Source organism: Cervus elaphus, chromosome 20 (genome assembly GCF_910594005.1).
Source record: "Cervus elaphus chromosome 20, mCerEla1.1, whole genome shotgun sequence".
Taxonomy (NCBI): Eukaryota; Metazoa; Chordata; class Mammalia; order Artiodactyla; family Cervidae; genus Cervus; species Cervus elaphus.
This window is the reverse complement of record NC_057834.1, coordinates 130,610,100-130,711,539: the sequence shown is the minus strand read 5'-3', so window position 1 is coordinate 130,711,539 and position 101,440 is coordinate 130,610,100. Positions and strand designations below refer to the sequence as shown.

Here is a 101,440-nt window from a genome sequence, read left to right as displayed (position 1 = left end):
GAGAGAAGGAAAACAAGCATAGTGAGCCCTATGAATTCCCCAGAAATCTGCTTGGAGATATATTCTGGACCATGGGACAGAGTAGATGATCTGATCCTAAGCAGAATACAGAAGTCTTATTTAATTGGATATAGAAACTGGGATTCGAGCCAGAGCACCAGAGGCTAGGGCTGAGGCAGCACCAGGTAGGACCCCAGGTCCCTCTAGAGCAGCTCCCAGTGGATGTGCCGAGAGCTTGGAGGGAATGTCAGAGCAGGGGAGTAGGTGGAAGGGAGGAAACTGAATACTGAGACTGGGAAAAAGAAATGGAGGAAGCAAGATGAAGGGCAGAGGGAAGGCTCCTGCCTACAAAGGGGATGACTCTTCGCCCTCTACCCCTTAGCCTCCCTTTGGTTGTCTGATTTTCTTCTTTTGTTAAGAACACCTGGAAGCAGTGCCTCCTTCAGGGCTGGCTGGGGGCTCGGCCCATCCACTTCCTGGGGTGCATGCCTCTCCCTGGCTTCCCTTCCCCTCCCAGGTGCCCGCTGTTCAGTGGTGTAGATTTCTTCTCCCAGACACGGGGCACATGTCCCAAGGGACAGGACCCTCTCCTTAGTCTTGCCTCCTGGTGCTCTTCATAAGGAGCTGGGGGAGGGGGAGGCACAGGAAATGGGAACTGAGCTGAAGCAGGGGCTGAAACTGGGCTGGGTGAGGGTGCTCCTGGCTCCCCAGCCTTCCTGGGGTTCTAGCTGCTGCTCCCAGGCAAAAGTATGGTCTCCCCTGCCCTGCTTGTGGGCCCCACGGTGTGATGCTGTGTCTGTGTGTTCTACACAAAGGTACTGTCCTTTCCCTTCGTAAACTACATTTGATGTGGATTAAAATCGTAAACTCATTTGATGTGGCTCAGACAGTAAAGTGTCTACCCGCAGTGCGGGAGACCTGGGTTCAATCCCTGGGTCAGGAAGATCCCCTGGAGCAGGAAACGGCAACCTACTCCAGTACTCTTGCCTGGAAAATCCCATAGATGGAGGAGCCTGGTAGGCTACAGTCCATGGGGTCGCAAAGAGTCAGACACGACTGAGTGACTTCACTTCACTAAACCAGTATAAACAGAGTAGATAGGTACAATGTTTGAACAAGACTGGTTTTTCTAAGTTATTTTGCAAAATAAATTTGAAGAAGCATGTAAAACTATATCCTATACCCAATTTGCCCCAGGGCCTACTGTGCCTCAGGCAAGGCAACATCCACTGAGACAGGTCTAGAAGATCAAGACCCACCCAAGGTGTGTGTTTGTGTGCTCTTCCCACTTTCTACCTCTGATCTACATAATTGAGGGAAAAAATCCACACTTAAAGAGCAGCTCTCTCTGTATGCCTGTATATCCCTGAATATTCCCTTTTGAGGAAGAGATCTATTAAGAGAATTAAATGAGTTTCTAACAGGAGAAAGTAGGCATTAGAGAACACCCAGACCCGTGCTATGCCCTGTACGCTGCGCTATTAGAAACAGGAGACAAGCCTCAACCAAAAAAAAAAAAAAAAAAAAAAGAAACTGGGATTCATGGAGCCTGACTTAGCTTCAACACTCAGGCAAAGTTATAAATAAAAGGAACCCTGAAGAAAAGAGCTCTAGAAATCTGGTTAAAGGTCCCCTTGGGTTTATCCTAACCTCTAAACCATACACAAAAAGGGGAATACCATGGGGTAAAGAACATGTAAGTAATTGTAAAATTAAAAGTTATCAGAGCTCACACAAGTTTTGGAGACATCCAAACTCTGAACGGTTAGAGTGGAGAGTCCCCATTTAACAACTGTGGCATTCACTAAAGCTCTCAGGAGGATCATGTATTTGTAGTAAGGCTAAATTTTGCCTACAGTAAAAGCTACTCCAAACTAGCCCTGATAAAACTTTAAAACAGTGCCCAAGAAGATCAACATGATTTGAAATAATTCAGTTGCCTCATAGTACAAAGTACAAAGCTCTTTAAAAGAAGACAGTGAAACTCGATAACATAACGTCCACACACATACACAAAACATAACTTTCACAATGCCCAACATCTAACCCAAAAATAATATACATGCTAGGAAAATGTGACCCATAATGAAAAGAAAAAAATAGTAGATACAAATATCAGAAATCAGAACAAAAATGGAATTATCAAACAAGGACATTAAATAGCCATCATATATGTGTTCAACATAATCAAGAATGTGAAGGAAAACTGAACATAATAATAAGAGAAAGAGAAGGCTGAAGATAACTCATTGGAATTTCCAGACATAAAAAATACAATGTGAAAAAGCCACCGGATGGGGCTAATAACAAATCAGACAATGGAGAAAAAAAGATCAGTGAAGTTGACAACACACAATAAAACTCCAAAATGAGGACAGAGAGAGGGGATAAAAAGACTAGGGAAAATGAACAGACTGAGTGGAACAATTTCAAGTGGGTAGAAAGAACCCCACCAAGCTATGGGGGTGATGTTTCCACCCCAGTGGGTCTGAATGGCAGCACATCTAACCAAAGAGGGATTTTCTCCAGCCTTAAAATCTTGTGGCACTTGCCTTGCTAGATTTTTTACTTTTTGGAACCCATTGCCCCTTCCTTGTTTCCTATTTCTCCCTTTTGGAACGGTAACATCTCTCCTATGCCTATTCAACCTTGTATTTTGGAAACACATAACTCATTTGGTTTCACAGGTTCATAGCTGGAGAGTGATTTTTGTCTCAGAATGCATTATACCTTGAGGATCACTCATGTATGATTTAGATGAGACTACTTTATAGAATTGATGCTAAAATGAGTTAAAGTAAAAGTGAAAGTGAAGTCATTCGGTCCTGTCCAACTGTTCGCAATCCCATGAACTGCAGCCTACCAGGTTCCTCTGTCCATGGGATTCTCCAGGCAAGAGTACTGGGGTGGGTTGCCATTTCCTTCTCCAGGGGATCTTCCCAACCCAAGGATCGAACCCAGGTCTCCCCTCTTGCAGGCAGACTCTTTACCCTCTGAGCCACCAGGGAAGCAAAAATGAGTTAAGACCATTGCGGATGTTGGGCTGGATTGAATATATTTGGTTTATGAAAAGGTCATGAATTTGGCAGGGGCTTAGGCAGGAGAGATGAGATACAATGTTCTTGAATGCTTGTGTCCTCCCAAAATTCATATGTCAAAAGCCTGACCCCTCCTCAATGTGATGGTTATTATAAAGTGGAGCATTTTGATATAACTAGGTCATGAGAGCAGAGCTTCATGAATAAAATTAGATAATCATCATACACAAAATGCTTTCAGAAAATAGGTGAGAAAACATCCCAACTTGTTTATAAGATCAGCATTATTGCAATATAAAGGCCAAAGATATTTCAAAAACATAAAACTACTGATCAATATCTCTCATAAACAAAGGGACAAAAAACCCTAGGCAAAACATTAGCAAACTGAATAAAACATTATATTAAAAAATATGTCTTGATATCTGAAAGTGTAAGTCCTCCAAAGTCCTTCTGTTAAGATTGCCTTGGCTATTCTAAGCCATCAATATTTCTATATAAATTTCAGAATCAGTTGTCAACTTCCATAAACACAATCATGCTTAGACTGTCACTGAGACTGAATTGAATCTATAGATTAATTTGAGCAGCACTGACATCTTAATAACATTGAAACTTCCAATCTATGAACGTGGTATGTCCCCATTTACTTGGTTTACTTCTCTGGTGGCTCAGACAGTAAAGCATCTGCCTACAATGTGGGAGACCCGGGTTCAATCCCCAGGTCGGGAAGGTCTCCTGGAGAAGTAAATGGCAACTCACTCCAGTATTCTTGCCTGGAAAATCCCATGGACGGAGAAGCCTAGTAGGCTCCAGTCCACAGGGTCGCAAAGAGTCGGACACGACTGAACAACTTCACTTCCACTTCCCTAAGACTATTTTAAGATATTTCAGTCTAGAAAGTATTGCACATCTTTCATTGAATTTATTAATGGTATCTGTGTGTGTACATACATGCACATTGGTAAATGATATTATTTTGTTTTCTAATTGCTCGCTGCTGTTATACAGATATACCATTATTTTTGCATGCTGATCTTGTACCCAATAACCTTGGTTGTTGTTCATTGTTCAGTCGCTAAGCCATGTCCAACTCTTATAGACTCCATAGACTGAGAGGCTTCCTTGTCCTTCACTATCTCCCGGAGTTTGCTCAGATGCATGTCCATCAAGTTGGTGATGCCATCCAACCACCTCATCTGTCGCCACCTTCTCTTCCTGCCTTCAATCTTTCCCAGCATCAGGGTCTTTTCCAAGGAGTCAGCTCTTCGCATCAGGTGGCCAAAGTATTGGAGTTTCAGCTTCAGCATCAGTCCTCCTTTCAGTGAATATTCAAGACTGATTTCCTTTAGGGTTGACTTGTTGGATCTCCTTGCTGTCCAAGGGACTCTCAAGAGTCTTCTCCACACCACAGTTCAAAGGCATCAATTCTCCAGCACTTAGCCCTCTTTATGGTCCAACTCTCATATCCATACATGACTACTGGAAAAACCATAACTTTGACTATATCTTTGTTGGCAAAATGATATCTGCTTTTTAATATGCTGTCGAGGTTTGTCATAGCTTTTCTTCTAAGAAGCAAGCGTCTTTTAATTTCATGGCTGCAGTCACCATCTGCAGTGATTTAGGAGCCCTCCCCCCAAATTAAACCTGTCACTGCTCCCACTTTTTCCCCTTCTATTTGCCATGAAGTGATGGACCAGATGCCATGATATTAGTTTTTTGAATGTTGAGTTTCAGGTCCGCTTTTTCACTCTCCTCTTTCATCCTCATCAAGAGGCTCTTAGTTCCTCTTCACTTTCTGCTATTAGAATGGTATCATCCGCATATCTGAGGTTGTTGATATTTCTCCCAGCAAGAAAATTCACTTTTTAATTCTAATATTTTGTCAGTTTAGATTTATACACAATCATCTACAAATATTAATAGCTCTACTTCTTCCTTCCCAATCATTTTAACATATTTCTTTTTATTTCTTTATTTCTTCTTTTTACTCACTAGAATCTCCAATAAAATGTTGAACGACATGGTGATAGCTGACATCCTTATCTATTTCTGACCTCAGGAATAAAGCGTTCAAAATTTCATGGTGAAGAATAAGATTAGGTTTAGAGCTTTTGGGAAGTAGCTTTTATCAGAATAAGGAATTCTTTCATTCCTCATTTTCTGAGACTTCTTATCATAAATGGGTATTGAGTTTTATTAAATGTTTTTTCTGTATCTATAAAGTTTTTATTTATTCTAATACGGTAAACTACATCTATTGCTCTTTAATGTTAAATCACATCTTACATTGTTAGAATAAACTCTCCTCACTTGTAATGTATTTTCCTTTTTGTATATCATAAAAATAAGTTTGTCAGAATCTTGCTTGTGATTTTTCCATCTCTATTCATGAAGGATATTGGTCTGTAACTTCCCTTTCTTATAATGCCTTTTTCAAATATCATTGCTATGGTGTTCTCACAAAACTGAAAAGCCTTTGCTCTTTTTTCTATTCACTGGAAGAGCTTTTGACTAATGGTATTAGTTCTTCCTTAAATTCTGAAGGTATTCACTAGTCATCTGGACTTGGAACCTTCTTTGTGGGAAGGCTATACTTATGGATTCATATTATTTACTATATATAGAGAGAAGTTCTAATTTTTAATTTTTTCTAGTGCAGAATTATGTCTTTCAGAGGATTTGCTCATTTCAGGTTTATTATTTTTTAAATATTTCCTACAATTACTTCCCCTATTGCTACTTATATTGATAATTTGGCTTTCCAATCTTATTTTTATATCAGTTTTGCAGGTTATTTACCAGTTTTATCAATCCTTTCAAAGAACCAACTTTTGACTTTGTTGACTTTATCTTTTGAATGTCTACTTTGTTTTTCATTGATTTCTGTTCCTTATTCTTTTCCTCTACTTTCCTTAGGTTTAATTTGTGTACCTTTTTGTGGTTTATTGGGATGCAGGCTTAGATCGTTGGTTTTAAATCTTTCCTCTTTTCTAATATATTTATTTAAAGCTGTAATTTCCTTTCTAAGCATTGCTTTAGCTGACTCTCACAAGTATAACAAAATATCTGGAGCTCAATGATAATGAAAATGCAATATCATTCAACTCAGATATTTTACGATTTACCTTGTGATTTCTTCTTTGACTCATGGGTTATTTAAGGGTGAACTGTGGGAATTCCCTGGTGGTCCAGTGGTTAGGACCCCATGCTTTCACTCCTGAGGTCCTTGGTTGGAGAACTAAGACCCCACTAGTCTTAGTTAATTGCTTAAAATACAAATATTTGAAGGGTTTTTCTGATTGCCAACATAATTTCACTGTGGTCAGAGAATCAGGTCAGGGCAACTTCTGAAAGTTGCTGAAAATTGTTTCCTGCTATATCATGTTGCACCTAAAAGCTATATTATTGAGTATTATATCTTATTTTCTTGGGCTCCAAAACCACTGCAGATGGTGGCTACAGCCATGAAATTAAAAGACGCTTGCTCCTTGGAAAAAAACCTATGACAAATCTAGACAGCATATTAAAAAGCAGACATTACTTTGCCAACAAAGGTCCATCTAGTCAAGGCTATGGTTTTTCCAGTAGTCATGTACGGATGTGAAAGTTGGACTATAAAGAAAGCTGAGCGCCGAAGAATTGATGCTTTTGAACTGTGGTGTGGGAGGAGACTCTTGAGAGTCCCTTGGACTGCAAGGAGATCCAACCAGTCCTTCCTAAAGGAGATCAGTCTGAATATTCACTGAAAGGAGGACTGATGCTGAAGCTGAAACTCCAATACTTTGGCCACCTGATGCAAAATGCTGACTGATTTGAAAAAACCCTGATGCTGGGAAAGATTGAAGGCCAAAGAAGAGGGTGGCAGAGGATGAGATGGTTGGATGGCATCACTGACTCAATGGACATGAACTTGAACAAACTCTGGGAGACAGTGGAGGACAGGAAAACCTGGAGTGCTGCAGCCCATGGGGGTCAAAAAGAGTGAGACACAACTGAGCAAATGAACTGATTGTGCCTTATAATGTCAATTGGGTGCAGTTGATTAACTGTGTCATTTAAACATTTTATATTCTTACTGAATTTTTGTCTATGTATTGTATCAGTTTTTGAGAGAAAAATGCTATATCTCCAGTCTAATTGTAGATATGTCTATCCCCCATTTTAGTCCCATCAGTTCTTCCCTTAAATATTTCCTTTACATAGTTTTAAGATGTATTATTAGATCACATAAATTTAGATTTGCTATGTACGTGTTTTGGATGGACTCTGTTATCATTGAATTGTTGTCGTGCTGTGCTGGCCACTCAGTTGTGTTCAACTCTTTGTGACCCCATGGATTGTAGCCAGGCTCCTCTGTCCATGGAATTCTCCAAGCAAGAATACTGGAGTGGATTGCCATGCCCTTCCCCAGGGGATCTTCCTGACCCAGGGATTGAACCTGGGTCTCCCGCATTGCAGACCAATTCTTTACCATCTGAGTCACCAGGGAAGCCCCTTAAGAAATATCCTTTTTCCTCTCTATTAATACTTCTTGACTCAAAGTCTACTTTAATATTAATGTAGCTGCGCCAGGATTCTTTTAATCAATATTCATTTATCTTTTCCATATTTTCACTTTCAACTTGTCTGCCTCCTTTTATATAAAGTGTATCTCATAAAAAGCAAATTGTTGGGTTTTGTTTCTTATCTGATCAGACTGATGTTGACTGTTAATTTGATCATTTAGTCATTTACATTTAATGTAATTACTGATGTAGTTTGGCTTAACTCTACTATCTTGTTGTAAATCTTGAGTTTCTCTCTCAGTCCCATTATTTCTTTGTTCTTTTATGTTACTTAGTTGCCTTTTTTAAATTAATTGGTGCTTCTTATTTCTAACTTTTCACTTCTATCACCTTCTATTGCTATATATTCTTCTATAATTCCTTTGGTGTTTAGCCTAGAGATTGCAATATGCATTCTTGACTTATGACAGTCTATCCTACATTAGTTTTTCTTATATTGTAGGTATACTAGTGAGGTATACTAGTGATGCCTTCCTCAGTTTTTGTTTGTCTTTATTTCACCTTTTTTTTGGCTGCACTGGGTCTTCATTGTTGCAGGTGGACTTTCTCTAGTTGTAGCGAGTGGGGGCTACTGTTCATTACGGTGCACAGGCTTCTCATTGTGGTGGCTTCTCTAGTAGCAGAGCACAGGCTTTAGGCACGTGGCCTTCAGTAGTTGCAACACACAGGCTTACTTGCTCCTTGGCATGGGATCTTCTTCCTGGACCAGGGATCAAACTCATGTCCCCTGCATTGGCAGGTGGATTCTTAACCACTGGACCACCAGGGAAGTCCCAATCTCATCTTTATTTTTTAATGATATTTTTCTAGGTTGTCAGTTTTTTCCCCAGCACTTTGAAGATGTCATTCCATTGTCTTCTACCTCTCACATTTTCTTTGGAAAAATACATGTTAAGCATATTATTGCTCCTTTGAGTGTAATGAGTCTTCTGTATGATTTTAAGATTTTCTACTTTCTGGATTTAAGCTCTTTGACTAAAATATGTCTGTGAGGTTTTTGTTTGGTTGTTTGTTTTTATTTATCCTACTTGGAATTTACAGAAGTTCTTGAAACTGTGAGTCAAAGTATGTCATCAATTTTGAAAACTTCTTAGCTCTATTTTCTTCAGATATGCCCCTCTACCCCTATCTTCTTTCTCCTCTCCTCTGGCTCTCCATTACAAGCATATTGGAGTTTTGATTGATCTCATCTTTTATGCTCTGTTTTTACTTTTTTTTTTCTTCTTTATTCTCTTTGTACTTCTATTTGAAAATTTTCTATTGGCTTTTCTTTTCTTTTTTTTTTTTTAATTTTTTTATTAGTTGGAGGCTAATTACTTCACAACATTTCAGTGGGTTTTGTCATACATTGATTCTATTGGCTTTTCTTGAATTTTGCTAATTTTATAATCTATGTCCAATCTGCTATTAAGTCCATCCAATGAGGTCTTGATTTCAGGTCCTAGAATGTTTATTTCATTCCTTTTCTTTCTTTTTTAAAGTAACATCATAGTTTTTTAAAGTAAAGAAATTCAGACTAGTCTTCATTTTTCTTGGCAAATAATGATAGCTGAGGGGTTTAGACAAAGATGGACTATAGTCTCAACTTGGAAGTCCCAGCTATGACCAGTCATTGCCAATCACAGTCCTCATCAGCAGATAGTGCCAGAAGGGACTCTCCCTTCTAACAACATTCTCTGTTCCATTTGCAATGGAAATCTGTGAGCACTTCTTTTAGCAGAGGATATAAGCTACCACCCCTGTTTGTTTAACCCTGTCCCATTTCTTAATAACAACAGCCTTTTCAGAATGATCACTCACCTGAGTCAGCCAGAGGAACCTGTTTTTTTCAGTACATCCTCTTGTTTTAGTTAAAATTCATAATGCACAAGATCAGTTATAACACAAAATTTCAAACATCTCCACTTCTGACATTGTGCTAACAATAAGTTTCTTCTCATTGTTACATTCCAGCTTCTCTGTTTCATGTTGAAAAATATATGGATATAATTCATTTTTACATATCCAAATTTCCTACTTCAGCCTCAGTGTCTATCCTGAGTGTGACCAGTGTTTAGATAGATGCTACATTTTATACTCCATTATATTACACTTGGGCTTCCTTGGTGGCTCAGCTGGTAAAGAATTCGCCTACAATGTGGGAGACCTGGGTTCGATCCCTGGATTGGGAAGATCCCGTGGAGAAGGGAATGGCTACCCACTCCAATATTCTGGCCTGGAGAATTCCATGGACTGTATAGTCCATGGGGTCCCAAAGAGTCAGACACCACTGAGTGACTTTCACTTTCATATTACACTTAATTCCTACAGCACTATAGAGGCAAATCTACTCAAAGAAGTCCAAATTAAAAACAAAATTTTCAAACTGAGCATTTAATCTTCAACTACTAGTTCATCACAATTGCAAGAATTAGCACCACCATCTCGAAGAAGGCGATGTCAACCCACCCCAGTACTCTTGTCTGGAAAATCCCATGGACGGAGGAGCCTGGTAGGCTGCAGTCCATGGGGTCGTGAAGAGTGGAACACGACTGAGAGACTTCACTTTCACTTTTCACTTTCATGCACTGGAGGAGGAAATGGCAACCCACTCCAGTGTTCTTGCCTGGAGAATCCCAGGGACGGGGGAGCCTGGTGGGCTGCCGTCTATGGGGTCGCACAGAGTCAGACACGACTGAAGCGACTCAGCAGCAGCACCACCACCACCACCACCATCTATTGACACCTTTCCATATCCAAGTATTTTAAAAATTTTTATTTACTCATTTATTTGGCTGCCTGAGGTCTTAGTTGTGTCATGTAGGGTCTTTTATTGCAGCACACAGAATCCCCAGAACACAGGCGTAGCTGTTCTGCAGCATGTTAGAGCTTACTTTCCCAATTAGGGATCAAATACTTGTCCCCTGCCTTGCAAAGCAGATTTTTAACCACTGCACTACCAGGAAAGTCCAATATCCAAGTATTAGAAGAGACAGCTTATGGGTGCTATCTCATCCTTTACATCTGAGTAAAACTGATCATGTGAAGGGGCAGTACTTTGCCAAGGTCCTGTATCTGGAACATGGTAAAGGTGGGATTTTCTGCTAGGTCTCTCTAACTCCAGATCCCATGCCTTTCCCCCTCTGTATCCCATGCTTCTGTCATGCCTTAATTTCCAAGAAAAATTTAACAATCCAAGCAAAATAACTTGAACTTACTGGAATATTAGATTTTGCATTTTCTTCAAAATCATAGTAATATATCATTTTTTTTCCTCAGTTGATACTTTTACAAAAACAGTTTGTTTATATGGCTTATGCCTTCCCTATGAAACCTGCTGCCAGGTTTTAATTTTCAGCCCCAGCTCTGATTGCCTCTGATGCTCCAAGACAGAAGCCTTGACAGGCTACAACTAAGGTTATTTAACTCCTCATCGTTTTGAGTAACAGAGGCCAATAAATTATTTGATGTCAGACTTTTCCTATGTTGTTTCCATCAGTGTTGAAAGACTAATGATTCTTTCTTCCCCCAAAAATTATGGTGGTAAAAATTTATCGTGTAACACTAATTACTCATGTTTATTGATAGATTTGCTTCTAGCAAGAGATTAATTAATTTGTTTTACTTTTATATGTAGGTTTTTGACTGGGAGAAATTAGATATGTGAATTCTGCTTGTTAACTGTTATTCTGTTAATAAAACAATCCCAAGTGTTGCCAATATTACCTTCTCTCTATTGTTCTCAAATCAATCATTGGATTCCTTTTTGAGAATTCTAATTCTCCACTGAAAATGTCCATTTTTAATATATTTTTAATGTATATTTTTAATACATGTCCTTATTTTCCTCTATTTTCTTTAATCATTTTAACTAATTTTAAATATTTAAAGTCTTTGTCTTATACCCCAACATTTAGATCATTTATGGATCCATTTCTATTTTCTGTTTATTCTCTTGATGATCAGTTTCATTTTCCTACCTCTTTGCATGCCTAGTGACTTTATTGTGTGCCAGACATTGTAATAGACATGTAGAAGCTCTGTATGATATCTCCCATCATAGAAAATTCCATCTCTTAGGCAGACAGGATAAAGGACTGGTCACCTCAATCCAGTCAGAAGTTAACTAAGACAGGACTGGGTGACCGTTTTAGTATGATTCAGTCCACCTATGATTCATTTCTGCTTTCAGGCTGGTGTTTCCCTGGATTTTGACCAAGAGTCCAGAGGTTCTCTGTCTCCTCAACCCTGAAAGACCTCTTGGAGATTCAGCTATGCCCTTTAAAGATTCTGCACCTAGCCCTTTAGCCTCTTTTCCTACTTCCTATTTACCCCTACATCTTTGAAGTCTGGAAACTTTCTTGAGAGGAATATCAGCAATGTTTTTGCATCAGGCCTCATTCTTCTAGTTGGACTTTGTGTCCCAAGCATCTCAAGATTATGAGAGATTTCGCTTGGGCTTTTTGGAAGCCCTCATCTTAGCTTCCCAGCCTTTCATACTCAAACTCTGAACTCAGAAAATGTCCTATAATTATAACTAGCATGTTTTAGAGATCCCAACTTTTCCAACAGCCCCACTTAACTGCCAAAAGAGTTGTGGTTCCTTTTTCTACCAGCAGCTCTCTGCATGAGTCAAGCTCAATTCATGCAAAGAGTGAGCAAATGTCCAGGGAAGAAAACATCCAGTGACTATCAACTCAACTTAAAAGGAATACTTGCTGTCTGAATTCCCATTCTCCTGGTCATTGTTTCTCCCACAGCTCTTCAGTATCTTTGACATACGATTTTTGTAATTTATTTAGCTTTTTCTAGTTATTACAAACAGAGTGGAATATTAGGGTGCCATATCCTATGCAAATCAGAATCCAAAAACACAAGTTTGATTTGAATTAAGAGTGAAAAAAAAAATAGCTTTCAATTTTCAATGCTGACTTAAAAGATTGTCAGAGATAAATCTATGATCATGATGCTGATGTGATTAATGAAGAAAGGTATACAAGGCAAAAGTTGGGCCAAAAATCCAAAAATATTCTTTGGCCATGTATTGTACATTGTTTGGATTTACTAAAAGACATAGTTTCAAATTTTCACACTGTTCATGGGATTCTCAAGACAAGAATACTGAAGTGGTTTGCCATTTCCTTCTCTAGTGGACCATATTTTGTGGGTCATGGCATCCAGTCCCATCACTTCATGGCAAATAGATGGGGAAACAAAGGAAACAGTGTCAGACTTTATTTTCTTGGGCTCCAAAATCACTGCAGATGGTGGCTGCAGCCATGAAATTAAAAGACGCTTGCTCCTTGGAAGAAAAGCTATGACAAATTTAGACAGCATATTAAAAAGCAGAGACATTACTCTGCCAACAAAGGTCTGTATAGTCAAAGCTACGGTTTTTTCAGTAGCCATGTATGGATGTGAGAGTTGGATCATACAAAGAGCTGAGCGTTGGAGAATTGATGCTTTTGAACTGTGGTGCTGGAGAAGACTCTTAAGGGCCTCTTGGACAGCAAGGATATCCAACCAACCAGCCAATCCCAAAGGAAATCAGTCCTGAATATTCATTGGAAGGACTGATGTTGAAGCTCCAAAATTTTGGCCACCTGATGCAAAGAACTGACTCATTGGAAAAGACCCTGATGCTGGGAAAGATTGAGGGCAGGAGGAGAAGGGGATGACAGAGGATGAGGTGGTTGGATGGCATTACGAACTTGATGGACATGAGTTTGAGCAAGCTCCAGGAGTTGGTGACGGACAGGGAAGCCTGGCATGCTGCAGTCCATGGCGTCGCAAAGAGTCAGACACAACTGAATGACTGAACTCAACTGAACTGATTGTTTCAAATTGTTCTGATGATAGCAGTGACATTTTTTTGGAGTAATTCAAAGATTAGACACAATATTTTCTAGAAATTCCCAAATATGGAATATATTGATGAAATACAACAAATATAACCTCAGTGTCACTTTCAGACACATGGTAGAAATCTCAACTAAATGCCTTTAAATTAATTATATTTAATTTATTTAAGATATATACCAGAAAAATTAAATGAAACAACTAAAATTCTTCAGTAAAGAACAAACCATACTCATTGATGGAAAAATATATTAATTTTAAATAGGTATTACCAGGTTACACGATTTGTACTATTGCTTGGTAATTAAAAATGTTAGTAAAAGTTTATAGAAACAGCTGACTAGTTCAGTTTTAAAACTAAAAATATTTCTATCAGTTCAGTTCAGTTCAGTCGCTCAGTCATGTCTCTTTGTGACCCCATGGACTGCAGCACGCCAGGCCTCCCTATCCATCACCAACTCCCAGAGTTGACCCAAACTCATGTCCATTGAGTCAGTGATGCCATCCAATCATCTCATCCTCTGTTGTCCCCTTCTCCTCCTGCCTTCAATCTTTCCCAGCAACAGGGTCTTTTCAAAATAGACAGTTCTTCGCATCAGGCGGCCAAAGTATTAGAATTTCAGCTTCAGCATCAGTCCTTCCAATGAATATTCAGGACTGATTTCCTTTAGGATGGACTGGTTAGATCTCCTTGCAGTCCAAGGGACTCTCAAGAGTCTTCTCCAACACCACAGCTCAAAAGCTTCAATTCTTCAGTGCTCAGCTTTCTTTATAGTCCAACTCTCACATCCACACATGACTACTGGAAAAACCAAAGCCTTGACTAGAGAAACCTTTGTTGGCAAAGTAATGTCTCTGCTTTTTAATATGCTATCTAGGTTGGTCATAACTTTCCTTCCAAGGAGCCAATGTCTTTTAATTTCATGGCTGTAGTCACCATCTGCAGTGATTTTGGAGCCCCCAAAAATTAAGTCTCTCACTGTTTCCCCATCTATTTGTCACAAAGTGATGGGACCAGATGCCATGATTTTAGTTTTCTGAATGTTGAGCTTTAAGCCAACTTTTTCACTTTCCTCTTTCACTTTCATCAAGAGGCTCTTTAGTTCTTCTTCACTTTCTGCCATAAGGGTGGTATCATCTGCATATCTGAGGTTACTGATATTTCTCCCGCCAATCTTGATTCCACTTGTGCTTCCTCCAGCTCAGCATTTCTCATGATGTACTCTGCATATAAGTTAAATAAGCAGGGTGACAATATACAGCCTTGATGTACTCCTTTTCCTATTTGGAACCAGTCTGTTGTTCCATGTCCAGTTCTAACTGTTGCTTCCTAATCTGCATACAGATTTCTCAAGAGGCAGGTCAGGTGGTTTGGTATTCCCATCTCTTGAAGAATTTTCCAGTTTATTGTGATCCACACAGTCAAAGGCTTTGGCATAGTCAATAAAGCAGAAATAGATGTTTTTCTGAGACTCTCTTGCTTTTTTGATGATCCAACAGATGTTGGCAATTTGATCTCCTGTTCCTCTGCCTTTTCTAAAACCAGCTTGAACATCTGGAAGTTCACGGTTCACATATTGTTGAAGCCTGGTTTGGAGAATATTGAGCATTACTTTACTAATGTGTGAGATGAGTGCAACTGTGCAGTAGTTTGATCATTCTTTGGCATTGCCTTTCTTTGGGATTGGAATGAAAAGTGACCTTTTCCAGTCCTTGGTCACTGGAGTTTTCCAAATTTGCTGACGTATTGAGTGAAACACTTTCACAGCATCATCTTTTAGGATTTGAAGTAGCCCAACTGGAATTCCATCACCTCCACTAGCTTTGTTCCTAGTGATACTTCCTAAGGCCCACTTGACTTCGCATTCCAGGATTTCTGGGTCTAGGTGAGTGGTCACACCATTGTGATTATCTGGGTCACGAAGATCTTTTTTGCTTAGTTCTTCTGTGCATTCTTGCCACCTCTTCTTAATATCTTCTGTTTCTGTTAGGTCCATACCATTTCTATCCTTTATTGAGCCCATCTCTGCTGCATGAAATGTTCCCTGGTATCTCTAATTTTCTTGAAGAGATCTCTAGTCTTTCCCATTCTGTTTTTTCCTCTATTTCTTTGCATTGATCACTGAGGAAGGCTTTCTTATCTCTCCTTGCTATTCTCTGGAACTCTGCATTCAAATGGGCATGCCTTTCCTTTTCTCCTTTGCTTTTCACTTCTCCTCTTTTCACAGCTATTTGTACAGCCTCCTCATACAGCCATTTCGCTTTTTTGCAAAAATGTATTCTATTTCTATACATATCAGAAAATGGTTTTCTGAAATTAAAAAACATGGCATGTGAAATATACAACCAAAATGAGATCTCACTAAAATATGAGGCAGTTAGAATAATGAAAGGAAAATATTTGTCTGACAATGTTTAAGATTCACAGACCAATAATCTCAAAACAAATTTCTATAGAGACTACTTTGTGGCCACTGTAGATTGAGTTATAACCTTGATTGAAGAGAGAGTTGAAGAAATTTAGCAACAAGGTGTCCTTTTCTGTTATTTTAAAATTAAATTCCATTATTGAAATTACTGAAAAACAGTCAAGAATTTCTGTGTGAGAATACAAATGGCTTGAAGAAATGGTAAAAATAAAAATTTATAAATTATAGCAACTCATATGATGAAATTAAAGTAACATATTTCCTGTAATAATTTATTAAATATCACCCAAATATAATATTTAAGCATAATGTGTTGAATTAAATTCAAACATCTTTGATCATTTGCTGACTTTCAGTCTTGAAAACCAGTTTTAAACATATTTTTCTAGTCTGTCCTTATAAAGGTATGTTTGTCAAGATAGATGGATGGAACACATTTTATTTAACAATGTGTTTGCTTAATTAATTTGCTTAATTTTGACTTAGCAGTAATGGAATCCACCAGCAATGCAGGAGATGCAGGAGACATGTGTTCAATCCCAGTGTCAGGAAGATCTCCTGGAAGAGGAAATGGCAACCCTCCCCAGTATCCTTGCCCAGAAAATCCCATGGACAGAGGAGCCTGGCGGGCTACAGTCTGGAGTCACGGAGAGTCAGACACGAATGAGCACGCACACTTCCATTGCTTGCTTAACTTATAACTTGCAAATATTTAGACATATAATATGTGGGCCTCCATCTGTACTTTTGCCCAGGATCCCACAAAGGCTAGGGACCAGCATGCGCGCAGGAGCCCAACCAGTACATTTCAGAACTAGACTGGTGCTCACTAAGAATTAGAGGCAAGGAAGTATGCTTTAATGATCACAGTAGGGGACTTCCCTGGTGGTCCAGTGGTTGAAGAATCCACCTGCAAACGCAGTGGACATGGGATCCATCCTGGGTCCAGGAAGATTCCACATGCCGCAGGGCAGCTAAGCCCATGCACAACAAATCCCGAAGCCTGCACACTCTAGGGCCTGCAAGCCATAACTAGTGAGCTCCTGTGCCAACAGCTACTCAAGCCCATGCATGCCCTAGAGCAGGTGCTCCGCAACAAGAGAAGCCCCCGCAAGGAGAAGCCTGTGCACCACAACTAGAAAAGAGCCCCTACTCACCGCAACTAGAGAAAGCCCGCACACAGCAACCAGGGCAGCCAAAAAAATATTTTAATGCTAAAAAAAAAAAAAATGATAGCATTAGGGCCAGTGGTGGACATGTGCCACATCAGTGGCAGAACAGTCCTGGGAGAGTCCTAGAATCACTGTTCTAGGAAGAAGGTCCCAGTCCCTGAAGCTGGAATGTAGTCCATGGAGTTGATCTCAGGGCCAGTGAAGGACAGCTGAAGCCACAGGGGCACCTAGGGGGCCCAAGGGGAAATGCTATACTCCCGCTAAGTCTAGAAGAAAGGGAAATAGATGTCAAGGCAAGGAATCAGCTGCAGAGAGCAGGCCTGGGGCCAGGGCCTGAAGACGAGAGAGAAACCAGCTGAAGTCTGACAGGCTTCCCTACAGAGGTGGAAGGAGCAGGTGGGGCCTGGTCTCCAGGGGAGGACTCAGGAGGAGCCAGCAGGGCCACAGAGGATGCAGGGCTCGCTGAGGGACTCTAAGCAGGTGTTTGTAGAGCCCAAGGGCTTGGATCCAGAGACCTGGATAGTAACTGAACTGAGAGAAAGAGCGGGGGTCAGTAGAGAAGGGAAGCTTTCTTCTTTCTGAGTCAGGAGCAGCTTCTCTGCACCACATGTGCACCCCACAGCCACACGGTGTAGCCTGGGTGGGTCGGGGTGAGAGTTGGGCATTTCTGGCTCCATTAGAGGGACAGGGGCCTAGGGCATACTGAAAACATGCCCTAGACACCACCAGTTTCTGGAAACAGTTGGCCAATGAGTTTTTCCTGGATCCTAGAGAAAGCGAGTGTCCAGCATCTAATCAAGGACCAACCTGGACTCCTTCTTTTTCATCCTGGATTGAGAGTGGATCTTAGGTCAAATTCTTGAAGGTTTAGAATAAATAAGGCAACCAAGAATCCAAAAGGACTGACAGTGCAAAGCAGTCTAGTCTCTCTCATCCCTCAGGTTCTTTGTCTCTACACACACAGTAACTCCAGACAGATGCCTCCTTTCCACTGTGCCTGACCTCCCAAAGGCAATCGACTCTCAAGTTCTTTTTCCCCAGGTCAGACAAAGAAGACTAAGTTAGACATCTCCCAAAGGAAACTACTTCACTAAGGGAAAAGTCACATCAAAAGCAAGATAGTACAAGACCACAGGGATGGATGATGCCACAGGGAATCATTTCTTATTTGGACAAAATAAAACTCAGCCTCAGGAGATTCAGCTGGCTCTAGTGTGGACACAGGATCATTTCTCAGACTCAGCTTTGCACATTCCCTGGGGCTGAGCAATTCATTCCACCAGAGCAAGTGAATTCATGATGTGGGCTCAAGCTGCTTCTGCTGGCCTTGGCTTGAGATGATGGTCAGTGTTGCATGGAATGAGCCAACGTAACTCCCAGGGAAGGAGAGATGACAATTATTGCAGACCTACCAATGGGTATTTGGGCTTTTGCTTAATTCCTCCAGTGAGAAAGACAGGGTAAAGTTTGGCTAGTGCGAGGTCTCAGGTGATACCCTTTCTCTTCCTACTCCTGCCCCAGACAGGTTTCGAATAAATATGGAGGAGTCTGAGAAGCCTCCTAGAAAAAAAAAAACAAATTAACCATGCTCACAGTTGAAATACAGACAGAAGTCCAGAGAGGCAAGTGAAAATATCCATTTCTAGTGAGGGTATGGTAAAACAGGGAGTGTTACAAGCTGTTGATTGGTATGTAATTGGTACTCCATTTTTGGAGGCAATTTGGTGATGTGATTAAACAATTTAAGTGAGCATACATACTCCTTGACACAGCAATTTCATTGCCAGGGATTTATTCTATAGATTTACAAGTATGCAAAGATTTGTGGACAGAGACACTCATTGCATCATTATTTATCACAGTAAAACAGTAGAAACAAATGCCCATTAACAGGGGGACCAATTGAGTAAAATAAATACTTTGCATTTATTTAAAAAATTAGGTTGATCTATATGTGCTGATATTAAAAGACGTGCAAGATATATTAAATGAGGAAAGCATAGAAAAACCTGGTAATACTATCCCATTTCTGGATTTTTTGGAGGAAATTGACTATACATATATTTGTACTGAAATAGAAAACCTCTGGAAAGATATACACTACAAGAAACTGAACAGTGGTTACCACTGGGGGACCTTTATTTTCTATTTTGCATTTTTCTGTACTACTTTGAATTTATTTTTATGAACGTGTATTACTTTTAAAATGCAAAAGAAAACATTTAAATAAGGAATAAAGGACCAATGAAAGGTAACTTATCAAAAATAAAAGAAGAAATTTTTCAAATTTACTATAAGAAGGCAAATTCAGTAATAGGACCTGAAGTCAGTAAGACATGGTGGCTGACTGGTGAACTCGTCCTGACCCAGCTGACTTGGCAACGTGAATATGCTGCCCTCACTCATTAAACTAAACTCTTTGAGACCCAAGCAGCCTTGCTATGGAGCCCCCAATAATATGGTTAAAGAGAGGGAGAGGTTCCCTTTCCCACTTGAAGCCAATTGCTAAGTCATCAAGGCACAAGGAAAAAGAACCAGAGGCCAGAACCATTGGCAGGGATTTGCACCCAGTGACACAGTCTCTGTTCAGCTGAAGCTGAAGGCAGCAAGTCTGGCCAATCCCTCTCCCAGGTAACAGCAGGATGGATCTCCAGCTTGGTTATCACCAAATCTTGGCCCTGGAGTCTTGGCACAGTTGCAGATGGCTGAGTTGCAGATAACCCCAACAGCAGAAGGAAGCAATCATCAGTACTCAGTCAGGAACGCATCTGGGTAATACAAGCTTAAGAGAATCCCAGAAACACTTGAAGAAAATCTGAGACTGGAGTGTCTGAATGAGTCCTTGGGCATTTTAAGCTAATGATATTCACGTTTCATGCATTCATCTGACATACTGAAGTGTTACTACGTGCAAAGAACAGTAGCAAGCAGTAAATAAGGCAAACATGGAATTCATTAAATTGAATTGGATAAAAATAAAACTGTCACTATTCAACCTTTCTGCGTCTATAAAAATGGCACTTTCTTATGGATCAACATAAACACATTCTGAAAAGAGAGAAAGAACTACAGGGAGAAAAATTAAGGAAAAAAAAAAAAAAGGAAAGAACTACCCAGTTAATTGCTTGATTGCAATTATGGAAAGACCCATAAGGGAGCAATCATATCTAATCTAGTCTAGGGTATGGTGTATGTGGTGATGATCAAGAAAGCTTCCACCTTTGAGGAAGTGAGAATGAAAAGGAATTAGCTTAGTGAAGGAGACCGAGGGACATCATTCCTGGGAGTCAGTTCCAAAGGCCTCGAAGGGCAGGAAACTGGTCTGTTCCAGGGACTGATAACGTGACTCAACCCACGGAGACGGGCAGACATGGTAGAGGAGAAGAGGGAGTATGTGGATGAGAGGATGCTGAGAGTGATGCGGGAGCCAGTCAGGCCTTGGAGGACCTTTTAAGGGCTTTGGGGTTTATCCCAAGAGATTTGAAAAGCAATGGCATACTATGCGTATCCAAACACTGGTAAAGTCTACGGAACTTTCGGGTTACAAAGAACGTTTTTTCCCCTTTTGGCAGAGCCTGGAGGTCTACAGTTATTGGCAGTTAGTATGCGGCTGTATCAGGATTGGAATCAACGTCCTTGCAAAGAGCTTCCACCACCCAGGACTCGGCTGGGAGGGTGGCAGGCGTGAAGCAGGCAACCGGCCAGGAACCCTTCTAGGAGGAGGCCAAGGAGGCCGAGTGCGCCCCAGGTGCCCCTACCCCCAGACGGCAGCTCAGCGCCCAGCAGTCCTGGCGGAAGCGGCGCACCGAGAAGCAGTAGATGAGCGGGTCCAGGCAGCTGTTGAGACTCAGCAACGCCAGGCTGAGAGTGTGCAGGACGTCGAGCGTGGAGGTGGCCCGGCACCCGCCGCCTTCGCGGCTCGCGGCGACCTCCTGCCCCGTTACCCAGGGCGCCAGCAGCAGATGGTAGGGCGCCAGGCAGAGGGCGAAGACCAGCAGGAGCCCCAGCACCATGGTCCTGGCTGCGCGCCGGTGCGGACCGGCTGGGGCCGGGCCCGGGCCCGAGGGCGAGGCGAGCGCCCGCGCCAGGCTCACGTAAGCCGCGAGCACCAGCAGGAAGGCGGCGGTGAAGAAGGCCACGGTGGCGTAGGCCAGGCCGGCGCGCGCCCAGCCGCGCTCCAGGCAGCGAGAGGCGCCGCCCGGCCCGGGGCGCAGCGCGTGCGGGGCGGCCAGCGAGGGTGCGGCGCAGGCCAGGCCTGCCAGCCAGGCGGCGGCGCACGCGGCGCGGGCGGGGCCGCGGCGGCGCAGGGCCGGGCGGGCGGCCGCCTTGGGCCCCGGCCGGTGCACGGAGCCGCAGCGGCACACGCTGATGAGCGCCGCGAAGGCCACGGCCGCGTAGGTGGACACATAGTAGGCGGCCCCGGCCGCGCGGCAGGCGGCCTCCGGGAAGGGCCAGTGGGCCGGGCCCAGGTAGTAGGTGAGCCACAGCGGCAGCGTGAGCGTGAAGAGCACGTCGGCCAGGGCCAGGTTGAGCAGGTAGAGACGCAGGGCCTGGCCCAGGCGCCTGCCGCTGCGGACGAACACCGCCAGGGCCGCCACGTTGGCCGGCAGCCCTAGGCCCAGCGCCAAGGCATAGGCCGCGGGCACCACAATGAAGCGAGCAGGGTCGTCCCAGGGGCTGCAGCCGCCAACACCCAGGTCCCCCACGCTCCTGTTCATCTCGGACCTTGGACTAGCAAGAGGAAGAGAGGTCACTGTGGAGGCCAGCCGCACAAGAAGCCTTCCATCCTGCCTTTCCTCGCCAGACCCCAGTCCTCTCTTCCAAAATCCGGGGTGGGAGGATTCTAGAAGCCGGGAAGCCCCTGTGAGGGGCTGAGGAATTAGCTCCTGCAGGAGGTGGAGCAGAGGGGACTCCAGAGTTAGTAGAATGAGCTTGGTGAAAGATGTGGGAAATGAGGATGGGTCAGGAATCCCAGATAGCTTGGAAATTTTCCACCTTGGTGACTGGGAAGGTGGAATTGCCCCCTTATAAGGGGGGGCTATAGGTGGAGTAGGGTTCCACTTTGTGGGGCACAGGCATGTGCATTAAGCCCCAGCAAGGCTGAGCCAACAGGAAGTCACCTAGAAACCAAGGTGGAATACAGACTCCTTCCCCGAAAAAGCCCAAGCCTCCAGCTCCGGTGCCACCCAGGTCGGGAGGGGAGAGGCATGGATGGAGTTGCAGCCATAGGATGCAGTGACCCAGGAGACAGGCCCATGCACAGTGACCTTGGACTTACCTTGGTGAATGTCCTCTCTGAGGCTTGCCTGGAGCACCTTGGGCAGGGCTGAAAAGGTTTCACATCTCAGGCCTTCCAGCCTGTTTCCTTCCTCCTCATCTTTTGACCACAAAGAAGGCAGGGGTCTGATTTGGAACTTTGGACAGCAAAGCAAATGGAGCACAGGCCCAGGAATCAGGCAGACTCTAGATACACACATTTATCTGCCATGTGACCTTGGGCAAATTACTCAGCTTCACAGAGCCTGTCTTCTCTGCTGTAAAATGGAGATTAAAATACCTACCACCTCACAGGGTTGTTCAGAGGATTATGAGAAAACATAAGTAAAACTCTTGAGCACTGGCTGACACTGGGGAGATACTTCATAACCATTAGCTTCCTTCCCCTCTAGGCAGCACACAGATAAATGTGTACACCCACACAGGCACACACACAGTGTTAGAGACAGACACCTCAGCCAAACAGCACAAAGACATCTGGGCATACTGCCCCTCTCCCCAAGGCGGGATAAGCGCACAAGCCCAGGTCCTGTTCCTATTTGGCACACAGTCACACTCCTAGGGTATCCCAAAACTTGGTTCCTCCGATACCAACATTTGTACTTCTGCCTTTGAACTTCTCAGGCTCATCCTTTCTGGGATCCTGAATGAGTCTATTCCTTTCTCGCCCTCCCTCTAGGCTCTGTCCACCAAGTCTCTGGCCCTCCACTTCCCCACCCGGAACCTCTCCCTGCCATCCCACCAGATCACTCCTACCTCTTGCTGCTCCGGCTGCTATAGCTCTCTCTGGGGCGGGGGGTCTAAGGAGCTGAGACAGAGCAGAATCCACTCCCACCCACACATCCTAGACCCTCCCATCAACCAACTAATCCTAGACAGGACATGAAGAATGGGAGCAACAGCTGGAGGGGCAGGGGTCCACCTGTGGCAGCTATGAGTGGGGTTTGTGGGGTGCAGCCAGAGCCCCAAGGGAAAGCAGCATCATTGCAAGGCATGGGGGCACAGGGAGGGAGATGGAAATGTATAAGGAAGGCCTTGCTGCTGAATGTTCTTCTGCTGACCTGGCCGATGCTTAGGCTGTGGTTTGGGGAGGGAGGTGCCATTTCCTAAGGCCTGGCTTCTCCTCCGACTGAGGCAGCACTGCTAAAGCTGAAGATACTCCTGCTGCTGTCAATCCTAACTACTCCTCCATACCAGCTGGCCAGCCTACTTCCCCAGCACCCCGCCTTTCCTGCAGCTGCTGGTTGGGCCCTAGAGTCAAGCATGCAGGGCCCTGTAGCTTCTAATCAGTATACAGGCCAGGCCTTGGTAAACAGGAGCCTTCAACCTAATGCCAGCTGTGAGAGATTTTACTCAAAGTCCCGGCTGGAGACAGGCTGGCTGTGGAATCCTGGAAGGGGTGGAGATGGGAAGTGGCCAGGCTCCTAGGGTGTCCAGGCTCTACTTTCAAGGGCTTCAAAATACCCATGCAGAGGGGCAATTCTGGGAAGCAATGCAGATTTAATTACGTTAGACCGATCATCCCATTTACCTTCAAGTTGAAGAGCAGGGGTGCCACGCCTGCCCACTTCTGACTTTGGCAGCTGGTGTGGTGGGAAGTGTGGGTTCTGGAGTCAATCAAGCCTTAATTCTAGTCTCAGCACTGACACGTGGGCACTTAAGCTTTCTGAATCCATTTTCCCATCTGTAGAACCCGCTATTTAATAACAGCATTTACTGAGCACTTATTATGTGCAGGCACTGTTGTAAGCACTTTAACTCACTAAGTTTTCACAGCAACTCTATGAAAATATTTGCCATTATTATCCATATTTTGCAAATAAGTGGTAAGAGGCACTACCTACTCTCTCCCTTCTCTTTGCTGACCACTTGACCAGTGTGGGTAAATCTTAACTAGTCTAAGTCCATCATGGGAATTCCATTCCCCATGCCAGTGATTGGTCTAAGAATGGAAATGTGACATAATTCTGCAGAGTGGGATATGAGGGGAAACCTAGGGGTCTTCTAAAAGAGCTTTCCTCTCTCTCTTCATCTTGGTATATTATATGCAAATATGTTGTCTGGAGCTGCTGCAGCTATTTTGTAACCCTGAGGTCAGCAGTCAATAAATTGAAAGCAGCAGAGGACAAAGTTGAAAGAATATCAGTCTGGTGTCATGGTAAAGCAGCCAAAATATGCAACATTGAAACTGAAGCTATGTTATCTCTGGACCTCACATGACAGAAAAAGTTTCCTTACTGTTTTGACACTCTGTATATGTAGTGGGTTTCCCAGATGGCTCAGCAGCTGAAGAAACTACCTGCAATGTAGGAGGCACAAGTTTGATCCCCAAGTTGGGAAGATCCGCCAGAGAAGGAAATGGCAACCCACTCCAGTATTCTTACCTGGAGAATTCCATGGACAGAGGAGCCTGGCAGGCTACAGTCCTTGGGGTCACAAAGAGTCAAACACCACTGAGCAGCACCAGCATATGTAGTATATATATATACACACATACATACACACACACCTACTATAGATAGATTGCATCACTGTGTTTTCAGATACCAGACCTAAGAGTGCCAGTTGGCCTGAGGTTCCCAGCTTGTCAGTGTCAGAGCAGAAATTACCATTCTATAGTGAAGATGAAATGGAGTGATATACACAGATTTCTTTTACTCCTGTGGGCTCCCAAAAGCCACGGTCCCTACCCGCAAAAGCAATTTGTAGGCTGGTGGCTAGAGTATTTGTATATATAAATGAACTTTTTTTCTTCACTATTTCCCTCGATAGGAAGCACATCATTTCCCTACCTAGGTGAAGATGGTTGGTGATATGTCAGTAGGCACCCTAACACGGTCACTGGTCCTTGAGAACTGTCTCTCACACACACACACACACACACACACACACACACACTGACTCCCTAGGGCTTTGGGATTCATCCCAGGTTTCCGGCACTGCTTTAACATGCAGCACCTTTTGGAGTTGGTGTCCCCTGCCTCTACATAGATGTCCGGGGAGCACTGCCCTGAGTGCCCTGGCGGTTTCAGATCCTGTAAAATGACGACTCAGTGTCCATTTTTGTTAGCTTTGTGACCTTAAAGTGCATGAGATAAAAAGGAATGGGAGGGATTATCTCATGTGGCTCAGCAGGCAAAGGCAGGTATTCTTAATATTCTGCCATACTCAGTGTGTAAATTCTAAGCTTATAATAAAATCTTAAAAACATGCATGCCTTTTGAATCAGCACCCTCACTTCAAAGGAAAGAAAATAAGTATGTAGAGGTGATTTACTGTGAGGTTTACAATAGCTAAAAAATTGGGAAAAATCCAAATGTTCCTAGTGGGGGCTTTTATAAATACGTCACACTGCACCCTTACAATGGAATACTATGCAACCATTAACATCAATGAGGTAAAATAGACATGCAATGGTATTAGTTACAGTGTATTAGGTTTAGAAAGCAAGTAAAATAAAGTAGTACATACAGTCTCATTTTCATCAAAAATATATCTGAATAAAGACACAGAAAAAAGCTGGGGGGTACAGTTATACAAAGGAATTGAAAGTATCAATAGTTATTTGGGGGCATTAAAAGTTTGGGTGATTTAAATTTACTTTCACATGACATGAGGAATGCTAAGTGTGTGTGACATGCACTCTTCAAAAAAAGAGCAGTAAAATGTCCAAGAGAAAGCAGGGCCAGGTAGACCAGATGTCTACTTCAACACTGGCCATCCCAGTTTGTATGGGCAACAAGGTGACATTCTATGTTTCATCATGTTCTGCTTTGACAGTGACATGACCTGAAGGGGCAAGAGACACTCTACTCCCAGGATTCCGTGAATGGACTTGGAGACTTCTTCCTAGTGGGTCTGGACATCTTTTCTGGTTAGGACTTAAGAGCTAACAGATATCCAGCAGCAGCAGGAGCCCCAGGCAGACGATGGCTGGGATGCAGGTGTTCAGTGACTCTTTTAGAGACACCAAAGTGAAGATAGCCCCTAGAATGGAAAATGAGGTTCCTGAAGCTCCCTGGGAATGCCTGGGAGATCCAGGAGATCCGAGCCCTCAAGCCAAGGCTGACCCACTCCAGCCTAAGCCCTCTCTTGAACACTGCCCGCCCCCCACCCCACCACACACCCTAAACTAGCTGCTCTCAACCCTCTGATCCCCCAGAAAAAGCAGAACCAGAAATCAGAAGTTTCTTAAACTAACACAGCCCCTCTCAGATGGCAAGAAAGAAAACAGGAACAATCCAACCAAACAGGGCAGGGAGTGAGTAGGTGGGCATTTTCTGAAGGATCAGATGGTCCCTGATCCTTCTCCTTTCTCAACCCCAGTAAAGGGAAGGGAAGGCCCAAGGACTGGTGGCGGATGTGGTGGGGAAGAGCTGAAAATGGGGCAGGCTGCTGAGATGGAAAGAAAGCCTGGAAGAAGGGCAGGAACGCCAGCAGCAAGAGTGACACAAAGCCAGGGATACAGAAGAGCCTGAAGATGTCCGGCCTTTGAAGCAGCAGCTGTCCTTGTACAGTTCCTGTGGGAAGAGCCACTAAAAGGGGGCCCCCAGGAATCATCCGCCTTTCTGTTCAGGGGGCCCAGCTTTCTTGCTGTTCCCACCTGCCAGACACATGAGTCCAGTGGCAGCTGCTACTTCATCCCCTCATCTCAGAGTAGGGGGTGAAGAGAAAGGGGTAGGGACTTTTAGGTTCCAATATATCCTTATGACAGAAATACCATGCAGCCAATAGAACTGCTGACAACTGTTATAAGTTTTAAAAGCACCTATCCTAGTCTGAAGACCATGGAAACGGCAATTGAGCAGAAAGTGCTTCTGGTTCCAGAGAAAAAAGGGTGGCGACAGTAAAGAGAACATTCAGATTTTTTCCATCACCCTCCCCCAGAAATCCCCATTTCACCAGCCCAGTTGTGCCCCACCCCCCCCTTACCCATCATGAGCAGCGTCAAAAGCAAGTTACTCATCTCTTGCAGGATCGGTGGGCCCAGGACCAGGAGCAGCCCCGCCAGCAGTTCCAGCCAGCCCACAGCCACTTGGTAGCTCATGGGATCTGGCTGGTAGCCGAACACCTTCAGTGGAAACACCTCAGCGAACTGCACGAACAGGGCTTTCTAGGGGTGGCAGGGAATGCCTGTCAGCCACAGTCACCAAGGATCCACTGCCCGGATGCTCCGCAGGGGCATTCTGTGCCAGCACCCTTAACTCCCCCAGCAAAGGGGCCACTACTGTAGGCCAGGGCCAGGGCTGACATCAGCCAGCCTGGAGAGGAGAGGGCCTCCCTGAGGGGCTGAGCTTTGGCATCAGAAAACAGACTTTATGCTCCAAAGAGGGCTGAACTTTCTCACAAGATTACAACCCAGCCCCAGGTTCCAGGAAGAGGAAGCTAGGCTCGGGTCTTCTCATCTAGTACCAAGACTTTGAAACTTCATGACTTCTCTTTCCATCTGCCTGGCCTGGTTTCTCTTCAGGCTACTACGCAGGGAATATTTGGAGATGAGGGAGGAGATGGAAGGAGAGATATTTTTTGTTCCTTAAACAGATTCTACTGAACGTCATCTGCTGGGACCCGGATCTCACTGCAGCAGACAGAGAGGAGGTGAGGGGTTCAGAGTGAGTGACAACTGAGTCTCACTCTGTCCTGGGCCACATGTCTCACCTGGATCCTTAGAGTGGCTACTCTTTCCTGCTCCCCAACCTCAGTCCTACCTCCCCTACTCCGGGGTCTAAGGAAGAAACTCGAAGCCGTCCGGCTGTTTGGATGTTTCCCCAAACAACCCACCCTAAGCCAGGCCAAGTGGGGGCAGCGGCGGGGAGATGGAGTGTACTTTGTCTAGAAGTCTGGCTGGTTTAAGGGGCTAGGGGTGGATCGGTGGGCAAGACATTTCAGCATTCCCGAGAGTGTGGAACTAGACTGGGAGCCGAAGGGCGACTTCTGGGCCTCCCTCTCGGGCTCTGGGAAGGACTCCGGATTCTCAGTTCAGTTCAGCTCAGCTGCTCAGTCGCGTCCGACTCTCTGCGGCCCCACGGACGGCAGCAGGCCAGGCTTCCCTAAGTTAGTTGGGAGGGTCTAAAGTTCGGGCCCTGCTTCCTGCCTGACCAAGCTGTGTAACTTTTAGCAGATATACTCCACCTCCAGGGCAAGTTTCCTATCCGGCCAAGCGGGGATTAGTTAAACCTCTGCCTCCTGAGCTTTCCGAGAACTCAAGCAAACGAAGGAGGGCAGCGAGGGAGCTCGGTCCTACTCCGTCCCGCAAAGGGTCCCCGAGCATTCCTCTTCCGGCTCTAGATTTGCCTGGAAGGGGATAGCCGACGGGAAGGGGATGGCAGAGAACTCGGAGGAACTCCCCAGGCCGGTGCCCAGGTGTACGCCGCGGGGCAGGCGCTCTCCCCCAGCGCTAGCAACGTCTAGCCGGAAGGCAGGCGGGTCCGCGGGGCGCGGGCATGCGGGGCGGGGGCCGGCCGGACACCGGGGTAACGGCCGGGGTTGCAGCCCCCGCTGCCGCGCGGTCGATCCCCCGCCCAAACGCCCTCCGCCCACGCCGCGCCGCTCACCATCTGCTCCGACACCGGAGCCGAGATCTGCTCCGAGAGTTTGGCCGCCCCCGTGAGCGCGAAGAAGCTGCCCAGCAGCACGCGCAGAGCGGTGAGCGGGAGCGCCATGGCCGCGCAAGCACGCGGGCCGCGCCCGCCCCGGGGTAGGCGCCGCCGAAAACCCGCCCCCCGCCGCCCGGGCGTTGCCTCCCGCCCCGGGCGGCCTCGCCTCCCAGCAGGGCTGCCTCCCTGCCTCCGCCCCACACCCGCTGCGGGAAGAGCCGGCGCTGGGGCAGGGCGTCCCCATCTCACAGCTGGGGACACTGACGCCCGCGTGCTCTTAACTGACACTAGACGGTCCCTTCTGAATTCAGGGAAAGTTTCCCAGCCAATATGGACAGAGCCGAAGACTCAAACTTGGGTATCTGGACGTGGCTTGCAAAAGAGCTCCATTTGGGTCAAAAGCCGTTGGTGGGTCGGGGGGAGAGGGGGTCGCTCCTGCCCCTGCCACGCTAGCTTGGCGATCGGAGCTGTAACCTAACCTCAGCGGGCCTCAGTGGGGTCCCCATCTGAAATGCGGAGATACAGCACAACGCCTGGCACGAAGAATTATTTGTAAATTATTTGTGAAATTATTAGGAATAAATCAATTGCTAGTGGTTATAACATAAGCTGATCCTTATCTTTGCCTGAAATATATTTTCCCTCTAATATCTCTCGGTGAAATTACAATGTGAAAGGTGTTTGAAAATTCAGCCATGTACAGCGGTGGGTAGAGACGTTTTCACTGAACAAAACCCTACAGTCCACTCCTGGCCCATTTTCTTTTACGGAAATCTATCTAAACCTGGATGAGAAAACTATGACAAATTCAGAAACCGCTTCTTTTTTTTTTTTTTTTAACTCCCTCTCCCCCAGCTAACAACGCTTGTTTACATTTTTTAATGATTTTTTAAAAATTTTAAGGTAGCTTTCATGACACTTGAAAATATATGAAATTCATATTACAGTGTTCATAAATAAGTAGTTTTATTGAACCACAGTTTGTGTACTGTCTACCGCTGCTTTTGTGATGCAACAAGAGATGTGAGTAGTTCCCACCTTACTGCCTGCAAAACCTAAAATATTCACTACCTGGCCTCTTATGAGAAAGATTTGCTAAACCAGGTGTAAAGAGCCAGAGAGGCCCCTAACAGGGGTCTCAAATTCTCCTGCTGCTTCCATTTCTTGTTAGCCAAGCTGCTTGGATCTGGTTTTCTATCTACCCACAACCTGCTGGGTAGGTAGCCGGCTGGCTGAAACCCAAACGTCCCATGTGTTTCTAAAGGCCAAGCAGTTTGAACATCCAGGTGTGTTAACTATTACATTATAAACTGGGCCTTTCGCTGAGTCCCTTTGCTGTCCACCTGAAACTACTGACAACATTGTTAATTGGCTATACCCCAACGAAAAATAAAAAGTTTAAAAAAACACCAACCAAAAAAAAAAAAAATGGCCCTTTCATTACCTTTGTCACTAATCCAAATAACTGATCCATCAACAAAATAGCTGAATTCTCTACCTTGGACTATTAAAATTATATATAATTATGTATAAATGCGTAATTATTAAATTCCTCAACAAAAAGAGAAAAATTATTAAAGCACATATTTAATCACCGAGAACACATATCCACATTAGGAAATTATATTTTTGGATACTCATCTCATACAAAATTTAACACAAAATTATAGACTTTGATAATAAGGAATATGCAGATTACTATTCTTTCTCCTTTACCAACTTTTCTATCCTCGGAATTAAAGATGTGACAGCAAGTCGTAGTGCAGGGCCAGAAACCAACAGATTTCTTTGTTTTGACTCAGTCAAAGCTGAAAAGGTAGCATCACATAAATAAATAGTTGAAAAAGGTAGTAAGAATTTCATTGCCTTTTCATGGAGTTCTGGGTAACTTGCCTTTGCGTTTATCCAAAACTGAGTTACAGACATTGATTTAAATACTGATTGTAACCTTAAATCTGATGATAATTGTGCTAATTTTTCTTCTTCAAAGTCCGTGAGATTACTATTTTGGTGATTTGTAAAAGGATTAATTATCCACAAATTTCCTGAACGCAAGTCGTCTTCTGGTGGATAACAGTCATTGAGCATTTGAGAAAGTCCTTCCAGATGCTCTAATATAATGCTTGCCATACCGCTCATATTTAAGCCTGATGAGCTTGAGAATTCAGAAAATGAAGGGAACATATCATAGTCATTCTCCTGTGTGCGCTTCAACCACATTTTTAATTTTTTCTTAAGCATATCGATTTTATTATACAAATTGAAGAGAGTAGTCATAGTTCCTTGGAGACTTAAATTTAATCCATTTAGAAGTGAAAAAATATCTGATAAATAGGCCACCTTTGCAACCCATTCCTCATCAAAAAAATACTTGGCCAAATCTGAATGTTTCTGATTTAAAAATATTTCAATTTCATGTCGTAATTCAAATAATCTTGTTAAAATTCTTCCTCTTGATATCCAACGTACTTCAGCATGAAGTGGTAAATTCACGTGCTCAGACCCCATCTCTTCACACAAAATTGTCAACATTCGTGAATTCAACGCATTGCTCTTTATAAAGCTTAAAATTTGTGCTGACTGCAAAAGAATTTCATGTAAGCATGGAGACAACTTTTCTGCTGCTAAATGTTCACGGTGAATAAAACAATGTGTAAATGCCACTGTATTCGTGGCAACTTCTTGAATTTTTGCTCTTAAACCAGAACACCTACCAGTCATGCTTGCAGCCCCATCTGTACAGACACCAACACAATGCTTCCAATTCAGAGATTTACTATCAATATATTTATTTATTAGTTCAAATATTTCAAAACCCGTCATTTGGGAAGGTATTTCAATGCAACATAATAATTCTTCTTTTATATCACTACAACCATAATCAATGAAACGAATATAGCACAAAAGAAGTGTGGTATTTGAGATTTCTGATGATTCATCTATCTGAAGGGCAAACCACTTTGACTCTCTGACTTTTTGAATCAGCTGATCTTCAATGTCTGCAGACAGTTCATCAATCCTGTGTCCAATTGTATTATTAGAAAGAGGAATGGTTTTCATCTTGTCTCCAGCACTGGAACCCAAAACTTCTGAACACATTTCTACTAAATATGGTTTAATTAATTCTTCAGCAATGGAAAATGGCTTTTTGCTGGCAGCAATTTGGAAAGCAATTAAATAAGAAGCTTTCACAAGTGACTTTTCAACTAGTAAACACTTTTTTAAAGCACTGTTTTGACATTCCATTTCAAGAGATTTTTCTTCAAAAAAATCTACTGGTTTGTTTTCTAATTCCGAATGCTTTGTCTTCAAATGATGAGAAAGATTTGCTGGCTTCATGTTTTCACTGGATAAAATTTCTCCACAGATGACACACTGTGGTCTTGGTGAACTTTCTTTTGATCCCGGACAGATAATAAAACCAACTTTTAAATATTCCGCATCATAAGTCTGGAAAAAACCTATTCTTTTTTTCTTTGCAGGTGGAGAATCAAGTTCCACATCATTTTTCTCATTAGGCATAGATAAATCTGAATGAAATATTTGAATCAGTTATTTTCAAGAATAAGCAATTTATGTTTATCCCCCAAGCATTTAAAATTTATATTTTGTTACTATTTATATTTGCCAAGAGCATATACTAATTAAGATTTAAACACAAACCATAATACTTCCATGATGCCATTTTTAACTCAGCTTTTAGCTGAATTTCTATTTGTTCAAAGATTGGTCACTCACAGTAGTATTAATAAAGCTGTAGGCAGTGGTACATGTCCTAGCAATGCAATGTATTCAATACATTAGTGGAATTAGGGCTGATGTCTACAGAATATACCAAGTTAAAAATAAACTATTTTACTTTTTAAAAGATGTGGGTGGAGAAGGAAATGGCAACCCACTCCAGTATTCTTGCCTGGAGAATCCCATGGACAGAGGAGCCTAGTGGGCTACAGTCCATGGGGTTGCAAAGAGTCAGACACAACTTAGCGACTAAACCACCACTAGCCAGGAACCTTTGACCTGATCAGCAGTATATATGTTAGGATATTTCAGAGAAAGTAGGTTCACTGCCTGTAATTGATATGGAAATCATATCTACACTGAAGTAGCCCTTAAACATAATTAAGTAGGATCATGTGTTTGTTTAAAAGGACAATGTTAAAAATTAATAAAAAGTATCATTAGAAGAAAAAAAAAAAAAAGATGTGGGGATGGAAGTAAGAGGAGAAAAAAATGTTGAAAAAAGTTAATATTTAGTGAATCTAGATGAAGGGTATATTCATTGTGTATATTCATATATTCATCCAAGGGTGTTCATTGTGCTGTATTTTCAATCTTTCCAAATTTTGAATTTTTCAAAATTAAAGTTGAGGGGAAAGGGGTTTCATACCCAGTGTCAATGAAAGTGCAAGAAATGGATGCTCTCAAACATTGCTGGCTGGAGCATAAATTGATATAACTTTTCAGGAGGGTAATTCTGCAATAACACATCAAAATCTAAGCCTTAAAAATCTATGATAGCTTTTGAATCAGTAATCCCACTACTTAGGATTTATCCTAAGGACACAATTATACAAGTGGAGAAAGATCTGTTTATACATCCTTAACTCAATACTGTTTATAATATTAAAAAACCAGCAGCAATCTAAATGTTCAACCTTAGGAGGATGGATATACAGTATATATATATCCGTATGTTACATACATTGGAATCTATGCATCCATTAAGAATCTCAATATATATTTAAATTTATGTTGATATGAAATGTTTTCATGCAATGTCAAGTAAAAAAGTAGTTTAAAACAGTATATAGAAAACATCCTAATACTTAATCTAGAAATTCCAAAAATGTAATAAGCACACACAATACCCACATATGTATCTGAACACAGATCCCTTACTACCTTCCATATGTGGATGTGTATTTAATATAAATTCAGGTAAACAAAGAGTGTATCATTTTAACAGGAATATAAAACAAATCAGATTTACTGAGAAAGGAAAACAGAATTCTCCTTGACTCCTACCAAAAGAAAGGCATCCTACATAAAATCTCATGGTTAGCTGTTGACAGAGTAAGCTTTTAAATATAGTATATTCTGTGAAGTAAAATTATTATTAAAAAGAAATATCAAAAAAAGTTTTGGGCAGTATATTTATGGCTGAGTCCCTTTGCTGTCCATCTGAAATTATCACAATACTGTTAATTGGCTATATACACCAATATAAAATAAAAAGTTTAAAAAAAAAGTTTCAGGCAGAATAGGCTATAAAAGTACCTGAAAATATAAGGGTAGTGGGATTAAAAGCAGTTAACATGGATTGGGGCAAGAGTGTACAACATTTTCAAATAATTTTCCTGATCACCAATACCTCAGACATACAGTTATACTTCTAGTAAATTAATTCACAGTGTTTAAAAAAGAACCAAGGTTAAACCACTAACGCTTTTAACTAAGTTTTAACTAAATTTTAACTAAATTTGTATTTAGTAATTATAATAGCCTGTCAGTACATCTGAAGAGCATATACAGAAGATGCTTGTTCAGAAGATACTGTCCACATAACGCTTTGGGTACATATGCATTCAATTTAGTAGTTATTAGTGTTAATGACAATAAATACCGAAGGAATAAATTAGATGTTCAAAGTAGGTGATACAAGAATTAATGTTTTCACATTTAAGAAACTGTCAATGACTTTTCTTTCTGCAAAAATCAAAAACAAACACATAAAGCAGAGAACAAACTTACTACATATGGAAAACACAACACGTACCTGTCTGACATTCCTTGTGTTGTGTATGTGGTTTGCAAGAGGTAGCCTTGGTCTGTGTGACAGGTTTGCACAATAATGCTTTGTTCTTTAAAAGTTTTGAAGACTGGGAAGACAGAAGTTTCATGGCATCTGTCTGCGTACTTCCCTAGTTAAAAACAAATTCAGAAACCAAAGAGAGATTTGTTTTTTTAGTATCTTCTCACTGACTATAATTGCTACCGATCGAAAGGTGATATATATAAAAAGAAATATAATTCTCTGAAAGAGTGGTACAATAAAATTGCTTTGGAAAATATATACTAATTACTAATTCTTCAATCAGTATCAGTACCATTTACTGATTTTTAAAAATACTCTGCCTACAGTAAGTAAAATGAAAACAATCTGCAGATTAGGACAACTGGCTATTCAGAAAAATTGGATCAAACTTCAGACCATATGCAAAAAAATACTTCATATTGATTAAAGACCTCAACACGAAAAAAATAAAACTGAAATTAATGGAGAATTTTCAGATAATCAGAAATCAGAGAAACTACTGTTCATCTAAGAAGGCCTTCTCATCTCTCCTTGCTGTTCCCTGGAACTCTGCATTCAGTGTCTCTCTCCCTTTCTCCGTTGCCTTCTTTCTCCTTTCCCTTTCTTCTGTGCCTGGTTCAAAATTGGGAAAGGAGCATGACAAGGCTGAATACTGTTACCCTGTTGATTTAACTTAAAAGCAGAGAACATAGGGCTTCCCAGGTGGCACTAGTGGTAAAGAACCCACCTGCCAATGCAGGAGAAATAAGAGATCCAGCTTCAATCCCTGGGTCAGGAAGATCCCCTGGACGAGGGCATGGTAAACCACTCCATTACCCTTGCCTGGAGAGTCCCATGGACAGAGGAGCCTGGTGGGCTACAGTCCACAGGGTCCAAAAGAGTTGGACATGACTGAAGTGACTTAGCACGCATGCACACAGAGTACATCATGCCAAATGCCAAGCTGGATCAATCACAAGCTGGAATCAAGACTGCCTGGAGAAATATCAACCACCTCAAATATGCAGATGATACTAGATGGTAGAAAGTGAAGAGGAACCAAAGAGCCTCTTGATAAGGGTGAAAGAGCAAAGTGAAAAAGCTGGCATAAAATTCAACATTCAAAAAACTAAAAATCATGGCATCTGGTTCCATCACTTCATGGAAAACAGAAGGGGAAAGAGTAGAAACAGTGGCAAATTTTATTTTCATGGGCTCCAAAGTCACTGCAGATGGTGACTGCAGCCATGAAATTAAAAGACACGTGCTCCTTGGAAGAAAAGCTAGGGCAAACCTAGACAGTGTAGTAAAAAGCAGAGATATCACTTTGCCAACAAAGGTCCGTATAGTCAAAGCTATGGTTTTTCCGGTAGTCATGTACAGATGTGAGAGTTGGACCACAAAGAAGGCTGAGCACCAAAGAATTGCTGCTTTTGAATTGTGGTCCTGGAGAAGACTCTTGAGAGTCCCTTGGACAGCAAGGAGTTCAAACCAGTCAATCCTAAAGCGCAGTCCTGAACATTCATTGGAAGGACTGATGCTGAAGCTGAAGCTCCAATACTTCGTCCATCTGATAAGAGCGGACTCACCGGAAAAGACCCTGATGTTGGGAAAGACTGAAGGCAAAAGTAGAAGACAGCAACAGAGGATGAGATGGTGAGATAGCATCACCGACTCAATGAACATGGATCTGAGCAAACTCCAGGAGATAGTGAAGGACAGGTGAGCCTGGTGTGCTGCAGTCCTTGGGATGGCAGAGTCAGACACGACTGACTGAACAACAACAGAGGAAGTATTCTCAAATACAACAGGAAAGACTTAAGTAAAGACTGATACAATTGACTACCTTGAAGTTTTAAACTTTTGCAAACAATGGCCTTTAAAGTTGAAGGATAAACAACAGAATGGGCGAAGAACATGTATTTAAAACATGTTCTTTCATTCAGTAAACATTTACTGAATGTTTACTACAAGCCAGGCACTGTTCTTAGCCTGGAAGGTCTTAATTTAAAAACACCAGAAAATTATGATTGTATATTAAGAGTGATGGGAAACCACCAAATGGTACACAGTAGTCCCCCTCATCTGCAGTTTTGCTTTCCTTGGTTTCAGTTACCGGTGGTCAACTGCAGTCTGAAAATATAGTATTCAGTGGAAAACTCCAGAAATAAACAATTCACAAGTTTACGTTATGGAACTGTGCACCATTCTGAGTAGCACGATGAAATCTCCTGCTGTCCCATTCTGTCCTGCAGAGGAAGTGAACCATTCCTTTGTCTGGCATATCCTGCCCATTAGCCATTTTGTAGCTCTGGTGGTTCAGACAGTAAAGAATCCGCCTGCAATGCAGGAGACCTGGGTTTGATCCCTGGGTTGGGAAGATTTCCTGGAGAAGGGAGTGGCTACCCACTCCAGTATTCTTGTCTGGAGAATCCATTGACAGAGGAACCTGGCAAGCTACAGTCCATGGGATTGCATAGTCAGACATGACTGACGCAATTAACACTTCCACTATTTTTTTCACTTTCAGCCATCAAGGATGTCAAATGATTGCCATGATATCACAGTGCTTGTGGTCAAGTAACTGTTGTTATACTTAGGTTCCCAGATAGCTCAGTGGGTAAAGAATCTGCCTGCAGTGCAGGAGACACAAGAGATGCAGGTTCAGTCCCTAGGTCGGGAAGATCCTCTGGGGAAGGCCATGGCAACCCACTCCAGTCTTGCCTGGAGAATCCTGTGGACAGAGGAGCCTGGCGAGCTACAGTCCATGGGGTCAGAGTCAGACATGACTCAGACATGCTGAGCACAGTAAAGCATAACTTTTATAGTATTTGATGATGGCGCCCCAAAGCACAAGAGCGGCAATTCAGATACACCAAAGAGAAGTCCTAAAGTGCATCCTTCAAGTGCAAAGGGAAAAGCGTAACACTTCATCACAATGCCTACATACTTCACCTCACTTAATCATCTCGTATCACCACAACAATGGTGATACAGTACAATAAGGTATTTTGAGACAGAGATCACGTTAGTATAACTTTCATTATAGTATACTGTTATAACTGCTCTATGTTATTGCTACTGTTGTCAATCTCTTACTGTGCCTAAGTTATAAATTAAACTTTATCATGGATATGTATGTATAGGAAAAAAAATTAGTGTATATATTGGGTTTGGTACCGTCCATAGTTTCAGGCATCCACTGAGGGGTTTTGCAACATACTCCCCACAGATAAGGGGGAGACTGTTATTTAAATTTACTTTTTAAATAGATGTTGAAAGAAAGTGAAAGTGAAGTCGCTCAGTCATGTCCAACTCTTTGCGACCCCATGGACTGTAACCTACCAGGCTCCTCTGTCCATGGGATTTTCCAGGCAAGAGTACTAGAGTGGGTTGCCATTTCCTTCTTCAGGGGCTCTTCCCGACCCAGGGATGGAACATGGGTCTCTGGCATTGCAGGCAGGCGCCTTACCGTCTGAGCCACCAGGGAAAGCCACAATAGATGTTAGATGCAATAATTTTGAATGATGTAAGATTTCATAAAGTATATTCGTGAAAAGTAAGTTTTCTACAACTGTGTGCCATGTATCCAAACTCAGTCTTGAACACAATGTTCTCAGTCTCTTATACATCCTTCTAGAGATGGGCTGTATAATTAAGTTGCTTCTGATTACACAGACGTCGTCGTTCAGTTGCTCAGTCATGTCCAACTCTTTGTGACGCCATGAACTGCAGCAGGCCAGGCTTGCCTGTCCTTCACTATCTCCTGGAGTTTGCTCAAACTCATGTCCATTGAGTTGATTATGCCATCCAACATCTCATCCTCTGTTGCCACCTTCTCCACCTGCCCTCAATTTTTCCCAGCATCAGGGTCTTTTCCAATGAGTCGGCTCTTCACATCAGGTGGCCTAAGTACTGAAGTTTCAGCTTCAACATCAGTCCTTCCAATGAATATTCAGGGATGATTTCCTTTAGGACTGACTTGCTATCCAAGGGACTCTCAAGAGTCTTCTCCAGCACCACAGTTCGAAAGAATCGATTCTTCAGCGCTCAGCCTTCTTTGCACATGGTAGCACATTATTAGCAAGGTTCAGCACCTTGCTTTGCCACTTAGTTACCTATCTTGGAGGTATTTTCATGTAACTTTATACAAAGCTGCCTGTTAACACTTTTATACACTGACTGCACTATATGTAATTTGAAGAGTCCCTGCTGCTGAACATTAAATGTTACAAATCTTTTGCTACTATAAACAAACAAATATCCTTACATACTAACTGATTCTGCATGTGCTAGTATATCTACAGACTAAGGTCTTTTCTCTTTTCCTGCAAAGCCTTTACGTCTCCATTTGGTTCATGGCTTGGGAGAGGGCTCTTGGGTGGTTAAAAAGCTGCCTAGTGGCTGCAGGAAGACGCTCAAGCAGAAGTCCTGACACCTGGGATGAACAGGGTCCCCTCAAAGGCAGCTGGGCCAGAGGCTCCGAACCCTTCTTGAGTTGAGGTTGACCCCTCAAAGGGATACTCGCTGGCCCAACGGCAGCCAGTCTGTCCGGTGGATGCCCAACTTCTTGCTGAGTTTCACCTCCTCATCTGTGAAGTGATTCTCCAGGATGTCACAGAAATGGGGGTCTGCACAGGCAGAACCAGGGTATGAAGATCCAAAAGGGCTTGGTTCAGGTTCTTCTCCACGACCAGAGCAGTGTCCATGGTGTCCAGGGTTTTTACCTCACTCATCTTGGGACAGCTTCGGCACACTCTGGAAGAGGATACAGCCACTGCACTGGTTTAGTATCTTCAAGAGGCCAGCTCTCAGGAGAAGCGGCCCACAGTCTCCAGAGCCACACTGCCATGGTGGACATGGATGTTCAGAGAGCAGTACGTGTAGGAGGCCTGCAGATGCAGGCTGCCACGCGTTTCATGCTGGCCTCCACCTTGGTGGAGTAATTCTGATTAATCTGGGAGTTCTTGGTTGACTGGCAATAAAGACAATGTTGGCTGGTCCCGGAGACAGTGGATGGCTGAGAAGATGGTTTTGAAGGTTAGGACTGGAAAAGAGGTTGGAGGGTGGTCAGAGGCTGGAAGAAGAGGCATCTCTGGGTCTATTCCAGCTAGACCCTATTGAAACAAGAGACAGATCTGCAGGACCGCCAGGCACACTGACTAGAATAAGGTCGTATAAGTGCTATTTGGTGGGTCAAAATATATGAAAATCTGTATATTACAATGTATAGGAGCCTGTTTCCCAAAACTCTTAAATATCATTGAACGTTTTTTGCTGTTTCTCAATAAGTGAGAAATTATATAATAGTAGTGTGGTTAGATATTTTTCTTTTTTTTTTTGGTTAGATATTTTTCATGTTTAAGCATTATTTATATTTCCTCTTCTGTGAACTGTCTATTCATATCCTTTTCCCGGTTTTCCTTTATCTTTTAATTCTATGCATGATTTTGAATGGGCAGTATAACATGGGACAAAATCCAAAGATTCAAATAGCAGATAATAAAAAAAATAATTCTCCCTGTTAAAATTCGCCCCCAGTCTTTCAGTTCTCCTCAGAGGTAATCACTGCTGTCTCTTTACTGGCTGCCTTCCAGAGGTATTCTATACAAACGTACAGGCACGAAACATATATAAGACTGCTTTGTGTCCATACATAAAGAGCCACCACATTCTTTTTAACTGCATGATATTCCACTGCACGGGATATGGTATATTTAACTACAGTCCAAATGGAGCAGCTGTGTATGCGTGCAAGGGACTCCACTTGCCAGGCCATGTGACTAAGTGTGGGATTGGACAGGGTGCATTTCAGACTCTCTATTTAGGGCATTCTTTTTTTTTCTTCCTAATTTGTACAATACCTCAGGATGAACTCACAACAGCCCTGACCACTGATGAAACAACTAGGATGTTTACAGGCTTTTCCTACTACAAACAATACTGCAATTGTTATCCTTGTACATCATTTCATAAATGTGCAAAATATATCTGAAGGGTAAATTCTTAAAACTGGCTTTCCTGGGTAAAAGAGTATTTACATTTTAAATTTTAACAGGTTTTACTAAGTTGCCCTCTATAGCAGTTTTACCAACTGCTTTGGCATTTTTATCTTTGCCATCTGAGAAAACTATGGTTCTAAATGGTATTTCTCTAATCTTGAAGCTGAATTATGTTTGTGTATGTTTAAGAACTATTTTTATTTCCAAGTCTGTAAAATTATGGATCATACTTTTACCCATGTTCCTAATGCGTGTTGGGTCTTCTCGCTGACTCACAGAAACTCTTTACATATGGGAAAAAAAAAAACCAGCCTTCTACAACATAAATTGCAACTTCTTCATTTTTCTCATGTGTCTTGACTTTGAAATGCAGTTGAATTTTCCTCACAAATCTTTTATGGCTTTAGGGTTCTGTAACATATTTAGAGAGATTTTCCCTACTTCTGCATTAAAACTCTTTCCTATACTTTTTCCTAATACTTTCACTATTTTTTAAACTTCAAATTTTTCTCCATCTGGGCATCATTTTGGTTTAACTTAGAAGGTAGAAGTCCTATGGTATTTTCTTCCATATGTCTACTCAGTTGTCACAGCACTGTTCATTGAATAATCTAGATCTCTTCTAATGATGTGAACTGCCACCTTTATTGTTTCTAAAATCGTGTGTGTGTGTATATATATATAATATATATATTTAGGTCTATTTTTGGACTTCTTTTCTATTGAATTGTCTATCCATGGCTTCGCTGTTTCAACTATGAAACAACTGTTGTTTCAACTATGTAGCTCTATAAAATCTGTTGTATAAATGATTCACTTTACTGTACATCTAAAACTACCACAGCACTGTAAATCAACAATATGCTAATAAAAATTTTAAAGGTTTTTTAAAAATTTGTAGTTATAATTTGGGGAACTAGCTCTTCCCCTTCTTTATTCTTCTTTTTCAGAATTTCGTTGAAGGTTTTTAAAGCATCAGAGTGACAATCTGATTTGTGTTTTAAAATGATCATCCTGGCAACACTGTGGAGAAAAAAACTGCAAATGGCAAGAATGGAAGGAGAAAGACAAGTAGGGGGTCACCGCAATAATACAGAAGAAAGACGATGGCGGCTCAGACTAAGAAGATGGCACCAGGAGCGGTAAGAAGTAAGGAACACTGCAGAGGGAAATGTGGAGGAAATAAAAGGACTCTGCTTTACCTGAGATGGCTGTTCATCATCTAAGAGCAGACATCATGCAGACAGTTGGAGGGATACATGAACCTAGAGCTCAGAGGTCAAGGCAGGAGAAATAAGTCTGGTAATCAGCCACCATCTAGGTGGTTTAAAACCAGAGGGCTGGATGAGTCCCCTGCAAAGAAATGTGTAGATTGGCAAAAGGGATAAATATGATGACCTAGAAGTTGAAGATATTTCAAGGAAGGAAAGAGAGATCAACTGTATCAAACGTTACTGAAAGCATGAGGAGAATGAGAACTGAAAATTGACCACTAGATTTGGCAAAATAAAGACTGACGGAGATCTTGACAAGAAATATTTCAGCAGAGTGGTACAAACAAAAGCCTGACTAGAGTGAGCTAAGAAAAGAAAACAGATTTTAAAAATGATGCAGCAAGCAAGGCCACCCTTAGAGGATTTTTTCCCAAAATGAAAAGCAGAAAAATGGGACAGTAACTGAAAGGCCATGGTATTAAAGAAGGATTTTTTTCAGGTAGGAAATATTACTGCATGTTTTTGTGTTGATAAAAATGATGAGTAAAAAGGAATACAAATCCAGAATACAGAAAAAAAAATCCATAAGAAAAAGACAAACACAAAAATGGGTAATAACTAAAAACAGGAAATTCCAAGAAAAGAAAATTCAAATGTTCAGAAACAGAAATATAAGCAAACTCACCAGTAATTAATGACATACAAAATAAAACGATAAGATATTACCGAAGACTGGCAAAAAAAAGTTTAAATCTGACAACATAAAATGATAGTAAGGCTGTGGGAAATGAGTACAAACATAAACTGCCAGTGGAAATAAAAACTGGAACACCCACTCAATAGGGCAATTTGAAAACTAAAAATGCAAATACACTCTGTCCCCAAAATTCCACTCTTCCATGTCTACACTAGACAAACGCCCGCACACATGCACAGGAAGACATATACGAGAATGTTCACTGTGGCAGAGATTTTTGATAGTGAAGCAACATAATGTTTATCAACAGGGCAATAGATAAATAAAATGTGGTATCTATATGCAATATAGGAGATCAAACCAGTCAATCCTAAAGGAAATCAACCCTGAATATTCACTGGAAGGAGTTTTGCTGAAGCTCCAATATTTTTGCCACCTGATGTGAAGAGCCAACTCATTGGAAAAGACCCTGATGCTAGGAAAGATTGAAGGCAAAAGAAGAAGGGGGCAGCAGAGGTTAGATAGTATCATCGACTCAATGGACGTGAATTTGAGCAAACTCCAGGCGATAGTACAGGACAGAGGAGCCTGGCGTGCTGCAGTTCACGTGCAAAGAGTAAGACCACAACCTAGCAACTGAACAACAACAAAATATACAATATTACACAGAAGTAGAAATGTACCAAATCTATCAAGAATCAGATGCATATTTTAAAAAATACTATTATTTTCCATGGATGGGTACATATGAATGTGAAAGATTAAAAACGGTCTGAAAGGACAAACACCAAATTCGTACAGTAGCTGCATCTAGGGACGTGAAAAAGGACTGAGGGTGTGATTCATTTGTTAAAAGGGAGGGTAAGAAAAGAAAAAACTGAGCAAATAAGCCAAATCTATCAACAGTTAACTCTGGATGCAGGGAATACAGGAGAACACGGATTTGGCAAAGTCTGGTTCATGGGCCCGTCATTCGCGTTTTAAAGTTCCACCAGAACAGAGCCACGCGCACACTTACGTACTGTCGGGGGCTACTTCTGATATACAAGGGGCAGAAGGAAGGGGCTGCAACAGAGCCTGCACGGCCTGCGAAGGCTAATTTACTCTCTAGACCTGTACAGAACAAGTTTGCTGACACTTGCGGTATGTTTTCGTCTTTGCACTTTCCAGTACCTCACCTTTCCCCCAAATTTAAGACCACTTAAGTAACTTGAAGGAATCCAGACCAAAGTCCCAGAGAAACAAAGAAAAAGATTCTTAAACAGTCTGGTTTTCCTTTTTTAAAAATCATAAAAATACTATATTATTAATTATTATACTTTTTATAGACTAAACTGAAAATATTAATCAGAACTCTTCTGTAACACAGTTTAAATGACTGGTGAATTACAGAAGTACTCCATATAGGGAAAACATATATAGGGCAGTCACATTTAATATGAGAGATATGCTCCTGAAAAATTCAAAACCAACATAATTTAAGACTAATTGCCCCATATATATAGAGAAAGGATGCATTATCACAGAATATAAACTTACAACAAATATAGAATATTTTCATAATTCATGACATAATACGTAACAATACTTATTTCATAATAATACTTATTAAGACACAATACATTAATAATTCATTATATAATTAAGAAGTTAATAAAATTATTAATTCTACAACACAGTGCTTTATTAATCATGTAATTTTAAAATATAATTGAAAGTACAATACATAATATACATATAAATATGAAATTAACTTAATGACAGTTCATTAACTAATGTGGCATACTGCCTAAAAATAATTATCATTATCCTCTTCCAACAACCTTAATAATGGAAGAGTTAAGAGATATCAAATTAAGTAAGATAAACTCTCCACATTATGGTGAAGGCTGGTCTGATTTCCTGGAAGACTTTTGCTAAAGAATGAAGCTAATGAATCTAACGTGGTTTGGGTTTTTTCCCTTTTTTCCCCCACAGGATTTCTGATGAGATGGTTGGACGGCCTCATCAACTGAATGGACAAGAGTCTGAGTAAACTCCGAGAGTAGTTGGTGATGGACAGGGAGGCCTGGTGTGCCGCAGTCCATGGGGTCACAAAGAGTCAGATACGACTGAGCGACCAAACTGACTGACTGCAAGCTGAAATGTTTTGATAGCTTCAGCGCTAACAGATATCACTTGCCTGCTCATTTTTATATTCTTAAAACCTTGGTGGGCTTTAAACTTGAAAAGCCAGCCATGACTTGTAGCAAACCTTTTTGTCTCAGTGTCGCCTCCTTTCAAATCATCAAAAATACTTCATGCCTTAGCACAGATGAGCGCTTGGCCTTAGGGGCACATTATGGCAGCATTGATCTTTCACCTGTGTTGCCAGGATTTTTTCCATTTATTCCATCCCCCTTGCCTGGTTACAAGATAATTTTGTGAACTAAAGGGTGTATCTGCTCTAAAACCACTTTGGGGTTTTTTGAACATTATCTCTAATACCCTGCAGGGTGCGCTCTCCTAAATTAAACAGCATGAGATATAGCAATGGTCTGGCCTTCTTCACAGTTTTATCACATCTAACTTCTCCAAATTTATTGAATTTGGGACCCACTTTTTAGTACAGCACTACCACTTAATGAACCTGAATCACACTGTTGTATGATATTTTTTTAAAAGATTTTTAACTGTATCAAGAGCAAATGTTAAGAGAGCAACACAAAAGCAAAAACATTAACCCAATATCTGACACATTAGGTTTTGTGTGATATTGATAAAGGATGATAGGAATTTTGTTTTCCTGCTAAACAGACACTGACATAAGACAATGACATAGTCTGCAATTCTTTCAAACTGCCAGATTTGAAATTACGCATTTCTTTAAATTTCTTTTTTTTAATTTCAGGAAGTTTCACAATAAAGAGAGAATTTTATTTTTTCAAGAGAGAATTTAAACATTATTTTACTTTGCACTATTTTCAGCTTCACATAATTCAAGGATGCATAAAACAACAATACACTGAATTTTTTCAGAAACTTCTAGTCTAAAAGAAAAATACTTGAAGGTAGTAAGAGAAAAATAAGCAACCAGATGGAATTAACAAGTATTTAAAGAAACTAAGGAACCAGAATACAAACAGTAAAATAAATCAGAAATGCATTCTTATTATTGATCTAACTTTAAAATTCAAAAACAAAAATTAGTGCATAATATATCACTCCACTTTTTAAAACAACTAAGTAGCAAATAGAAATGTACTCAGACATACATTAGAAGGCTATATATCAAAATGAAACCAAACCCAAGGAATATTAATCAGGAAGATAATTAATAAAACTTACATTTTCAATGATCTTTGTTGCCTCTTTAGTAATAACTGCACCTGTTATAAATTAAAACATACATTATTATCCCTAGAATATACACAAGTAAACATTGAAACCAAGAGGTTACTTTCTTCTCTCTAAGGTGGTGTAAGTCTAGTCCAGAATTTCTCAAAAAGTAGTACAAGGAAATTTGGCATCAATATCACCTGGAGTGCTTGGTAAAGGCAAGGGATTCCTGGGCCCCAATCCCAACCTACTGTGTTAGAATCTCTGATGTTAAAGGCAGCAATATTAAATCATTGTGGTTCTTTAAAAAATAAATTATACATACCACTTCCTTCCCTATGCACGCCACCCTGCTTGCTACCCACTTCCCTCAGAGACAGAGGGGCATGTTTCTTCATATAAATGTACATGTGAGTATTACCAGTAAGTGCTATTTACACTAGGAAAAAACCTCTACAGTTTACCCAAATGCCTTTACTTCAAGTCATACCTTTTAAAACACCACTCCCTGTGGGCTGGGCAGGAGATATTTTTGCCAATGACACCACATTGGTTATAACTGGTGTTGTATTTGTCCTTGCAGCAGGGAGCGCCACTGAAGCAATGCGTGCCTTAGAAATATTTACTGATTAAAATAAATAAAAAGGTAAGACAAAAGGATCACATGCACACATTAAAAAAAACTCTATTTAACAACTAAGTTTCTAAGCAATGCAAATATATAACTGTATAATGTTGGGTTTCTCAAAGAAAGGCAATGCCAAAGAATGATCAAACTACCACACAATTGCACTTATCTCACATGCTAGTAAAGTAATGCTCAAAATTCTCCAAACCAGGCTGCAACAATATGTGAACCATGAACCTCCAGATGTTCAAGCTGGTTTTAGAAAAGGCAGAGGAACCAGAGATCAAATTGCCAACATCTGCTGGATCATCAAAAAAAGCAAAAGAGTTCCAGAAAAACATCTATTTCTGCTTTATTGACTATGTCAAAGCCTTTGACTGTGTGGATCACCACAAACTGTGGAAAATTTTTCAAGAGATGGGAATACCAGACCACAGGGCCTGCCTCTTGAGAAACCTGTATGCAGGTTAGGAAGCAACAGTTAGAACTGGACATGGAACAACAGACTGGTTCCAAATAGGAAAAGGAGTACGTCAAGGCTGTATATTGTCACCCTTCTTATTTAACGTATATGCAGAGTACATCATGTGAAATGCTGGGCTGGATGAAGCACAAGCTGGAATCAAGATTGCCGGGAGAAATATTAATAACCTCAGGTATGCAGATGACACCACTCTATGGCAGAAAGTGAAAAAGAACTAAAGAGCCTCTTGATGAAAGTGAAAGAGGAGAGTGAAAAAGTTGGCTTAAAGCTCAACATTCAGAAAACTAAGATCATGGCATCCAGTCCCATCACTTCATGGCACATAGAGGGGGAGATAGTGCAAACAGTAGCAGAGTTTATTTTGGGGGGCTCCAAAATCACTGCAGAAAGTGACTGCAGCCATGAAATTAAATGACGCTTATTCCTTGGAAGAAAAGTTATGACCAACCTAGACAGCATATTAAAAAGCAGAGACATTACTTTGTCAACAAAGGTCCATCTAGTCAAGGCTACGGTTTTTCCAGTGGTCATGTATGGATATGATAGTTGGACTATAAAGAAAGCTGAGCACCGAAGAATTGATGATTTTGCTCTGGTGTTGGAGAAGACTCTTGAGAGTCCCTTGGACTGGAAGGAGATCAAACCAGTCCATCCTAAGGGAAATCAGTTCTGAATATTCATTGAAAGGACTGATATTGAAACTGAAACTCCAATATTGTGGCCACCTGATACGAAGAATTGACTCATTTGAAAAGACCCTGATGCTGGGAAAGATTGAAGACAGGAGGAGAAGGGGACAACAGAGGATGAGGTGGTAGCATGGCATTACTGACTCAATGGACATGAGTTTGAGTAGACTCCAGGAGTTGGTGATGGACAGGGAGGCCTGGCATACTGCAGTCCATGGGGTCGCAAGAGTCGGACACGACTGAGCAACTGAACTGAACTGAACTGAATGTTGGGTTGAGTGATCCTGTTTAGATTAGTGTTCACTGGGACTTAAAGGGTGCCTAATTCTCTAAAATTAGAAACTTCAAATGATACCTAATGCATAAAAATACAGTTACTGGCTTCAGGATTAACTGGACTTTTCCATTAGTGAATATTAAAATTTCTACACCGAAAGCTTGATTCAAATAAAAATTTAACCTGATAATTTTTATAAGTAAGTTGGTGACGTAGCTCTCCATCCACATAAAAACAGTGATTTTGTTAACCCACATTATAGAACGAAAATTCCACCATTACCCTGACTGGTCTTAGGGAATGGATGATAACACAAAAGATTAGCACAAGGCATATGTGGTTAAGGTGATGATTAATAAGATTGCAAAAGTAGACAAAGGCCAGACCATAAAGCCAGAGCATATGAATTCTGTCAACTCAGGAGCACTCCAGGCTTTGATGAGAGAACATAACATCAAATGTTTTTAGTCTAACTCAAGAGAAGTGCTACTTCAGAGAGCTACTTTCAGAACATGCCACGTATCTATTCATCTGGATATTTTGACCACATTAGCTGTCCTACTTGCAAAATTATTTTATTCTTAGCCAGGAAAAACTTTGCTACCCATGAAGAACTGGTCTACTTTATTTTTTCTGATATAATTAATGTGTTGTTTTTTTTCCCTTGGCTACAAGCAAGCTCTGAATCAAATCTTACACCAGTAACAGCCACCATATTAACATATCCTCTTCCTTTGTTTGTCCTGATTTTTCTATTTTTATTTCTGCTTTATTAACTGAATAGCAATATATCACTTAGCGTAAGTTATTTATATACAGATAAATTCAATCAAAAGCAAACCAATCTAATTTTCCTAAAAAATTATTGCTTACATATTTATTGATTCCTTGGTATGTTTGATTTTGAAAACAAAAAGCATCAAGATTAATTTGCCCACTAGGGCAATCTTTAAGGATTCTTAAAGGTAAATTTAAGTAAATTTAGACTATCTGAATGCAGTGAAATTTTGTTATTATATTATTTACAACTTTGAGTGCTGACAGAAACTTAGCACTGACAGAAAGATCCCATTAGCTAAGTTTAACTTTACCTTTATTTTGTGAAAAAGGGTCATTCATAATTTGCTGACGATGACAAAACTCCAAGACACAAAATAGGTTACAGAAATGTTTGATGTTTCCTCTCCATTTTATGGACTCACTTAGCTTTCCCTGTCGTTTACAACCATCACACTTGGCCATCTGAGAAAGAAATGTGAAACAGGATAGGCTGAAAACTATAAAATAATGAAAATATAACACTAATCATAAAACCAGAAGGAACTATGAAAACAGGATGTATGAGTCAGTTGAGATCACAAAATGTAAGGTTCCTACCTTAAGATATTGTAGTCAAAAAGACATACACTATTTGTTTTATATAGATGCCCTCAATTAACAGAATATAGAAATTGATCTCCTGTTTTCAAAATTACTGGTGAAGGAATCAAAAGATAGGCTTTTTTTTTAAGGTTAAGAGGCAGCCTACTGCAGTATAAAGAATATGGGCTTTGGTCACTCTGCTGTGCATCTGGACTAAAACATCATTGTTAATAGCTATACTCCAATATAAGATAAGTTAAAAAAAGAATATGGGGTTTGTAGTCATAAAGACTTTGATTCATTCAACAAATATCTAACTAGGTTTCCTTCGTCTTGAGCACTGAGATAGGTCCTAGTCATATAATTATAAAAAAGACATACCTTCTCTCAAAGAAAACTATATTTTAGGTAGGTAGACAAGTAAACAGGTGATTTTACTGGAGTGGTACAGGTGCTGTTCCTCACCTACCAGATTCTTCAGGTGCACATTACATAACCTCCCTGGACCTTACTGCTTTTCCGTATTTATAAACAGGCAATACCAGAACAATCTAACAATAGCAATACTCTACCTATCTCTTAGGACTGTGAAAGTGTTAGTCACTTAGTCGTGTCCAACTCTTTGCAACCTCATGGGCTGTAGCCCACCAGGCTCTTCTGTCCATGGGATTCTCCAGGCAAGAAAACTGGAATGGGTAGCCATTTCCTTCTCCAGGGATCCTCCTGACCCAGGGATCAAACCTACATCTCTCCTGCATTGCAGGCACATTCTTTACCATCTGAGCCACCAAGGACTGTGGTGAAGATTAAATGAAATAATATTTATGAAGCACCAGACATGTATTAGTGGTTTAATTAATTGCAGCTTTTGTTGTTAGCCTTTCAAAAAAGTAATTTTTTAAAAAAGAAGGCAGATGAACGGTAAGGAGGTCAGAGTCATTTAACTTATGAAGTGAGAACAAAGGTTCACTTCAAGTTCCTCAGAACTACTTCTGAATGAGAGAGCCACTTAAGGCAACGTAACTGTGTAAAATTCCAACTAGAAAGAACTAAAAGTTATAAATAAGATCCGTGTGCCTTACAAGAAAGCAAAAAATAAAAGGAACAGTTCCCAAACAATAAAATCTCCAGAAATCCTATCTTCTTGACCCCAAAGATTTCATGTTTCTAGTCAACTGAAATTTTGCTTTAGGAGCCCATAGCCCATAGTTTATTTATTTACCTACTTCTAAATAACTAATTTCTCTTCACATAATCTCAATATATTTTAAATAGAAAATAACTGTACCAACTTCAGAAAGTCAAAGAGGTGTATCAAGTTTACCTGATAAAACAGAACAGTAAATTTGGTCATGCAATCTTCACAACAAAACTCTTCTAACTTGCCCTCCAGTCGATTTTCTACCAAATTAGGGGATGTCTGTGAACAATAACTGCACATCTTACAGTAGCTTCCCCATCGCTCCCCAAAGTCACGAGCAGACAGGAATTTGCAAACTGGGAACCAGAAGGATAAAAGGAAGAAACATCACGTTTACATTAACCAGCAGGCAGTGAAGTGAGTTTCTACAGTCTTCAATAGTACCAGCCTTAAGCTAACTTCTAAATCTTGACACAATTATTTGGCTATCTGTATTCACAAAACAAACTCGTATCACCTTTGAAACATACTCTCTAAATATGAGGTTATCTATATTCAGAAACATAAGAGGTATAAAAGTTCCTTAAGCCAAGAAGCAGTAATTGCCCAAGTACCCCGTTTATGAAGAGGTACAAAAACAAAAAGATCTCTGAAGTTAAACTTACAAAGAGATTTTTCTATACTCTGTACTAATACCATTGATCTAATTATATTTGGAAAGGTTTTCTTTATTGAGATTATTGTAACATTTAAAAGGATAGACTTAGAAGTGAGTTAAGTATAAACTCAATAAAAAAGCTTCAAATTATACCTCAAAAAAGAAATTTCTTGAAAATTAATTGTGGATGAAGAGCCCAACTCATCACGAATTACTTCATAACCACCACATGCTCTGTGGCTACAACTGAGCTTTTTTCTTACCTTCACTACAGAATGGCTTATCAACCCCTGAGAATCGTACAGTCTCCTTTATAATTTTCTGTAGTTTACAGTAGTCACACATCGCCATAACTCTATTTTTCTTTTTGTATTCATCAGAGCAAAGCTTGCCACAAAACAGAAACATTCTCCCCTGGAGAGGAAGAACAGTCATTAATATCTAATCAAATAGTTGCTTTATTTTTAAGAAATCTTTTTCTCACTTCAAAGCAAACTGGGTGACTGTCAAAGATGAAAAGACAAAAATGCTTCTTTTGGGTAAACTCATCTTCAATCCCTTCACGATCTCTCTTTACCTTGTAGAACAGAAGTTCTGGTTTTGTCGCAAACAGATGGTTACAGTGCTGACACCTGAGTCTGACAATCCTATGGGTTAAAGCAACTTGCTGGAACTGGGCAGGAGGCTGGAGGCTGGCTGCAGCGGAGCCACTGACGGAGCTGGGAGGAAAGGCGGAGGTGTAACCTCTTCCGGCTGACGCTGCTGACCCAGAGGGTAGGCTTACAATCACTTGGGTCTGAGACACAGGCACCACCGAAGAGAGTGCTCCTTTTGGCTTGTTAAATACATTCTGAATAAATACAGATAAGGCAAAGATTGTATCGAGTGAGAAATAAGATAACTTGGTCATTTTCATTTTCTCATTTTAATAAATTAATTTCCCCCAATGTTTCTGCAAGATTTTCTTAACTCACAGGAAGAGTTGAAACGCATATTCCCAGAACAGGACTGAGGAATGTAACACTAAAAGGTTGCCAAAAAAAAAAAAAGCTGCAGACTAAAATCCAGGCTTTCTAGACAACGATCTCTAGTACATGACTCTAATAAATAAGAGCAGTCCTCTCCTTTCCCTCCACCTGCACACCTATTACCAACCAGCCTCTCCTAGCTATTAAGAGCACAGTGGCCACTTTGTTTCTCCCTGGGGCCAAGGATACCACATCAGGGATCTTCCCACCCAGGAGGATCACTAAACTCTACCCTTTCTCCATGTATTAGAGAGTAAGAAGAGAATGGGAAGAGTGGAGGCTTCCAATTCTGTGCCAGGAGTCGTGATGGATCTGGCCCAGGATGAGAGGAAGGGACACAGGAGCCCATCACCATGCCACCTATCCAAACCACAGCCTACTGCCATTCTTTTGAAAGGGAGACAGCCAAGGGTGAAAGTGGGAGAGAAAGGGAGTCCAGGTGAGAACGCTGAATAAAAAAGGACTGAAGCTCAAAACTTGGGCTCAGACATTTTGCAGAAATGACCTCTTGGACTATAATTGAACAGAGTCTCTTTTCCTCCTAACTGAAGCTTTCCCTCTGGTAAGCAGTTAACATCTCGCCACAGACCACTGCCTAAGAGGACTGCAGGGTGCAGTACTACCTTGGGTCGTACCTGGAAAGCCACCACACAACTCGAGGTGCAGAAGCTGTGTATCGTTCCATTGGACATGGCCAGGTGGTACTGAGGGATTGCCGAGGTCTTACAACTATGACACAAAACCTGGACACCTTGGCAACAAAAATAAAAACCAATGACTAAGTCACATACATGAACAAATAAACCAAAAATGTATTAGGGGAGTAAAAACATCAAATATTCAATAATATACAAAACAAAAATGAAAGAACTTTACAGTGACGTGTAAAGCTAACTATAATTAAGTCCCACTTACACAAAAATTAACTTGGAACTTAGATGTGTTTTTCTCTCTTTTCACATACGAAATTACAAAATAAATACTTCGATCAAGAAAATCACTGAAAAACTTCGTTGCTTAAAAATCAGCTCTTTGAGGGACTTCCCTGGCATTGAGTGGTTAAAGCTTCGCCTTCCAATGCAGACGGTGCAGGTTTCATCCCTGGTTGGGGAATTAAGATTCTACATGCTTTGTGGCCAAAAAAACAAAACCTAATACAGAAACAATATTGTAATAAAGTCAATGAAATTTTTTTTTTGATGGTCACATCAAAAAAATCTTAAAAAAAAATCAGCTCTTTGAAACTAAAGCAACCTTGGGTCTTTATTTAAACCACACAGATTGCTTTAGTTTTGTAATAAAGTGGGAAAAAAAGCAGGCACATTCCTCTTCAATAGTTACAAAATCTATAAATTTATGGAATTAAACATTACCTGAAGAAGTAACTGTCTTAACTCTGTAAGCAGATAAGCAATTAATAGAGCAGAAAAGCTCCGTTTTTCCTGAGTCATTTGTCGTCTCAATCATCTCAGCTGAGGGCCTCAATGATTTCCCCAAGGCATACGGAGGAGTTTGGGCTGAATTCTGTTAAAATAAAATAACATTTAAATACCAAGTACAAGCATACATATATACATATGCTGTAAGGAAAGAAAAAAGGAAAAGCTACCTACAACCAAAGCCTTTGGCTAAAATATTTGAGCATGATATTTGACAATAATAGCAGCTACACTAAGCATAGACTTTCCTAAAACTGGGATGTGGGAAAAATAAGTTCTTTCAATTAATAATACAGGCGTACTTCATTTCATTGTGCTTCACTTTATTATCCTTTGCAGATACTCCATTTTTCACAAATTGAAGACTGTGGCAATCCTGCGTCAAGCAAGCCTATCAGTGCCATTTTCCCAATAGCCCTTGTTCACTGTGACACATTTTTGGTAAATCTCACAAAGTTCAAACCTTTTCATTATTTTGTTATGGTTGTCTGTAATCAGTGATCTTTAATGTTACCATTGTAACTATTTTGGGGCTGCCATGAACCACAGTCATTTAAGACAAGCTTAACTGATAAGTGTTGTATGTGTTCTGACTGCTACACTGACTGGCTGCTTCCCATCACTCTCCCTTTCCTCAAGCCTCCCTATTCCCTGAGACACAATAATATTGAAGTTAGGCTAATTAATACCCTACAGCGGTCTTCAGATAGTCAAGTGAAAGGAAGAGTCACATATCGCTCACTTCAAATCAAAAGCTAGAAATGATTCAACTTAGAGAGGAAGACATAAACAGCTGAGGCAGGCCTAAAGCGAGGCCTCTTGTGCCAGTTAGCCAAGTTCTGAATGCAAAGGAGAAGTTCTTGAAGGAAATTAAAACTGCTGCTCCAGTGAACACACAGATGTTAAGAAAGCAAAAATGTCTTACTGCTGATATGGAGAAAGTTTTAGTGTCTGAAAAGATCAAAGCAACCACAATATTCCCTTAAATCAAAGCCTAACCCAAAGCAAGGCCCTACCTCTCTTCAATTCAATGAAGTCTGAGACACGTGAGGAAGCTTCAGAAGAAAAGCTTAAACCTGGCAGAGGTTGGTTCGTGAGTTTTAAGGAAACACACCATCTCTATAACATCAAAGTACAATGTGAAGCATCACATGCTGATGCAGAAACTACGAGCTATTCAGGAGATCTAGCTAAGATAATTAACAAAGGCGGCTACATTAAACCACAGATTTTCAACACAGATGAAATGGCCTTCCGTTGGAAGAAGATTCCATCTAGGACTTTCATCCTACAGAGAAGCCAATGTGTGGTTTCAAAGCTTCAAGGACAGGCTGATTCTCTTGTTAGGGGCTAATGCAGCTGGTAACTTGAAGTTGAAGCCAATGTTCACTTATTCTAAAAGTCCTAAGGCCCTTAAGAATTGGGCTAATTCTACTCTGCCTGTGCTCTGTAAATGGAACAACAAAGCCTAGATGACAGCGTATCTGTTGACAACACGGTTTACTGAATATTCGAAGCCCACTGCTGAGACCGACTCCTCAGAAAAAAAGATTCCTTTCAAAATACTACTGCTCAATGACAATGCAACTGGTCACCCAAGAGCTCTGACAGAGATGTACAATGAGATTAATGTTGTTTGAAAACATGCCTGCTAACAAATCATCCATTCTGCAGCCCATGGATCAAAGAGTAAGTCTGGCTTTCAAGTTTTATTATTTAAGAAATATATTTTATAGAAAGATGGTAACGACAACCCTATATGCAAAACAGAAAAAGAGACACAGAAGTACAGAACAGACTTTTGAACTCTGTGGGAGAAGGTGAGGGTGGGATGTTGCGAAAGAACAGCATGTATATTATCTATGGTGAAACAGGTCACCAGCCCAGGTGAGATGCATGAGACAAGTGCTCGGGCCTGGTGCACTGGGAAGACCCAGAGGAATCAGGTGGAGAGGGAAGTGGGAGGGGGGATCGGGATGGGGAATACGTGTAAATCTATTGCTGATTCATGTCAATGTATGACAAAACCCACTGAAAAAATAAATAAATAAATAAATAAAATTTTAAAAAAAGATGGAGGGAAAAAAAAAAGAAATATATTTTATAAGGCTACTGCTGCCATAGACAATGATTCTTCTGATAGATCTGGACAAAGTAAATGAAAAGCCTTCTGGAAAGGATTCACCATTCTAGATAGTGATTCATGGGAAGAGGTCAAAATATCTACATTAACAGGAGTCTAGAAGAAGCTGACTCCAACTTTCACGGATGACTTTGAGGGATTTAAGACTTCAGAGAATAAAGTAACTGTGAATGTGAAGTCGCTTCAGTCCTGTCCGACTCTTTGCGACCCCATGGACTATAGCCCACCAGGCTCCTCTGTCCATGGAATTCTCCAGGCAAGAATACTGGAGTGGGTTGCCAGGCCCTCCTCCAGGGGATCTTCCCGACCCAGGGATCGAACCCGTGTCTCCTGAGGCTCCTGTACTGCAGGCGATTCTCTGCCGCTGAGCCACCGGAGAAGCCCCTGCAGACTGGTAGAAACAGCAAGAGAACCAGGATTAGAAGTGGGGCCCAACAATGTGACTCAATTTCTGCCATCTCATCATAAAACTTTAACGCACAGAGGAGTTGCTTCATATGGATGAGCAAAAAAAGTGACTCCTTGAGATGAAATCTACTCCTGTAAAGAGGCTGCAAAGATCGTTGAAATGTCAACAAAGGATTTAGAACATTACGTAAGTTTAGTTAATAAAGCAGTGCCAGGGTTTGACAGGATTGATCCCCATTTTGAAAGAAGTTCTACTGTGGGTCAAACGCTATCAAACAGCATTGTATGGCTAGAGAGAAGCTGTCTATGAAAGGAAGAGTCAATCCACGCAGCAGACTTAATTGTCCTTATTTTAAGAAACTGCCATAGTCACCCCAACCTTTAGTAATCACCACCTGGAGCAATCAGCAGCCATTAACATCAAGGCAAGACCCTTTTCTAGCAAAGAGATTATGACTCTCTGAAGGCTCAAATGAATGGTTAGCATTTTTAAACAATAAAGTATGTTTAAATTAAGGTGTGCACATTATTTTTTAAGACATAATTCCATTGCACACATCATAGTATTTACACAGTATAGTGTAAATAAACTTTTATATGCACTGGGAAACCAAAAATTCATGCGTCACTCTATTGCAATATTTGCTTTACTGTGGTGGTCTGGAACTGAACACGTAGTATCTCTGAGGTATGCCTATAAATGCTCTCTCTTTCTAAAGGTAAGGAAAAGACACATTCTGAGTAAGTTAGTTATCTAGTAAGCTGCTTTCCTAGCTACAGAAACTGGATGAACTCAATTATGCCTCTAAAACTCTTAACTGATGAAAAGTCTATAAATACCATTTTGGAATTATTTAAGAATAAGTTGTTCACTTTTTTAAAGGACCCACTAAGACCTGAAACATACCTCTTTAAACCAAATATATATAAATGATATATATGTGTGTACATTATATTTGTGTATATATGTATATAAGATTTGCTAATATAATCTTCCTTTATTGCAGTGGTCTAGAACCAAACTCACAATATTTCCAAAGTATGTCTGTAAAATAAAAACTGAAAAAAATTAGTAACTATTCAAATATATTAGCAACAACAAAATACATTAAAAATAATGAATTAATTAGTCATAACATACTTTTCTCATCACAAATAATCAGAGACCAAGTAATCCACAAACCTAAGGACCACCCCCAGGAGAGACTTGGACATCAGTCTAAGAGACAGTCTACCACTTGAAGGTTACTTAACTAGTAAAACTCTTTAGCAGGAGACAAAAAAGATGTTTAATGCATATTAGGAGATTCTGCAGAACTACCTGTTTTTCAAGCTGAGTTTCACAATAAAATTTGCCTCTAAGTTTATTCACGTTTTAAGAAACACAATAATAGTGGCCACCATTTATAGAAATTAAAAATATTATTACTTACTGAGTGCTCATCATGAGCCAGGCCCCATACTAAGCAATTTTATATACACTACTATAGAGTAAAATCCTTCCAATAACACAGTGAGATACTTTTAAAAATTACATTAACAAACTGTAACTTTAATTAACTTAACCAAAAAAACCAAAAAACAGGAAAGTAGGAGATTTAACTTACTTCATCTGGATCCAAAGTCCAGGCTCCTAACCACTACCATACACTGTCACTGGCACACTGTAAAATCTTTCACTAATAAATTACACAGGGAAGTAAAAGCTAGGAAAACATAAATTGCAAAGCTTCTTTACATAATCCTCTGGGTGAAAGAGGAACACCACCTACGCAGTGGACAGAATACAATACCAGTAACAAAATCAGGAATGGAACTGATTTGGGGACTATGTATATACACACACACACATACATACACATATAACATGGGTTCTTTTCTTGCAAAAATAGTAAGCAGACTGCCAAAAGTGGCTAAGTTCCTAGAAAAAGGATACTCTATTAAGATGAATGTCCATTACCAACTGCTCAGAGGAATTAAACCAAACTCCCTAACTGAAAAAAAAATTTAATTATCATTTACATGTTTTTTGAAAATAATAACTTCTTTTTTTCAGGACTTCCCTGGGAGTTCAGTGAGTAAGACTCTGTGCTTCCCATGCAGGGGGCACAGGTTCAGTCCTTGGTCAGGGGACTAAGATCCCATGTGTCACATGGTAAGGCCAAAAAATAAATTTTCAGTTTATTTCCTAAATAAGTAACTTTTTAAAGACCCCATATTATTCAGCAACAATTAAACTGACACAAATTAATATATTTAATAACAAAACTAATAAACAAAAATTAACTAAAGTAAAAAAAAAAGCAGTTGGAAAACAGAAAAATGCAAAAAAAAAAAAAAAAACCCTAAAGCATTCTAATAAAGCAATGTTGCCAAAATAATGACAATGAATTCCAAAATACACTTAAAACACATACTTTCTAAAATGAAAAGATATGTTTTATATTTGCTGACTGTATCATCTTTTAACTCTTGGTCATAGTTTATGTACAATAATATGAGGTTTTCTTCACTATCAATAGAGCACAAAATATTTCAGACTCATAGCAAACCATGAAATTATGTTTGTGAAGTTGTGGCCATGAAGGAAACCCTAAAGAATGATCTAGTTCATCTATATTATTTTACTATCAAAATCAACCCTTATAGTTTCAGAATCTATCTCATTTTTCTGGAGGGGAAATCACACACCAAGATCAATTGATGGGAAGAGCTCACTCTTTTACCCTGCACTTTGCCACCATCGGAAAAGGGGCGAGCCTAACAAGTGCACAAGAGACTGATATTCGTACCTGCTTATATGCCGTGATACTTGTAGAACTAAAAACCTTCTGGGACTGGCAGGGACCAGAGCTACTATAGCAATAGCTCCCACAGTTCTCACAACAGTTCATGGTGAGGTTGTTGGTAGAATGAAATTTTGAAAAACAGGCATCGCTACAAAGACCATGTACCACATTTTGATATTTAACTTCAAATCGAATCTAGGAAAGAAAAACACACACAGATACAAAGTAAGCAGAGCCAGGAGAAAACCTCTGATCTGTGAACAGAATCTCAATAAAGACGAAATGGAACTTACATCAGCATTCTTCTGACACATACTGCACTTAGCTGAAATGCTATTGGTATATATGGTAACAACAGGCTTTTTCTTTAGCTCATAAGAAGAAAGGCATGATTGGCTGCAGAAATCTTTGCTAGGAGAGGCATTTTCAAATTGGGTTGTGATCACATCCTTTGGATTTAAAATGTCTCTAAAAATAAATAACAAAGGCAAAATGAAATGTGTTCTTCGTAATTGTAATTTCTTCCTCTTTGTGAGCTAAAATAACTACATTTACTAAGGGCAGCTATTGTATAAGTAGAAAATGGCTGGCCCTGGGAAAGGCATCTGGAAAACTGGGTTTGATGATTAGTTCTATTACTTCTCAGCTGAGGGACAATGAGTGAGGCAACAGGCAATTACTGGCTCAATTTCCTCATGTATAAAATGGAGTTCATAAAACTTAATTTATAGACGTGTTGAGGGAGAATTACATTTAAAAGATATCCAGCCAGATGCTCATGAAAAAAACATTGAAGCTTCCAGTTCCAACCAAGTTTCATCTACTGGAGCCAAAAAGAACAAGTGTCCATCCCACAACTCCAGACCACAAAACACTTGTCCTCTTATGAGCCAGTAGCTGCCAAGAGTAGAAACATAAATGAAACAACAAATGAAAAAATTTTTTATTCAAACGTAAGATTTGAGAAACATAAATTATCAAAGATTTGCATTAAAAATTAGCATGATATATAAAACTTCACTATAACTGAAGAGATCCAAGAAACAAATGACCAAAAAAAGAGTTATTAAGGCTTGGTATCAGAGGACAGATGGAAACAAGAATGAGACAAAAAGAACGGAAATAACTGAGTTGTTCTATGACACTCCTAGAGTTATTTCGGAAGAGCTCACTGTTACAATAAGCACTGCCAGTAAAAACAAAGGCTCAGTTATTGCCATTCTTCTGACAAGTATAAAAACTGAAGGAAATAGTCATTAATTAGAAACACTACTGCAGGCCACATAGTAAAGAATAACAATGGCAATAATATTATGTACTATAATAAGGTACTGGGTAATGATGATGTGCCAGATATTGTTCTCTTTACTCAAATTATCCAATCTAATGATCATAAAAAACTCTATAAGGTAAGTATTATTGGGAGACCAAATCAGAAAGGTTAAATAGCTTGTCAAAGTCATTCGGCTGGTAAGCAGTGAAGCCAGAACATAAATCAAGGCAGTTTGATTCTACCATCCACGCAGTTCATCATTCCACTATTCTACCTTCCATCCCGTACCTTCATCACACTTAACTATTCTACGGTAAACTACAAAAGAATTTCAAAGGCGGCAGAGCACTACTTAAATTTTCTATAACTCAGCCTTAATAAAAAAATAGTGAATCTTGAGGACCAAGTGGATATGCTTATATGCACACGAAATAATAATACTGAAAAGTGATTCTTCGACTACAATCAAAGCAATTAAGAATTTCATTTAATAATGAAAACCTACAAGTGCCATGTATACATACATATACCAATGAGAATGACGTTTTAATGAAAATCTGTGCACATAAATATAAATGCATTCTAAACCTTACACATCCAAACATATATGCCACACCTAAATATTTACCTTAGAAAAACTATACCTGTTCCAACAACAACATGGCTCAAGCACTTTTTCTAATTTCTCATTTAGTTTATAAGAACTCTAAGCACAACTTTTTAATTTTACAGTCAGATATCATGTTTAATAGTATGGCTCAGTTTAATCATCTACAACAGTCGGTTGGTAAGACATCAAGTAACTTTTGGCAACTTACAAAAATCAAACCCCAGCTGAAAAGATAGATTTATCACCTAACTTAGCCTAAAGGAATGTTTCACAATCTCTGAAGGCAATGCCAAATCAGGAGACAAAAAAGTTTTCTCAACAACAGTACTGTGGTAAAAAGCCAATGACAAGAGTGACTACTTTTAAGAGAATAATAGGTATTTGTATGTATAAGTCATGTTATATTCTTTCAAATTTAATTAATTTGGGCTTCCTCGGTCCAGTGGTTAAGACTCCACATTTCTACTGTAGGGGGCATGGGCTCAATCCTTGGGTGGAACTAACACCCCACGTACCATGTGACTTGGTCAAAAAATAAAGTAAAATTTAATTAATTTGCTCTTGATATTTGATATATTGAAGCTGAATACCTAAAAACAGAAAACTAAATTTGGTTTTCCCTACAGTCATGTATGGATGTGAGAGCTGGACCATAAAGAAGGCTGAACACCAAAGAATTCATGCTTTTTAACTGTGGTGCAGAAGACTCTTGAGAATCCCTTGGACTGCGAGATCAAACCAGTCAATCCTAAAGGAAATCAACCCTGAATATTCATTGGAAGGACCATTGCTGAAGCTAAAGCTCCAATACTTTGGCCACCTGATGCAGAGAGCCAAGTCACTGGAAAAGACCCTGATGCTGGGAAAAGACTGAGGCAGAAGGAAAAGGGGGCGGCAGAGGATGAGATGGCATGAGATGGTTAGATAGCACCACCAACTCAATGGACATGAATTTGAGCAAACTCTGGGAGACAGGAGAATTTATTCTTCCAGAGCAGTTTCATGAGAATGACATGAAAAAGCTAAAGTAAGATATTGGGCATTTTGGAAGAAAAGTAAATCTGAATATTTAAGTAAAATATTTTAAAATTTCTCTTTCCTTTTACTTGGGGATTTCCATTTTAATAGGATCTACTTTTAGATACCTAAGGTCAACACAACCAAGCAGATAAAGAAAGTATCATTATGTCTCCAAAGACAAAATAGAGATCACAAATTATGTTAACTATACATAATATCAAATTCCTTATTTAAAATAATAGGATCCCACTTATTAAGCATTTGCTATGTGCTAGGTCCTGTGCTAACACTTTCTCATTAAAACCTGCGGAAGTAGATTCTTTTTACTAATGAAGAAACTACGGCTGAGAAAACTTAAATATCTAGCCCAAGGTCATACAGCTAGTAAGTGACAGAGCTATTAACACAATCTAAAACCAAGCTCCTTTCTTGCTCTCCATGAGTGACTACTCAACAACTCACTACATTCCTAGAATTACACTACCACACAAATAGGCAAAGCATGCCAAATGCTTCAAACTTACTGAGCTAAGTTTATGATTATTATTAATTTTATTATTTTTTATTTTTCTGGCCACAACCATGCCCAGCACGCAGGATCTTACCTAGTTCCCCAACCAGGGATCAAACCCATGCCCCCTGCGGTGGAAGCGCAGAGTCCTAACCATTGGAACACCAAGTAATTCCCAAGAAAGAAGTTTATAGGACTCTTTTGCTATTTCTTCTTCTCTCTGCATCTACGCGTTATTACAAGGCAACAGTGACCTCCAACAAAAGCTCACAACGACTTCTCAGGAATAAATGCATTACTTTTGTGGCCAATTACCTTCTAAAGAATTAAATAACTTTCATATACTATTATAAGGGTGATATTATTTCATTCTATACTTCAGTAACTTTCAAGATAACAAATAATTTTGGAATAGTTGTCTACAATTACAACAGACATACAATATATAAGTGGTCCTGCAATTTCTCACAAATAGTTTCTTTCTTTCTAGAAAAATTTAAATTGAAAGACATAGGAAAACTGGTTTAGGCAATCCTTTTTTACATCAAGTCACTTATTTAACTTTACAAAACTTTAGAACTTGCAAATTTCTCAATTAGCTAACAAATATTTCCAAAGAAATGTGCTAAAGAGATTTAAAGTAGCAATAGTCTGTTTGAACTAAATACACTAAAAAAATTAAAAGATATAATTAAGAATCTCATACTTCAAGCAGTTTGCACAGGCTTTCTTGGGAGGAGGTGGTAGGCAGACAGATGAAGAATGTCCAACGATGCATCTTGTAGAGCAAAAGAGCTGAGTTGATCCTGTCTTATGAAATGCAGTTTGCCCCTTGTAAAGCATTTTTTTACAACCAGAGCAAAAAACCTGAAGAGCTACGGCTGGAACTGAAGGAAGCGATACATTTGGGCCAGATGATGCAAGAGAAAGCTGAAAGCCTGGGGTCAACTGTTGGGCTATAAAAACAAAATAAGAAAAAGAAACAGAAAAAAAAAAACAGTTTTCATATCAACATGAACATATATACATTCTCTATTTTTTAGGACAAATTCCCTCAGTCTGGAAATCCAATATTGAGACAATGAACCACTCCAGAGCAGGTGATTTCCAATTTATTTAACCATGAGACACAGAAAGAACCACATTTCACATTACAACCCAGGAGACACATACGTAGATCTGTATGTATGTGTATAGGCACACAAAATTAAATAGCTGAAACAACAGTTTTATGAAATAATATGTTTCCTTACTATATGCATCATATGCATATGCATATACATATGCATCATGCATACATAAAAACATGTATTTACTAAAATACATGAACAACTCAGGGGCTGAGGTGCCAACCCCATGCAGTCGAAAACCCGTGTCCTGCCATCTCTGCCTCAAAAACAAAAGAACAAACAAATGACTCATCCAAGGGCAGGCAGCTGAAAGTTTGGATAGAATCAGGACTCAAACTCTAATTCTTTTGATTTCACATACTGCGATTTCCAACTGAACATAAAAATTTCCCCATACTTAATTTACAGATCTATGAAATGAAAATACTGGTACTATATTTATTGAAAAAAATCACCTAAATAAGTTGACCTGCACCCATTCAAATCCCTGTGTTCAAGGATCAACTGTAATTATATTCCACTTTTTAAAACTGTGGTCAAGACCAGCCAGCCAGTCTGAAAAGCACTGCTCTGTCTCAAGGAAGAAAACAGACTTATATGAGGAGGTACTTTCCATCCATTCTATTAGTCAATATAACAAGATACTGATCATAACTAACTTACAGTTCTGCTTCTTACCAAGAGGGCTGTCACTGACCGAAAACACAGCACTGATTTTCAGTTCACTTTCTTGAGCTTTTGGCCTTGAAGCATGTATATATTCCTTAAAGAAAAAGAGAGACAGAGAAAATATAGTGTGAGTACCTGAGTAAACTAGAAATTCAAACAAAAAAAATGTCATATTTATCTCTTCTACCTCATAATCCTAGTCACCTTCACAAATGCCTTAAAAGTCAAAATGCACAAGTTATTAGACTGATTTAATCTTTACAAAAAGGATTTTGTAACTGGAGAATCTTTTATGATACTTACATTTACTTACCAAATGTAATCTTGGGAGGGAGGGGACATAACGTATACCTGTGGGTGATTCATGTTGCTATATGGCAGAAACCAACAGAATATTGTAAGGCTATTATCCTCCAATTGAAAAAAAATTTTTAATGTAATCTTGCTATACACAGCTATTTCAATGCTGAGCACTACTTTTTTTTTAGGCTACATTTATAAGGGAGCAATAAATGAAATTAAATCTGAGTGATTTAGAGTTTGGATCAAATTAGTAATTTTATCCAACAGATCTGCAAGCTGTCATATCTGTTAATGGCAGAAAAGATACATGTTTCAATGCAATCTGCTCATTATATACAAAATCATCACAGCCTAAATCAGATTTATCTTTAATATATTCTTCAAAATGCTTTAAAATAATATATAATCATGGGAAAAAATTTAAATACACAAATCTCCCTTAAAAAAAGACTGCCATTTATTCTGGGATATGAATTATCCTACATTTGGGGGAAGGGAGAGGATGTTAAAATAGCCTTACATATTTCAAAATAAAAAGCTTCTTTAAAAATAGTCTTACTTTTTAGAAACAATGGTGATAATACGTGCTAACTATATTTTTAATCTCCCTTACTTAGCAAAATAACTGATATATCAGTTCCCAAAGTTACTTTGGCATTTCTCTGGAATATTAAATGCCAAAGATTAAAAACCACTGCATTAATTTACCATGGAAATGGTACCAAACAAGCTACTGCCTATAACGTAAGACCTACTGAACTTCTCTATGGATGAGAAAAGTGAGGTTTAGAGACGTTCATCAACTTGCGCAAGGTCACACAAATACCAAGTGCACAAATGGGAATCAAATCTACGTCTATTTCTAAACCCATGCTCTCTCCCTCATAAATGTACAAATACAATATAACATAATTACAATAATGAATTCAAACCCTGGCCCCCAACTGAAATTAAGTTTCCCTGGTGTAGGCCCTCCCATCTCCTTTCACTCACAGCACTTGTCATAATACACCATTTCATATTTATTTGGGTGACAATCTGTTTAATGTCTAACATCCCTCTTTCTCCCACACCAGACTGAAAGGAACATGTCCACTATAGGCAGGGATCTATCTGTTTTTCCACTTCTGTACATTCAACACCCAGCACATAACACAGCAAAGAAGACTATGGGCTCTGACAGCAGACAGAAATGAGTGTGATCCTGATTCTGTTTTTGCAGCGGGGTGGCCAGGCACCAACACAACTTGAAACTTTTTACTGTGTAGGACAATGGTTACAGACCACAAAGATTCAGGAAAACCTACTGCTTGGGCCCAACAAACGACACTATTTGCCTTCTCAGTTCAGAGTTCTCTGGGCTGCAAGGGGACAGGCTTTTTCCTACATGGCTCTGGCAGAAGGTCCATGACAGTAATCAATATAAGAAGAGCCACATCTGAGCCTAGCTGTAGGCGGGTAGGTGGTTAAGGTGGGCCAGCCTCATTTCAATTTCTTGAGTGTGACCGTAAAGACATGGATGTGGATGGCTGAGTTGTTGCGGATCTGGAGCAGCGGCTCTCCTGTATCCGTCCCGGGCCATAGGTACTGGCAGCCTTGTGCAAAGACCTGAAGCTGCTAGCCTGCAGCTGAGGGGCAATGTGAATGGCACGGTTGATAGGCAGGCCCAAGTGGTGGATGTAGGTCTCAGTGCAGGCATTCTGACTCCCAGCCCCTCAGCCTAGCAGGTTCTGGCAGCAGGCCAGCTGGACCATAAAGCCAGTCTTCCTGTGGATATAAATGTCACTGGGCCTCCAGGGCAGGCGGTGGGGAAGCCGCTCCCACAGGGCGTACTCCACTGGGTCAGGCTCAGCCTTGACCACCCCAACGGGCTCTCCATTTTCAGCCATGCTGTGTATGTCCACAGTGCCCTCCACGTGCTCGTGGCCCACTCCCCTGCCAGGCCACTCAAGCAATCAGCTGGGATACAAGATGCTGTCCACAACCCCCAGGCTCTAAGAAAGGAAGAGAAGGAAAGGGTGCACCGCAGAAATGACAGAATGCTAGTAATCCTAGTATTTAAGAACAAGTTATTTAATCTTTTTCAGTTCCAATTTCCTTATCTAAAAAGATAGTATAACCTAACCCACTGGACTACATTTATGGGATATATGATTTAATACAAATAAAGTACATAGCATGATGCCTTACAGTTAGACAAAAGTTAAATATGACTCATGATCAGAATGCTAGCTCTTATTATTATTTTCAGAATTATAACACCGAATAAATATTTGTTGGATGAATAAATCCAAATTCATTCAAAGTATGTGTGTGTGCTCAGTCATTCAGTCGTGTCTGAGTCTTTGCGGCCCCATGGGCTGTAGCCCACCAGGCTCCTCTATCTGTGGAATTTTCCAGGCAAGAATACTGGAGGGTGTTGCCATTTCTTCCTCTAGGGGATCTTCCCAACCGAGGGATTGAACCCACATCTCCATGATCTCCTGCACTGGCAGGCAGAGTCTTTTACCACTGAACCACCTGGTAATTCAAAGTGGACATTCTTAAACATTACACTTAAATAACAATATTTATTTATTGGCACTTGTAAAAAAAGAAGTTAAAAGTACATATATAGACTGCCTTCAACTTAACCAAAAAGAACACTAAAGACTCAATAAAAGATTGTCTATCATCAACTCAATCTCTTAATATTTTTCTAATATGCCTGCTACACTTCCCTAGTCAGTTTCTCTTACTTCACAAAGTAACTGTTCCACACCTCCATCACTCATTAAGTCCAAACCCCATATATTTCTGACTCAGTAATGTTCCTATTTCACCCAGAAAATAGAAGCAGTTAAGTAAGAATTCCCTCTGCATCCTGATTGCCTCCTCCACCATGCCTACACGCGTACTGGCAAACTGTCCTTGAAACTTACAGGAAAAGGCAACCTTCTCAGCCACGGCCGAAACAATGCCTGTGTTCAGAGTCCCTTTCCCTCCCCCTTCTTACAGCACTTCATGCTATCTTTTTGTATCTTTGTGTATCCTCAGCCTCTCTCCACCTTGTCAATGTAAGCAGCATGAACTGTAAAGAGGCCAAAAGGTAGTCTATATGGGTTCTTAGAACTGCAATTCAGGGATCACAGATTCTGGAGGAACCCAGAATAGTGTCCCAGTGGAGGAGAACGGATAGGAGATTTTACGGGGAAAAAGAGGAAGTTCAAGCAGGCTTACACAAGCTGTTGACTAAGAATTTGGATTGGAGGATAAATCTTGTTCTGTACATTCGATTGGGTTATTGAGCACATCTCATCTGTTACTGGAGAAAGGTATGGTTTCCTTAGTCTAGAAATAGTCCAGTTCTTAGCACTGTTCTTTCCTTTCAGCAACTCAGCAACTATTCAGCAATTTTATGTTACAGGGTTCAGCAAGAGTTCAGCATGGGTACCAAATATGATCATCCTCAAGGAGTCTCAGTCATTCCTGCCTTTGTTCCTTTTACAATTTCCATCTTGGTTTCTTCCCTTCAGCTTATAAGGAACCTATTCCGTAGGGAACTACTGCCCTCTCTTCTCTCTCTCTTCACAACCAAACTTAAGAGAAAAAGTATTCATTCTTTCTCTACTTCACTTTGATTCCCTCCTGAACACAATGCAATCAGGCTGTTGCTTCAACCGAAAGTAAGATAACCAATTATCTCAAATTGCGTAATTCAATAAACAATTTTAGGTTTTATCTTTCTTGGTCTCTCAGAAACATCTGACATCACCAATAATTCTATTGGTTGCTTTCTGATTTTGCTTTCTGATTATGTTATTTCAATTATTCATCATTACGATTTCTTAGTATCCTTCATTAATCTTATACTCACCCCAAGTAAATGGTGGGCTCCCCAGGTGGTTCAGTGGTAAAGAATCTGCCTGCCAATGCAGGAGGCACAAGTTCAATCCCTAGGTCAGGAAGGTCCTCTGGAGAAGGAAATGGCAACCCACTCCAGTATTCTTGCTTGGGAAATCCCATGGACAGAGAAGCTTGGTGGGTTACAGTCCAAGGGGTCACAAAAAGTTGGACATGACTTAGCAACTAAGCAACAACAAAGTCAATGGTTCCAAATTCAGTGGCATTGGAAACCCTTAAAAGTCTTGTTAAGACATAGATTTTTGTGTTTCAGCCTCAGAATTTCTTATTTAGCAGGTCTGGAGCATGGCCCAAGAATAAACATTTCTAACAGGTTCCCAGGTAATAACAAGGCTGCTGCTTGGGGGATTACTTGAAGCCATTTTGAAGCATTAAATTAATGCAGTTCCTAGCGCTCTATCCTGAGCTCTGCTCTTTTCTCTATTTTTGTTCCCTGAACAATCTCATCCAAGTTCATGACCAACCATCACCTATACAGGGTGACCAAATACAGCAAATAAAAATATAAAACCAGTTAGATTTAAAGTTCAAATAAACAACAAATAATTTTTTAGTATAAGTCCCAAATACTGCATGAAACACACGTGCTAAGTCACTTCAGTCATGTCCAACTCTTTGCAACCCTATGGACTATGGCCCGTCAGGCTCCTTTGTCCACAGGATTTTCCAGGCAAGAATACTGGAGTGGGTGGCCATGCTCTTCTCCAGGGGTTCTTCCCAGCCCATGAATCAAACCCACATCTCTTTCGTCTACCTATATTGGCAAGCAGGTTCTTTACCACTAGCTCCACCAATACTTACATGAAAAAATATTCACTGTTCATTTGATAGTCAAATGTAACTGAACATTCTGTTTTTAACTGGCAACACAATACCTACATACAGATAACTCTCTAATCTCGAAATACCACATTCATATGTGCAAGTGCCTCCCAGGGCAAAATTATCACTTGAATGCCCCATGAGCCCGTTGAACACAACAGATCTCCAACTACACTTATTACTTCCTCTTAAATCCTGTTCCTAGCCCCTCAGTAAATAGTATCATCACAAACTGAACTTACTGAAGCCAGAAACCTGAGTTTTCCTGGATCTTCCTTGACCCTCATACCTCATATACTATCTCTAAGTCGGATCAATTCTATCTAAATATCTAAAATTTATTCTCTTCTCCCACTTTACTGTTGAAATACCCAACCACTGAACATATCACATTCTCTCACCCCTCAATGACTTGGCACACGCTCTCTTCTCTGTCTGAAGGTTTTAATCAACTGCTATAACTCAAGCACTACCCGCCCTGTGAAACCTTCCTCTTCTCCCTAGACAGACATAAGGTATCCTTTCCCTATGCTCCCCATGCACCTTACACAATATTTAAAATTATGGTAATTATATCATATCCTGATTCAGGATCTGTACAGAATATCTCTACAGATTCTGTATCTGTATCTGTCCAGAGGAAGCACAAAGCAACAGGAAGAACACATGTTTGAAGTCGTCCGAGCTAAGTTCCCATTCTAACTCTGATGCTTCCTTTGGGTTTAGTAAGGTACCGAACCTGTCCTTCCTTCAGTTCCCTCCTTTTTAAACGGGGTAAGGATACTTCCCTCCTGTTTGTAGAGTTTAAATGAGAATGGGTAAGGCACAGTCAGCATACCTTTTGGCAGGGCACAGTCACCCACAGATAACTACCTCTCCCATTTCCATACCTTTACTCCCCTTCATGTTATCAATTCACTCGAGAGCAGAGGCCCTATCTTTTCATCTCTGTAGCTCCTCTGAAAACAAAATAACACACACAGCTTAACATCCTAGTTAAGGATTGGGGCTCTTGAAACAGACCACTTGGGTTCAAATGCTAGCTCATGGATTTACTAGGTTGTGTTACGTTTTATCTGTGTCTCTTGTTTCCTTGTGTGTGAAATAGTAATAACATACTTAACTCACAGGATTCGTGAGTGTCATGTGTAAACTGCTTACAACAGTGTTCAACAAGTGCTGTAGGTCATATAAGCAGGAATGAAAGCTCACTGAATAACTGAATGACAATTCATACAGCTTTAGTATCCAGGGCAGACTCCTACTACATCAGAAAATATTCCAACTTTTTCAGTTTCTTCTCTCCTATTTTCCAACATGCAAACATGAAAAGGAGCACACACTATTTGTTCAATTGGCTTTTCCATCATAGCCGACAATCATGAAAAATTATAGCCCATTCACCTTCAAGCATTAATGTAAACCAAAGAGAACTGAATAAGCCCCATCCACTTAAATTTACATTGTAAGCTGTCAGTGGGATTTTCTTTACCACAATTTTTATATTCAGAAAGAATACTCAATTAAGTCATAGTTCAATATTTCTTAAATTTTTAGACTACAGGCAAGGTACAATGAAAGAAATATTGGATTTGGAATTTTTAAGAACTGGTTTTGTCTGCCAGCTTTGCCATGAGACCTTGATGAAGTCACTTACTCCTTCATGCTCAGTTTCCTCATCTGTGAAACGTGGGCTCTTTTATTTAATTACTGAGCATGTGCAGTCATTGTGCCAGGAGCTGAGGCCAAATAAGACCAGACTCTGAAAACAAAACGCACTGAGCTGTAGATGCCATGATAAAAGTGAAAGCACTCTACACAATTTAAAGAAAAAAGAGAGACTGGCTAATTCTAAGCGACAAGACAGTTCAATTATTATCTTAAAAGGGGAGAAACTTTCTGCCAAGCTACCTAGTTTAGGATACAAAGGCAGAAGAAATGGCATGTGCAAAGGCAAGGAAACAAAAATTAACAGAATATACCTTTTTGTGAAATGCAAACAGTTTGCAGGATCACAGATGAGAAAAGGTGGGAAGGATGAGTGACAATAGTGAAGAGGGAAACAAAGGTCTAAACATGGATAGTTTGGATGTAACATGAAAAAGGTTATGTTTTATCCCACATGAGGAGACAAGGTCTTTAAAGAGAGCAATGTCATCAAATTTGTAAAGAGTACCATAGAGCTCTTTCCCTGTCGCTGTGGAGTCACATGAGAGGCAGAGGCTTAGGTGCATTCAAGATTCGGCTCCACCCACTGCCATGGCACCACAGCTATACCCCACCCCACCTTGGTGGAGGAAGGCATCCCTGCTGGAGGCATAACGGACATTAATGCTGCTTTACAAGAGGTGCTGAAGGCCACCCTTACCCAGGATGGCCTAGCATGGGGGATTTCGAAGCTACCAAAGCCTTAGACATCTTTTTGTGTTTGAAGCCCATCTTTTTGTGTTTGAATCTAACTCTGATGAGCTTATCTCAAGTTGGTGAAGGCCCTTGTGATGAATGACAAATCAACCTAATTAAGGACAATGATAACAGAAAACCAGAAGAACAGGTGAAGTGAAGTGAAGTGAAGTCACTGATCCCATGGACTGTAGCCCAACAGGCTCCTCCGTCCACGGGATTTTCCAGGCAAGAGTACTGGAGTGGGTTGCCATTTCCTTCTCCAGAGGATCTTCCCAAACCCGGGATCAAACCCAGGTCTCCTGCACTGTAGGCAGACACTTTACCGTCTGAGCCACAGGGAAGAACGGGTAGGCCTCTGTAAAACTGACAAGAGAAGGGGAAAAAACCCTGTAAAACAGTAGTTGCAGTTGTGTGGTGGTTATGGACTATAGCAAAGAGTCTCAAGCAAAGGATGTCATGGAGGGGTACTTCTAATATTAATAGAAGAAATGATTTAATTAAAAACTTGGCTCTTGTTACTCAAAAAAAAAGAGAGAGAGAGAGTACCATGGTATCACTACACAGGATTTTCATTGAATGTGACTGAAGAGATGATGTTTAATAAGAAACTCAGTGTTATAAAAATCCAGATGAGAAATAATGAAATAGAGAGGAAGAGTGGAAAACTCTTAAAAGGTAGAATCCACAAAACTTGGCAAAAAAATGGTTACTTTTGGCAAAGGAAGACGAAGAATTACTATCTGAAGGGAAAATAAGTGTCACAGATACCACCATCCCCCACCCCACATCCTGCAGACACTCCCTTAGAACACTTCACAGCACAGCCCTTTAGGAAGGCATGGAGTTGATGAACAAATTATTTGACATCCCTGTCCTGGAATGATACTGCCCTTTGAGATAATACAAGAAATAAAAAATTATCATTATTATTTATATTTTCAGTATTATTGGTTTGCTTACACAATAAAGCCAGTAACTGGAGTATACAGCAAAGGAACTGTCCAAGACGGAAAAAAAAAAATCACCTTTTGCCAAAACAACTAGCGGGTCTCTCCACATTGATCTCCACAGATTTCTAATCTGGGTCCCTAAAGGGTAGCCATACAATCTTTCCAAACATATTTATCTTATTCTACCAAGTAATACCCTACAATGGCTTCACAAAGTTCTCATGATAAGACCGACATAAGACCAAAATTTGTAACAAAGTCCTGCATAATCTGGCCTCAAATTACTTACAGTGCCTCATCCTAGAAGCAGGATAGCACAGGCTCTGAAGTCTGATACCTGGATTTGAATTCAGTTTTTGCCATTTAGGAGCGATGATCTGTGGTAAACTGCTTGATCTCTGTGTACTTTGGTTTCTTCATCTCAAAAATGGGGATAATGATAAGGTTGTAAGAGTAGTGCTCATCACAGTCTAGGCACATGTAAGTTTTAACAAGTTAGTATTTATAATATCATGTTATTATGATATACTCTACATATTGATATGTCAATACCACTATTAGTATTGTCATTATGATCACCATTATCATAGTCATCACCATTTTCAGTTTTTATGTTCCAGGCCCACTGGTTTTGCAGTTCTTCAAAAGAACCATGCATCTTTCCAAATCAGAGCTTTCCTATATGCAGATCACTCTGCCTGGAATACTATCCTCCATGCCTTTGCCTAGTCAATTCATTCTGCAAAATTCAGCTTACAAATCCTCCTCCAGCCCACACCCGCCAATCAAAATTAGGCCAGGTTCCCCATTTTAGGCCTTTTTTCCACAGCATTTGTCACAGTTTGTAATTATATATATTTATACTTTGTGGTCAATTACTTGTGTAATGTCCATTTCCTCTACTAACCTGCAAGCTCTACTAGGGAAGAGATTAAACTGACCTTGCTCACTGCTGGATTTCCAAAGCCTGGCATAGAGTAGACCACAAATACTTACAGAATAAAAGAAAACTGCTATCAGATACATGAGAATTCTTTGTAAAGGTACCAAATAATGGGAAAAGGGTAATACACATTACTTTCCTCTCACAAAAAGAAAGCATTATCAAGATCTTTTTTCATTGAAGGAACATAAGAGGTAATTTACCCATCTGATGGGGGGGGGGATCGAGTTGGGTTACAAGGCAGAAACTTAACTAAAAATTTGAATTCAACAGATAGAAGAAAAGAAATTTAAAACAACATTTTTTTAATAAAAGCTGAAATGCTTACTTGAGCATTGTCAGGTTCTTCTTTAATTTTGTCCAGAAGGGCCTGCTGTGGTGCCAGTGCTTTGCCACATTCACCATCCAAAGGTTCTTTCATCCTAATTTTTTAAGTAAAGGGATTCCTCAGTCTAAAATTACTAGATTTCTTCTTGGTGGTAGATAGCTGGATTCCTAAAACACAACATAAAGGATTGGTACTCAAGCTTATTCTTGGGGTTTTTTTTTTTTTTCCTTCATGTTTATCTATATCAAAAGCTCTGTGTTGAGCGCAAGGTTTTAGGGCTACGCATTTGAAAAAACAACTCTTCTGAGGCCATGACTATACTCCTTCCTGCCTTCTGCTCCTTCAGTAGCTGCCTTCACATTAAAAAAAAAGAAAAAAAAAGTCTTAGAACAATAGTTCCCACCTCCCTGATATCTTTAAAGACAAACATTCTTGATTTTTTGTACGTTGAAAGTTACTTTGGAACTGAGACTAGAAGACCAAGACGGGGGAGGAAGTTACCAAGCTCTTGGAAGAAAGGACCTAGAAACACAGTTTCTGAGACCATGAAAATTAGTACTTGAAGCACACCTCCAGCTTAGATGTCTCAAAGTGGGGCACACCAAGCTCCCCACCCCCACCTCTAACTCAGCCTTCACTGGAGGTCTCCACAGGGGCCGCATCTCTGGCCTCACAACAAGCTCTAAGCTCAAGATGCCACCAAATGAACTGGTATGCCCTTAAAATGGTCCACCTACACCTTTCATGGTCTCATGGGGTCCATGCCCAGAAAGTAGCCCCTCTGAGCTCCATTGCCCAATCGTCTTCTTGTAAACAAGATTAGTCATTCAGCAGACTTCCCTTCCCCTAGGAGTCAACATACTAAACAGAACGTAGTACACCTGAAGCAAACGAAAACTCTGAGAAGTTGTCTTGATCCAAACAGTCAAGCCAGGCATGAAAGTGGTCAACGCCAGGCTTAAAAGCCAGTGCGAGAAATGAGAACTTATATGCCCACTTGCCACAGTTATAACAATCTATGAGCGCTCATGTCTTATTCGCTCCCCAAATCTCGTCCCCCACCAGTAACTCCCACGCCTGTCACTGAGTACAAACACTGCAACGCTGTATCTGATGGAGGGAACACGACCCGCATATGCCTGTCAGCCCATCTCTGCGGCGAAACCCCAACCTTTCAGCTACCCAGCCAAACTGCGCTGCTTCCGCCCTGCGCCCGCCTTATCACGTGGCGCGGCCACCGCCCCGCCCCATACGGCCCCTCCCGCTGCAATCGACCGCGCTCACCTTCTGCTGCCCTCGTCGCTCCTGGGGAACCGTCGTCGCTCCGGGAAGCAGGGATAGAACCTGGGGGCCCCACCCCGGGACAATGATTACTTTCTCTTACTGGAATTCTTCTGCACTATCCATTGCAACGCAACAACCATACAACTGCGCGTGTGCAGCCCTGGTTGCCGCCCCGCCCCCCTCGCCCTTTCCCATCATGCTTCAGATCAGAGCTGAGCAGATTTCCCAGCATTCTCTCTCCTCATTTATGGTTGACTTCTTAAAGACACAGAGACCCAATAATGAGAAGCTAGAGGAAGGGATTTGGGGGAGAACCTAAGGGGCGTAAGATGACACTGTAAGTGTTCTGCACCATTCTTATTTCCGGAAAGGTGACCTACTAAGAGAAGTTGAATTGAATAAGTAATAGCTAATATTTATTCCGATTCAATGGACATGAGTTTGGGTAAACTCGGAGTTGGTGGGAGGCCTGGCGTGCTGGGGTTCATGGGGTCGCAAAGAGTCGGGCACGGCTGAGCGACTGAACTGAACTGAACTGAATATTTATTCAATAAATTGAATAAGTAATAGCTAATATTTATTAAGCCAAGTGTTTGGTAAACACTTGATATGAATCTTTCCACTTCTTCCTGACCACAACTCCAATGTACCATTGGAAACCAGAGAAACAAATGTTTCTCTGGGAGCTGTAAATGAAGAGATTAATGAACTTGTTCGAAGTCAAGATTTGGTACTTTTGCATTCAACATTGTTTTGGAGATATAGCTATGATTTGTGAGGCTGTCATTTATTCATTTTTACTGCTGTATAATACTCCATTTTATGAATGTGATACAATTTAACCATCTACTACTGATGGCCATTTGAGTTATTTCCAATTTTTGGCTATTAGAAATAATACTGCTGTGAACATTCTTGTCTCTTGTGACACATATGCTAGGTTTATACGTAGCAGTGAAATTGCTTGTTTTGTTTATATGAAAGTTAAACAAATAGTTTCAAATTTATTTTTTAAGATTTAATTTAATTTATTTATTTGGTTGCTCTAGGTCTCGGTGGGCTACAGTATATGGGATCGCAAAGAGTTGGACACACGTATTAGTTGTACCACATGGGATCTTCCTTAAGATGTGCAAGATCTTTTGAATGGGGCATGAAGCATCTTAAGCTGTGACATGCAAGATCTACTTTCCACTGAACCTGGGCACCCTGCTTTGGGAGGTCCTCAAACAACTTTAGAAAATGGTTGTTTTGATTTGTACTCCCATCAGCCATTTACAAGAATTCCAGTCGCCCCACATCCCTGCAGATAATTACTACTGTTACTGTTGTTGTTCAGTCACTGAGTCATCTCTGAATCTTTGAAACCCCATGGACTGCAGCATACCAGACTTCCCTGACCCTACTGTACACCTTTTAAATTTTAAACATTCTGGTGGGGATAGTGGTATCTTATTGTGATTTTAATTTGGATTTCCCAGATTTCTAATGAGACTGAACCCATTTTCCTGTTTTTTGATATCTGGATAGCCTCTTTTATGAAGTGCCTGTTCATGTGTCTTACTCATTTTTGTATTGGATTGTCTGCTATTTTCTTACAGATATGAGTTCCTTGTTGAATATGTGTGTTGCAACTATCTTCTCCCACTCTGTTGCCAGCCTTTGCACTTTATTATTGGTGTCCTTTGATGAACATGGGCTTCCCTTATGGCTCAGCTGGTAAAGAATCCACCTGCAATGTGGGAGACTTGGGTTCAATCCCTGGGTTGGGAAGATCCCCTGGAGAAGGGAAAGGCTACCCACTCCAGTATTCTGGCCTAGAGAATTCCATAGACGGTATAGTCCATGGGGTCACAAAGAGTCAGACACAACTGAGTGACTTTCACTTTGATGTATATAAAAGACATTTATGTTTAAGTGTTTCTTGTGTCCTGTCAAAAAATTTTTTCCTACCAAAGGTTCTGACTAATTTATAGAATTATCATTAATTTGCCTTTCTCATTAGATCTACAGTCCATCTTCAGTTGAGTTTTGTGTATGGGTGTAAGATAAGTCAGGTTTCATTTTTTCAATGTGAATATTACACTGATTAAGTGCTATTTTTCAAAGGTCTGTCCTTTCCCCCACTGTTCTTTATCATTACCTTTACATATATAAGTTGTCTATAAATGTGTTAGCTTATTTGAAGACTATGTAATCTGTTCTTTTTGTCTTTTTTTGTAGAAATATGATTCTGGCTTAATTTCTATAATAACTATGACAAATCTTGATATATGTGCTCCATCATGTCCTACTCTGCAGGCCCATGGACTATAGCTCACCAGGCTCCTCTGTCCGTGGAATTTTCTAGGCAAGAATACTGGACTAGATTGCTATTTCCTACTCCAGGGCATCGTCCCAACCCAGGGATTGAACCCAACTCTCTTGCATCTCCTGCATTGGCAGGCAGATTCTTTACCACTTAAGCCACCTGGGAAGATCCACTGAATGTTGATATCTAGCAGTAAAAATCCTTCATCCCATTATGTTTTCAAGAATGTTTTGGCTCTTCTCGGTCCTTTACATCCCATTATATTCTTCAAGACTGTCTTGACTCTTCTTGATCCTTTGCATATCTATATGCATTTTAAAATCAGTTAGGATTTTATTCAGGATTACACAAAAAGCTGTAGGCCTGTTTTGGAGAATTGGCATTTGTTATTCACTGTGTTGGATTGTGTCCCCCAAAAAGATATGTTGAAGTCCTAACCCTCAGATGTGACCTTATTTGGAAATAGGGTTGTTGCAGATATAATTATTTAAGATGAATTCATATTGGAGTAGAGTTGGCCCTTAATCCAATGTAACTATTGTCCTTATATGAAAAGGAGATGTAGAGACAGACACATGAGGGAAGAACACCAGGTGACAGCTGAGGCAGAGATTAAAGTGCTGTAGCTGCAAGGTAAGGAAAGTCAAGGATTGGTGATAAACACCGGAAGCTGTTAGAGGCAAGGAAAGATTCTCCCATACAGATTTCAGAGAGAGAATGGCTCCACTGATACCTTGATTTTGAATATTAAGCTTCCAGAACTGTGAGACAGTAAATTTTTATTGTAGCACTTTATAACAGGAGGCCCAGGAGTCTAAGATAGCACTATATAGGGTTGACTCTTCCAGTCCATGAAAATGGTATATCTCTCCATTTTTTAAAACATATATAATTTCAATAATGTTTTATACTTTTTAAGTGTAGCAAACTCATATCTTTTAAAGATTTTTTTCAGGACTTCTCTGGTGATCCAGTGGTTAAGACTTCACCTTCCAATGCAGGGGGTGCAGGTTCAGTCCCTGGCTGGGGAGCTAGGATCCCACCTGCCTCATGGCCAAAAAAACAAAGCATAAAACAAAAGCAATATTGTAACAAACTCAATAAAGACTTTAAAAATGGTCCACATTAAAAAGTACGATATTTCTAAAAAAAAAAAAAAAAGATTTTTTTCTAGGTCTTTGATATTTCATTTTAAGTGGTAAAATTTCATTTTCTAATAGTTTATTTCCAGTGTATATATATATATATATATATATAAAGAGAGGGAGAGAGATCTCTACAATTGATTTTTGTATGTTGGTCTTGAAGCCAGCACCATTGCTAAATTTATTTATTTATTCTAATAGTTTATCTATATATTTAAACTTTTAAAATTCTAACTATGTAGAGAATAGTGAAAAGTTCGCTCTTCCTTTTCAAGCATATGATATTTATTTATTTCATTTATTGCCTTATTGCACTGGCTAAAACCTCTAGTGATGTGTTAAATAGAAATAGTGATTTTGGGCATGTGTATCTTCTTCCTGCTGTGTTGCTTTCAACATAAAATCATTATGTACTATATTTGCTTTAGATTTTTTTTCCCATTTATTTTGATTAGTTGGAAGCTAATTACTTTACAATATTGTAGTGGTTTTTGCCATACATTGACATGAATCAGCCGTGGATTTACATGTATTCCCCATCCCGATCCCCCCTCCCACCTCCCTCCCCACCCCATCCCTCTGGGTCTCCCAGTGCACCAGCCCCAAGCACTTGTCTCATGCATCCAATCTGGGCTGGTGATCTGTTTCACCCTTGATAATAGATATGTTTCGATGCTGTTCTCTCAAAACATCCCACCCTCGCCTTCTCCCACAAAGTCCAAAAGTCTGTTCTGTACATCTGTGTCTCTTTTTCTGTTTTGCATATAGGGTTATCGTTACCATCTTTCTAAATTCCATATATATGCATTAGTATACTCTATTGATCTTTATATTTCTGGCTTACTTCACTCTGTATAATGGGCTCCAGTTTCATCCACCTCATTAGAACTGATTCAGATGGATTCTTTTTAATGGCTGAGTAATATTCCATGGTGTATATGTACCACAGCTTCCTTATCCGTTGGTCTGCTGATGGGCACCTAGGTTGCTTCCATGTCCTGGCTATTACTATAAACAGTGCTGCAATGAACATTAGGGTGCACGTGTCTCTTTCAGATCTGGTTTCCTCAGTGTGTATGCCCAGAAGTGGGATTGCTGGGTCATACGGCAGTTCTATTTCCAGTTTGTTAAGAAATCTCCACACTGTTCTCCATAGCGGCTGTACTAGTTTGCATTCCCACCAACATTGTAAGAGGGTTCCCTTTTCTCCACACCCTCTCCAGCATTTATTGCTTGTAGACTTTTGGATAGCAGCCATCCTGACTGGCGTGTAATGGTACCTCATTGTGGTTTTGATTTGCATTTCTCTGATAATGAGTGATGTTGAGCATCTTTTCATGTGTTTATTAGCGATCTGTATGTCTTCTTTGGAGAAATGTCTGTTTAGTTCTTTGGCCCATTTTTTGATTGGGTCATTTATTTTTCTGGAATTGAGCTGCAGGAGTTGCTTGTAGCTTTAGAATTTTTGCAGTCACTTGTGGGAGATTAAATATGCTAAATTCTTTGCAACTCTTCTCATCAGGAAAAGGATCTGTCTCCCTACTCCTTGTTTCTGAGTTGGGCCTCGTGAATTATACTGAATTGATAGAATATTACAGAACTGATATTATGTGAATTTCCAAGTGTAAGCCTTATAGTCCTTTCAGCTTCTGTTTTACTTTCTTGGAATGTTCCCACAATGTATCAAGGTTAGATAGGTTAAACTACTGAATGATAAAAAAAAAAAAATCATGCAGCGAGTAGCCCGAGAGTCAGCACCAAGGCCCCATACTTGTGTGTGGAACCATCTTAGATCCTCTACCTTGCTAGATGACTGCTCAGCCATAGGTGAGCCCAGGCAGAAGGACTGCCCAGCTAAGCCGAAATTGTAGAATCACGAATAAGTAAATGATTCTTGTTTTAAGTAAATAAGTTTTGGGGAGCTTTGTTATCTAGCAATAGATAGCTGTTCCAAAATTAATATCTAAAAATGGAGTACTACCAAAGCTAAAACCTAGAGGCTAGAAAAAGGTTAACCCATATCATGTAGTGGCAAAATTTTTGGCAGCACTACCACTTGTACTAACGTAGAAGATAGAAAATGTGCTTAATGAACTTATGGATCTATGAGATTAGGAGATTTCCAGAAAGAATATTAAAGGTGCCTATTGATTTATTTCAACCATCTTTGATAAGGTATTGTAAAAGAGAAATAAGCTAAAGAAAGAGCAATTTTGTTTTCAAGCAGAAATTGCGCAATATATAAAGGATCCAGGACAGTCTCTCCAGCTAGTAAAATATCATCAAAATAAGAAATTGTGGGGCTTCCCTGGTGGCTCAGTGGGAATGAATCCACCTGCCAATGCAGGGGACATGGGTTCAATTCCTGATCTGGGAAGATCCCACATGACTTGGAACAAATGTGGCCCATGTGCCACAACTATTGAACTTGTGCTCTAGAGCCCAGGAGCCACAGCTACTGAAGTCCACATGTCTTAGAGCCCATGCTCCACAAGAAGAGAAGCCACTGCACTGAGAAGCCCGCTCACTGCAACTAGAGAGTAGCCCCCGCTCTCTATAACTAGAGGAAAGCCTGTACAGCAATGAAGACCCAGCACAGCCAAAAACAAATAATAAATGATTTTTTTAAAAAAAGAAACAGCCTCAGAAGAAAGATTGAATCAAGGACATCACAGGTAGAATGTGGCCTCAAGGTCAAGATCAATTCAAGAATGCAGCTGTAAGAACTCATAAGGAGTTAAATATTATCTCATTGACCCTCTCACTCATTTGATAAAAGAGCTTCTGAGAAATGTGAGGATGTTGTTTCAAGGCAGTCTGACACACCCAAAGTGTGGTGAAAGCAACTGTCACAGGCCAGCTTTATGAATGTTCTGCCTGAGAAAGAAGTATGGGTGTGGGGTGGGGATGAGAGGCTCAGTGAACTCGAGCCTGGGGCCGCATGGACACCCTGGCTCTGGGCCGAAGGCGACAGCGGCGGCCAGAGGAGCTGTAGGTTCCAGGTGATATGGTCATGCCTTCAGTCCAGGGATGAGCAAGCCTGAGCTTCAAGAGAGGGCAGGTTCCTAAGGATGGTGGAAGAAACTGGGCCCAGCCTGGCCAGAGATGCATGGTGGGGGAGTCTGTAGGGACATTCACCTTTTTGTTGTGATGTAAAAGATAGAAAGTGAAAGTGAAGTCGCTCAGTCGTGTCCGACTCTTTGTGACCCCATGGACTGTAGCCTACCAGGCTCCTCCGTCCATGGGATTCTCCAGGCAAGAATGCTGGAGTGGTTTGCCATTTCCTTCTCCAGGGGATCTTCCCGACCCAGAGATGGAACCTGGGTCTCCTGCATTGGAGGCAGACGCTTTAACCTCTGAGCCACCAGGGAAGCCCAAAAGATAGACCTGTCCTTAAATATTAGATCCATAAAACAAAGTTCATAAAAACAGCAGTTACGTTTCTAAGGAAGGAGGGATGTAAATAAAAAGGTGCAAATTGATTTAAGCTTTTCTTAGCATTCTACCCTGCTGAAAATTAATTTGTTTCCAGTTTCATATGGGAAATAGAAGTCGAATATACATTTTAAATTCTTTGTAAAAACAAGGTTCAGGGAAGGGTCCTGGGTGTGGTTAAAATATAGATTATTTGAGAACATCTTAGAGAAAAGTCCTAACCTCATTCACTGATCCAAATAGGAATCAGCATTGTTTTTTTTCTTCTCCCTCTTCAAGCTTTTCTTTCATGTTTGCATAAACTTCATATAAACCACAGATTTCAGAAGGAGAGACACAGTATTCACACCATTAATTCAAAGTAAAGGGAGGTTTTAAAGTTGCCAGAGTCAGAGTCTCAGTCTCCTGGGTTGGGCAGAAAATTGTAAAATGTGCCTTAGCATCATGATACTGTCATTACTAATTTGAACTTGTTCTGAAAAAATAAGTTAATAGGTTTGAAACCTCTGTAATTCTTGTTTTTTTAATATTAAATTTGAACCATTCATATTGCAATAAAATAGAATTGTGTTTAATACCCACATAGAAGCCAGGAGTGTCTGTGTCTGTATATGTGTATCTGTGTGAGTATTTTCAGGATCGCCCCCTAAAGATCTTTAGAGAAACACAGCGCTGCTTTTGATAAGCAAAGTCATTAAATTACAGAATCTTCACTTGACACATTGCAGGTGACTGTTTTATAGTGAGAAGCTCTGATTTTGTTTTAAATCAAGTCCCAGAACTGTGTTAGTTACCGCACATGGGAACCTCTCATTACCTGAAGTCATTAGACAAACATGAAGACAAAGACTGGTGGCAGACTCACCCATGAAGGTGCGCATTTCTACTTTTGACCTCTATCTTCAGAAAAATTTCTGCAGGTTATGTTACATTTTGTGGTGAACAATGGTGAAATCAAAGATCCAGCAACTTGGACGTACTATATTTTGGTTGATTCATGTAATTGCCAAACATGCCCTGGATTTCTAATAAATAATATGACCCCCCCCCCAAAAAAAAGAAGTATGGGTGTGCTTTGGGGGTGCATGGAATGAATCCAGTAAAACCTCATAAAACACCCATAGAGACTTCCCTGGTGGTGCAGTGGCTAAGACTCCATGTCCCAGTGAGCCTGGGTTCAATCTCTGGTCAGGGAACTGGATCCCACATACTACAGCCAAAAGATTCGATGTGCACGGTGAAGATGGAAGATCCCTCGTGCCTCAGCTAAGACCTAGCACAGCCAAATAAATAAACAAATATTAGACTATAAGGGGTAATGACAATTTGAAATGAAAAAGATCTCTGGACTCCAACTTTCAATGGACAAAGAAGTTGAAAGGTCTACTAACCTGCCAAAATGGACCATTTATTATGGAAAACGAAATTTTCTCAGGAGGCAAAGCGACAAACCCAGAGAGGAGGGGCAAACACAGCTGAAAAATGGATTATGAAGCCATTCCCAGAAAACAGAATAGTCAGAATATTTCCTGTCCTTAGAGTAGGAGAATCTAACAACAGGGGCCCAGGTTGTGAATTATTATGGATCAGTGACTGTTACCTGCTTTCTGTTCTTCCTCCTTTTGCACAGGAGTGTCTGCTGGAGTCATTATGTCTCTGTAGCATCTGATGTATTGAGTGTGTAGGGCGAGAAATAGGGGAAACAGACAGCTGGTCGTTTTAGTTCATAGGTCTCTGGGCTGAAAAAGTTGCATATGAGCAGCTGCACTGAATGAACCACACCAGAGGAGTTTCATCTTCATAGACTTGATTTATGTGGAAGGTTGTTGGAGGGTGGAGGGAATGAAAAGTACCCCCTCGAAGTGAGAAGGCATTTTGAGTTATTTTCCTCATAATTAAGATGATAATTTTTTTTATTTTAAACATTTTTTATATTTTATTTATTTTTGGCTGTTCTGGGTCTTCATTGCTGCGCAGACTTTCCTCTAGTTGCGGCCAGCAGGGGCTACTCTCTAGTTGTAGCGTGCAGGCTTCCCATTGCAGAGGCTTCTCTTGTTGCAGGGCACGGCATGCGGGTTTCAGTAGTTGCAGGACTCAGTAGTTGGGGCTCCCGGGCTCTAGAGCACAGGCTCAGTAGTTGTGGCACACAGGCTTGGTTGCTCCACGGCATGTGGGATCTTTCCAGATCAGGGGTGGAGCCCATGTCTCCTGCACTGACAAATGGATTCTTTACCACTGAGCCACCAGGGAAGCCCAATGATAAAATTTTTGACTCTGTGTGTTAAAGACTAAATTTCTATAAACAAAGAAACCCTAAAATGCAATTGGTCAAATAAAACTGAAGTTTATCCTTCTCTCATGGCACGGTTCAGTGCATATGTTCCAGGTCATTAGCAGTAGTGATTCCACACAATCATTTATAGAAAAGGCATTCTCCCAAATTGTTTCTCCATCACTGAATCTGTGTATAGGCACATCTTCCTAAGAGTGTGGAGTAGGCATATAGGGGTCTTAAGTTGCTGGGCTCCAAAATGGCACATAACATCTGAGTACATTCTGTTAGAGACAGCTTTGTCCACGTGGCCATGTAAAGCTGCACTGAGGATGGAGGGACGGAATAGTGTCATGTTCCACACTACAGTTATAATCCCAAAGAAAAGGGGACTGAATTTTATTAGAAGTCTTGCTATCTCCACCGCACCTTGTACGGTATTTCCGAAATGTCACCAGTTGGCCTTGTTGAATCATGCCTTGACTGTGTCTAACACTCTTGGATTTTAGTTTCTGTCTTAGTAATGCAGATGAGAAATTCAATGCTAGTCTAATCTTTTTCTTTTGTAAGTAAATATTTTTTCCACACCTGGAATTATTTTATTTAGAATTTTTCCCACTTACACATCCTGCACTATGCTTATGAACTGGAGAGTTGCCTATCAGCTACAACTTTTTTTTAAACATACTTCTACTTCATTAAAGCTGAAATGTAATCAATAGTATTGAAATTTACCTATTTACTATTTATTATAAATTACTTCTTTTTTTCATTTTTATACCAGGAAGTCCATTTGAAACCTGGGTGACTCTTTTTGAGGTAGTCTTATGTAAGTTTCAGGTGTACAACATAATGACTCAAAGTTTTAATTTTTTGGCTGCACCCGGCATCATGTGGAATCTTAGTTCCCCCAACCAGGGATCAGAACCGGCACTCCCTGCAGTGGAAGCTAAGAGTCTTAACTACCCGACTACCAGGAAAATCCCTTCAATCTTTAAAGTTTATATTCCTTTCATAGTTATAATAAAATATTGACTATATTCCCTGTATTGTACAATATATCCTGTAGAATTTTTATTTTGCCATTTTTTAAAATTTGGCAGCACCTCATAACCAAATACATTATTACTTTTTCAGTAAAAACTTAATGACTTCATACTAAATAGGATAAATAAAAACTAAAAGGAACTGGTGGTTCAGACAGTAAAGAATCTGCCTGCAATGCAGGAGACCCAGTTTCAATCCCTGGGTCAGGAAGATGCCCTGGAGAAGGGAATGGCAACCCACTCCAGTATTCTTGCCTGAAGAATTCCGTGGACAGAAGAACCTAATGGAGTCGGACATGACTGAGCCACTTTTACTTTGGTAACCAAGTACATTATTACTTTTTCAGTAAAAATTAAATGACTTCATACTAAATGGGATAAATAAAAACTAAAAAGAGCTTCACCATTAGTTCTAGTCAGATTTTGTTGCTAAAAGAGTTCAGGTTAAGTCATTATGCCTCTAACTGAATTGTGAAAAAACTTTCAATTTTTGGAACCTTTTGTAATTCAGAATTGTGAGTAAAGGATTGTGGACCTTTAGATTTAAACTTTTCCTACTTTCTTATGAAGTTTTTGTTTATAATGGTAAGAATCAGGGGCAAGGGTTTTGTTAATATGCAGCCTACACCACCTCTTTTCTGGAAATTTGGGAACACTGACTTGAGTCTGAAAGTGAAAGTGTTAGTCACTCAGTTGTATCTGATTCTATGTGACCCCATGGACTGTAGGCCCCGAGGCTCCTCTGCCATGGGGTTCTCCAGGCAAGAATACTGGAGTGGGTTGCCATTTCCTTCTCCAGGGGTCTTCCCAACCCAGGGATCGAACACAGGTCTCTCACATTGCGGGCAGATTCTTTACCATCTGAGCCACCAGGGAAGGTTACAACTGACTTAAACAAAATGTGAGTTTATTTCTCTCATGTAGACGTTCATAGGATGTTGGCATGGCAGATTGACAGTAATCAGAAAAGTCCATGAATCATGAGTTTGTTATAACATGTAGGTAATATAGATAATCATAAATTATTATAGAGTGAACATAGCTTGCACACATCAATCAGATCTAGATACAGGACATCACTAGTCCCTCAGTACCACCACTTCTAGGGAAATAAACTTCAGAATCCCCTCTTCTGTGAGCACTGCATTTTAAATTGGGAAGATAAATTGTCTTTTGGCAGCCAGATGAGGGAGTGGACTTGAAGGGGAAATTGAGGGGACAGTGGTGCCAACACAGAAGTCACATGGTTCCTAGCAGGCGACCAGACTGATAGGAGCCCAACTTTGCATCATGACAAAACCATCTCCAGCTCTAACACCAAACTCTGGATTTAAGACAGCAAAACAGGTCATTATAAGGGCTGTACTCAGAGACATCTCAAGAAGAGTAATACAGTAAATGTGTCACACCCCAAAATACTTGCTACACCTGCTGGGTAGCCACCCTCTGACCTGTGTCGGGCTCCTCTGACCCCCTGCAGTGTCAGCAGTGCTCAGTCACTGTGCTCACCTATGAACACTCCGGTCATGCGCTAAGGCTGTGGAGCCAGAACTGGTTCAGGGTTTAATCCAGAAACTTCAGGATCCTCGCGGCAATAGAGACAGTCTCCCTCTCTCACTCTCTCTCAGGCTCAACCTTAGGTCTTCCACCTATGACCAGGTCTGGCCCAGGTCCCCAGCTGTGCACACATCAGCCTTGCAGCCTTTCTGTCTCTGCCTGCTCTTGCCAGGATCTTCACCCTCACCTCCCACTGTGCCCCACTTGGCTCCACAGGCATCAGAGTGAAGTCTCTCATTTCTCCCCCTTGACTTTAGGCCTCAAAGCACTTTCCTTGCAGCTATTTCTCTGCCCTTGGCATCTTCTTTTCTGGTCCCAAGAGGAAGAGGCAATTTTCCCTCTGGGTCCTAGAGACCCTTTGTGGCATTAAGTTGAGCTTATCTGACTCAGAAGCCACCAGACTGCTTGTTATCTGACCTCTAGGAACACAACTTTTCTGTAACTAGTGGCCAGAAGGGATGGCATAAGATTCCTTCTGGGATTTCCTCTTCTGGGATTCTCTAGACCTTTTTCTCTCCTCTAGAGTGAGCATATCCTGTAAGTGGCTGTCACAGAATGGGTTTCCTTTTAAAATTCTTAGTAATTTTATTGAGATATAATTCACATACCATACAATATACCCTCCCAACTCCTGAGCAACTACCAGTCTACTTTATTTCACTAGATATGCACATTCTAAACATTTTTTTATAACTAGAATCATACAATATGTGGTCCTTTGTGACTGGCTTCTTTCATTTAGCATGTTTTCAAGGTTCGTCTGTGTTATAACATGTAATAGTATTTTATTACTGTCTTTTATTACAAATAATATGGTGGACAGATTAACATTTTATTTATCCATTGTATGGATATACCACATTTTATTTACCCATTTATCACTTAAGGTACTTTTGATTATAATGACTGCTATGGACAGTCAGATACAAGTTCTTTTGTGAACGTAGGTTTTTATTTCTCTTTGGTATATACCTAAGAGTGACATTGCTAAATTATATGAAAGGTCTATGTTTAATGACTTGAGATTATTTTCCAAAGTGGTGGTATCATTTTTATATTCCCTCTAGCAGTGTATGAAAGTTTTGTATTCTTCTCATCCTTCATACGTTTATTATTGTCTCTCTTTTTGATGATTGCTGTCTTCGTGAGTGTGGAGTTGTATCTGATCGTGGCTTTAATTTGCGTTTCCTGATGACTAATGATGTTGAGCATATTTTCATGTGCTTATTGGTTAATTGTTTATTTTCTTTGGTGAACTGTCCATTCAGATCAATTGTCCGTTAACTGGCTTGTCTTTTGTTATTATGATGTAAAAGTTATTTATATATTCTAGTTACAAGTACCCCTATCAGATTTATTGGTAAGAGTTTTAATCCATTCTATGGATTGCATTTTTATGTTCTTCATGGAATTTTTAACTTTACTGATATCAGATTTCTTTTGTTGCTTATGCATTTTATGTAAGAAACCATTCCCTAGTCCAATGTAATAAAGATTTATGGCTATGTCTTCTTCAAGGATTTTATAATTTTAGCTCTTACTTTTAGGTGCTTGATCTATTTTGAGTTAATTTTGTAGAGTGAAGTGGGGGGGGGGCATCCAACTTCATTCTTTTGTGTGTGGATATCAGTTGTCCCATCGCCATTTACTGAAAAGACTGTTCTTTCTCCCCATTGAATTGTCTTGGCATCTTTGTCAAAATGAATGTACTGTAAACATGAAGGTTTATTTCTGGACTTACAATTTTTTTTCAGTTGATGTCAGTACTTATGCCAGTACCATGTTGCATTGATTGCTACAGATTTGTGATAATTTTTGAAATCAGATAGTATGAGTCCTCCAATTTCATTTTTACTTTTGATATGGTTTCAGCTGTTCTGAGTCACTTGCATTTCCATATGAATTTTAGGATCAACTTTCCCATCTCTGCAAAGAAGCTTGCTAAAGTTTTGATTAGAGTCTATTTCTTCTTAATATAGCCTTCCTCATTTCTCAGGGAGAAGGTTCAGCTGCTGTGATATAATTTTTTAATTCTACTTTCATAGTTGTTGCCTCAACTTTCTTTTCTGTTGAATTTCTAATATTAGCTATTATGGTTTTTTTTTTAATTTCTGAGTTCCTTCTTGTTCTCTTATTGTTCAATTTCTTCAAAGCATAGTGCTCTTGTTTTGTAAATGTAATAAATTTTCTTAACTCTCAGTTCAGTTCAGTTCAATCACTCTGTCACTCTTTGTGACCCCATGGACTGCAGCACACCAGGCTTCCCTGTCCATCACCAACTTCCAGAGCTTGCTCAAACTCATTTCCATCAAGTCAGTGATGCCATCCAGCCATCTAATCCTCTGTCATCCCCTTCTCCTCCTACCCTCAATCTTACCCAGCATCAGGGTCTTTTCAAATGAGTCAGCACTTCACATCAGGTGGCCAAAGTATTGGAGTTTCAGCTTCAGCATCAGTCCTTACAATGAACACTCAGGACTGATCTCCTTTAGGATGGACTGGTTGGACCTCCTTGCAGTCCAAGGGACTCTCAAGAGTCTTCTCCAACACCACAGTTCAAAAGCATCAATTCTTCGGTGCTCAGCTTTCTTTATAGTCCAACTCTCACATCCATACATGACTACTGGACTAGATGGACCTTTGTCGGCAGAGTAATGTCTCTGCTTTTTAATATGCTATCTAGGTTGGTCATAACTTTTCTTTCAAGGAGCAAAGATCTTTTAATTTCATGGCTGCAGTCATCATCTGCAGTGATTTTGGAGCCCAGAAAAATAAAGTCAGCCACTGTTTCCACTGTTTCTCCATCTATTTGCCATGAAGTGATGGGACCGGATGCCATGATCTCACTTTTCTGAATGTTGAGCTTTAAGCCAACTTTTTCACTCTCCTCTTTCACTTTCATCAAGAGGCTCTTTAGTTCTTCTTTACTTTCTACCATAAAGGTGGTGTCATCTGCATATCTGAGGTTATTGATATTTCTCCCAGCAGTCTTGAATCCAGCTCGTGCGTCATCCAGTCTAGCATTTCTCATGATGTACTCTGCATATACGTTAAATAAGCAGGGTGACAATATACAGCCTTGATGTACTCCTTTCCCAATTTGGAATCAGTCCATTGTTCCATGTCCAGTTTTAACTGTTGCTTCTTGACCTGCATACAGATTTCTCAGGAGTCAGGTAAGGAGGTCTGGTATTCCCACCTCTTGAAGAATTATCCACACTTTGTTGTAATCCACACAGTCAAAGGCTTTGGCATAGTCAATAAAGCAGAAATAGATGTTTCTCTGGAACTCTCTCGATTTTTGATGATCCAAAAGATGTTGGCAATTTGATCTCTGGTTCCTCTGGCTTTTCTAAAACCAGCTTGAATATCTGGAAGTTCACAGTTCATGGATTGCTGAAGCCTGGCTTGGAGAATTTTAAGCATTACTTTGCTATGGTGTGAGATGAGTGCAATTGTGCAGTAGTTTGAGCATTCTTTGGGATTGCCTTTCTTTGGGGTTGGAATGAAAACTGACCTTTTCCAGTCTTGTGGCCACTGCTGAGTTTTCCAAATTTGCTGGCATATTGAGTGTAGCACTTTCATAGCATCATCTTTTAGGATTTGAAATAGCTCAGCTGGAATTCCATTACCTCCACTAGCTTTGTTCGTAGTGATGCTTCCTAAGTCCCACTTCACATTCCAGGATGTCTGGCTCTAGGTGAGTGATCACGCCATTGTGGTTATCTGGTCATGAAGCTCTTTTTTGTATAGTTCTTCTGTGCATTCTTGCCACCTCTTCTTAATATCTTCTGCTTCTGTAAGGTCCATACCATTCTGTCCTTTATTTTGCCCAGCTTTGCATGAAATTGGAGGTGGAAATGGCAACCCACTCCAGTACTCTTGCCTGGAGAATCCCAGGGACAGAGGAGCCTGGTGGGCTGCCATCTATGGGGTTGCACAGAGTCAGACATGACTGAAGTGACTTAGCAGTAGCAGTTGCATGAAATGTTCCCTTAGTATCTCTAATTTCCTTGAAGAGATCTCTAGTCTTTCTCATTCTGTTGTTTTCTTCTATTTCTTTGCATTGATCACTGAAGAAAGCTTTCTTATCTCTCCTTGCTATTCTTTGGAAGTCTGCATTCAAATGGGTATATCTTTCCTTTTCTCCTTTGCCTTTCATGTCTTTTCTTTTCTCAGCTATTTGTAAGGCCTCCTTGGACAACTATTTTGCCTTTTTGCATTTCTTTTTCTTGAGGATGGTCTTGATCACTGCCTCCTGTACAATGTCATGAACCTCTGTCCATAGTTCTTTAGGCACTCTGTTTATAAGATCTAATCCCTTGAATCTATTTGTCACTTCTACTGTATAATCATAAGGGATTTGATTTAGGTCATACCTGAATGGTATAGTGGTTTTCTCTACTTTCTTCAATTTAAATCTGAATTTGGCAATAAGGAGTTCATGATGTGAGCCACAGTTAGCTCCAGGTCTTAACTCTCTCGGGATATTAATTAAAGTTGATGAATTTTTAAGTCATTTTCTTCTGTTTCCTGTATTGTGTCTATTTATTCCAGGTTTCTTTTTCCTGCTTCTTAGTTTTTGGTTTCTCCTTTTTACATTAAAACTTTCCTCATGTGTCTGCTGATCCTTGGTGCTCTCCTAATTTTTTAGTGAAGTTCATGGAGGAGTAGATTTCACTGGATTTTTCACTGCGAGATCTCCAAATGGCACATCTAAAGATTTCTCAAGGGTTCTGTTTCTCTGGGGAAGAATTCTTCAGTTCTTCAAGTTCTCACCTGATGATCAGTGTGACCTGGGCACAACATGGGGGGAAAAGATTTCAAGTCTCACCCTTCCGTTTGCAGACTTTCATTGTTTTCATACCCTATTTTAATCTCCACTCACCGTCCCACCCTCCATTGTACCTGATGTCTCCAACCCTGAAGGCTCTGTGGTTCAATTTCTACAAAAAGGAGTTGGGAGTGGGTAATTGCCTGGCTGTAATAGATGCTGGTGAGAGTGCTGGGGGATCTAAATGTTTTAAGTTTAGAGTGTCTATTAATTCCTAATTTCCCTCCTTATGCCAACACTCACCATATTAGATGCCTGGTACTCCTCTGTGTGTGCATGCTAAGTTGTTTCAGTCATGTCCAACTCTGTGCCACCCTAGGGACCGTAGCCCACCAGGCTGCTCTGTCCAAGGGATTCTCCACGCAAGAATACTGCAGTGGGTTGCCATGCCCTCCTCCAGGGGATCTTCCCAACCCAGGGATTGAAGCCACTTCCCTTAAGCCTCCTGCCCTGGCAGGTGAGTTCTTTACCACTAGTGCCACCTGGGAAGCCCCGGCGCTTCTGTGTCCTGAGCCTTTGTGGGCTTCTGTGGAGTGGATTGACTTTCTTCTAGAGATACCTCACCTCTACAGCTATACAGGTTTTCCTGTGTAAGTTTTACCACTCTACCACAAGCCTTCAGTCTTCCAAACTGTGTTGAACTCTTCTGTTCTTTAGTATCTCCTTTCCTGTATTTTTTGCCCTTTTAAAGCATGTATCTTTTCTGTATTCCTTTTAATGTCAGTTTAGTTGAATTGCAGGAAGAAACATTTTTTTACTAGAATTTAGTCCAGTCAATTCTACTCGCAAATATTTTTCACTGTTTTACTTTCTGAGGGAAGCAAAGAAACCTGTGTAAAGGGTTGTCTCCTACCATTCTACCCCATGCCAGGAAATGGGCCTACCATGAGTGGGAAGTCATGGCAAAGGGGCTTGAATGACTCAGTGAAGTAATGAGCCATGCCATGCAAGGCCACCCAAGATGGATGGGTCATAGTGAAGAGTTCTGACAAAACATGGTCCACTGGAGGAAGAAATGACAAATACCTCTGAAGAAGGAATTCATAGGGCCTGGACTCCATCTCAGGCCTGTCTGTGCTGATCGTGCGTGGCCACCTCTCCAGTGGACTCTGAACTCTGTGCTTAGCGTGGACTCTGAACTCTGTGCTTAGCGCCTGTGGGAATGACAATGGAAGGATAAGACCCCCCTCTGGGCAGGGGAATCTTAAAGAAGAGAAAACAGACACTAATCACCCCTGCCTCCGGACACTATCTATCAGAATGTAAGCACAGGCTTATCGGTTATTAACTATTTGGAATGTAACTGCGGGCTTATTGATTATTGACTGTTTGAACACATAACACGTGAATAATGGGGTTATTGTGGTTGTATTTACCCTTCCTTTGTTTATGTAAGTCTCAAGGGAATTGGGATAGTGGGTTTGGACACATACACATGGGGTATAAAAGATTTTCACAAATGCTGGATGGGGTCCTTGGCTAAGAGGAGACTCTGCCTTGGGCCCACCGGTGTAATAAACTGCACTTCACTATCTGCATTGTCCTTCTGAGTGAGTCTGTTTCCCGGAAAGCGTGGCTATAACATTTGGTGCATTGGCCGGGAAACTCCTCACTTTGAGGAGACAGGTCTCATTTGAGGCCACCCCAAGGCTTTGTGGCTTGAATCTCCTAGAGGGGGGAAGGCGCCTCGCCCCTCTGGAAGAATTCAGCCTTTCAAAGCCCAGTTTCTTCGCTTTGGCAGGTAGTGGACGGCAGCAGGGAACTGAGCGCTCAGGTGAGAAGGAGCCCACCCAGCAGGGTGGAAGAGGGGGCCTGATCACCCCCCTGGGAGGGACCAGAAGGGAGCCGCATAGGAAACTGGTTTGGGTTGGCGACAATAGCTGCTCGGCACTCAGGTCGACGGCCGTGCCAGGGATAAAGAGAGGAACTTAGGGTTTAAGAAGGTCAGTCAGGAGGTGTGTCCACGCCGTCCTAGGGAACGTGCCGAGCTGTCGCCACAGGTTTTTCTTTTTTTACAAAGAGGATATTGATTTCTGCGTGCTCGTATTCTGCCCTCCCCCAGGAGGTACCCATCTGCTGTGTGACCCATCATCTCCCCTGCCAGTGGAGACAGGTAAATTGGCTTCTCGGGAAGGCCCTGGGACGTGGGAATCCAGAGGTAAGAAAATGGGAGGAAGCGGATCTAAGGCCACTGTATTGGAGAATATGATTAGGAATTTTAAGAAAGGATTCGATGGAGACTATGGGAAGAAAATGACACCCGGCCGGCTCCGTACCCTTTGTGAAGTCGAATGGCCTTCAATGGGAGTTGGCTGGCCACCAGAGGGAACTATGGACTTAAATCTCATAAAGGCAGTCTATGCTATAGTTAGGGAAAGCCCGGACACCCTGATCAGTTCCCGTACATAGACTCTTGGCTGGGAATAGCCCAAGACCCCCCCAAATGGGCCCGTTTTTATGCTCATGGCGGGGAAGGAAAAATCTTGATGGCTCAAAAGATAACCAAGGATGAGAAGGAAATTTTACAGGACCCTGAAGGAGATGAGCTTCCCCCACTGCCGTATTGGATGATGGTTCCGCCAGCTAGTGACACCGTGGCCACCGGAGGAAACAGCCAGAGACCAGTAAGCCTCCCGAACTCCTCAGCGGTCCCGACGGCTCCACAGGTTGTAGAGCCACCCTCCCGGCAGGCTCCAACCTCAACTGGAGGGGCAATGAGCCCACCGGACTCTACCACCCCGGGTGCTGCTCCTACGTTCCCTAAACTCTACCCTCCACTCCCGCACCTGCATCACAGCCCATCTTTGCCTTTGAATAGGAGGACCCCATCGGAGGCAATAAGCAGCAGCTCACCTGGACTCGCCTCCCGCAAGGATTCAAAAATGCGCCAACCATCTTTGGAGAAGCCTTGGCCTCGGACCTGGAACCTTTCCAGCCTGAAAGGTATGGATGTTGGCTCCTGCAATATGTGGACGACCTGTTGCTGGCCGCTGAGACCTGGGAAGAATGCTGGGAAGGGACCCGAGCGCTCCTCCAATTGCTGGCAGAAGCGGGATACCGTGTGTCCAGGAAAAAGGCACAAATCTGCAAGGAGGAGGTAAGGTATTTGGGGTTTGTCTTAAGGGAAGGCACAAGGTTGCTGGACCAATCTAGAAAGGAAGTAATTCTGAGGCTCCCCACGCCTAAGACTCGGCGGCAAGTCAGGGAGTTCCTAGGGGCCACTGGATTCTGCAGGATTTGGATTCCAAGGTACTCTCAAAGAGCCCAGCCCTCATTTGAGCTCCTGACAGGGCCTGAAGAAAATCCTGTAAACTGGACTGAGAAACAGCAGAAAGCCTTTGAGGAGCTGAGGCTAGCAACCACCTCCGCCCCCGCCTTGGGATTGCCAGACCTCACCACACCATTCACCTTGTATGTGACTGAGAAAGATAAAACAGCCATGGGGGTTTTGACTCAAACCTTGGGAACGTGGGACAGGCCAATAGCTTATCTTTCAAAGCGACTTGGTCATGTTGCCACCGGTTGGCCTGGCTGTCTGCGGGCAGTGGCCGCAGTCGCCTTACTGGTACGGGAGGCCACGAAGCTGACTTTTGGCCAGGACCTGATCGTAAAGGTCCCACATGAGGTCAACACCCTCCTTCGAGGAGACCCCCACAAATGGCTGTCAAATTCCCGGATTATTCAATACCAGGGACTGCTATGTGAAAACCCCAACCTCCGTATTGAACCTTGCCAGGGTTTAAACCCGGCAACGCTTCTCCCAGTGGGAGAAGGAGGACCCAGTCACGATTGCAAGGAAGTCTTAGAGGAGGTCTATGCTAGCCGTCCAGACCTCCGAGACAGGCCAATTTCAAATCCTGACTGGACTCTGTATACTGATGGCACCAGCCTGGTAAAGCTAGGACAGCGACTGTCAGGCTATGCTGTAGTCACAGAGAGGACTGTTATCGAGGCCGGCCCCTTGCCACAGCACTGGTCAGCCCAACGAGCAGAGCTATGGGCCTTAGTCCGGGCACTGCAGCTGTCAAAGGGCAAGAGAGTGAACGTCTACACTGACTCCCGGTATGCTTTCGCTACACTCCACGTACATGGGGCGCTATACCGGGAGAGAGGCCTCCTAACGGCCAATGGAAAGGACATTAAGAATAAGGAAGAGATCCTGATTCTGTTAGACGCTGTCTGGAGCCCCGCGGAGGTAGCAGTCATGCACTGCCGTGGGCACCAGAAGGAAGACACCCCACAGGCTCGAGGAAATAGGCTGGCTGATGAGACCGCCAGGCGAGCAGCCGAGGACAGGAAAGAATCCGGGGAAATCCCCATGAGGACATTTGTCCTAGCTGAGCTACCCGAGCTGGCCCTAGACTCCCCGACATACACCGAGGCTCAAAACCAGCTAGCTGAAGCGGAGGGAGCCACCAAAACAGAGAAAGGATGGTGGGAACTGCCAGGTGGTAAGCTACTAGTGCCTGAAAGGATGGCCCCCTCTCTGGTGAGCCAAGCTCATCATATGACTCACCTAGGACACGACAAACTGGAGGACTTGATCCGAAGGTATTTTCTGGTTCCTCGCCTCTCCTCTCTATGTAGAATGGAATCCCAAAATTGTAACGCCTGCTCTCAGATTAACGCCGCTCCAGGGTGCAGACCAAAACCCCCAGGCATCCAATTAAAAGGTACCCTTCCTTTTGAACATCTGGAAGTGGACTTCACTGAGATGAAGCCATATCACCATTTACGTTACCTGTTGGTCTTGGTATGTACATTCTCGGGATGGGTGGAGGCCTTCCCCACCCGAACTGAAAGAGCATCAGAAGTGGCTCGGAGCCTGCTTAGGGAGATAGTTCCTCGATTTGGATTCCCCACCAGCATAGGATCAGATAATGGGCCAGCCTTCATATCGGATCTGATACAACAAGTAAGTAAAGCCATGAATGTAAAATGGAAGTTACACACTGCCTACCGGCCTCAGAGCTCCGGAATGGTAGAACGAACTAACCGGACACTAAAGGAGACACTTTCTAAGTGGATTATAGAGACTGACTGTTCCTGGGTGGATTTACTTCCCATGGCCTTGCTCAAACTCAGGATGACCCCACGGTCCCATGGCTACTCTCCCTATGAAATTGTGTATGGGAGGCCTCCTCCCATAATAAGACAGGTAACAACTGATATACTTCAGGTAGGAGGAGACGGGATATCACAGCAGATGGAACAACTAGGTAAGGTAATTAATCAAGTAACTAAGTTTGTGCAAGAAAGAATACCGTTCCCCTTGGGGGAGCAAATGCATGAGTTTATACCAGGGGACCAGGTATGGGTGAAAGACTGGAAACATGACTCCCTAGCCCCCCGGTGGAAAGGTCCTTATACTGTTGTTTTAACCACTCCTACCGCAGTTAAAGTTGCAGGCATTGCCCCTTGGATCCATCACACCAGAGCGAAGAAGGCATACAACACTGACCCGGAAGACGCTGAGTGGACTACCCAGGAGGACCCCACCGACCCACGGGGAACCAAGATCATTCTGAAGAGGAAGAAGAGAATGAGATCCCGGACGAGCCCTCTACAGGATGGAGCTGGGTAAACGACTCCTGCTGCTCGGCCTCATCAACACAATTCTGAACCTGACCAGTGTTCCTGCACAGGACAACGTCTGCATCTAGTGGGCACATTCTTACGCGAACTTCCACAACTCCTCCAACTGTTGGGTATGTGGGGCCATGCCCCTGTCAGTAATGGACGGACTCCCCTGGTGGGTATCGCCACTCCGTTATGGGGGCTTTATACCACTGTGTTCCTTCTTAGAGCAACAGAAAGGAACTTTTCTCTCTCTCACCAATCATAACCTTTCTTTGCTCTCCTGGTGTAAAAAGAAGCCATCAATGGGCCAGGGACATAGGGTTACATTTAACATGAACACCAGCCTTACCGAAGTAACAAAGGCTTATACCTCATATATGAAAAATAAAAAGGAGAAGGGTTCTCTTACAAAAGGGGGACAGGCCTCCCGGTACCTTGAGCAATACTACCAGGTCTGGGATGAATATTTCTGGATGACTCCTGAGAAAGGACAGTTGATTACCCCTGCTACTATTTGCTGGGAACAAAGAGAACAGAAAGTTGGATTTGGAGACCACCCCCGAGACCCAAAAGAATTAAAATATATGGGTTATTTGCCCCCCTGAACAATGTAAACAAATCTTGGAAGTTACCTATCACCCCAATCAGTCTGTTCAGTGGCCCGGTTCCGACTGGAAATATAATCCTGGAATCCGCTGGGTAGCCCCCAATGGGACCCAGTGGTTCTGTGGGCTTAACTTATGGCCATGGTTACCAGTTGGCTGGGTGGGGCGTTGCACATTAGGATTTGCTTTCGCCCATGGCAGTATTAAGCCTAGCCTACACCAGCCTCCAGTAAACCTGCCTTATCTGCATGCAAGATGGACACGATCTGTGTTCCAATGGTATGATTATCTTGCTGCCTTGTTTGTACCCTCTGTAGGGACAACGGGTATCATGGTTAAGATAGAGGCCTTAACTAATTTCACTAAACAGGCCCTCTTAGACAGTACAAAAGCCATTCAAGCTTTGAATGAAGAACAAATTCAGATGAGGAAAGCAGTAATTCAAAATAGGATGGCATTAGACATACTCACAGCAGCCCAAGGAGGGACTTGCGCTGTAATTAAAGTCGAATGTTGTGTGTACATCCCTGACCTGTCTGGAAATGTATCTACTGCCTTGAAGGATATGCAAAATCAAGTGAAAGCCATGTCTAATGAAAATATTCCCTTTTGGACTTCAGTTCTCTCCTGGGTAAAGGGAGACTGGTGGAAAACCATTGTAACTGTTGTTATAGTAATCTTAATCATACTGCTCTGTGGGCCCTGCTTCCTACAATGTCTTGTGAATTTTGTAACCCAGAGGTTGATAGCATTCTCTCATGTGGGTGACAGGAGGGCTAAGGTACAATATATCTCAATGAGTGATGCTCGTTGTGGAAACTAAGAGCATCAAGAGGGGGGAATGAAGAAGGAATTCATAGGGCCTGGACTCCATCTCAGGCCTGTCTGTGCTGATCGTGCGTGGCCACCTCTCCAGTGGACTCTGAACTCTGTGCTTAGCGTGGACTCTGAACTCTGTGCTTAGCGCCTGTGGGAATGACAATGGAAGGATAAGACCCCCCTCTGGGCAGTGGACTCTGAACTCTGTGCTTAGCGCCTGTGGGAATGACAATGGAAGGATAAGACCCCCCTCTGGGCAGGGGAATCTTAAAGAAGAGAAAACAGACACTAATCACCCCTGCCTCCGGACACTATCTATCAGAATGTAAGCACAGGCTTATTGGTTATTAACTATTTGGAATGTAACTGCGGGCTTATTGATTATTGACTGTTTGAACACATAACACGTGAATGATGGGGTTATTGTGGTTGTATTTACCCTTCCTTTGTTTATGTAAGTCTCAAGGGAATTGGGATAGTGGGTTTGGACACATACACATGGGGTATAAAAGATTTTCACAAATGCTGCACGGGGTCCTTGGCTAAGAGGAGACTCTGCCTTGGGCCCACTGGTGTAATAAACTGCACTTCACTATCTGCATTGTCCTTCTGAGTGAGTCTGTTTCCCGGAAAGCGTGGCTATAACACCTCCAGTATTCTTGCTGAGAGAACCCCACCAACAGTATGCAAAGGCAAAAAGACATGATACTGGAATATGAGCTCCCCAGGTTGGAAAGATTCCAATATGCTACTGGGAAAAAGCAGACGGCAATTAATAATAGCTACAGAAAGAGTGAAGCAAATGGGCCAAAGCAAAAATGACGCTCAGTTGTAGATAAGTCTGGTGGTGAATGTAAAGTCTGATGCTGTGAAGAACAATACTGCACAGGAACCTGGAATGTTAGTTCCATGAATCAAGGTAAATTAGACATTGTCAAGCAGGAAATGGCAAGAATGAATATCAGCATGTTAGGAATCAGTGAACTAAAATGGACGGGAATGGGTGAATTTGATTCAGGTAACCATTATATCTATAACTGTGGGCAAGAATCCCTCAGAAGAGAGGGAGTGGCCCTCATAGTCAACAAAGAGTCCAAAATGCAGTACTGGCGTGTGTAAGGAATATGCTATGCACAGGCCTGTACTATAATTAACAGGGCTTCTTTGAAAAATAAGAATGACTTTCTCATCACTCCCAGGCAAAGGGCTGGGAGCAGTAGAAAGTACATGGTGGAAAACATGTTGAAAACAAGATGTTGAAGTACTGATGTGACTGATGGAAAACCATTAGTGACTGTTCTCGGAACCAGAGCCTTGAGGGAGTTGCTGAGAAAGGTCATCACTAAGCTAAAGGGCTAAACAGAGTCATGAAAGGCCTGAAAGTTTTACACTGAGGACTGTGCACTGTATATCTTTATCCCCGATCTGAGATTGTGAAAAACAGATATCTGTAGAGCACATACAAGGAAGTAGGTGTTAGCAATAAAAAGTGTGTAGGGATTAGGATCTGGGCTTTTGCCTGTGACCAGCATCAGCCCCTTGATCCCCACCTTACTTCTGAGCCTTATTTTTCCTTATTCTTCTGTGGCACCGCTCCCTCAGGTCAGTTCCCTGTTGGGCTGGTCCCAACAGGGTGCAATCTCAAAACAGCGGAATGACTTCAGTTTGTTTCCAAGATAAACCATTCACTATCACAGTAATCCAAGTCTATGCCCCAGCCACTAATGCCAAAGAAGCCAAAGTTGACCAGTTCAATGAAGACCTACAAACAATCTAGAACTAACACACACACACAAAAAGATGTCATTTTCATCATAGGGGACTGGAATGCAAAAGTAGGACGTCAAGAGATACATGGAGTAACAGGCAAGTTTGGCTTTGGAATGCAAAATGAAGCAGGGCAAAGGTTAACAAAGTTTTGTGAAGAAAACACACTGGTCATAGTAAACACCTTCTTCCAACTACACAAGACAACTCTACACATGGACATCACCAGATGGTCAATACTGAAATCAGATTGATTATATTCTTTGCAGCTAAAGATGGAGAGGCTCTGTACAGTCAACAAAAATAAGACCTGGAGCTGACTGTGGCTCAGATCATGAGCTCCTTATTGAAAAATTCAGGCTTAAGTTGAAGAAAGTAGGGAAATCCACTAGGCCATTCAGATATGAACTAAATCAAATCCCTTATGATTATTCAGTGGAGGTGATAAATAGATTCAAGGAACTAAAGCTGGTAGATAGAGTGCCTAAAGAAATATGGGTGGAAATTTGTAACCCTGTACAGGAGGCAATGACCAAAACCATCCCAAAGAAAAAGAAATGGAAGAAGGCAAAGTGGTTGTCTGAGGAAGCTTTACAAATAGCTGAAAAAAGAAGGGAAGTGAAAAGCAAGGGAGAAAGGGTAAGATATACCCAACAGAATGCAGAATTCAAGAGAATAGCAAGGAAAGATAAAAAGACCTTCTTAAGTGAACAGTGCAAAGAAATAGAGGAAAACAACAGAATGAAAAAGACTAGCGATATCTTCAAGAAAATTGGAGATATCAAGGGAACATTTCATGTAAGGATGGGCATGATAAAAGACAGAATGGTAAGGACCTAACAGAAGCAGAAGATATTAAGACAAGCTGGCAAGAATGCAAGAACTATCCAAATAAGGTCTTAATGACCTGGATATCCACGAT

General features: G+C 41.1%; 3 protein-coding genes and 1 pseudogene across 11 annotated transcripts; all 4 read right to left on the bottom strand.

The window, feature by feature from the left end:
- Nucleotides 1–20,761: 20,761 nt before the first annotated feature.
- Nucleotides 20,762–21,766, bottom strand: LOC122676829 (platelet-activating factor receptor-like). The gene has a single exon (XM_043876384.1). It carries the CDS (start codon nt 21,764–21,766, stop codon nt 20,762–20,764), a length of 1,005 nt encoding a protein of 334 aa, XP_043732319.1.
- A 3,973-nt stretch (nt 21,767–25,739) lies between these two features.
- On the bottom strand, nt 25,740–29,036 carry TMEM35B (transmembrane protein 35B). Its single transcript, XM_043876838.1, has 3 exons — nt 28,880–29,036; nt 27,258–27,438; nt 25,740–26,312 (listed from the first exon to the last, which is right to left on the bottom strand). Exons 1-3 carry the CDS (start codon nt 28,985–28,987, stop codon nt 26,215–26,217), a joined length of 387 nt encoding a protein of 128 aa, XP_043732773.1. The 5' UTR covers nt 28,988–29,036; the 3' UTR covers nt 25,740–26,214.
- Nucleotides 29,037–30,495: 1,459 nt separating this feature from the next.
- ZMYM6 (zinc finger MYM-type containing 6) lies at nt 30,496–75,280 on the bottom strand. Of its 9 annotated transcripts, none has more exons than XM_043876829.1 (16): nt 75,148–75,280; nt 73,864–74,030; nt 64,203–64,302; nt 63,116–63,365; nt 59,289–59,463; nt 58,999–59,190; nt 53,590–53,740; nt 52,852–52,967; nt 51,766–52,038; nt 51,452–51,602; nt 50,714–50,886; nt 49,119–49,269; nt 46,440–46,574; nt 45,959–45,999; nt 34,701–34,845; nt 30,496–32,451 (listed from the first exon to the last, which is right to left on the bottom strand). In XM_043876829.1, the coding sequence occupies exons 2-16, from the start codon at nt 73,954–73,956 to the stop codon at nt 30,620–30,622; spliced, it is 3,978 nt and encodes a 1,325-aa protein (XP_043732764.1). In that variant the 5' UTR covers nt 73,957–74,030; nt 75,148–75,280; the 3' UTR covers nt 30,496–30,619. The 9 variants fall into 9 exon arrangements, with proteins under 9 accessions (XP_043732764.1, XP_043732769.1, XP_043732766.1 ...); XM_043876834.1 differs by lacking the exon at nt 75,148–75,280 and adding an exon at nt 75,035–75,098; XM_043876831.1 differs by lacking the exon at nt 75,148–75,280 and adding an exon at nt 74,959–75,059.
- Nucleotides 65,104–66,799, bottom strand: LOC122677065 (annotated as a pseudogene).
- Nucleotides 75,281–101,440: the final 26,160 nt, after the last annotated feature.

Coding starts and splice junctions, on each gene's coding strand:
- LOC122676829 (XM_043876384.1), bottom strand. CDS start 21,766: ATGAACAGGAGCGTGGGGGACCTGGGTGTTGGCGGCTGCAGCCCCTGG.
- TMEM35B (XM_043876838.1), bottom strand. CDS start 28,987: ATGGCGCTCCCGCTCACCGCTCTGCGCGTGCTGCTGGGCAGCTTCTTC. Junction 27,439..28,879: donor CTCCGGTGTCGGAGCAGATG/GTGAGCGGCGCG, acceptor TGCCACCCCTAG/AAAGCCCTGTTCGTGCAGTT. Junction 26,313..27,257: donor TTTGACGCTGCTCATGATGG/GTAAGGGGGGGG, acceptor TTTCCATTCTAG/GGGCTATCTTCACTTTGGTG.
- ZMYM6 (XM_043876829.1), bottom strand. CDS start 73,956: ATGAAAGAACCTTTGGATGGTGAATGTGGCAAAGCACTGGCACCACAG. Junction 64,303..73,863: donor AAGAACCTGACAATGCTCAA/GTAAGCATTTCA, acceptor TTTTTCTTTAAG/GAATATATACATGCTTCAAG. Junction 46,575..49,118: donor CCCTTTTTCACAAAATAAAG/GTAAAGTTAAAC, acceptor TATTTTAATCAG/TAAATATTTCTAAGGCACGC.